This window comes from Capra hircus, chromosome 27, assembly GCF_001704415.2.
Source record: "Capra hircus breed San Clemente chromosome 27, ASM170441v1, whole genome shotgun sequence".
NCBI classification, from domain to species: domain Eukaryota; kingdom Metazoa; phylum Chordata; class Mammalia; order Artiodactyla; family Bovidae; genus Capra; species Capra hircus.
Genome location: NC_030834.1, coordinates 5,561,909 through 5,706,087, shown reverse-complemented (window position 1 = coordinate 5,706,087; position 144,179 = coordinate 5,561,909). Strand labels below are relative to the sequence as shown.

The 144,179-nt window shown below is 43.6% G+C and overlaps 2 protein-coding genes, 1 long non-coding RNA gene and 1 pseudogene across 6 annotated transcripts; 1 reads left to right on the top strand and 3 right to left on the bottom strand.

Moving 5' to 3' along the window:
* Nucleotides 69,155–72,572, bottom strand: OXSM (3-oxoacyl-ACP synthase, mitochondrial). 2 transcript variants are annotated; one of them, XM_018042130.1, is made up of 3 exons: nucleotides 72,501–72,572; nucleotides 70,832–71,947; nucleotides 69,155–69,652 (listed from the first exon to the last, which is right to left on the bottom strand). In XM_018042130.1, the coding sequence occupies exons 2-3, from the start codon at nucleotides 71,809–71,811 to the stop codon at nucleotides 69,250–69,252; spliced, it is 1,383 nt and encodes a 460-aa protein (XP_017897619.1). In that variant the 5' UTR covers nucleotides 71,812–71,947; nucleotides 72,501–72,572; the 3' UTR covers nucleotides 69,155–69,249. The 2 variants fall into 2 exon arrangements, with proteins under 2 accessions (XP_017897619.1, XP_017897620.1); XM_018042131.1 differs by having other exon boundaries at nucleotides 70,832–71,840; nucleotides 72,501–72,564.
* LOC108634086 lies at nucleotides 76,588–79,955 on the bottom strand. The gene is made up of 2 exons (XR_001917367.1): nucleotides 77,500–79,955; nucleotides 76,588–76,840 (listed from the first exon to the last, which is right to left on the bottom strand). It is a non-coding gene; the product is annotated as an uncharacterized LOC108634086 (long non-coding RNA).
* On the top strand, nucleotides 82,047–142,934 carry NGLY1 (N-glycanase 1). Of its 3 annotated transcripts, none has more exons than XM_018041963.1 (12): nucleotides 82,047–82,214; nucleotides 89,869–89,983; nucleotides 95,628–95,873; nucleotides 113,183–113,348; nucleotides 121,209–121,431; nucleotides 124,569–124,690; nucleotides 125,852–125,997; nucleotides 127,655–127,765; nucleotides 129,677–129,841; nucleotides 135,423–135,608; nucleotides 141,466–141,643; nucleotides 142,025–142,934. In XM_018041963.1, exons 1-12 carry the CDS (start codon nucleotides 82,075–82,077, stop codon nucleotides 142,198–142,200), a joined length of 1,974 nt encoding a protein of 657 aa, XP_017897452.1. In that variant the 5' UTR covers nucleotides 82,047–82,074; the 3' UTR covers nucleotides 142,201–142,934. The 3 variants fall into 3 exon arrangements, with proteins under 3 accessions (XP_017897452.1, XP_017897454.1, XP_017897453.1); XM_018041964.1 differs by lacking the exon at nucleotides 82,047–82,214 and adding an exon at nucleotides 83,090–83,499; XM_018041965.1 differs by lacking the exon at nucleotides 141,466–141,643 and having other exon boundaries at nucleotides 142,025–142,090.
* Nucleotides 108,541–110,222, bottom strand: LOC106503676 (annotated as a pseudogene).

The following is a 144,179-nucleotide window of genomic DNA, read 5'->3' as shown; positions in this document are numbered from 1 at the left end:
TGATGGACAGGGAGGCCTGGCGTGCTGCAGTCCACGGGGTCATAAAGAGTCAGACACGACTGAGCAACTGAACTGAACTGAACCAATCAGAAGAATGTGTGTGAGCTGATCGAGCCCTGTACGCACGGACGCACGTAGTGGACGGTGTTCCCGCTGGGGCTCTGATGTGCTGACCGTGGGACTTCCCAGCTGCTAGAGCCAGAGGGAGGTGCTTCCCCACAGGCTGGTGAAAGTCAGATACTAGTGCTATCGCCAATTCGCTTCTTTCCTTTCACTTTGATCCTTGATTCTTAAAGCTTCAATAGTTAATCAGCTGATGTCTGCTACCATCTGGTGGACTGCATCTCAAATTCTTTAAAAGAACCACTGAAACAAAGCAAAGCAAGAGGCCTCATGACCTGGAATTCTTTGACAATGTTTTCTCCTTGTTCTCAAAACGACAAGTCTGCTGGCCAGTGTATTCTGCGTTTTATTTGGAAAACATGGCACCCTCTGTACAGAGAGGAAAAGTAGCCCCAGAATAGCAGTGCTGACTATTCGGGGTGGGGGGCAGGGGTGGCCTTTTGCCAACATGCCTTTAACGTGGATCCGTAGCTTCCTGCCAATTTTGCTTCAGTTTTTTTTACATGCAACACAGGACAGAAACACAAATGGTCTGTGACGCGACTTGCAATCGCTACCCATTAAAAAACTGCGGTAGTGACTTTTCCGCTAACTAAGCGGCCTTAACTCTAGGCCGGTGGTTCTGATTCTCTCTCAGTAATGTGCTCGTTCCCTGTCTCCAAACTGACAGCTGGAATTAAGCAAAGACTTGAGTTTCATTCTACGGAATGACAATCTTAGGGGAATGCTAAGAGGTAAATAAAAATTTAGTCTACAAAGTCTCATAGACTAAAATCATAAAAGCATCTGCAGGCATCATGAAGATGCAACAATAGAATGCAGAGGGTTGTAAATCAGACTGAACACAGACTAGGCTGAAGAGTAAGCAATGATAGAGCACAAATTAACTTCAGCAGTAATCCTGAAGGAGCCCATCTTACTGGGGCAACATCAGTCTTAGCATAAGCAGGCAGGAGGAGAAGGAGCGAATGGAAGGATTCAGAGTCCCGAACAAACAAGCACAATCTCTAAAATAAGGCCAAGGAACACAACATTAGATGGAACTTTTTCCAGTCTAAATGAAAGTGGGAAGAAGTTAAAACTGTCCGTCACTGAAAACTAATCAGCCAGAATTGTTATCAACCCAGAGACAAGTTAAAAGAAAAGCGAAGACAGCACATTATTTGAGACTGATAATCAAATAAATATGAAAGAAAAGGTAAGATGTTTGAAAAATTGAGAAAAGCCATTTAGAAAATAATACCCCCTGAAGTAAACTTACCAGGGTGTCTAGAGAACTGATAACTGATAGGATGTCTGATAACTCATAGGTGGATATGAGCCACTTTCCCATTACAGGCTGAAACTGAGCAGGACCCTGTGAGGCCTGACCCAGCACAAAAGCCTTTCCATGTCCCCCATTCCCTGCTGGTAAGAGAAAGGTTTCAGCCTCCTAGATGTTACCCACATTCCAAAGAGCAGATTCGAACAGTCGCTAATTAACGGAGGGAGAGCATGCGGAAAGAGAGGGAAAGCAGACAGGCAGAAACAGCACAAAGATAAGGCAGAGCCCTAGCTCCTCCTCAAGGGACACACACACACAGTCTGACGCGGATCTGTGAGTCCCTCTGCTGGAGCGAAGGCCCCCGTCCAGGCGGAGGATGGTGACCTCAGGCTGAGCACAAGCACGTGACCCCAGAAGCCTGGAACCAGAAGGCTGCCGACTGAGATTTCCAGAACGTCACCCTGTTACCTCCTCACCAACCAATCAGAGGAACAGGGCTTCACCCTGAAGCCCTCCCCTCACCTTTTTCCTTTAAAAACTGTTCCAAAACACCACTGGGGACTTTGGGGCTTTTAAACTGTAGTCACCCGTGCTCTTTGTCAGGTGCCCTGCAGTAAGTGTGGCACTTTCCTTCACTTCGACCCAGTGTCAGCAGATTAGCTTTGCTGCTCAAGTGTGCATACCCACGTTTGGTTTGGTAACAAAACTGTAAAAGCTCAAGACATGGGTGAGAAATAGCTCAACCAGACACTCCAGCAGCCCAGAGTGGTATTGAAACAAGAGAGAAGCGGGCCAGGCACAACCTTGAAAAGAATGACATCGCGGGTGAGGAAAAAGAGCAAAAACTGCTGAGAACCAACTAGGTCTAAGACGGCGGAAGACGTGGCTGCCAGTGGACCGTGAGCCTCATTACACGTTCACTGCAGCACGGTGGCTAAATGAGGCACCCGCGGGCGCATGGCAGTCCCGAGGCTGACCATAGAAGGACACAAAGTGGGCAGCGGCCCCGTGCCTGGAAATCTCTGCCCTTCCTCCAAAACAACTGGCGTGCTCTTCCTACACTTTAGCTTATGAAAATTACCCAGTCCACGAAAACGAACCACCCCACATGTGGGGGCCTCTTGCCCTCTGAGACGGCCCACACACCATCCGTGGAGTGTGTTTCTCCCAAAGCTACTCTTGCCTTTTGAGACACACCATATTCTGTCTGTGAAATGCGTGTCTCTCTAAATAAATCCACTTCTTACCTACCACTTTGTCTCTCACTAAATTCTGTCTGTGATGAGACGTAAAGAACCTGAGCTTCACTGAGTCCTGAGACCAGGTGTGTGATCTCAAAGGACAGGGGGTCTCAGTCTCAATCTGATCTGTGCAGCTTCAGTGTTGGACCCAAATATAAGCTCCAGGAGATTTTACTGGCCTGAATGGAGCTCAGGAGGGGAAGACTGATGCTAGAAATGGTGTGTGTCCAGGGAACCCCCTGGCAGTCCAATGGTTAGGACGTGTCTCTTTTACACGTTCACTGCTGTGGCCTGGATTCTATCCCTGGTTGGGAAACTAAGATCCCGAAAGCTACAACATGTGGCCAGAATAAACTAAATAAGTAAAAAAGAAGTAGGGTGCATCCAGGAAACCAGAAACCAGGAGTCCAGTCCACAAAATAGAAACTAGAGGGATTCTGTCCCCATAGAAGGCAAAGCATCAAGGAAACTTGCCTTCTGGATGGAAAAAAAGAAAGATTCCTGGGAAAAAAAAGTGAAAACCCAGGCTTGCTCCAGTCATATGTGAAAGATAATAATAATAAATTGTTGTCTTCGTTATAGTTCTGGGGATAGCTCATTATACAGTGAAAGGTAATCAGTACCTAGAATTACAAGAATGATTTTATACTTCTTTCGCTGGGCTGAAATTTCAGGCAAAGAAATTAACACTGGTCTGAAACCGATGAAACCCCTGAAGTAAACAAACCCACAAACAGAAGCAACAAAACCATTTTGAAGAGATGTGTCCAACTCACTGCAGCTCACACACTGGCAGCTCAATACAAACATAAGCTCACAGCAAAAAAGCAAAATGACAGTTGGGGGGGTGAGATAGGTGATGGGGATTGAAGTATCAGTCTCCAGTTACATAATAAGCTAAGAGTAAATACATGTAATAAGTCAATAATATATAATATACAGCCCAAGGAATATGGTCAATAATACTGTAATATCTTCATACGGGGACAGACGGTTACCAGACTTCTCATGGCGATCATTTCATAGTGTATGTAGATGTCAACTCACTGTGCAGATTGCCTAAAACTAACATGAGCGTGTACATCAACTATATTTCAGTTTTGAAAATTGCAAATCACTGAAGGAAATAAACAACCATAAGAGACAGCAAACAAGAAAGAAATACAGAAAACTTTATACACTGGGAACTCTCCTCAGTATTCTGTAATGACCTATATGGGAAAAGAATCTTAAAAAGAATGGATATATGTACATGTATAACTGATTTACTTTGCGGTCAGCAGAAACTGATACAACACTGTAAATCAGCTATACTCCAGTAAGATTTTTTTTTAAAGAGAAAGAAACCTTTACAACCTAAAGACAGGGGTTTATATATTGTGAATTTCAAATTACTAACCTTTTAAATAATGCACACCTTGGCTACTTCTTAATTTCTGAACTGTATTGTCGTCCCTTTTGTAACACTGATGGTAACCTCTGTTTCCTTTATCTGAAGATGGGGATGGGAAGAGGGGATTAACTAAAAAGGGCACAAGGAAACGGTGGGGTGATGAAACTATCCTATGACTTGACTGCTGTGGGATTACAAAACTGTGTTTTGTCAAAATTTGTTAAAGTGTGCATTTTACTGTAAAAGGTGAATCTTGCTCTATGTAAATTAGGCGCATGACACTTGAAAAAATCACTCAATTTGCTGCCTTTCAGGGGAGCCAGACAGAAGACAGAATGAAATAGACACTCACTCAGTGAAAAAGAATTTTGCAAAGATTCCCCCATGAAATAATCTCACTCAAACAAGCAAAGTCATGGGGAAAGATTGGATTCAAGTCCTATGGAGGGCTTAAGTATTTAAGTTAGTGACGACTGACCTGAATACCAGGCCCCCAAAGCTAGTGAGGGTCAGAGAGTGTCACAGGGAACCTGCTTCCCCGGGGAGATTCAGGATCAACTTCTGGCCACATCCATTTTTAAAAAATGTGTAACAGAGACATTTACATTCCTTTACAGCCCTGAAAAAATAATAATTAAGTCTTTAGGAAACAGGTTTTTCACTGCAAAATGACTCAGAACACATGAAATCATTCAAACCCAGGCTTTGCCAGTAATAAATAATATAACCTTGCACCAAATACCTCATTTCTCCTTATGTTTGTGGTCATAAAAGGAATGAACCAGCAGCTCCCTCTGGTCCTGTCCTGCCTTTATAACCCAAAAGTTTATAACACAGTGGACTTAGGCAGGGAGCCACCAAAACTTCAAAGTTACAATACTCAGTTGGAGAAAAATTAGAGTCCTGTAAATTCTAACTGCCATGGCAGATTAAAGCTGTACCATTTCAGAGAGTACTAAAATCAGGCTTTCCTCAAAATCTCCGTTTGGGCAGAGGGGTTTGCTGTGGAAACTAATTTCTCAAGATGCAAACAGAAGGAAAATGTTAATATTTATATGAAGTTTAAGAAGAATTAGAAAGTGTGTCTCATACATCATGTTCCATTCCTTCTAACTTCTATTTTAACTTTTTCTAAGAGATTATTTATGTAGCAGCCCACTTCAGCCAGTGTAAACAAAACTTGGATTCTATTAGAAAATTACTAGCCTTTTTGCATGATTTATCTGGACTTCCCTTGTTCAGCTGGCAAAGAATCTGCCTGCAATGCGGGAGACTTGGGTTCAGTCTCCTGGAGAAGGGAACAGCTACCCACTTCAGTATTCTGGCCTGGAGACTTCCATGGACTACACAGTCCACGGAGTCGCAAAGAGTCAGACACGACTGAGCAACTTTCAGTTTCACTTTCATGCTAATTTCTGGGGTAGCTTTCTTTCATCCCCTCAAATCTACATTATTCCACAGTCAGACTGTGATTTCAAAGAATCTTCTATTTGGCCAGATCTAACCATTCAGATCAGTGATGCTTGTTGTATCTTCAGCTCGCTGAGCATATATTTACTGCCTGGGAAAACAAACCCTCCTTCTCAATGTCCTAAGTGCTCTGAGCTTCTCTGTAGCACTGGATTCCATTTCTGTCTTAGAAACTCCGCTGTCAGGATTGTGACCGCTATATAGCATAATCTGTGGAGAAGCTTCATTTCTTCCTTCGCCCTATGAACCAATTTCTGGTATTTTCATCTTTTTTCTACGTGTCAACAAATGAACATTTTTAAAGGATGAAAAAGAAAGAAAGAAAGAAAGAAAAGTACCAACGAATCACATGGAAACCCAGGGCAGGAAGACTAGCCAACCTTCACAAGGTGCTGAAAGAGGGAACATCAGAGCTGAGGTTCCTCTTGATTACTCCAGAGCTTATTCAGGCACCAACTGGTAAACCGCAATTAAAGCGTGGCACCAAAGGAACCAAGCAGGACCCTGTGGGGCTCCTGGGCATGGAAGCCTTGCTGTGTCTTCCATCTCCTGTCGGGAATAGGCTTCAGCCTTCATGACCTTCCCTGAGTTCCAAAGGGCAGGTTCAGACACCTGCTGCTCAGAGAAGGGAGGGGATTCGGAGACAAGGGAGGAACAACCGAGAAACCAGTGACCTTGGGGCAGGTCCTGGTTCCCCCTCCAGGGACACACAGTTTTGAGGACATTTTCCCACTGTCTGGCATTATCCCCTTTGTCTGGCAAAGCAATAAAGCTATTCTTACTACTTTACCCAAAACTCTGTCGTTAAGATTCAATTTGGCACCAGTAAACAGAGAGTGAGTTTTCAGCATCACTAATTTTCTGGAATTAGTACAGACCTCAAAGGTAAAGAGAAGGAAATGGCAATCCACTCCACTGTTCTTGCCTGGAGAATCCCAGGGACGGGGGAGCCTGCTGGGCTGCCATCTATGGGGTCACAGAGTCGGACACGACTGAAGCGACTTAGCAGCAGCAGCAGCGAAAGGTGAAGCTCAGGCCTCCACAAGACTACCCTCATGTCAGTCCCCACGGAACATCGAGGCCCACCGCTACCTGCGCGTCTGAAGGGCTGGCTATCAATTCAGCGCTGCGCTGCTCAGTCATGTCCATTCTTTGCGACGCTATGAAATGTCGCCCACCAGGCTCCTCTGTCCAGGGACTCTCCAGGCAGGAATACTGGAGTGGGCTGTCATGTCCTCCTCCAGGGGATCTTCCCGGCCCAGGGGTTTAACCCAGTTCTCGCTCCCGCATTGCAGGCAGATTCTTTACTGTATGAGCCCCCAGGAGGCCCAGGACCTCCCACAAACCGCTCAGCCTTGCTAATTTGCTAGGCTGACTCACAGAATTAAGGAAGCACTATACTTGTGATTAGAGTCTTATTGTGAAGGATACAGATCAGGACGAGTCAAAGGAAGAGACACAAAAGCCAAGGTTTGGGAGAGCTCTGAACACATAGCTTCCATGCCCTCTTCCCATGGAGTCAGGACACGCCGCTCCTCTGGCATATAAGCGTGTTCATCTACCAGGATGCTCCACTGAGCTCTCGAGTCCAAGCGTTGGCTGGGTTTCACTATGGAGCAGTATCGATTAGATAGATGATCAGTCCTGTGACTGAGCTCCATCTCCAGCCCTTCTCCTCTTCCTACAGGTCAGACTGGCCCACAGTCTCAACCCTCCAATCATGTTCTTGTTCAGTCTCTAAGCTGAGTCTGACTCTGCGACCCCATGGACTGCAGCACGCCAGGCTTCCCTGTCCTTCACTATCTCCCAGAGCTTACTCAAACTCATGTCCTTTGAGTTGATGATACCATCCAACCATTGTATCCTCTGTCACCCCCTTCTCCTCCTGCCATCAATCTTTCCCAGAATCAAGGTCTTTTCTAAGCAGTCGGCTTTTCACATCAGGTGATCAAAGTATTGGAACTTCAGCTTCAGCATCAGTCTTTCCAGTGAGTATTTAGGGTTGATTTCTAATCACGCAGGTGGTCTTTCTGCTGGCCAGCCCCCACCTTGAAGCTATATTTAAATACTGACTTTGAGGCATTTCATTAGTTTAATTCAAGTGTGAGCCAAGGGGCTTATGAATAACAAAGACATTTCCACCACTTAGGAAATCTCAGGAGTTTTAGAAGCTCTAAGTAAGGAACCTAGAATAAAGATCAGATGAATTCTTTATGACACAACACAGCCCATCTCCGATTCTCTCTGTGCAATCTTTTTTAATAGTCTTTCTCTGCACACAGGTATTCCTGGCTTCCAGATGCTGGTGGATCACGACTATACCAGTAGCAGAGCTCCGACCACCTAGCATCCCTAGGATACTATGTTAAATCTCCGGAGGAGAAAAGCCAAGTGCCTCAGCTTGAGTTAAGAGTCCATTGGTCTAACAAGCCGTGAACAGAAGGGCTGTCACAGGAGGCTTCAAGTTGGGCTGACAATTCTGAGACTGATGCCAAAACTCGGCCTCTGTACACCAGTGCTGAGCTGACTCTCAGAGACAGAGTTTGGGATGAAGCAAAAAGAATGGCTTTATTGCTTTGCCAGGCAATGGGGGACACAGCAGGCTCACGCCCTCAAAACTGTATCCCAACCCAGGGGAATTTGGTAAGAAATTTTACGGCGATGGTTCAAGGGTGGGGCTGCTGATAAGGACCAGGGTGTGGGCAGGGCCCGTGCTTCTTTAATCTGGCCTCCCCGATGAGGTTCTGTGGTTCTTGAGGTTATCAAATTTTGACCTTCTCTCTGGAATGAAGAATGCTTCATCAGTTCAGTTCAGTTCAGTCGCTCAGTCATGTCCAACTCTTTGTGGCCCCATGGACTGCAGCGCGCCAGGCCTCCCTATCCATCACCAGCTCCCAGAGTTTACTCAGACTCATGTCCATCGAGTCAGTGATGCCATCCAACCACCTCATCCTCTGTTATCCCCTTCTTCTCCTGCCTTCAGTTGGCATCCCTTCTCTTCCCTGATTAGCAGCTGCTTGAACCTACCCTTTGAGACTCAGGGAAGGTGATGGAAGTTGGTATCTGTTCCCTACGAACAAGAAATGGGGGACACAGAAAGGCTTCCATGTCCAGAAGCCTCACTTGGACCTGCTTGGTTTCAAGACCAGACATGGATTTTGAAAGGCATCAGACGATGTATCTAAAGACAAGCTTCAGGTAAAGCACAGGATCTGCTCAAAGAGAATTAAAGGAACCAAGCTCCAGGACTGTGGTCTTCCTTCCTACACTCTCTGGGTAAAACAGGTACAGAAATAGTTTGGTTTAGCTTTATACAGACAGGATGTCATTAAGACTAACATTCAAGGTAGGCAAACCCAAGTTGGACATGTCCTTTTGGGCATACAAATGGTGCCATTTGACTTCAGAAAAGCATCGGAAATGGAGGGTGTAGTTTGTAGGGAATGGGAGAAAAAGAAATTTTATTTGGGAATCAAAATATGGAGGACTAACAGAAAGCTTAGATAAAAGCTAACCACACAGTATATATTTGAGCTAAAAGAGAAAAAGATAAAGTCTCTTTAGCTACATATGAAGGAAGCTAATTAAAGCTAGATTAAGAAAAATGAGACTGCTGTCATAAACAATGTGAAAAAAAATTCTTATTTTATAGCAAGACAAGAAACACTTAAACACAACAAAATTCTTCTCTGCCCTCTCTTCTCCCCTCTCCTCTCACTGAGCAGTGAGTGTCTGTGTTCTGCATAGACCAAACCTCCCCCATCAGCAGGAATATCTGCTCAGCCATAAGGAACAAGCAACGTTCTCCTAGCACCAACAAGATAACTCCTTAAAGATAACATTCCTTCTCGATCTCAGAAGGGACCATGATAACCCACCAGAATGATCTGGATTATGGAAAGTGAAAGTGAAGTCGCTCAGTCATGTCCGACTCTTGCGACCCCATGGACTGTAGCCTACCAGGCTCCTCAGTCTTTGGAATTTTCCAGGCAAGAGTACTGGAGTAGGTTGTCATTTCTTTCTCCAGATTATGTAAACTGTCAATAATATAGCATTCAATGTACCGCCCTCTGTCTCAAGAACCGTATGTAACTGAGCCTTGACTCCGAACAGGTGGAGCAGTTCTCAGAGCTTTCTGAGATGCTTTTCCCAGATTATAATCCCCAAGTTTGGCTTGAGTAAATTTTCCATTTCTTTCTTAGATTAACTGACTACCTTTTTGTGGACAGGGATGAAGAGATGACTCACGAACTCCAAGTGCACAGATACAGTGTGGCCTCCTCATGCCCCCCCACGGCTGCTCTCTGCAGGGTCTGCCCTTCTCTCTCTCTCTAGCCAGCATTCTCCTTTTGCTTTCTCAGGCCACACAGCTGTACACAGTGGCCACGTCACCTGAGTTTACTCCCCCTCTGTCTGAAAGTCTGGACTAGAGGAAGCTCGAATCCTTTAGCTCCAGATCTTTAGCTCCAGGAGACATTGCCTGGCTGGCCCACCCTGCTCTAATCTGTATGGAGTGAGTGAGTGAAGTCGCTCAGTCGTGTCCGACTCTTTGTGACCCTGTGGACTGTAGCCTACCAAGTTCCTCCATCCATGGCATTCTCCAGGCAAGAATACTGGAGTGGGTTGCTGTTTCCTTGCTCTAATCTAATGGGCAGGGATCTGTAGTGCAAACGTGGTGCCAGTGATACCTGAAAACTGGCTTTGCCTCTTGCTGATATCAGGTCAATAGACACAACCCAGCCAAAGATGAGGAGAAGGCAGGATTTACTACTTGCAGCAAGTAAGGAGAACTTGCTTGGGATCTCCCCTAAAGCAGTTCGGTTCAGTTACTCAGTCGTGTCTGATTCTTTGTGACCCCCATGAACTGCAGCACGCCAGGCCTCCTTGTCCATCACCAACTCCCACAGCTTACTCAAACTCGTGTCCATCGAGTTGGTGATGCCATCCAGCCATCTCATCCTCTGTCGTCCCCTTCTCCTCCTGCCTTCAGTCTTTCCCAGCATCAGGGTCTTTTCAAATGAGTCAGTTCTTTGCATCAGGTGGCCAAAGTATTGGAGTTTCAGCTTCAGCATCAGTCCTTCCAATGAATATTCAGGACTGATTTCCTTTAGGATTGACTGGTTGGATCTCCTTGCAGTCCAAGGGACTCTCAAGAGTCTTCTCCAACACCACAGTTCAAAAGCATCCATTCTTTGGCGCTCAGCTTTCTTTATACTCCAACTCTCACATCCATACATGACTACTGGAAATACCATAGCTTTGACTAGATGGACCTTTGTTGGTAAAGTAATGTCTCTGCTTTTTAATATGCTATCTAGGTTGATCATAACTTTTCTTCCAAGGAGTAAGCGACTTTTAATTTCATGGCTGCAATCACCATCTGCAGTGATTTTGGAGTCCAAGAAAATAAAGTGGCTCGCTGTTTCCATTGTTTCCCCATCTGTTTGCAATGAAGTGATGGGACCATTTGCCATGATCTTAGTTTTCTGAATATTGAGTTTTAAGCCATCTTTTTCACTTGTCTCTTTCACTTTCATCAAGAGGATTTTTAGTTCTTCACTTTCTGCCATAAGGATGGTGTTATCTGCATATCTGAGGTTATTGATATTTCTCCAGGCAATCTTGATTCCAGCTTGTGCTTCATCCAACCCAGCATCTCACATGATGTACTCTGCAAATTAGCGGGGTGACAGTATACAGCCTTGACGTACTCTTTTCCTGATTTGGAACAAGTCTGTTGTTCCATGTCCAGTTCAAACTGTTGCATCTTGACCTGCATACAGATTTTTCAGGAGGCAGGTAAAGTGGTATGGTATTCCCATCTCTTTAAGAATTTTCCACAGTTTGTTGTGATCCACACAGTCAAAGGCTTTGGGGGTAGTCAATAAAGCAGAAGTAGATGTTTTTCTGGAACTCTCTTTCCTTAATGATCCAATGGGTGTTGGCAATTTGATCTCTGGTTCCTCTACATTTTCTAAACCCAGCTTGAACATCTGGAAGTTCACAGTTCACGTATTGTTGAAGACTGGCTTGTAGAATTTTGAGCATTACTTTGCTAGCATGTGAGACGAGTATGATTTAACATTCTTTGGCATTGCCTTTCTTTGGAATTGGAATGGAAACTGACCTTTTCCAGTCCTGTGGCCACTGCTGAGTTTTCCAAATTTGCTGGCATATTGAGCACAGCACTTTCACAGCATCATCTTTCAGGATTTGAAACAGCTCAACTGGAATTCCATCACCTCCACTAGCTGTGTTGATAGTGATGGTTCTTAAGGCTCATTTGACTTCATTCCTAGAGCCATGTCTCCCCAAATAATAAAATGAGGGACACTCTAAGCTAAGGGTACATGCATATTCATGAGGAGGCTTGAGCAGAGGAGAATTAAGCATAGAATTGGGCTAAGGTCCACAGAGACCAAGCTTCAGCTGATTGAGATAACCACGTTCAACCTCATCACTCATTCTCCGCTGGTTAGGGACCTCAGTTCCTGCAGAACTCAAAGATCTTTTTGTGTACATCCCTTGAGGAAGAACTAGGATTCTGCTGCACTATTGTCTGAATGGGCTTTCCCTAGTCCTGCTTCCTTTGGTTCCCTTAAGATCATTCATTACTGAGAACTGTTCAAGGGCGAGCATTGTGGGCAGGCTCAGACCACAAAATGGCTTAGGCCAGAAATGGTTTCTTTTATATCAAGAAAGCCCTGCCTGGTTCTCTTTCTCTGGGGACCTTCTAATCTATCTGCTTATACAAGGATCTTATGAGCTGAGAAGTCCCAGAAAGAGGTTCTGACACTATTTCGTTTAGTTTAGAGGAAAACAGTGTCAGCCCTGGATAAATGACAATGTCCATACCTCTCCAGTCTACAAAATAGCTTCCAGATTTAATATTTTAATAAATTATGTGAAAAGCGAATGCTTTAAAAAAAAAAAAGCCTCACATTTGCAGATAAACAAGGATCTTTGGAGTTTAAGTAAGCCAAGGTGATAAGAATAAAATGCCAACAAACGGACTTCAGTGAGTGTCAGTGAAACTGAAACTGAATCCTGTGGAGCCTTCCTGGGTATAAAAGCCTTGCCCTGTCTCCCCCTTTTTTTTTTATTTCTAGGGGACTTCTTCAGCTTTCCAGACCTTCCCTGAGTTCTAACAGGGTGAGGGTGAGGGTGAGGGTTAGTCAGGGAAGTGAGAGACTGCAGAAAGAAACGATAGCGCGGCCATGGGGCAGGGTCCTGCTTCCTGCTCAATGGACGGACAGAACAGTATCTTCGAGTCCTTCTTTGACCTCCACCCCGGGGGAGGATGGCAACTTCAGCTGAGCAAGAGATTCCCGGAACACTGCCCTGACACCTCACCACCAAACCATCAGAGGAAAGCCATGACCCCTGCGGCCCACCCCAGATTCTGCCTATAAGGACTTTCCCCAAAAAACCATCAAGGATTGGGGGTCTTTTTGAACGTGAGCCATCTTTCTCCTTTCTTGGCCCTTCAGTGAAACTTTCTCTGCTCCACATTCTGACGTTTTGTTTTGTTTGGCTCCCCTGCGTGTCAGCCACAGGGACTTACATTTGACAACAAAAGGGGAAGGTAACAAACTCGGGGCAAAGTAAATCCAAAGTATCTAAACCCACTGGTTCTAAAAAATCAGAGGAACATGATTTTGGATGCATGGAAGAGAAGTTCCAATAGATAAAGACCTGAGTTAATCCAAGACCTGAAAAATTAATGGGAACTTTTATTATTGAATAATTTCTAGGTCTCAAGTGCTGTTACTCATTTACTACTGCAACAAAAATATTGGGGGGCGGAGAGAGTGAGAGGGAAGAAGGGAGGAAGAGAAGCAATGGAAAGAGAAGGAAGGCAGGAAAGGAAAACGGAAGAACACAGAACATGTCACAGGTCCCTCGGGAGGCGAGTGTTACCAACATCGGGGGCATTGAAGCAGCTCACTGAAAACTGTGCGATGATAAAGCTTTTAAATACTGCCTAAGAGACTGAATATGGGACAATAACCCATTTGGAGCCAGAGTGTGATGCCAGAAGAAGGTAAACAAGTTTCTCTACCTACCTACGTCTGTACCCCAGAAATGCTGCCCTCTTTACTGGCTAGGGCCTAAAATTTTCAAGAAGAAAATTTTGGTCATCACAGGCAAAATAATAAAATAGTCAAACCCCAAAACAAAAAGCAATGTTGAAGAAAAGTGGATACATCATATTACAGAAAAATTTAAAGAAACTTACAGGCAAGTGACACCAAAAATAAAGTGAAACTGGAACTCATACTTGCAAAGTATGTGATAGTTACAATTCTTAAAAATTAAACGGCTCATGCAATAAAAAAGGAGTAAAATGCCTCAGCAGGAAAAGGGCACAACCTACATGTCTGTCGACAGATAAGTGGATAAAGAAGACATGGTACACATGTGCCCAGCAGAGCAGGACCCTGCGGTCTCTGCCCCCAGCCCTCAGCCCACCCTTCTCTGTGGAAAGGCTTCAGCTGAAGAGTAAATTTAATCAGGGAAGTGAACAAATGCAGAAAAAGGGAAACAGTAAAAAAAAAAAAAAAAAAAAAAAAAACCAAATCACAAGAATTTGGTCATTAGGCAAAGTCAAGGACCGTTAATTCCCTCAAGGGCTACAGATAATAGCCTGAGCCATATCCTGTGAGCTATCTTATAGAGACTGCAACCCCCACCAGGTGGAAGAAGTAACTACATGTTGACCAGACTGTGGCCGTGCTGTGAGCTGCCACACTGCCAAGGGCTGGCCTCGAGGAAATGGGAGCACACCTACCCGGGACCTGAAGACTAACTGTGCTGAAAACAACCAGGACGACTCTCGGACCTGACGGCGCTGCTCCTGCACGGAGCCGCTCCTGCATCCATAAAGACTCTTGCCACGGACATTCACTGGAGGAGTCGACCTCTGGAGCGGACTTCCCCACGTCCCCGCGTCCCCCGCGCCAGCACCCGAAATGAAGCAAGCTTTCCTTTCCCCCAACTTAGCTCTCTATTGGCAGTGGGAAACCTGGCCGCCACTTTAAGTAACATATACAATGAACACTGCTCAGCCATAAAAAAGAAAGAGAAGCAATGCCATTCGCAGCAACATGGATGGACCTAGAGGTTATCACACTCGGGGGAGTGAGTCAGACAGAGAAACAAATGCCGCCGGGTACCACTTATATGTGGGATCTGAACTGGGATACAAAGGAACTTAGTTACAAAACAGACTCACACATATACAAAACGGATTTATGGTTACAAAGCGGCAGGAGACAAACTCGGAGATTGAGGTCTTACATAGAGGTGATGGCAGCCCACTCCAGCGCTCTTGCCTGGAAAATCCGATGGATGGAGGAGCCTGGTGGGCTGCAGTCCATGGGGTAGCTAGGAGTCGGACACGAGTGAGTGACTTCGCTTTCACTTTTCACTTTCATGCATTGGAGAAGGAAATGGCAACCCACTCCAGTGTTCTCGCCTGGAAAATCCCAGGGACGGGGGAGCCTGGTGGGCTGCCGTCTATGGGGTCGCGCAGAGTCGGACACGACTGAAGCGACTTAGCAGCAGCAGCAGCATACAGTACGTAATTTGCGATAGATAAAACAGATAAACAACAAAGTCCTAGTGACTAGCACAGGGAACTATATTCGATATCTTTTAATAAACCATAATGAAAAGAGAAAGAAAAAGGGCAAACGACTAGAAGAGAAGCACTTTTGGCAAATAAAATTATTAAAAAATGTCAGTCCTTACTAGCCGCCCTGCTATTTGTCTATCCAATTGCAGCTTCTCTCTCTCTCTCTCTTTTTAGTGACAACATCCAGGGTTGTGTATGGTATTGCGAAGTGTGCTTTCTTAAATACTGCAAATGAGTGTTTAGAAGGTTACACATTTTCTGTAACATAATTAGTCAGTCATCAAAAATTCAAACGCCTGACTACCTTTGATGCAACACTTGCGCTTTTAGGAATGCATTCTAAGCCACCTCAAAGATTAAACAGCAATGTGTTCATACAAAAGTATTGATAAAAACTAAGAACAACCAAATGTCCAATGACAGCAACCGCTTAAAGAAAGTTGATCCATCCACAGGTTACCATTCTCTGCAACCACGGGGAAGTATGCTAGAACGGAAGAGTACTGTTCTGAATAATCAAGTGGGAAGAGCAAGTAATGAGATTGTCTATGCTTATCTATACAATTTTAGATAGAGAACATTATATCTATAACACATATTATCTATAATAATTACATCCATAGTACACATTATTATCTGTAAATTATAGATACATATTTAGATAACTTTTAAATGTTCATCAGATATACACCAAAATATTAACAGTGGCTCTTTCTAGGTAATAGGGGTATAGGAGATTTTTACTTTGTATAATACATTGTTCTCTGTTTTTCACAGTTTCCATAATAAATTAAGCTGCATTATTTTATAGTCAGAAGACAATCATATTTCAAAGTGCAGATTCCTCAAAGAGGGAGGCTCCAGTTCTGCCCATCTTGTTTGTATGAGAGATGAATTCAAACAGTTTTCAGTCCTCTCTGAGGCAGTCACAAAGGCGGGAGCATACCTTGGGTGGCTGCAAGGAAACTCTATCTTCTCCACAAACTTGTGGAAAGTTTAAATATTCCTTCCCAAAGCAAAACACAAGCATACATTTCTAAGAAGCGTGATCTGCTTTTGATGATGATTTCCTACCAGAATAATCAAGCCATTATCCAGAATCTTCCAAAGCAATAATACAAACAATAACAACATCATAAAACATACAATAAAAAGCCTAAAACACAAAACCAAAACAAGATCCTCTCATTAAATAATCCAAGAGACTCCTGTTTAAAATGTCTAGGCTCTTGCGACTTCCCTGGCGGTCCAGCAGTTAGGACTCTGGGCTTCCACTGCAGGAAGCAAGGGTTCAATCCCTGGTCAGGGAACTAAGATCCCTGCAAGCCATGTGGCACGACCAAGGCGGGAAATGCTATCTAGACTCTCATTAGAAGGAAATTTCTTCAATAACAGTTTTGATTTAGGAATGACAACCCCAAAATGACTTTGTTTTCCTCTCTTTGTGATGCTTTCATGGACATGTTTGGGTGCCTCCGAGGGCACTCAAGTGCTGTCTGCTGAGAATGTATTATTTGCACTGTTCAAAAGCAAAACAGACCATGTGCTTATGATTTTGCGTGTATTTTTATCTCCTATAAGTATAGCATAAATTGAGTTTAAGCAAGTCCACCTGTCTCTCTCTCTCTCTCCTCTCTTTCCCAAATATTTCTCCCGCTTCATGCCAAGGTGGCCAAAACACACCACTATTAAATTAACTCCTTGGATCCTGAAAGCATTTACTTTATGCGGAATCTCTCATTTACAAACAAATACTCCCCAAGCCAAATTCAGCTCATCCTTGATTAGATGCAGTCATCTGAGAGTAAGACAGTGACCAGAAAGGTTGCACCAGGTGAGGGGACTGTATGCCAATGACACTCATGCGGGAAGGCACATGGAAGCAAAAGGGAAAATGAAAGGATCCTAAATGCAAGCACTGCGAATTATCCACACACAGACGACGGATACAAGAATTAAATTCCGGGAAAAAAAAAATGGATGTACTTTAAAATCTGATAGCTCAGTTGGAATGCAGGAGACCCCAGCTCGATTCCTGGGTCAGAAGATCCATTGGAAAAGGCATAGGCTACCCATTCCAGTATTCTTGGGCTTCCCTGGCAGCTCAGCTGGTAAAGAATCTGCCTGCAACCCGGGAGACCTGGGTTCGATCCCCAGGTAGGGAAGATCCCCTGAAGATGGAAAAAGTTAGCCACTCCAGTATTCTGGCCTAGAGAATTCCATGGGCTAAGAGTCGGACTGAGCAACATTCACTTTCACTTTTAAAACCAAGGCAGCATCCACTTTCTCTTGTGCTCACTCAGTTGTGTCCGACTCCTTGTGACCCTACCGACTATAGCCCACCAGGCTCCTCTGTCCATGGGGTTTTTCAGCAAGAATACTGGAGTGTGTTGTCATTTCCTTCTCCAGGGGATCTTCCTAACTCAGGAATCGAACCCACATCTCCTGCGTCTTCTGCCTTGCAGGTGTATTCTTTACTGCTGAGCCACGTAGAAAGCCCCTTCACAGGTAATGCTGCTGCTGCTGCTGCTGCTGCTAAGTCACTTCAGTCGTGTCCAACTCTGTGCAACCCCATAGACGGCAGCCCACCAGGCTCCCCCGTCCCTGGGATTCTCCAGGTGAGAACACTGGAGTGGGTTGCCATTTCCTTCTCCAATGCATGAAAATGAAAAGTGAAAGTTAAGTTGCTCAGTTGTATCTGGCTCTTTGCAACCCCATAGACTGCAGCCTACCAGGCTCCTCCATCCATGGAATTTTCCAGGCAAAAGTACTGGAGTGGGGTGCTATTGCCTTCTCCGTTCACAGGTACTAATTCCTAACAAATATCTTGCACCATAAACTGCATCTCTATGTCTCCTTCCAGAGAACACAACCAGCAACAATGTAAAGATAAATAGCTCAGCTCATCTGACAATGGCTGACCATTAAATCATTTGGAATACTTAGCTTTTGCTTTTGCACGCATCTGTGCTTCAGTTGTCTTCACTGAATTACCCAGTATTCATTTACTCAATAAATGAATGCCTTGCATGAGCTGGGCATTGTGCTTATTGGAGGATGCGTGAAAAATGTCTGAAAGGCAGACCCAGTTTGAGAGGTGAAGCAGCCCTCTTGCAACTGTGAAACTGAAAGTGACAGCCAAGGGGATGGGGAGCAGAAGAGAGACCCAGAAACAGCCTCCACGGAGCAGTGATGACTGCTGTGCTGCTGCTGCTGCTGCTGAGTCGCTTCAGTCGTGTCCGACACTGTGCGACCCCACAGACAGCAGCCCACCAGGCTCCCCCGTCCCAGGGATCCTCCAGGCAAGAACACTGGAGTGGGTTGCCATTGCCTTCTCCAACGCATGAAGATGAAAAGTGAAAGTGGAGTCGCTCACTTGTGTCCGATTCTTAGCAGCCCCACGGATTGCAGTCCACCAGGCTCCTCCATCCATCGGATTTTCCAGGCAAGAGTACTGGAGTGGGGTGCCATTGCCTTCTCCAATGACTGCTCAGGATTGCCTATCACTACCCTTCCATTCTTTCTTCTTGGGGTTTCTACCACCTGTAATGAAACACAAGTGCTAACTGAAGGAAACCCCCCAACTAGTTGGCACTTACTAGTGCCTAAGCAATATCACGTCTCAGCCATTGTTTGTTAATCTATTAATTGACTAAATGAACAGATGCATGGTGCACGTTCAGTCATGTCGAACTCTTTGTGACCCCATAGACTGTAGCCCCCCAGGCTCCTCTGTCCAGGGGATTTCCCAGGCAAGAATGCTGGAGTAGGTTGCCATTTCCTTCTCCAGGGGATCTCCCCAATGCAGGGATCAAATCCAGGTCTCCTGCACTGCAGGCAGGTTCTTTACCACTGAGCCACTAGGGAAGCCCAAATGCATGGTAGTCCTCTTACTATTATTCTACCCCATCTTCCCTGGTCAAACCCAGACAGACAGCCAGCAGTAAGGAGTAAAGAGGAGCCTAGTCCCTGCTTGCCCACCCCCTGGCTCAAATCTGCTCACCTCTTTGTTCCCTTTTCATTTCAAAAACACACTGGTATTATTTCTGTTTTGGTATTACAGCATGAAAATGAGCTTCTCTGGTGGCTTAGAGGGTAAAGAGTCTGCAATGAACAACAAGCAAAGCATTTCTCCAGCTTTGAGATCAATTTGACACGTTTTCATTCTACATCTCACATTGGAAGGAGAGGAAAATTTGATACCTGGGACATGGGGTTACATAAACGTTTAGCATATTTAACTGCTTCCGTTTCAGAGGATCTCAGAGATAAATGGCATGTCTACAGTTATCCCTCCACCATCAGTAAGGTTCAAATTACTAGGTGCTCTCAAAGGTAGAGAAAAATTTTAAGTATTTTTAATGAAATTTTAGAAGTTGCATATTCAGTAATTTGGTATCTCATGGAGTTATAGGCAAGGAGATGTCTTAGAGATTCTACTTACCTGAAGGGAGATTTTTCAATCAACCTATCTGACTGGGATATAAGAAGACGACCAAGAAAAGCCTGACCACCAAGTACATGCAAGTCTTTGAGGTCCACAAAAGCATTCCACCAAATGTGTTTAGTTGAACTGTCTGGGTTTTGTAGGCATTTAAACTCTGATTCTTGGCCTTAAAACTGATGGGTTACTTTCCCCAAAGTCAGGAGGATCATAAAAGGAGGAGACACATTCATAAAGCCGTGAAGAACCACCAACTTTTGTAAAACGCTGCATCACTGAGGAAATATAGATCTGGAAGGGGCCTCAGAAATCAGGCAACTGGCTTCGTTATTGCAGGTGAGGGGCAGAGGCCCAGCTGGTCACATTCTAAACAGACCAGAGCTGCATCTCCCGATGTCCAGTGTGGGTCTTACGACATCCACAGAGTGGTCCAAGAACACGTGTTTGCAACAAACATTGCCTCTGGTCAGTGTCACGGCCATTCAATGACTCTTTTTTTTTTTTAATCTAAATATTAAGAAAATCCAGACTTTCTGGGCTTCCCTGGTGGCTCAGACAATAAAGTATCTGCCTGCAATGCAGGAGACCTGAGTTTGATCCCTGGATTGGGACGATCCCCTGGAGAAGGGAATGGTTACACACTCTAGTATTATTGCCTGGAGAATTCCATAGATAGAGCAGCCTAGTGGGTTACATTCCTTGGGGTCACAAAGAGTCAGACACGACTGAGCGACTAACACTTACCTATGTGCTTTATAGCCTTTCTAACCATTTAAAAGCAACTGAAAAAACTAATAAAATAAAACTCTCATGAGGCCCAGGACAAGATTTGGAGAACTGAGTTGGTCTAAATCAATGGTGAGGAAAAGACCAGATAGTAAGTATTTTAAGCTTCGTGAGCCACTGGTTCTTTACAGCAGCAGCTCCCCTCTGCTATTGTATCAGGATCTCAGGTCAGAGGGGATATATAAATAAATGGACATTACTGTGTTTCCAATAATACAGGCATTACTATGGACACTGTAAGTCGAATTTCATATAATTTTCATGTGTCATGAAACAATATCTTTCTTTTATTTTTGGGGGGGAACCACTTAAAATTGCAAAAAGCCTTCTTAGCTCACAGGCCATACAAAATTACAGTCAAGATTTGGCCCATGGGCCAGCATTTGCAGTTCTCTGGTCCTGATGGTGAGAGGAGATGCAAAGAGCAGCTAAACTTTCTTGTTCTGGGATCCCAGGGTGGCTTTCAGATTGAATACGAGAGCTCTGCTCCTAACTGGGCCGGCCTGACTTTTTAATATGAGTATTCCAATTGTCGCTTGTTTGTGTTTCTTTCAGACATTCGTTTTCCCTAGTTTGTTTTTTATATAATTTTATTTATCTATGTATTATTTTTGGCTGTGCTGGGTTTTCCTCGCTGCATAGGGTTTTCTCTAGCTGCAGCGAGTGGGGGCTATTCTCTAGCTGGATCAGCGGGATTCTCTTTGCAGTGGCGTCTCTCGTTGCAGAGCACATGCTCTAGCTCACAGCAGCTTTCGGTGGCTATGGCACGTGGGCTCACTAGTTGCCGTTCCCGGGCTCCGGAACACAGGCTCAATAGCTGTGACTCATGGGCCTAGCTGCTCCAAGGCCTGTGGGATCTTCCTGGATCAGGGCTCAAATGTGAGTCTCTTGTATTGGCAGGCAAATTCTTCACCACTGAGCCACCAGAGAAGCCTTGAATTGTCTTAACAGTTTATCCAGTTTATTCATATTGTCTTATTTGATCTTCTCCATGTTCGATGAGTTACACAGAGCAGGTGTGTGTGTGTGTGTGTGTGTGTGTGTGTGTGTATTACATTTCAAATTTGTTCACTTTTCATACAAGTTATAATCACCCTGGTAGCTCAGATGGAAGAATCCATCCTCAGTGTGGGAGACCTGTGTTTGATCCCTGGGTTGGGAAGATCCCCTGGAGAAGGGCATGGCAACACACTCCAGTATTCTTGCTCGGAGAATCCCCATTGACAGAGGAGCCTGGCAGGCTACAGTCCATGGGGTCGCAAAGAGTTGGAAAGGACTGAGTGACTAAGCATAGCACGCGTGCACACGCGCGCGCGCACACACACACACACACACACACACACATACACACACACACATGATCACCATAACCGAAGAAAATTCACCCAAGAAATCTCGAACCCAGGAAAAAATATTTGGTATTTTTCTTTATATCGCTCTACTCTTTTTCCCTATGCAAAATTTTACTGAATTGGCATCATAATGTTAATAACATTGTAAATTCCAGTTTTTCACATGAGTCCAAGCATTGCGCCAAATTACTAAGTAGGCTTCATGGTGACTATTTAAGATTCTTTTGTACTCTGCCATTATTTACTTAATCTTTTCTCACTTGTTGGACATTTGGGGATTTTCCAGTGATTTACCATGATAAATAATGCTGCAATGAATGTCATTCTCCTCTTTACCTTTATAGGAGTATTTTCTTATGATATCCCCAGAAGGAGGATTACCAGATCAAAGGATACTAACACTCTTTAATCATTAATATACTTTGGAAATTTCCTTCAGAAAATTATACTGAAGCAGAATTTTTATTAGCATAGGGTTAAAACACTGGGCCATGCAGCAGCCTGGTGCCGTCATTGACTCCTGTGTGACCTTGGGAAAGCCCCTTCTACTATAAGCTTCAGTTTCCCCATCTGTCAAAAGAGGAAAATAATCTATGCTTTCAGGGAGGATTAAAACAGATAATGTATGTAAGAGTGACCCATAATTAGCAACTTCCTAATACTAGTGAAGATGCTGTGATGATGATGAAGGCGACGATGAGGAGATGGTGATGATGAAGGTGATGGTGGTGATGATGAGCTTCAGTTTATTTATAAAGAACTAAAGTTCAAACTTCAGACTAAGATCACGGCATCTGGCCCCATCACTTCATGGCAAACAGATGGTGAAACAGTGGAAACAGTGAGACTACCTTTGGGGGCTCCAAAATCACTGCAGATGGTGATGCAGCCATGAAATTAAAAGATGCTTGCTCCTTGGAAGAAAAATTATGACCAACCTAGACAGCATATTAAAAAGCAGAGACATGACTTTGCCAACAAAGGTCCATCTAGTCAAGGCTATGGTTTTTCCAATGGTCATGTATGGATGTGAGAGTTGGACTATAAAGAAAGCTGAGTGCCAAAGAATTGATGCTTTTGAACTGAGGTGTTAGAGAAGACTGTTAAGAGTCCCCTAGACTGCAAGGAGATCCAACCAGTCCATCCTAAAGGAAATTAGTCCTGAATATTCATTGGAAGGACTGATGCTGAAGCTGAAGTTCCAATACTTTGGCCACCTGATGCGAAGAACTGACTCATTTGAAAAGACCCTGATACTGGGAAAGATTGAAGGCAGGAGGAGAATGGGATGACGGAGGATGAGATTGTTGGATGGCATCACCGACTCGAACATGAGTTTGAGTAAACTCCGGGAGTTGGTGATGGACAGGGAGGCCTGGTGTGCTGCAGTCGATGGGGTCGCAAAGAGTCAGGGGAGACTGAACTGAACTGAAAGTTTAGACTTAAGTGTCTCACCGAATGTCACAAAATTAGGGAATAGCACCTCAAACTCTAACTCATGCCTTTGGCTGTTTCTTTTTGATGGCACCCAAGGATCTCCTGTGATTTTGAATATATAGATGGTTTTGATTTCTTGTTTGTTCTTTTCATTTGCAGACTGGCTTCTAAGTACCAGGCATCAGCTAATCTCTTCCTTCTGCATCTGAGGACCCTGTGGGTCCATCTCTAACCTGTTACACAAATCCAGAAATGAGGCTTTTTTCCTTTTTATTTTTTAAGTTAAACAAGTAACAAATGAGCATTATGTGGCATAACATTTGTGCCTTCAAGCCCTCACATCAGCCTAGTCACCAAACTTGCCGCACAGCCCTCCCCTCCTGACAGCACTTAGATGGCTATTTAAAGCAGATGTCAACAAGTCCTAAGTCGGAGTTCATTTATATTCATAACCCTTTATCTACACGCTGATATTTCAAGGTTAATGACATCAGTACTTATGAAGATAATATCCAAGAAGGGTTCATATATGAAACATTTATTACTTCATCCTCTTTTCTTCTCTTTTTACATAAATAATATCCCTAAGAAAGGACAAAATTGTAGAGTCAATGAAAACACGAGAATTGTGACAAAACCTATAATCTTTGTCTACATAATATTCTGAATAGGACACAAAAATGGAGCCTAGAAGCTTTCTTGACAGCTTTTGCCGTGCTTAATCAGTCCCCGCGAGACGTTTTCTGTAAGTTTACTCACTGACGCAGTTGCGTTTCTCAGTGTTGCTTGCACTTGGTAGCAACTTTGATTTAAAATATTTGAGACAGATCTGGTTCTAGGAATTAATGGCACTTTTGGTTACAGATTGGGGAAAATTAGGAGTTCAGTGAATAAGTGGCCCCTTCTTGGGTCTCCAGGGTGTGCTAAAAATTCTCTCTATTATCATACTAAGTGAATAAGTCAGAGAAAGACTGATATCACTTACATCTTTAAAAAATTCTTTAAAAATGATAAACATGAACTTATTTACAAAACAGAATAGATTCACAGACATAGAAGACACATTTATGGTTACCAAAGGAGAATGGGAAGAGTTTGGGTTTAACATAAACATACTACTCTATATAAGTCTTCCCTGGTGGCTCAGACGGTAAAGCGTCTGCCTACAATGCAGGAGACCCGGGTTCGATCCCTGGGTCAGAAAGATCCCCTGGAGAAGGCAATGGCACCCCACTCCAATACTCTTGCCTGGAAAATCCCATGGACAGAGGAGGCGGGTAGGCTACAGGCCACAGGGTCGCAAAGAGTAGGACATGACTAAGGACTTCACTTTCACTTTCACTATATATAAACTAGATAAACAACAAGCACCTATAGAACAGCACAGGGAACTCTGCTCAATAGCCTATATGAGAAAAGAATCTGAAAAAGAGTGGATATACACGTGTATAACTGAATCACTTTGCCGAACCACCTGAAACTAACACAACATTGTAAATCAAATATACTCCAATATAAATAAAATTAAATTTAAAAAATAATTTAAAAATTTAAACAATAATTACAGCAAATAAAATCAAAATTATATCTCTGATATTTACAAATTTCTACACTCCATGCTTTTTATTCAATAAAAACTGGCTATTTAACTTGTGAAAAGTGAAGACTTTGGCCAACAGTTGGTTCCAGCTATCATTAATTTTTATTTGCAATCATTGTGACAGCAAATATTAATTTAGTATCTGCTGTGTATAGGGTGGGCTTCCTTGGTGGCTCAGCAGCAAAGAATCCACCTATAATGCAGGAGACGTGGGTATGATCCCTGGTTTGGGAAGATCTCCTAGAGCAGAGAATGACAACCCACTCCAGTATTCTTGCCTGGGAAATCCTATGGACAGCAGAGCCTGGCAGTGCTGGGGGCCAGTGTGAGGAATTCCGCCCATGGCAAAGGTCATGAGGAAGGAGGCTTGGCATACACAAAGGCGTGATCAAGCCTCAGGAAACCCCCTGTTCCCGAGCATTCAACCCCAAAGCCAGAGTCTGTTTTATGCTCTCACCTACACCTCTGACTTTACGGGGGGCTCTCCCCCATCACCGTTTCTCTCGGAGAAGGAGTAAACGTGCAGCTCCAAAGCAATAAAAATTCTTGGGCGTGACAAGAGTGTTTCAGCTTACGGACTCCTCTGAAGGTTATCTAGCCCACTTGTATAGGTTTGTCCGGCCACATGTGATTGCTTACAGCCTCCCAACCTGAGAGGCACAAGATGTTTTAGACTTACTAAAGGCAAATTCTTTTGGGGAGTTAGAAATTGTTAGTATAGTTGGTTAGGAATTATATTGGTGAAGGGTTTCTTCATTTGTTGTGTCAATAATTGCTGCTAATTCCCTGCTCTGGGTGGGACAAGGATGTCTCAGGTCAAACCTCTCTGCTGACAGACTAGCTTGTGTGACAGGATTATCCATACTCCTGCCACATGATTGTTTACTACCTCTTAACCATAAACAGCACAGAGAGTTTTGGAGTATTTTGAGAGTCTTAATTAGCATAGGACTTTTTCTTCTTGTTGTGTCAATGATCGCCGCCAGGCCTCTATATCCTTAGGTACCTGGGAATATATTAATCAATGTATTTGGAATATAGCAAAGGAAATATAGTAGTTTGATGTTAGCAATACCAGACTTTTTGAGTTAATGGATTTTCTCTTTTGTAATAGATCACTGTACTTTGTTATAAATCACTGTGTCCTTGCTATGTAAGAATGTAACTTTATCATATCTTAAGACTAAATAGATCTTAAGGGGAGCATTGGTGAAAGGATTTTCATTTGTTGGGCTGATGTTTGCTGCTAAATCTCCATGTTCCCTACTCTTATAATGAATATAACTAACATATAGGAGAAATAAGTATTAACCTTTAAGCATATAGGAGAAATAAGTATTAACCTTTAAGACTAATCATGCTAACCTTGGGTTAAATAAATTCCTTTCTTGATAGTAACTCACTACACCCTCACCCTATAGGAATGCAGCTTTATTTGGAGGATGGTGCCTGGTTTAAGAAAAAACACCCTTGGAAGAAATAAGTTTTTTGGTTATCAGAAAGAAAGGATCATAAAATGTCAGCAGGTCTCACTCATGGCCAGAAGATGATGTACCTTTTTTATATACATTTATGTGAAGCACCTGATTTTGATAAAGGTCAGGACTGCTGACCCCCACGTGACTCTGTATTCATCCCTATGTGTAACAAAAGGTATATAAGCAAACCCAAAAATAAAGAAATCGGATCAGTTTCCGGAAAGACTGATTCCCCCATGTCGCTTCTTTCTTGCTCCCGTTTTTCTGGCTGAATTCCCATCTGGAGCATGGATGCTATTCCACGTAATCCAAATTATTCAGCCTCCTTTTCTCCACTAATCTTCCTACTACACTATCCATTTCTAATCTCTCTATATCTGTGATTAAATATGTATTTTTCCAAAGACGCCGACTCCGTCCCCCCACCTTCGAATCACCCTGGATCCACCGGGGCTGGACCCCGGCATGGCAGGCCACAGTCCTTGGAGTCGCAAGAGTCAGACACGACTGAGGGACAAATCCACCACCACCGCCATGGATAGGGTGCAGAACTTCCTCTACATAATCATCTCGAAAGTTGCGCTGAAGTATCTGGATTCAGCCTTATAAACATCTTCCAGTCCCATGGAGAAATGTTTGCATTCTCTAAGAAATGGGAATGTTATTACATACAGATTCTACTAGTCTCATTCTTAAATTTAAAAAATACAGAATTGTATCCCTCTTTTGCACAATTCAGACAATGTATTCCTTGTGGGTTAGAAAACTCCAATTTTACGAGTATAAAATCACAAGAACTAAGTCGGGTCTGCCTGTTGACTTAAGAAACTGACTAGAATATAACACATTACTTTGAAAATATAAAAAGAATTACTTATGCTTCATAAATTTGTTTTTCAAAGTAAAATAACAAAGCCACAGTGGCACATTTCTATAGGAGAAAGAATTTGGAAGCCGGTCTGAAAAGCCGTACTAACTACAAAGGTTTTGGCACCATCATGTGGCCAGTTAGATTTATCCACCAAAAACTAAAGTAAGTACTGCCCTTACCTACATGGCAACTCCACGCAAATCATAACCGATATCTGGAGATAGAGAAGGGACTCTGCAAAACAATGTTTCAATCCACCCTGTTCTCTGTCTGACAGGAGACAAAAGACTATCATAATTAAATTACTGTCTGATGTATGAAGGTAGCTTGCCGATTTCGAATCCAGTTACTGTCGGGTCCCATGGACTTTACTGACCGGATGTCACCTGCCTCCTCTCTTCCGTCCCCGCTGCCACCCCTCAGCCCCCGAGGGCAGACCCTTCAGCGGGTCTCTCTGGATCTGTTTCCTGGGCTCCTAAAGCATCACCGCTCTCGAGTCCTTCCCGCCCTTCTTGTCTGCTGCCGCGGGGACGTGTGTTAAAACAAAACAGATCCTGCCACTCCTAAGGCCCACCTAAAACCCTCTGATAATGTCCCACTTCTCCCAGGAAACATGTCCAGTTCTAACTCAGCCTGCAGGCCACCAGCGCTGTCCAACACGGGAGCCTTCAGACACACAGGGGCCGGGAAGTGACAGGACACCCCCCTGAGGGGGACGGGACAGGGGCCGGGAAGTGACGGGACACCCCCCTGAGGGGACAGGACAGGGGTTGGGAAGTGATGGGACACATCCCTGAGGGGGACGGGACAGGGGCCGGGAAGTGATGGGACACCTTCTTGAGGCGGACAAGAAAGGGGCCGGGAAGTGATGGGACACCTCCCTGAGGGGACAGGACAGGGACCGGGAAGTGATGGGACACCTTCTTGAGGCTCCTAGAGGAGGGAAGAAGGACTTTAGCTGAGGAGGACAGGAAACTCCCAGAGACCTCATACACCACACACAGGCTCTCTGAAGAAGCTGTGTTTCCAGCTCCAACTCTTTCCCCGACTCCAACCCATATACCAAAGCGCTCCACTCTGCTTTTCATCTCAAAGCTCTTTCTGATGTGACCGATTCCTGATGTGCCACGCCAAGGACGGCTCCTCACCCAGGAACCCTTATCCTAACCATACCTACATGCTCCTGCTACTGCTAAGTTGCTTCAGTCATGTCTGCCTCTGTGCGACCCCATAGATGGCAGCCCACCAGGCTCCCCCATCCCTGGGATGCCCCTACATAGCACTTAAATAAAAGGCATTTGCAGTAAAAAGTCTTCTGTCATCAGCTCCAACATGTAAAAAGATTAGAAGGTATCACTCTTTTCTTACAAAACGAAAAAGGCAAACAAACTGAAAAATCAACAACTTCTCTTATACCTGTCAGAGAACTGAGGGGACAAAGAGCACCCTGAGGTCTGGAGAGACAGGTGAACCCAGAGGGTCACAGTCAAGGCCAGCGGAAGCCACTGGAGGCAGAAATCGGCAGCCACAGTCACCACATGGTAGCTGCAATTAGATCGAGAATTTGACTGCCAGGTGCCTGGCAGGTGTCAATGGCTCTTCTGAGTAAGAAATGAAAACCAAAAGTGAAACAACTCCACGAAACTTAAAAATAGGTTTTGATTGTGTATGTAAAAATGAAGAACCTCTGTACAACAAAGAGGAAGAAGAGTTTAAAAATGACTAGGACACTGGAGGGTTTATTTGCAGTGTAGGTAACAAAAGATCAACGCCCGTAAGACTTAAGCAGCACCTAAGTATGAGCACGTTCTCGAAGCTTCCCAGGTGGCTCATTGGTAAAGAATCCACCTGCCAGTACAGGAGATGCAGGCGATGCGGGTTCGGTCCCTGGACTGGGAAGATGCCCTGGAGGAGGAAATGGCAACTCACTCCAGTATTCCTGCCTGGAAGATTCCATGGACAGAGGAGCCTGGAGGGCTGCAGTCCATGGGGTGGCAAAGAGTCCGACATGACTGAGCAACTGAGTATGCATGCACACACAGGCACACGCACACGCACACACATGTACACGCACACGCACACACATGCGCGCACACACACACACACACAAGTTCTTGAAACATTGTTTCCAGTACGGAAAACCTGGGCTATATTCACCCTAGGCAGGGTCAGTTCAGTTCAGTTACTCAGTCATGTCCGACTCTTTGCGACCCCATGAATCGCAGCACGCCAGGCCTCCCTGTCCATCACCAACTCCCGGAGTTCACTCAGACTCACGTCCATCGGGTCAGTGATGCCATCCAGCCATCTCATCCTCTGTCGGCCCCTTCTCCTGCCCCCAATCCCTCCCAGTATCAGAGTCTTTTCCAATGAGTCAACTCTTCCATGAGGTGGCCAAAGTACTAGAGTTTCAGCTTTAGCATCATTCCCTCCAAAGAAATCCCAGAGCTGATCTCCTTCAGAATGGACTGGTTGGATCTCCTTGCAGTCCAAGGGACTCTCAAGAGTCTTCTCCAACACCACAGTTCAAAAGCATCAATTCTTTGGCACTCAGCTTTCTTCACAGTCCATACATGACCACAGGAAAAACCATAGCCTTGACTAGACGAACCTTAGTCGGCAAAGTAATGTCTCTGCTTTTGAATATGCTATCTAGGTTGGTCATAACTTTTCTTCCAAGGAGTAAGCGTCTTTTAATTTCATGGCTGCAGTCACCATCTGCAGTGATTTTGTGTATAGCCAGTCAATAACGTTCTATGCAACTGATAAAAAATAGACTGTTACCTTCTGTCTTAGCAAAATTTCCATGATTTGTATTTAAATAACATAAGCATGATAAATATTGAAAGTCTTATCTCAAAACAAAGTATGTAATTTATTCAAGACATTCTTTTATGGTCCCACAATGGAGTTTTCTTCCAAAAGGTCCTTTGCACTTTTCATTAGGTTTATTTTCTGGATATTTTTTGTTTCATGATGCCAAAATGAATGGAATATATTCTCCCATAAGATTTGCTATACACATTTCTATACAGCTCATATAAAACTTGCTCATGTTTTTATATGAGAAATCTGCTAAATTTCAGATATTAATTTATAATTGGACTCCTTAATGAATTTTCTTATTGTTTCTAGTAGTTTAAGAACTGTGCCTGCCCATTCTGTTTCTTACATTTCCTTCTCTATACCCCAAGTGTGTGTGTGTTAGTCACTCAGTCGTGTCCGACTCTTTGTGACCCCATGGACTGGAGCCCACCAGGATTCTCCAGGCAATAATACTGGAGTGGGTTGCCATTTCCTTCTCCAAAAAGGCTGATGAAAGTGTGTAAAATCAAGAATGATAACCGTACTTAGCAGCACAGTCTCAATAAAGCATCACTGAGATCTGAGGAAGTATTATCTTCTTAGGAGTTCCTACTTTGGACTGAGTTAGCCTGAGACACTGACTCACCCCAGTGTCCTAAGAGGAACTGTTAAATATGACTGCAGTTCAGGGGAATTTCACTGCTGAACACCTGAGAACCATAAAGTTGCTCATATTTGAAAACAGAACAGTTTTGCAAAATCGAGTAAGTATGCGGCCCCTGAACTAGGGTTCCTAAAGTCTTTCTCAGTCCGGGCAGTGGTGATCACAGTCTTCAGGCAAGCAGCTCAACCTCCAAATGAAACCTCGAGCAGGAAGGAGCCCAAACCCCAAAACTGAACTTGTGCGATTGACATTGGGCTGCCGCTTTCTAGGTGAAAGAGGAAGCGCGTCTGAACCCTTGGTGAGACTTCCCAGAATAATGCCCTGAGCACTGAAAACCCCTACGCTCTCACTTCCTCTTCATCCCTGAGGACTGCACTCCAAATTCTTTTCTTCCCTAGTCCCCTTCTCTCGAATTTATATTTCTCTTCTGCCATAAAACTTACTCTTTTTCAATGCATGGGGGCCCCAAGATAACTTCTGGACACAAATATAGGGCATTTTCTTACAGCACCATTGAAATGTTCCACGATCGCCCAGAACATTCTGGAATTTGACTTGACTTCAAGGAACCAGAAGACAAAATACTATGCATGATGACTCTTTGCTTTGAAATGCATGTAACTGTTTCCTGAGAATTCCTGCCTGTTGACCTTAAAAACATGCCAAGTGAGTGATTAAAATTCCATTGTTTAAAAAAAAAACTCCATTGTTTCTGCTGATTTTATGTTTTTATGATGGTTATTAATTTAACAAAGGTCTGCATGCCCACAGCTGCTTTAAGAGAGAAAACTTCTCCACAAATCAGGAGAATCAAACAAGTCAAAACAAAACCGAAAAGGAAGCCAAAAAAAAACCTTTAAAAATATTCTAGACCCCAGATAGGGCTTTGAACAGCAGGGCTTTCACCCAAAACTGTGCCTGGTACAAATCATTCTTCACGTTCCATTTACCTGACTGCCAGGCTGAGAGGTCTGCAGTCCAGCAAGCTCTCACGAGCACCCACTGGGGAGTCTGGTTCCTCCGCCCTGGCTCCACAGCGCTGACCGCTGTGCTTGGAAGCTCCTCGCCCCATCCTGGCACGCATCTGTGTGCGTTGGCATAAAATTCCATCCGTGCTGTAGGGTGATTTTAATTACCCGGCAAGTAGATGAGAGAAGGAAACGAAAGTTCTCCACATGATGAAACTGCTTCTTCTGGCATTTTACTTTTTGATTAGCTGATGAGGTCAAACTACATTGTTTTTGAGCAAAAGCCTTTCTGCTGAAATCATGTCTTATGGGAGAAGGAGCTGTCAAGAGCTGAGCCATAGCACTGACCAGAAGGCTCTCCCTGAGGTAGACTGCTAGAGGCGCTGTAGGAAGGGATTAAATGAAGAGCTCTGATATCTACTCCACCACATGTGATACAAAGAGAACAAACACACAGCTGAGGGAAATCACAGGCAGCCAGACTCAGAGTATTTAATTAGCTTGGCCACAGCTGAGCCACCTATTTCCACTTCTCTTTCTTACAAGTTTCCTGTGTTCATCCCCAGGCTTAGGCTGGTTGCTTAGGTTTCTGTCTCAGTTAAAGTCTGGATGTGCAAGCTGCAGGAGACCACACTCTTCTCACGACGTATAAGTGAGTTCTGCTGCTGCTGCTAAGTCACTTCAGTCGTGTCCGACTCTGTGCGACCCCGTAGATGGCAGCCCAAAAGGCTCCCTGTCCCTGGGATTCTCTAGGCAAGAACACTGGAGTGGGTTGCCATTTCCTTCTCCAATGCATGAGAGTGAAAAGTGAAAGTGAAGTCGCTCAGTCATGTCTGACCCTCAGCGATCCCATGGACTGCAGCCCACCAGGCTCCTCTGTCCATGGGATTCTCCAGGCAAGAGCACTGAAGTGGGTTGCCATTTCCTTCTCCAATGCGTGAAAGTGAAGTCGCTCAGTCGTGCCCGACCCTCAGCGATCCCATGGACTGCAGCCCACCAGGCTTCTCCGTCCATGGGATTCTCCAGGCAAGAGCACTGGAGTGGGTGCCATCGCCTTCTGGTGCCCATTTCTTTCTGCCCGCAGAGCTCTCTCTTTCATTCTCAGTCTACTGCACATTGGTTTTATGTATTAAGTATCGCTGATAAAAAGCCCGATAGCATTCTGATTTTCTTTCCTCTGTAGGTAATTTGGTTTTTATCCCTCAGGATTTTCTTTTTATCATCTCAAGTGTTTTGAAGTTTCACGCCAAGGTATTAATTTTTGTGAATGGTGTAAGATCTGTGTCTAAGTTCACTTGTTTTAAAAGAAAAAGACTTAGTTGAATAAATATGACATATAACATTGTATAAATTTAAGGTGTTCACTGTGTTACTCTGATACATTTCAATATTATAATATGCCCGTCATTGTAGTGATGCTTATCAGCATTATTTAATTATAGTACAATATTATTGGCTATGTTCATTGTACTGCGTATTAGATCTCCAGAGCTTATTCAGTACTGGTTACAAGTTTGTGCCCCTAAACACCATCAGTCTTATCCCCTCAGCCCTCAGCCCCTGATAACCACGCGTTTGCATTCTGGTTTTCACGAGCTTGACTCTTCTCAATCCCACATATAAGTGATAGAGCAGAATAGGTTCGTTTTGTGCTTCTGGCCTTCCAGTTATTCCAGTGCCATTTGTTGAAAAGGTTATTCTTTCACTATTGAAGTGCCTTGGCTCCTTTGTCAAAGACCTGGTAGGGTTTATTTCTTAGCTCCTTAATCTGTGTCATTGATCTGTATCAATCTACATATCTGTCATCAACAGCCCGCTATCAGCCTGCCCTGCAAGAAAGGTTTACCAATATGCCCTTCCAATAACAATGTTACATTTTCTCCTTATACCCATCAATAACAAAGGCAATGGCATCCCACTCCAGTACTCTTGCCTGGAAAATCCCATGGATGGAGGAGCCTGGGGGGCTACAGTCCATGGGGTCGCTAGGAGTCGGACATGACTGAGCGACTTCTTTCACTTTTCACTCTTGTGCATTGGAGAAGGAAATGGCAACCCACTCCAGTGTTCTTGCCTTGAGAAACCCAGGGACAGGGGAGCCTGGTAGGCTGCCGTCTATGGGGTTGCACAGAGTCGGACACGACTGAAGTCACTTAGCAATGAATGTTATCTATTAAAATACCAAAAGAGGTTATCTTTAATTACTATTATCATGGATAATTTTAATTGTCATCTTTAAATTTTTATCTTTTTCTAAAATTTTGATAGCTACTGTGTTCTGTGTTACTGTTATGATCAGGAAAAATAATAAACATTATTAAAATGTGTGAAAAAAAATAAGATAAAAAATAAAATATTTTTCCAATCCACTGAACTTCCACCCCAAATCTTTACTTTTTCAAAATGCCTAATAAATGGTTTTTGTTTAATGATTTGTCGATACTGTTTACATATTATAGATATTGAACTTGTGATATCAATATTGCAAACAGTTCCCTCCAGTTTCCTAATTTTCTTCCAACTTTGTTTCCTTTTACCACACAGAAGTTCCACATGTCTGTGTAGTCAAACCAGCCTTTTAAGTTTCATGGCTTGGGTAAATGTTTCACTTCTGGGTTTCATTTCTTACTTAGAAAAGCTTTTGACACCTGTCAGGTCCCTAGGAGTCAAATTCTCAATCTAATTGTAGCAATCATATGGTACCCATCATTTACATATTTTCATTCAAAATTTTTGCTTTCTCATATCATCATTCTAATTTTCTTAAAGTTGCCTAATATTCAATGGAGCTAACACATCTAATATTACCTCAAAAAATGTGTGTATCTTACATGAAATACAAATAAAGAGGATAACAATAAAAGTATATTTCACTCTTAGGTATATACCTAGAAAATTGAAACCATGTGTTCAAAGAGAAACCTGTGCACAGCTGTTCATACAGCACTATTTACAAGAACCAAAAGGAGGAAACAAGCCAAATGTCCATCAGATGATGAACAGACACTAGATGCTATCATGTTAAGAGAAGTAACCCAGACTGAGAAACTCAAATATCATATACCACTCATACGTGGAATCTACAATATGACAGAAATGAACTTACAAAACAAACAGGCTCACAGACTGAGAAAACAAGCTGATGGCTACTAAACGGGAAATTGGGGGCCCGAAGGGATAAGTTAGGAGGCTGGTATTAACATATACACGCTGCTGCTGCTGCTGCTGCTGTTGCCAAGTCGCGTCAGTCGTGTCCGACTCTGTGCGACCCCATAGACGGAAGCCCACCAGGCTCCTTAGTCCCTGGGATTCTCCAGGCAAGAACACTGGAGTGGGTTGCCATTTCCTTCTCCAATGCATGAAAGTGAAAAGTGAAAGAAGTCGCTCAGTTGTGTCTGACTCTTAGCGACCCCGTGGACTGTAGCCCACCAGGCTCCTCTGCCCACGGGATTCTCCAGGCAAGAGTATACATGCTACTATATATAAAATAGATAATCAACAAGGACCTACTGTACAGCACAGAGAACTCAACTCAACATTCTATAATAACCTACATGGGAAAAGAATCTAAAAAAGAATGGATATATGATAACTGAATCACTTCGCTGTACCCTCGAAACTGACACAGCATTACAAATCAACAATTAGCGTGCGTGCACGCTAAGTTGCTTCAGTCGTGTCCAACTCTTTGTTAACCTATGGACTGTAGCCCACCAGGCTCTTCTCTCCATGGGATTCTCCAGGCAAGACTACTGGAGGAGATCGCCATGCCCTCCTCCAGGAGATCTTCCCGACCCAGAGATCTAACCCTTGGCTCTTCTGTCTCTTCTGCCTCCTATACTTCAATATAAAATTAAATTTTAAAAAATGATGACAAAACGTGGTATACCATACACGGGAATAGCCCTAGGAGTGAAACACTGATTCATAATGAGCCTGGAAAACCATATGCTATGGAAAGATGAGTCAGACACAAAAGTTCTCATATTATGTGACTCAATTTACATGAAATATCAAGAATAAGTAAATCCAAACAGACAGGAAACATATTAGTGGTTGCCAGGGACTGGGGAGAGGCAGCAGGGTTAATAGAAATTGACTGTGTAATGATTGTGGGGTTTCCTTACGGGAAAAGGAAAATGTTTTGAAACTAGGGAGAGGCAATGGTTGTACAGCATTTGTGAAGATACTAAATTCCGTTGAGTTGTACGCTTTAAATAGTTACGTCAATATCATGGAGAAGGAAATGGCAACCCACTCTAGTGTTCTGGCCTGGAAACTCCCATGGACAGAGGAGCCTGGTGGGTAGCTACAGTCCATGGGGTCACAAAGAGTCAGACATGGCTTAGTGGCTAAACAAGGCAACAGTATCTTGTATTTTTTACCTCAGTGTTTTTTAAGGTACAAATATGTCAATAAATGTTTCTTTCTAATGTGAGGATCTTAATCTCTACCCACTGCAAATGACTGTTATAATTCTGAGATGAAGGAACTTTTTAGTCACCCCAATATTAGCATAGAACTACATCATGACCAAATATTGGGGTGACTAAAAAGCTCCCTCAGTTTCTAAGTAAAAAGAAAAGACACATTTTCCTTTCCACCAAGAACTTTATTGAGCAACATATTCACCATTTTGTTCTACTACCTTCTGCCATGCTCCAGGCAACTACATAATTCCATCTTCCCAAAACCTTCTATCTTTTTGAGCAAAAAATGTTCCAGATGCCTTTTACAGTCTTCCAGGGAATTGGCTTTTTTTTTTTTTTTCATTAAGAGAATTTTGTAGAGACCAAAATAAATTGACATCTGAAGTTGTATGTCTGGTGGATACAGCAGATGAATCAGAGCTTCCCAGCCAAGCTGTAACATTTTTGCCTGGTCATCAAAAAAACATGTGGGCTTGCATTATCCTGATGGAAGATTATGCATTTTCCATTGACTAATTCTGGACACTTTCCATCGAGTGCTGCTTTCAGTTGGTCTAACTGGCAGCAGGACTTGGAATTAATCACTTGGTTTTCTGGAGGAAGCTCATGATAGAGGACTCCCTTCAATCCCATAGCATTACCTTTTTCAGACGAAGACCTGCCTTTTCTGTGGTGGTGGCAGTTCATTGCACTTGCCCTAGATTGAGGGGTTGTGCCCATCAACCTGGCTGCATCTTCCCTGCCTGGTTTTCCTGTCCTTTGCAATGTAATCTTTTGGCTCTCTCCCATGGTGGGCAGAGTGTGATGTCACCTCTGGTCTCCGATGGCTGGCTTTGGCCAGGGGATGTTAAAAACGGGATGCAGAAAGGGTCTAGGAAAATGATTGTGCAACTGAGCATGGGCCATTCCTAGCTAGCCTGCTGGTTCCAGAAAGGCAATGAAAACAGAATTGCCCCAGTTAAATTGATTCAATAAAGCTCTGAATAAATCAGTCAGCCATCTGAACCCCAGCGTGGCACAAGCCACTATATCCACTCTTAATTTATCCAAGGAAATGTTTTAACAAGATAAAAATAAAATTTTGCACAAGAATGTTCAGCAACATATTGATTACAATGTGGGAAAACTAGAAACCTAAATGTCCATGAATGGGGGTCTTTTGAAACGCATAACGGTATAAGAGAATGAAAACTTATGCAGCTATAAAAATTGAAATAGGCATTTTGCTTCTTTAAATGGGAAGATACCCACTACATATTCTAGAATAGAAAGGGTTAAAACAACTTAGAGAACAGAATGACTGACATGAACTCATTCATGTAAAATGTGTACATATTTCCACATATGTTACAGACATGAGAAATATCTGAAACAATGTTGTCTGAGGTTTTCTCCCAATTGTCAGGGTTTAGGTTTTTGTTTTTCTCTGCATCATTTGACTTTAAAAGCGTACATGCATTATTTTTACAGAAGCAGTGAAGTGTTCAAAAGCAAGTAAATAACGCATCTTTAAAACTACATATGTGGGAACCAAGGAATGGATAAAGACGATGTGGTACATAGATACAATGGAATACTAACCAACCATAAAGAAAGAATGAAATGTTGCCATTTGCAACAACATGGATAGACTTGAGGGGGTACTATGTTAAGTGAAATAAGTCAGACAGAGAAAGACAAAAACCACATGTCATCACTTACATGTGGCTCTAAAACCTACAACAAACTAGTGAATATAATGAAAAAGCAGACTCACAGATACAGGGGACAAAGTAGCGGCTCCCAGCGGGGAGAGGGGAGGTGGGGAGGGGCAAGATAGGGGTAGGTATGAGCAGGCACAAACTACTGTGTATAAAAGAAGCTACAAGGGGAGCTTGTACAACACAGGGATGCAGCCAGTGATTTATAGTAACTAAATGTAGATTAACCATTAAAAATTGGGAATCATCATGTTGTATCCCTAAAACCTATATAATGCTGTACACAAGCTACACTTCTAAATTTTAAAAAAGAGATTAAATATAGGAGAAAATAGACCTTTGTTCTTAACTCCTGATTCATTGTCAAGATTCATACTGGAAGTCCCAGTCTTTTTGCACACACACACAAAAAGAGCAACTACTCATTTTATAACAAGTTTAATTGTTTTATTAAAATTGCGTAGGAGGTACAAAGGCATTTGTTATGTTATGCTTTGTGCTTTTTTGTATGTCTTATTTCATCAATATTTTTGGAGCCATGTAAAACCTGTTTCATTGCTCAATGTATTTTATTAAAAAGCATTTTTTTTAGTTCTGAGCCTCTTAATATTCAGATTTAAGACTATTTTTAATAATTTGCTCAAAGCCTCTAAGAAATAAGCATCATTTAATAAAGCTATTATTTACTGAGCTCCTACCATACACAGTGCATTATATCAAGGCCATGGGAGGTTTTTTTCAGTACATGACAAAAAGTCAACTTATAAGAGGCAAAAATTTCATGTTTTGAAGAATATTCTGCTAGTAGGATATGATACAAAGAATTTCTGCCTCTAAAATTCTCTGAATGTCAAAGCTAGATTTCATAGAGAAGATGAATCTCACGCACGAGACTCTCAGAATAGAGATCATAGGTGTCCTAGGCCCATGCTTCCACTGGCTTAAAACCTGGCTCCAAAAACTGGACAGTCAATAGCCAACTTTAATTACACCCCATTTACAAGCATCCTGGCCATAGGGTACCAAAAGGAATACATTTTAAAGAAAAAGAAACAAAACAGTGATATTAAATAGCAAGCTTAGATCAGCAACACCAAATTGGCCAGTGTCCCAAGGTGACTGTTCTCCGAGACTACTTGAAGTTGCTGAAGAACGGTTTGTTGTCAAAAAAAGACTCTAGGGCATAGACCTCAGTCTTGGCTTTGTATGGACACACGAATTCAGCTGTGACATTTTCAACTCATCTCCTCTACTTTCTACCAAAAGGGAGGACTCAGCTACTTGTCAGAGCTTTGCATCATTGCCAAGGGACATACTGCAGCCAGACTTCTCAGCAGAGGACTGAACTGGGGATATACTCGTTTTAGTCCTTCCACACCAAATACCTGCTAGAGGTAATATTTGTTTCTTTAAGCCCGTGCAGTTGATTCTCCAGTATAACAGCACTTAACGCTGATTTGCTTTTATCGCATTTTCCCTTGGGTCCTGCCTTCCTTCACTGTCTGTATATCCCTTAAAGTCAAGAAGAGCACATACTTACCGCTGAAACCCCAGGACACCTACGATCTGTCTGGTAAAGACTGGTCCCTCAATCAGCCAGTCAGTTCAGTCGCTCAGTCGAGTCCGATTCTTTGTGACCCCATGGACTGCAGCACGCCAGGCTTCTCTGTCCATCACCAACTCCTGGAGCTTGCTCAAACTCATGTCCATCAAGTCGGTGATGCCATCCAACCATCTCATCTTCTGTCGTCCGCTTCTCCTCCTGCCTTCAATCGTTCCCAGAATCAGGGTCTTTTCAAATGAGTCAGTTCTTCACATCAGGTGGCCAAAGTATTGGAACTTCAGTTTCAGCATCAGTCCTTCCAATGAACATTCAGGACTGATTTCCTTCAGGATTGACTGATTCGATATCCTTGCATTCCAAGGGACTCTCAAGAGTCTTTTCCAACACGACAGTTCAAAAGCATCAATTCTTTGGTGCTCAGCTTTCTTTATAGTCCAACTCTCACATCCATACATGACTACTGGAAAAAACGATGGCTTTGACTGACAGACCTTTGTTGGCAAAGTAATGTCTCTGCTTTTTAATATGCTGTCTAGGTTGGTCATAGCTTTTCTTCCAAGGAACAAGTGTCTTTTAATTTCGTGGCTGCAGTCACCATCTGCAGTGATTTTGGAGCCCCCCAAAATAAAGTCTGTAACTGTTTCCATGGTGTCCCTGTCAATTTGCCATGAAGTGATGGGACCATTTGCCATGATCTTAGTTTTCTGAGGACTTCCCTGGTGGCTCAGACAGAAAAGTGTCTTGCTTACAATGCGGAAGAATGTTGAGTTTTAAGCCAACTTTTTCACTCTCCTCTTTCACTTTCATCAAGAGGCTCTTTAGTTCTTCTTTGCTTTCTACCATAAGGGTGGTGTCATGTGCATATCTGAGATTATTGATGTTTTCTCCCAGCAATCAGTCCTTCAATAAGCAGTTGTTTTTAAAAACTTTTTTGATAATATTTCTTGGTTTATTTTTGGCTGTGCTGGGTCATCATTGCTGTGTGTGAGCTCTTTCTAGTTGCAGTAAGCTGGGGCTTCCCTCCAGTTTCGCTACAGGCTTCTCTTTGCGGTGGCTTCTTGCTGCAGAGAGCAGGCTACAGGGCACATAGCTTCAGTAGCTGCAGCTTGTGGGCTCGACAGTTGAGGGTCTTGGGCTCCAGAGCAGGGGCTCAATAGCTGTGGTGTCTGGGCCTAACTCCTCTGTGGCATATGGGTGATCTTCTTGGACCAGGGATCGAACCCATGTCTCCTGCATTGGCAGGTGGATTCTTTACCACTGAGCCACCAGGGAAGGCCAAAGATTTTGTGCTGTTACAATATTGTTTCTGTTTTATGTTTTTGGGTTTTTGGCCATAGGCGGGGACAGGGTTGGGGGGTTGGGGGTCTTAGCTCCCCAACCAGGGGTCAAACCTGCACTCCCTAACTGGAAAGTAAAATGTCTGAACCACTGGACAGGAAGGGAAGTCCCAAACAATGGCTTCTTAATTAACACATTCTAAGCCTGTTTCTAATTCTGACCAATAAAACTCAATCTGATGAGATACACTAGAAAGGACACTGGATCTTAAGTACAGAGATGTAGTAGATACTATTGGTTATCATCTCCACATTCACTTTACAATACTGTCACCCCCTGTGGCAAAATCCGCTTCCCATGACAGAGACTAAAAATACCAGATATTCATTTTCATTGTCCTTTTTGTAGTTAGCGATAATAAATGTAACCAAACTCTAGCCATACTGATACATCAGGAAATCTTAGGAGAACTATTCCTTGGAAAGATGTGAAAGTGAAAGCCACTCAGTCGTCTCCGACTCTTTGTGACCCCCGTGGACTATACAGTCCATGGAGTTCTCCAGTCCAGAATACTGGAGTGGGCAGCCTTTCCCTTCTCCAGGGGATCTTCCCAACCCAGGGATGGAACCCAGGTCTCCTGCAATGCAGGCGGATTCTTCACCAGCTGAGCTATCAGGGAAGATGCATCTCCTAATTAAAACAGGGGGAGAAGGAAAGAACGTGAGAGAGAGAAGGCATAAGAGATGGAAAAGGAGAAAGGGAGGGAGAAGTGGATGAAGTCAGGCAAGAAGGAGAGAGGGGCCAAAATGGGCAGGAAAGGAAGGAGAAAGGAAGAGGGAGGAGGAAAGAGAGGGGGGCATTCCTGTCTCTCTCTTCTGCTTTGGATTGATTCTATAATGTGCAGATGTGACGGCTGGAGCTGTTGCAATCTTCTTGTGGCCTTAAGGGGCAGGTCAAGAGAATCAAAGAGACACAAGCCCGGCTCCTTGAACTAACCTAGAACAATTTGCTTCCAGTCTTCCGTTTACATGAGATTGCTAATGGTCTTTTGTGATTAAGCCACGATGATCCAGGTACCTGGTCACATGTAGCCAAAAGCATCCTTATCTGATATAGAAAACATAGGTTTAAGACCCAGCTCTGTCACTTACTATCTGTATGACCTTAGAAAAACTTCTTAATAACTCTGATTCTCCGTTTCTCTATCTATCATGGCCTTCCTCACAAGAATGGTATCATGAATGGTTATGAAAACTATTTTAATTACAGGTTGAAGCTAATGATATCCTCACACTTTGTCAATGATTGTTGACAGACCATGTCCTCAAATCTCAAAATCAACAGGTAAAGAAAAACATACCATAGAAACAAGACCACAGTCTGCTGACGAGCAGAAACAATTAAATTTCTCACATCTCCAGATTATCTTCTTTTCAAAGAGAATTTCCAGAAGCTCATTTGAAGCACCCCAAGAATTAGTTGGGATTTTTTTTTAATGCAACACTATACCGTGATTTTAAGTAATGCAGATTTTAGTCTTTTTAAAATATGTTGAAAGTGGATGGAGAAACAATTTTCTGGAATGTGGTTATTACAAACATGGACTAATTACAGAACCAACCCCAGGGTTCTTTTCCTGTACGGTTTGCATACACTCCCTCGCTGTAGGTGATGGCTCAGGCACTTAGAGCAGCAGACAATTGCTCAACACTTACAGCTGTCTCTTCTAGACTCTTACTAAGTGAACCTGTACAAATACTACAAGACTTGGAGGCAAACAAACGGTTCGGGGAAAGCGTAAGTGTTTTCCGTGCAGGTCACTTAGTCTCCGATTCAGGATGGTTTGTGCTCTTAGATACACACAATCCTCTGGGTAAACTCCAGCCTGCTGACGCTTGACCAAGCAGAAGTACAACCTGCCCTTGAAATAAAAGGCTTGGGTCTGAAGACGTCTTGCTGATGATAGTAGACCGTAGAACTACTCTTCTGTCCACCTCACACATACACACTTCTCTCTCCCCCTCCTTCTAGTAACAGACTCTCCCCACCAGTCACAGGCTTCAGCATGTGACCCAATCAAAGAGGGGGTCATCCTCACACTGGGACGACATCCTCCTGTGTGACCCCAGGGATTGGTTCAGGGATGCGCAGGTAGAGCCAGTCTGAATCCTTCCCTGGGTTCCCTATATGGATGCTAGGAAAACCCCATCTCCAATAAGAGGCTCTGCTGGGACCCGGAAAGGACTAGTCGCATCATTTGAGTCAGGCTTTCAGCTTCTGCATGCTGGCAGGCTGCCAATCCACGGGATTCTGGCAAAAATTCTCTGATTAATTCAAAGACGTGACTCAACTGCTCCTAGAAATAGTAGCAATTAAAAAGTGGGTGGCAAAGTCAGCCATCATCTGAGCTCCGAAAAGGCCGAGCTGTACCACTGGACACAGTGATTAACAGGACGAGCAGAAACAGAGAGTAACTAACAGTAAAGATTAACTGATCCAGAGAAGGACCGAGAGCAGCACCATGCAGCAGAATCATCAAGTGAGCCACCCATGTAATTTTAAATCCTCTAGCAGTATGTTAGGAGAAGGCAATGGCACCCACTCCAGTACTCTTGCCTGGAAAATCCCACAGACGGAGGAGCCTGGTGGGCTGCAGTCCATGAGGTCGCTAAGAGTCGGACACGACTGAGCGACTTCACTTTCTCTTTTCACTTTCATGCACTGGAGAAGGAAATGGCAACCCACTCCAGTGTTCTTGCCTGGAGAATCCCAGGGACAGGGGAGCCTGGTAGGCTGCTGTCTCTGGGGTCGCACAGAGTCGGACATGACTGAGGCGACTTAGCAGCAGCAGCAGCTATATTTCGGAAAGTAAAATGAAAGCTGAAAATAATTTAAACAATTGGTTTAATCTAATGTAACATAGGCAAATCTTATTATTTCAACATGGAATGGATATTTTAAAATTATTATAAGACATTCTGCTTTCTTTTAGTTGTAAGTCTTGAAATCCTGCGTGCATTTTTTTAAATTCACTTCTTTCTTTCTTGGCCGTGCTGGGTCTTCCTTGCTGCGTGTGGGCTTCCTGTGAACTGCGGCGAGTGGGAGCTGCGCTCTAGTTGCGGTGCGTGGGCTTCTCGCTGCAGCGGCTTCCCTCGCTGCTGAGCACGGGCTGCGAGAGCATGGGCCTCCGTGGCTGTGGCTCACAGGCTTCATTGCCCGGCGGCGTGTGGGATCTTCCCAGACCAGAGATCAAACCTGCACTGTGCCCTGCATCAGCAGGTGTATTCTTAACCACTGGGCCACTCGGGAACTCCTGTGTGTGTTTCATACTTATAGCTGCCCTCAGCTCAGACTAGCAGTACTCTATGTGCTCAATAACCTCATGTGGCTGGTGGTTACCCTATTAGATGGTGAAGCTCAAAAGAGTAAGATAACCTGGTTTTTAACTTTTGCTGACAGTTCCCTAATATCTGTTTGAGCTGGGAATCAGTGATTCCCCTAGGTCCAAAGCCTCATTTACCAGCAAAATACATAGAAACTCCATTTTGGGTATTGTAAATGGCAAATTCAAGATTTCGTGTGGGTGTGGGTACACCCAAGTGTGCGTGTCAAGAATCTGAAACGCCTTGTGTGGACTATGACACCTGCTCAGCGAAAAGACAGCCGTGGATCATCCCTCCTGCACGCGCACCCAGGCTGTCGAGCAGCTCTCTTGGCGAAAAGTCATGTCACTTGGAGCACTGGTACCATTACAAATTCAAGGCTTTAAACCTCAACTGGAAACTCGGTTCTGCCTAGAAATTCTGTCCCTGGTCCATCCCGTTCCCCACTGGCCTCAACAGCTCTTTCACACTTTCACGATTTTCCTTAAGCCTGTTACCTCGGCATACCACCTTCCTCTGTCAGCGTCCCATGGACAACTCTAACCTGCCTTCATAGAGAAACGGAAGCTTCATGTAAGAATCCCATTTCCCTAAACCTGTTTCAGACTGCAGATTTCAGACTTCAGCTTTTATCCACCCTCTTCTGCCTCTTGTCTGACTCCTGTCAACTCCCACCTTCTTCAGAGCTCGTTCCAATCTACTGCCCTACTTCTTGCCTTTCTTTGGCCTTTCTTCTCTGCTTCCTCTTTCTTTTTTTAATGCACTTTTATTTTATTTTGAAGTATAGTTTATTAGGGGCTTCCCAGGTGGCTCAGAGGTAAAGAATATGCCTGCCAATACAGGAGACATGGGTTTGATCAATCCCTGGGTCTGGAAGATCCCCCTGAGGAGGAAATGGCAACCCAGTCCAGTATTCTTGCCTGGGAAATCCCATGGACAGAGGAGCCTGGTGGGCTAACTTAGCAACTAAACGACAACAACCAACAGTTGATTAACAATATTCTCTTAGTTTCAGGTGTATAGCAAAGTGATTCAGTAATACATGTACATGTATCCTTTTTCAAATTCTTTTCCCATTTAGGTTGTCAGGCATAATATATCTGCTTCTTCTTTCTCTTCAGTATATAAACATATTCAAATTTCTACTGTATTGAAAATTATATACATCCAACAATTGCTATTGCTTCCTTTCTCTTCATCCTTTCAAAGAAATCTGTCCTCCTTATTCCATGCAAATGGCCCTGAGATCACCAGAGATACCTCTTCCTGCAGAATCCAAAAGAGCCTGCTCTTGGTTACTGTCTCTCAGCAGTCTTTGAGTTGAACACGCTCTCTGTCTTGAAAATCTCCCCACCATTCACTCCATGACACAATAGCTCTCCTGATTTCTTCCATTTCTAGCAACTCTTCACAATCTCTTTGCAGCTTTCTCTCCCTTTACCTATTATTAAAATAACATTGCTCCTTAAGTTTCAATCATCTATGCCCTTGTTTTTCCAAGTGTGGTCTATGAAACAGCAGCATGGCCATCCTCTGGACCACGATGGAAATTCAGAATCATGGGCCTTGTCCCAGGCCTTCTGAATCAGAATCAGCATTTGAACAAGATTCCCAGGGGATTTATGTGCACATTCCAGGCTGAGAAGTGCTGCTTTCCCTGGCCTCTTCTCATCCTACGCATTTCTCCCAAGCGATCTTATCTGCCCTTACAGCTTTCATCAGTACCCATACGCCAGTGATGCAAACACGCATCTCCAGCCCAGCTCTCTCTCCCGAGCTCCTGGCATGTTTATGGGTTCTGTTTGTTTTTTGTTTGGGCAAAGCCATGAGGCATACAGAATCTTAATGCCCTGACCGGGTATCAAACCACCGGCCACCTGCAGTAGACGCACGGTATCTTGACCACAGGACCACCTGAGAAGCCCCCCTTGCACATTTATAAAATTGCTCTCAGGATATCTGCCCAATTTAAGTAACAAGGATATTAAATTTGTACGATTCCATGGGCAGATTTGATCCCACATGTTCAGATAAGGGAGAGATCATGAGAGAGGGGTAATCAAGGACCTCACCTTGAGAGCTGGCATTAAACTTGACCCGAAGCCAGGAAAACGGGGCGGGCAGGGATTCAGATAAAGAGCGAGGGAAAGGAAACCTAAAGCACGCCTGTCTTTATAACTGATGTGTAACACTTTCCCAAGGCAGTCCCCTCTTGCTGGGAAGTCTAAGGAAGAGGCAGCAGTTCAAGACTTCTTCAGCTGGGGTGAGAATTCGCCTAGATCTCCTGGTCTCTCTCCTCTTCCAATTTCTTTTTATTCATTGAACTGATGTCTACTGAGTTCCTATTATGTGTCAGGACTGTTCTAGGTGCTAAAGTAGTGAGCAAAATGCAAACATTATTGCCCTCATATTCTTCATAGAAATATTTCTTTTCTCCTGTTAATGAGTCAGTTAAAAAAGAGATGATCGTACAAGTTGAGTTCTTCAGTGACCAAGCTCCAGGACTCAAGAATAAATCCAAAACATCAGGTGATGTTTTGTGAAACCTGCCAGTAAGAGTGAATACGCAAAACGGCCTGAATCCTTCATGTTCCCATTGGCCCTACTGAGAGGCTTGATGGAAGCTGAGCCCCTGGTAAGCCAAAATGACTGATGCATTTATTCAGTGCTTATCTATGCTAGACTCTGAGGCCACAAAGAAAAATAACAACTCTGCCCTCCAGGAGGGATCAGAGGTGAACTGTGAATGCAACAGTACAAGTCCACCACATCTGAGAAAACTTTTCCAAGTAGATTAATAGATTTATCAGTGTAAATTGAAACAGTGTGAGACATCTCTTGCTTAGCATAGATTTCACTTGCGACACAGTCCCCATTCTTTGGACAGGCTAATTAAAACCAGCCTCTAATCCAATAACAATAGTACACCAAAAAATTAACTAATGAAACACACCCACAAAAGTGAAGGGTAGTCTAGTAGCATTCAGCTATGAGCAGAAAAACATTGATAACAAAACACTAAACCACAGAAAATCCACAGTGGAACTGTAGGTTAACTGCAAAGATGGAAAGTTCCCCTGACACCTTCATAGACTGATAGTTTCCTCAGATCCCCAAGATCATGGCCTTAATTATGTTTGATGACTGCAAACGTCTGCCGCACTTACATCTTCACATTTTTCTCTTTCTGTTGTATTTCAGGGCTTGTCAACTACAGATTGGCACTTGCCATCTCCCTCTGATTTGCAAGGATTTACAAGGATTAAATCATGAGCCGCTGCAGTCATGCAGTCAAAGCCACTGACCTTCAACACCCTCTGAAAGGAGCTCAAGGTGGAGAGCAGAAATGAGGCGATCGGTGCTCTGGGGAAAATGGGCGGAACAGGGCTTCAGAGAGTTAGATATTTTCAGAAGATTTTGGGAGCCCAATTCTTGCATCTCCTCTCATCTAGAAAAGCACTAAAATCCTTCATGGTAACGTCTGCTTCTGAGGACTAGCAGAAACCTTCCGCAAAAAAAGTATGTGTTTCATTGCATATACCCCCCCGCCTTCCCCAATATCACACGTGTACTGCTCTTCCCCCCTGCCTCTGTGGAGCAGTTTCTCAGGCTATCTGAGCTGCTCTCTCCTGGGCCATAGTCTTCTTTTTGCCCCCAGTGAAACTCAGCTCACAACTCTTACGTTGTGCATTTCCTTTAAGTCAGCATCTGATATAAAATAGGGAAGAGAAAAGTAGAGCTTTGCTATCAGGCCCCTTACCTATTTGACCTCAATCCCAGTATCGCATATTTCTAGAAATACACAAATAGTGCATAACAGGCTTCTCTGTCTTGGATTGGTGTTGCTGTATGTTAGCTATCGTGGCAAAATTACTGTGTCTCCTACATGGAGACTAAAATTCCAGACAACGGTTACTGACCAATTCCTCTACAGTTCACTGATTCCTCAAAGAGAATGGATTTTCTACCCAGCTACAATTAATTATCGTTGTTACAGAAATCAGAATCCATCGGACAGCTTGAACAGAAAACACTGTACGCTTTCCTTTCCATTGTATTGTATCAGTAACCACATTCTCCAAAACCTATTTTTATCCTAGAATCTTTCTAAAGAAATAGCTACCCACTATATAAGCTGATGCTGATGCTGCTGCTGCTGCTGCTGCTGCTAAGTCGCTTCAGTCGTGTCCGACTCTGTGCGGCCCCAGAGATGGCAGCCCACCAGGCTCCCCCGTCCCTGGGACTCTCCAGGCAAGAACACTGGAGTGGGTTGCCATTTCCTTCTCCAATGCATGAAAGTGAAAAGTGAAAGAGAAGTTGTTCAGTCCTGTCCAACTCCTAGCGACCCCATGGAGTGCAGCCTACCAGGCTCCTCTGTCCGTGGGATTTTCCAGGCAAAATTACTGGAGTGGGGTGCCATTGCCTTCTCAACTATATAAGCTAACTGTGTAAAAGTCAGGCACGAACAAATCTCCTGAACTGTGGGGGTGCAGTTTTGGGCAATGAGAAAAGGCACCAGCAAAACAGCAAATGTTTTATCATCTCCTGTTCGTCCCAAGAATGTGAAGGATCTGGGAAAGTGATGGTGTGGTACCAGGTAGCCCAAGATGAGATGATTCACGGTGTTTAAGTTAGTCTTCTGCCTAACATGCCACCCAAAACTTGATGCCTTAAAACAGCAGCCATAACAACAAAGTCCTATTGTAGAGCACAGAGAACTATATTCAGTATCCTATGATAAACCATCATGGAAAAGAAGACCCCAAAAAAAAGAATATATATAGTTTTATATATATATATATAACTATATATATAAAGAATATATGTATATCTGAATCACTTTGCTGTACAGCAGAAACTAACACATTGTAAACAACAATTAAAAACCTTCAATTAAAAACCAGCATCCATGTATCATTCCCCCCCTGGTACGGGGCAGTTGCGCAGTCTGTGGATCTGAGCACACTCCTGTCTGCCGCCGGCTGGCAGGCCGGCTGTGCCCTGGCTGACCAGTGTTGGCTTCAGCAGAGACTCTGCTCCCCCTGGTCTCCTCATCCTTCAGCCCGCTAGCCTGGGCTCGTTCTCGTGCTGGTGGCAAGGTGAGAACAGAAGCATGCCAAGCCCATGATGACTGGGATTGGCTGAAGCAAGCCACCAGTCAACCCAGATTCCAGAGACAGGGAAATGGACCCTACCTTCAGAAGAGAAGATCCTCAGAGTCACTGGCAAAGGGCTACAATACAGGGATAGAAAATTATGGAAGTGTCTTGGCCATAAGTCTAACATCCCTGGGAAACCCCGGCTAGCCTCCTTAGGTATTACATTTCGACCTGGCACATCCTTGGGCGGCTGTCCTTCCCGAGACTTTGTCTTACTGTGACCCTGTCTTGCAGTTGCTCAGTTGCTATTAACGCTCTAAAGGGCAAGTCAGAAAAGTCGGGGCAAGAGGGGAAGAGGAAGACATTGCCTGTCTGCATGGCTTTACCACCTCTCCACTCGCACCAGTAACACACCCAAACCCGTGCTCTGGCCCCATGATGGGCGGAGCAAGCTTCCCTGCCCCTGAGCTTTGGGATGGCAGGGTGCCTGGCTTTGGCTGATGAGAAGAGCCACCAGCAAGACTGAATACGTGCTTATGCATTACGTTTATACTATCGTGCTTGAGTCTTTGCCGTGAAAAAAGCATACCCTGGGTAGACACTGCCCCTTCAGCATGGAGCAGACCAGCCCAGATCACCCAGAGTGTAGGAGCCAAAAACAAATGTTTGTAGTTGCGTGAAACTGAAATTGACTGAGTTATTGACAAACTGAGCTGAGTAGATGAAGTCGATTTACGATGTTGCGCCAATCTCTGCTGTATAACAAAGTGGTTCGTTATACACATATAAACATTGTTCTTTTAATATTCTTTTCCGTTTTGGTTTATCCCAAGAGACTGGATATGGGTCCCTGTGCTCTACAGTAGGACCTTGTCCATCCATTCTCAGTGGAAGAGTTTTCATTCACCACCTTCATGAAACGACTCACCATTATTAAATCTGCCACTTTCCACGGGGTTGCAGAGAGTCAGACATGAGTGAGCGACTTGACTTTCACTTTTCACTTTCACTTTTTTATTTAAAAAAATAATAGAAGAAATGAAGAAGACAAGGAGGAAAACAGGAATTCTGAAGGCAAGAAGCTAACAAAGAGGTGATGAAATCACCATCTTTAATCTGGGTTTATTCAACACATGAGTTTTCTGGAAAGAAGTCATACAGAGTTGTTTTTGCTCACTGAACATTGCAAGCATTAAAGCAACAGCATCTTTTCTATCTCTGTGTGTGTATGTGTGTGTGTGCGCATGTACTTCTTGTTTTAATGGTAAGTGTTGCTTGTGACTAATCATTAAGAGAGAACTTTCTATCGTTTTCATAAGCATAACGGGATACACTGGTGTTTGTTAAAGATCTGTCCCATTTTCCCCCATCTGTGAAACAGAGACTAATATGCTAAGATGCCTCAAAGGCTTTATTTTCTGGAGATTTTTTTTTTCTCCTAAAGAATAATGGAAAAGATAATTGAAAAAATTTAAGGAAATACAAAGTGTTATAAACACTAAATAATAATTACTTGTAAGAATTGAAATGAGAATTGCTTTCCCAAGAACCTTGAGTAAGATTATAGCTCCATTATTTGCAAAGGAACAGCTAAAGAGCATCCTAATTAAAATTTCTTATTTTCTACTGACTGACTCTTATTAGCAAATCCCTATTAAGCATCATGAAACAGATATTCAGGGCAAGCAGCTTAATTTCCTTTTGGGATACAGTTGACCAAGGTTGTCAGAAGTCACATAGCCGTTGCAGAAAGACATAGTACTTCCAGTTAGACAGGAAAAGGATCATTCCCAGCAGATAAGGCTTCACAAAGATACTAGGCTGGGGCTTCTAGTTAGTTAGTTGGAATGCTAACTGATGTGATATCTACCATTCCAGAAGACTCACTGCTGATTCACTCATGTATACCAGTAATTATAATAACAATAATAATTGCTACTATTTATTCAACAGCAAGTATATGCCAGAAACTTTAAACTATCGAATCCTTAATACTTATCATGTATACTTCTTTATGTATAAAAGATGCCAATAAATGCTCCAAAAATGAATGAATATTTATAAGTACTGTTGGTGCCTTGCTGCTGCTGCTGCTAAGTCACTCCAGTCGTGTCCGACTCTGTGCGACCCCAGACACGGCAGCCCTCCAGGCTCCCCCGTCCCTGGGATTCTCCAGGCAAGAACACTGGAGTGGGTGCCTTAGCTCCTTCTTATAGACAGGAAACATAATTTGTGTGGTAAATGACAGAGCCACTTTTTTTAATCCAAAGCCTGTTCTCTATTACATCTCACTACCTCTCCCATGTGGACAGGAAGAACAGAAAGGAAATGAACAGGATCCTTGCTCTTTAGACATTTCCCATCTCAACCAGGTGGAGACATCACCTGCCACATCCTGAGTCAGGCTGAGTCCATCCAGCAGGTGAGGTGGAAGGCCACGGCCCAGCTCAAGTGACTTTCTCCAGCCCCAGCTCCGGTGCCTCTGAGGCTGTGCCCTCCAGAAATCAGTTTGAGAAAAGATATCCAGATGCTTCCAAACAAAGAGTCCAGCCTGTAGGGCTCCCAACATCACCCTTGCCCTACCTCTTCTCATTGTCCCCCACCCCGCCAAAGGACTGACCTGCCCCTGGTAATCAAACACGGCCCTGTTACCCCAGAGCACGAAAACACTTGGGCAAGTCTGGGCCTCCAGGATCCCTTCCTTTTCCTGTCCAATTCTCCTCTTATCTACCAGGCAGAATACCCCTCGCCCCCATCATCCCCACCCTGTCCCACTCAGCGCACCAGGTGACGCTCTAGTGTTAACTAAGTATCATGAGCATAAAGTCTGAAGCCAGAAATCTTGCCTCTGCCATTTACTAACTGACTTTCAGAACGTCACAAAGTCACCTAAGCCTTGGTTTTCTCATCTGTAAAGTGGGGGCCAACCTAAACATTTTTAGAAAGTACTTAAAGGCCTTTCAAATCTCACCAAAGGTGGCATTAATCCAGGTACTTCAGATGGGCTGTCAAAACAAGTTTGGGTGAAGAAGAATGATATTTTTTAATTTTACTGAAGTGTAGTTGATTTACAACGTTGTGTCAATTTCTTCTGTACAGCAAGTGTTAGTTGCTCAGTTGCCTCTGACTCTTTGTGACCCCGTGGACTGTAGCCCAGCAGGCTTCTCTGTCTATGGGATTTCCCAGGCAAGAATACTAGAGTGGGTTGCCTTTCTCTTCTCCAGGGGATCTTCCTGACCCAGGGATCGAACCCTGGTCTCCTGCGCTGCAGGCAGATTCTTTACCATATGCGCCACCAGGGAAGCCCCTGTAAGCAAAGTGACTCAGTTATCATGTGATCGTAAACATCCTTTTTCATATTCTTCTCCATTATGGCTTATCACAGGATATTGGATATAGCTCCCCGTGCTATATAGTAGGACCTTGTTTATCCATTCTATGTATAATGGTTTATATTTGCTAACCCATTCCATCCTTTCCCCACTTCCCTGCCCCTTGCCCACCATAAGTCTCTTCTCTATGTCTGTGAGTCTGTTTCTGTTCTATAGATACGTTTACTTGCGCCATATGTTAGATTCCACATATAAAGGAGAGCATATATTTGTCTTTCTCTGTCTGTCTTATTTCATTTAGTGTGACAATCTCTAGGTCCATCCATGTTGCTGCATATGACAGTAGTTCATTCCTTTTGATGGCTGAGAAGCATTCCATTGTCTATATACACCACATAAGAAGAATGTATTTATACAAAGGATGTCCTCTATGACCTAAGACCCACAGACCCTAGGACACTGCCTGACTCTGTCCACATTAGCCCTGAATCAGAGCTTTGAAAGAGGTCGATGAAATGAAAGTTCAGAGGGCAAGGATTCTTGTTTGGTCCACTGATGTGTCCTAAGGACCTGACAATGTTGGTGCTGGATAAATGTCTATTTAATGAACAAATGGAGAAATTGCCATAAATGACTAAACTTAGAGCAATTCCACCCACCGGGGAAGGAATGACTTAGTGGTTTAAAGCAGTGACTTAGGTGTCTCTTGGATTTTGTTTCCAGTTCTCATTCTGCATGTTTGGCCAGGAGCTAAGGTTTCCTAAGCCTGATTTTCATCGTCTGAAGATGGATGCTATTAGCACCTATTTTCTTAAGGGTTGTTTGAAGGATTAAATGAGACAATACTGGAAAACATTTAATACAGTGCCAGGCACACAGACGAATTGCCAAGAGGAAGAAGAGCAAAAAAAAAAAAAAAAAAATGGGGAGCAGATGGTCACATGAGCCAGAGGTCCTTTGGCTCATGGAATGCACTCACGTTCTCTTTATAGGATAACTGACAGAAATACAGCCATCTGTCCAGCAAGTGTCTTTGAGGCACTTTCTCTGTACCAGACATTGACCGAGACACACGAGATGCTTCAGTGAACAAAACAGAAGACCTACCATCAAGAAACTTACCTTTGGGAGGAACAAATATGTAAGCAACGGACAAGTAAATTATAAGTATGTGAGCAGGGAACTAAATACCTTAGAAGATTAAAAAGAGGAGCAGGGTGAGAATGATCAGCAGTGTGGGGGCAGGAGGTAGAGTGCAGTATTTGAGCAGTTAGGCTGCAGGTTCTAGAGAAGGTGGCATTTGAGCAAAGGTTTGAAGAAGGTAACAGAATTGGTCACGTGGGAATCTGGGAGAAGAGCGCCACAGGCAAAAAGAACAGCCAGAGCAAAGGCCCTGTGAAGGGAAACGACAGGCGCATTAAAAACCTGCAAAGGAAGCAACGTAAGTGTCTGAAGACATGTGAGTAGGTGAAGAAGTGTGGTACATACGCACAGTGGAATACTGGGGAAAAGAGAGGGAAAGCGTTAGTTGCTCAGTTGTGTCTGACTCTTTGCAACCCTATGGACTGTAGCCTGCTAGGCTCCTCTGTCCATGGGATTTCCCGAGCAAGAATACTAGAGAGGGTAGCCATTCTCCTCCGCAGGGGGTCTTCCCATCCCAGGGATTGAACCCTGCTCTCCTCCATTGCAGGTAGATTCTTTACCATCTGAGCCACCATCAACAGGATAAAGGACCAGGAAGATAGGGTACATATATACAATGGAACACTGCTCAACCGTAAGAAAGAAATAATGCCATTTGCAGCAATATGGATGGACCTGGAGGTTATCATACTAAGTGAAGTAAGTCAGAAAGAGAAAAACAAATATCATACAATATGGCTTACACTTGGAATCTAAAAATATGGCACAAATGAACTTATTTACATAACAGAAATGGAGTCACAGATATATAGAAAACAAACTTATGATACCGAGGGGGAAGAGGAAAGGGCATAAATTAGAATTTGGGATTGACATATACACACTACTATATGTAAAACAGGATAACAACAAGGACCTCCTGTATAGCAGAGGGAACTCTACTCAATAATCAGTAATACCCTACATAGGAAAAGAATCTACAGAAGAGTGGATATCTGTATATGGATAAGTGTTTGACTTTATTGTACACCTGAAACTAACACAACAGTGTAAATCAATTATATTCCAATAAAAATTAATTTAAAATAATAATAAATATCTGCCAAGTACTAAAATAAGGCTGGAGTATGGACAGAGGAGCCTGGTGGGCTGCAGTCCTTGGGGTCGTGAAGAGTCAGACATGACTGAGTGACTTCACTTTCACTTTTCACTTTCATGCACTGGAGAAGGAAAGGGCAACCCACTCCAGTGTTCTTGCCTGGAGACTCCCAGGGACGGGGGAGCCTGGTGGGCTGCCGTCTATGGGGTCACACAGAGTCGGACACGACTGAAGTGACTTAGCAGCAGCAGCAGCAGCAGCAGAGTGAGGTGAAGTGGTGCAGATTATTTAGAAGCTTTTGAACCATTGCAAGGACTTCAATACTTACTCTGAAAGGGTTTGAGCAATGGATTTGTGTAAATAGCTTAGGTTTTATAAGGGTTATTCTGGCTGTTGGATTTGAGAACAGGTGGCAGGGACTCAAGGAGAGAATCAGGGAGACTTACTACAAGGGCCGCTACAGCGACATGGACAGGAGAGGGCAGTGGCGTGGGCCGAGGCGGCAGAACCTGGGAGAGGACAGAACGCAGACAGGTCCAGATATATCTCAAGGTTATCAGAATGGGCAGAAGCCTGCAAGGCGCAGCCAGGAATAAAGGAAGAAAGGAGCAAAGCAAAAAGGAACATGATTCCAAAAGGTGTCTTATCTTTAGAGTCTGGGACTGATGAACCTTAATAGGGGAAGAAGAGGGGAAGAAAGGGCACTTCTAGGAAAACAAGTGACTTTAGGAAAGATAAATGGTCCCCCAGGAGAACAGATGACAGGTACAGTTTTGTGGCAATGTCTGTGTAGATGTGGCTCCAGCTTCTCATATGAGTGATGAGTCCATCTTCCCTGGTTATACATTCCTGGAAATTTTACCACTGTTGAGTTCTTCTGAGGGTCTCTGCGCTTAGGCAGATAAAAAGAGTTCAGGGGAGAAAGAAGTTTATTCTCAAATGACTTCATTTCAAAATAATATTTATGTCTCAATAACATATTCTGAACTCTGCCACTGTGTTCTGCTACCTTTATTTTAGAGATACATACTGGAATATTTCAAAGTAAAATGTATGAATGTAATCTGTTTCAAAATAATCAAGAAGAAGTAAGAGAAGTGAATGGGCATTGGGTAAGACAAGATTGTTCGTAAATGGGTAACTGCTGATGAATACAGGGGTGTTATTATATTTCTCTCTGAATATTTTGAAAACATTTTAATTTTTCCATCATAAAATGTACAGAAGGACTACCGTGATGGTCCAGTGGTTAAGCCTCCACGCTTCCATTGCAGTGGGGTTCAGATCTGATCCCTGGGATAAGATCCCACAGGCCGCATGGTGCAGCAGAAAAGAAAAAAAGGAAAGAAGCAAAACAAAAAGGAAACAAAATAAAGCACAATAGAACATGTGATTTTTAATTAATTGCTACTATTGAACACATATTCCAGGCACCATGCTAACCACTTTACATTTATTACCTCTTTAATCTTCCCAACAACCCTGAGGCTCTATCATTATTCCCATTTTACAGATGAGAAGCACAAGGTGCATTGCCAAGAACACAAAGCCCATCAGAGGCCAGAACTACTAGTGTCTGAACCTCCTACACTGGCTCCAAAGCCTCTCCCAAAATTTTAGACAAGTTGCTTATTGGATCCATGCAGCTTACCAATCTGGGAACTTTATTCTCAGCTACAAAGCCTCTTTCCTAGTTAATAAGCTGCTCTGGTGACATCTTTCTGGGGGGTCACCTCCTGGGTCTTTTATTCTACATTATTATTCATTCCTTTTTCTCACCCACAATATAAAAATCAAGCTTAGTTAAATCCTTCTGTATCTGAATGCATTTTTTATCAACCTTCTCCTTTCTGCTTTAGCCCAAAATATAACAATAACAAGAAATCTTTTAGAGGATAAGAAAAAGACCCAGTGGCTTGTATAAAACATGAGCATTTGAGTCCTGTTAATCTCCAGCATACAGTTTTAACTAGGCAGGGATAGATTCAGGTCAGGAGCCAGTATTTTTAAGCATCACTGTGTACAAAGGATTTTACATCGGCAGTATTAGCATAATCTTTAAACAGACATCAGAAAACAAAACCAAAAGCTACAAGGAACCTTGAGAGGTCATCTCATCCCCCGCTGCTCTAGGAAGGGGTGGGCCTGAGCCAGCCAAGAGCGGCAGCTTTCTAATCTTTCATCTCTGCAGAAGGAATGTCTTAAGGTTCTTTGTTAATGCTTTATGGTTTACACTGTTATTTTAGGGGAATTAATATCTGGATATGGCGTTTTTTACCTTGACAAAGCGTTTCTCCTATTTAATAACAGGTCACATGGATGACACTATAATAGTAACTGTAATAATAATAGTATTAATAAACCTATATAGATATAGAAATATGAAATAATAAAATCCAAATCAATTGAATTTTCTGAACTTAGCAACCAAGCTCCTAGAGAATTCATTAATATGGAAAAGCCCACATTCATCTCTCAACAAAACAGCCACTCTCTGTATAGAGCAGGCAGTTAATACATTAATAACTTTATTTGAGGCTCAAAACCATTGTTGCATAGATAATATTACTGACTCTGAAACCAAGCAGCACCCTGTGGGGCCCTCCTGGGTACAAAAGCTCCTCTGTGTCCCCATTTGTTGTTTATAGAAAAAGGCTTTAGTCTCTTAGACCTTCCCTAAGCTCCAAAGAAAAGGCAGGTGCAGTTACTAATTAGGGAAGTATGAGATTTCAGAAACAAAAGAAAGCAGTTAAAGAAGAAAAAGAATGACAATAGTACAGTGATGAAACAGACCTGCGTTCCTCCTCAAGAAACATACACAACGATCTGATGCATACTGATGCTTCTGAACTGTGGTGCCAGAGAAGACTGTTGAGAGTCCCTTGGACTGCAAGGAGATCCAACCAGTCCATCCTAAAGGAGATCAGTCCTGGGTGTTCATTGGAAGGACTGATGCTGAAGCTGAAACTCCAATACTTTGGCCACCTGTTGCAAAGAACTGACTCACTGGAAAATATCCTGACACTGGGAAAGACTGAGGGCAGGAGGAGAAGGGGACAACAGAGGATGAGATGGTTGGATGGCATCACCAACTCAATGGACATGAGTTAGTAAGCTCTGGGAGTTGGTGATGGACTGGGAGGCCTGGCGTGCTGCAGTCCATGGGGTTGCAAAGACTGAGCAACTGAACTGATGCATATCTCTGAGTAGTTCTTCAGGAACTAAGACCTCCCCTCAACCCAGGTGGAGGATGGTCACTATAGGCTGAGCACAAGCACAAGAGCCCAGATTGGCTGGAACCAGAATGCTGATGATTAAGATTCCTGAAACATCACCCTGTCACCTACCACAAACCAATCAGAAGAAAGTCATGCACCCTGCAGCCCTCCCCTCAAAGGCTGCCTTTAAAAGCCTTTGCCTGAAGACCATCAGGAAGTCTGGGCCCTTTGAGCATGAGCTGCCCATACTCCTTGCTAGGTGCCCTGCAATAAACACTGTCTCTTTTCCTTTCACCACAACCCAGTGTCAGTAAATTGGCTTTGCTGAGAGGCAGAAAGTGGACCCAAGTTTGTTCCAGTAACAACTCCAATTTATGGATGAGAAAAAGGAGGGGTTTTTTCTCCTTTTTCTTAAATAATGATTTAAAGCAATCAGAGGGTGGTTGAGGAGCAATCAGAGGCTCATCAATCATGAGCTGATTGATCACAAAAATTGCAACTCCCCTCCCACACCTGACTTTTAAAAATGCTTTCCTGAAACCCAATAGGAAGTTTGGACTTCCAGAGAACTAGCTGTCCCTGGGTGCCGTGTCTGATGGCCTGCAACAGAGACTGTACTTTCCTTCCCCAGAGCCTGGTGTCGGCAGACTGGCTTTAACTGGGCACTCAGGCAGGTGGACCCAAGTTCAGTAACATCATGAGGATGAAACCGCTGCTGCTACTGCTAGGTCACTTCAGTCGTGTCCGACTCTGTGTGACCCCATAGACGGCAGCCCACCAGGCTCCCCTGTCCCTGGGATTCTCCAGGCAAGAACACTGGAGTGGGTTGCCATTTCCTTCTCCAATGCATGAAAGTGAAAAGTGAAAGTGAAGTCGCTCGGTCGTGTCCGACTCTTAGTGACCCCATGGACTGCAGCCCACCAGGCTCCTCTGTCCATGGGATTTTCCAGTCAAGAGTACTGGAGGATAAAACTAGAAGACGTTAAGAGAAGTACTTGAAGTACTGCCCCATGTACTACACAAGCGGCGTCTGTTGTTGTTCAGGCACCAAGTCATGTCCAGCCCCAAGACCCCATGGACGGCAGCACCCCAGACTTCCCTGTCCCCCACCATCTCCTGGAGTTTGCCCACGTTCATGTTCATTGAATCGGCGATGCCATGCAACCGTCTCATCCTCTGTCGCGTCAGCTATTGCTATTACGATTATTGTTACTCTTCCAGTCCCCAAATCCAGCCTTCTAAATTTATGCTGCAAAGTTTCTGGATCCCCTACTGGCACAGAAAGACTAGCTGGCTAAACATCTCTGAAAATGTACTTCCTTGAAGACTTAGAGCAGGAATTATGCAACTACAGCCCACTGACCAAATCTGCCTCCCGATTTCCAACTCCCGCTCCAGGTCACGCCCTGCCACGGCCGCTTGCGTAAGGGTTGTTTATAGCTGCCTTTGCACTAGAAGGGCAGAACTGAGAAGAAGCAACTGAGACCATATGGCCCAAAAAGCCAAAAATATTAACTCTCCAGCTCTTTACAGAAAAAAAAAAAAAAAAAAAAACTGGCTGATTCCCAAGGTAAAGGCATTTTGTTCAAAACAACATAATTAGGCTTTTAAAAATTCAAGGTACGCTGCTTTCAAGCAATTCTAAAGAAGCTACCAACATACCCATGACCCTTCCTCCTTGGTCCCAGAGATCAAAGCTGAGCCTCAAATAACGAGAGAGAAAAGCATTACAGCCTCTGCTAACTACAGCCAAGGGTTCCACCCCCTGTACTTACTGGTGACGGTAAAAACAACTCTCTTGGTTTTTCCAAGGTCATGAACAAACCGCTCTTCATTGCTGTCTTCCTGAAACAGAGATATTTTAGGTCACTATCAGCGCTAACATTTTTCTGTTTGTGCTGACGTGTGTGTGCCGCATGCTTGGCTGGATTCTGGGAACATGATTTTTGTTCCCAAGAACAATAAGATTTCTTTTCTCAAAAAGTTTACATTCTAACAGAGGAATTTAAAAGCTCAGAAAAAAAATATTTTTAAAAGGAGATCATTTCTAATAGTGATAAGAGATATGAAGAAAAAAAACTGCTCTGGGATGGAGAGAGATGGGGGGGTCTCCTTACGATTGGGTGCTAGGGAAGACTCCTTCAGGAAGAGGCATTTTGCTGAAACCTGAATGACAGGAGGAAGCCAATTTACACAAAAATGAAAAAGGACAGAGCAGAGCAAAGATAGAGGTGGAAAGGAGCCTGATATGCTTGAGGAAGAAAACGCAGTGCGGCTTGGCTGCAGGCAGTGTGAGGTGAGACAGAGCAGGGCCAATATTTACCGTCACCCACTCTCAGGTGGGCAGCCACGGGCAGCTTTGCAGCCGAGAAAAGACGTGATCTGATTTACATCTGAAAAAGATCAATTCAGTCAACAGTGACTAAAATGGTGGCAGGCCCTTTCGGGGCCCCAGAATGGGCTCCTATCTAACACTCAGAAATGAATTTTCTGAGGAGACACACATGCTGAGAAAGCAAGAGATTTTATTGAGAAGGGGCACCCGGGTAGAGAGGGTAGGGGCACCCAGGAGAGCCCAGGAGAGGGTAGGGGCGCCCAGGAGAACCCAGGAGAGGGTAGGGGCGCCCAGGAGAACCCGGGAGAGGGTAGGGGCGCCCAGGAGAACCCGGGAGAGGGTAGGGGCGCCAGGAGGGGGGGGGGGGGGGGGGGGGGGGGGGGGGGGGGGGGGGGGGGGGGGGGGGGGGGGGGGCGCCAGGAGAACCGGGAGGGGGGGGGCGCCAGGAGAACCCGGGAGAGGGTGGGGGCGCCCAGGAGAACCCGGGAGAGGGTGGGGGCGCCCAGGAGAACCCGGGAGAGGGTGGGGGGGGGGGGGGGGGGGCGCCCAGGAGAACCCGGGAGAGGGTGGGGGCGCCCAGGAGAACCCGGGAGAGGGTGGGGGCGCCCAGGAGAACCCGGGAGAGGGTGGGGGCGCCCAGGAGAACCCGGGAGAGGGTGGGGGCGCCCAGGAGAACCCGGGAGAGGGTGGGGGCGCCCAGGAGAACGCCCCGCTACGTGGCTCACAGCTGCAGGTTTAACAGTAATGGCTTAGGTTCTGGGTTGTCTCTGGCCAGTCATCTTGCTTGGCCCGTATTAGTTCTGACTCAGGGTCCTTCCTGGTGGTGAGTGCTTCTCTCAGCCAAGATGGACTCCAGCACAAAGGATTCTGGGAGGTTGGCAGGACATATTATGGGTTGGCATCTTCTCCCTGCTTTTGTTCCCTCTGAATCCTCCCAGGAGCAGCACCGTGCTTCTTGTCGGGGCCTTCTGCTGGGAGACAACTCAAGCAAGAGGTCATTATCATGCCTGAGCAAGGCACTTAGCTTCAATCAACAATTCCCTAACAAAATGAATGGTGCTTGGGAAGCAGTGAAAAGTGGAGGCGGGAAGACGAGAGATTTGCCTCTTGCAGGAACTCAGGGAGACTGTCAGCCATAGTGGAGGTGAAGGTGAAGGGCAGCGCTGTGCAGGGGATATTTGGAGAATACAGTAAGTTAAGTTTCGGAAGGAGGAGCTGCGGAAAAACAAACAGGGGACGAATCATGGGTGCCTCTAACCAGTCTTATGGTTGGTGGAGTAATTTTCTGAGATCCACTCATTTGTTCATTCAATAAATGTGTATCGGTAACACACTTTGTACCAGGTACTGTTCTAGACACCAGGGATCATAGCAGCAAGTTCATTTCAGTTCAGTTCAGTCACTCGTCAGGTCCGACTCTTTGTGACCCCGTGAATCGCAGCACACCAGGCCTCCCTGTCCATCACCAACTCCCAGAGTTCACTCAGACTCACGTCCATCGAGTCTGTGATGCCATCCAGCCATCTCATCCTCTGTCAGCCCCTTCTCCTCCTGCCCCCAATCCCTCCCAGCATCAGAGTCTTTTCCAATGAGTCAACTCTTCACGTGAGGTGGCCAAAGTACTGGAGTTTCAGCTTTAGCATCATTCCTTCCAAAGAAATCCCAGGGCTGAATTAGCAGCAAAAATCCCTACTCTGGGGACTTTCCTGGTGGTCCAGTGGTTAGGAATCTGCACTTCAACTGCCATTGGCCCAGGTTCAATCCCTGGTCAGGTAACTAAGATCACACATGCCAAGCAGCACAGCCAAAAATAAAAAATAAATCCTACTCTGGTGGAATTTATACTCTAGGAGGGAATAGAAAATTCAGAGGATTAGAAAGGAAGCAAAGACTTTGGGAAGGAAGACAAGGGGAATCATTTACCAAATCCTTCAATTCACCGATTCTCTCTCCTAAACATTCCTTGCAGTAGTTCAAGCTGAAAACAGATGGCAGCTGCATTAAAGCCGTATTCAGGGTGTTAATCAAATAGGAAGCTGTTAGACTGATATGGCTCCAATGTCCCGGCAGCCTGAGTCAGCAAACCAAAATCTAAGGCTGAAATGCCTCAAGGTTATTAAAGCAAAGCTAAGGACAGCCAATCACATTCACCCAGCCGGGCTTTAAGCTGTATCCAACCAGCAAGTCCCTGCCTTGCTTCCTACAAGCCAGTCTCTGAGCTCCAGCCGGTGAAGCTGCCTCAACACAGTTTGGTGCTGGCTGATTTGAATCAAAAAATGTCCAAATAAACTGTTAAAATATTTGAAATGCCTAAGTTTATCTTTCAACAGGGAGCATATTCAAAAGACACTGAGGGGGCCCCTCCCCACTGGGCAGAGCTGCAAACAACGCCTCTGGTCCTTCACTTTGGACAGAAGTGAGACTGTATCAGTATTCCTGGGAAGTAGCCAAAGGCCTGGGCTTTAGTCAGGGGTCTGGAAAGAAAAAACCTGGGAGATCAGAGACGAGACGATCTGGAGTGGAGGTACGCAGAGGCACACACGGACCCTCCATGGAGAGGATGGACTTGCAAGTCACACCTTCACACCCACCAGAAACACCCACATGACACGCAGGTTGTGCATCACTGAGCAACCCAGGAGACAAAATGACTCAGTCAGCCGACGTTGTCAGCCATCGTCACTGGCCACCCAGGACTTAAACAAGAGGTGAGTGACGGAAGAAGTCACCGTGCCAGAGATGGGGCCAGAGACGGCCCCGCACTGTGGACTCGCACTTTCCGAGGTGGATCAGCTGCCGCTGCCTCTGCGTGTCCCAGCCAGCTGCGAAGGGAGAGCCTGTGGCCCCTCCGCACGGGTGTCAGGACTTCCCCAGTGGTCCAGTGGTTGAAACTCTGTTCTGTCTACACAAGGCACATGGGTTTGATCCTTGATCAGAGAACTAAGATCCCACGTGTCGTACAGCATGGCCGAAAAAAAAAAAAAGGTAGCCTCACAGGTGAGGATTCCAATTCCAGGCGTGGGTTTGCCTTTCCTGCCAGCTCGGCGGTCTCCGGGTCCACAGGCATGGGACCCCTGACAACGCAGCTTCTGAGTGCTGGCTCAAAAACTCAGGAGTTCCCCGGGGGAAATCCGAAGCTGGCCCCCAAACACTGAAGGCAAGGAAGAACCAAAGTCAGGCAGGTAGGTGGCAGACTTAATAAGCAAGGGAACTTACATAGGAGGACTGGCTTGGGCCAGTCCAGGAGGTGTCTCCACCCTCCCAGCAGATCTTCACGTTCATGCAGAGACCTTAACCGGTTCAGTCGTGTGTTCAGTCCAGGAGGTCTCAACACCTCACTGCTCTCCCTCCAGGCTGCGTCCTTACAAATGGGACTGTGGGAAAGGAAGGCGGAAGGTACAGTTCAAGGTTGGGGAGGGACTGAGGAGCCTCCGATTGCCTGGGGCCAGCGCAAGGGTCAGTCCAAGGTTGCATCTTCTTTAAAACCTCCCTCGACACTGCAGGCCTCCCCAGTGGCTCCTCCAATCCCACTCGCACCCTTACTCCCTACAACGGGTTCTGAGAGGTCAGCAAGGCACTTCACCAGCATCAAGATGGCTTGTGGCTTGTTCGGCAGCAATAGGCACATGAAGAGAAAACAGAGATCAGAACAATTCCCCAAATTAAGTAACACCATTTCCCCATCAAGAGCCGCATGACCCAAACCACGGATTTACCAAAGTTCCCTTGGCTGGGGGTAGATCACTCAGGGTGTTCGCTTGTGTCTCCATGTGACTTTAATAAAAAAGACACACTCACAGATCCATCAGGTGTGAACATGCAACATCGTGTTTAGACAACAAACACACAGGTGCCTCCTTGTGAAGCATTGAGAACGTCCCAGGCCATTTTAACTTGGAGGACGGCTTTTCTCCCTGAGGCATTCCGGCGTACAGGGAGGGCTGGCTCTCCCGGCTATCATTCAAGGCTTGCTGGGTGAACTGGGGGAGGGCTTCCGCATGGGCTAAAATAGCATCCAGGCCAATGGAGGGATGAAGGTGGTGGCCAGGTGACGACACCAGTGGAAAAGAGAACAGGCCCGCCTGTCCTCGAGGAGGGGTAGTTGGGCAGCTTTAGGACCTGACCTGGTTGAGCACACCACACATGCTGGCTGGGGGAGGCAGCCCTGTCAGGTGTGAGATGGACTAGGGAGGGGTCCACCAGACCAGGACCCCCTCTCTCCGTGGGTGCACAGTCCACTCCAAGCATACTGCATTTCCACAGCCAGCTGGCAGCACCACAGGGGTCCAGCGGAGACTGAGCAGTTCCCTCGGACACAGGAGTAGGAAGCAACCCTCCTACCTGGGTGGGACGTCCCACTATAGCTTCCCATGGACACCACCTGTCCCGGGCGTGGGGGCTTGGCGCTCCCAGCAGCACAGCACATTGACTCACGGTGAGAAGCTGGGCACTGCTGTCTGTTGACACTTCAATACTTCACGGGGTTGCGATTTTTGGCAGGGCCCCCAGGCTGGCCTAGGGGGTAACAGTCCCTGCTGGTTGATCACTCAAGTGCATAAACTCTGGGACAGCGTCTCAGTCCACCCAGGCAGGGTGGTTGGACCTGTTAGTGATTTAATCTGCTGCCTGCAGGTTTGAAGGCAGAGGGAACTGCCTTTGAACACCATGCTTCTTCGCTAGTCTCACAGCCCAGCCTTTGACACGTGACCCCCATCACTGTTTGACAAAGGCGTCAGTTCATGGCGCTCTGCTTCTCTGATCACCAGAGGGTGGCGGCCTGGTTCATGCGGTGGCAGAAAAGCTTGAGTTAGGCCAGAAGCAGTGCCCACGCAAATCAAGGCATACTTAGAACCATCACTTAGTTGATGTAATCCGGTTGCTGACCGATCGCTGGTGGGGAACTCCCGGGCGTGGCCCCGGCCTCCTCTGGCAGCTGCCGTGGGCACTGTTTAGAACAGGAGGTGCTGCTGCTGCATTAACCAACTCACTGTATTTCAAGGGCAATGCAGGATCCTGGCAACACGCCACCCCATGCTGGTGCTGCGGCGGACGCCGTTCCTGTGCATCCCACCTACTATGATTCTACTAAAGGCCAGTAACCAGGGCTGGTACCCAGACTGGGGCATCAGCCTCCTGATCGCCAGGGGGGTCAGCGCCTCGTGAGTGGGGACATGGAAGACAAGTGAGGTGCCCAGTCTCTTGCAGGGGGGATGCAAATGTCTCTCCATACATCCTGACCACACCAGGGGTTGTTTACGAAAATCCACTTCCGGGTCCTTGTTGTCCAAGCCACCAGGTTACTCCCTTGAGAACAGCCCGGCTGTCAGGACAAAGGGCAGATGGCCAGGGCTCAGGAGGGACCACCAGCTCAATGCTGGCTTCAGCCCTCAGCTGCCACAGTTCAGCCCCTTGACAAGAACAGATTTTTATTGAATTTATGCAAATAACTGTATTGCCATGAAAATAAGAATACTCGTTCTAAAATTTTCTCAGTTCTGGAGAGATCAAGTAGGGAGGAAAAGATAAATGTTTCATCTTTGCTCCCAAGGGTATAAGTCAGCAAATTGCTGATAGTTTAAAAGACAAATGGTTTTCTTAAATCTGGAGAAAACAAAACACTGAAGAATCAACGTTTCCAATAAAGAGTCATAAAAATCATAGTCATCCTCAGCAGTTTTCCATCGGAACTCTGTGACTCTGTATTCAGTTCAGTGGTGTGATCTTAGTTCTCAGAAAGCTATAAAGTGAAGTGAAAGTGAAAGCCGATCAGTGGTGTCCTACTCTTTAGGACCCCATGGACTCTACAGTCCATGGAATTCTCCAGGCCAGAATACCAGAGTGGGTAGCCTTTCCCTTCTCCAGGGGATCTTCCCAATCCAGGGATCGAACCCAGGTCTCGGGCGGATTCTTTACCAGCTGAGTGACAAAGGAAGCCCAAGAATACTGGAGTGGGTAGCCTATCCCTACTCCAGGGGATCTTCCCGACCCAGGAATTGAACTGGTGTCTCCTGCATTGCAGGCAGATTTTTTACTGACTGAGCTATCAGGGAAGCCCTTTGGAAAGCTATACTTTTCCACAAACCTTGAAGAAACGCTTCAAGATTCTTCTTAGAGGAACACTTTTGCAAAAGCATCAGAGCATGACGAATGTCTGTAAATGACAGAAGGACTTTAAAATGGCCACGGATGAAGATCCGAGGAGAGTTCATTATGGCACAGTTGGCAAGGAAATCTGGTCACCTCTGTGATTCGCATCCTCCTGACGACCTCCTCCGACACTGAACAGCAAAGACAGGCTGTGGGCAGAGGCCAAGGGCACGGGACCCCTGGGTTGTGCAACGTACCCTGCCCTGCAGAAGCAGCCAGCCTCCCAGAAGGCCGAACTGCCTTCCAAAGGACCCTGGATCACCAGCTTAGAGGCAGCTCCTGAAGGGATGTGGCGCCCAGCCTCAGGATGCAGCGTATGCTTAAATCAAAGACTTTTCTTTCTCTCTTTAGTTGCTAACTCATGTCTGACTCTTGGGACCCCATGGACTGTAGCCCACCAGGCTCCTCTGTCCATGGGATTCTCTAAGCAACAATACTGGAGTGTTGTTTCCTTCTACAGGGGACCTTCCCGACCTAGGAATCAAACCTGGGTCTCTTGCATTGCAGGCAAATTCTTTATCAACTCAGCTATGAGGAATTCTGTATGGGGCTAAGTTCCCAGTAAGAAGAACCCCTGGGTACAGAAAGGGGCATGGGGAACAGAAGTGACCCACTCACCATCAGTCCCACTGATCTAATCACGATGAGGAAGTGCATGCTTTCCATCCTTGCCACCCTGAGCTCTGCAGGGTTAAAGCTCTGGTCTCCAAAGGGGACACACTCTCTGGCCAGGGCACACAGCCAGTGTCTTATTAGAATCAGAACACTCTGGCCTCCCGCTGCCCCAGGGACCAGAAAGGCAGTATGCTGGCCGTGGGATTTGACCCCGACCAGCTATGAGAGGCAGTGCTTCTTTGCAGTGGGACTGGGAGACGAGGACACAACCCCAGCGGTCCACTTGGGTGCCTCCTGGTGCCCCCAGGCTTCCTGATGCCAAGGCTCTCTGACCCCGCAGCAACTGCTGTCTGAGAGAAGGGTGTGTGGTGGGACTGCCAAGGGCTGGCTTCCAGGAGTAAAGGTTTGAGCCACCAGGCAAGCCGCCAAGTCCTGCTGAGAGAATGGCTGAGGGCGAGGGGAATTTAGAAGGAACAGTGGCTTAGGGAGAGGGTGGCTCCCGACCAGGACACACCTGAAAACAGACGCAGGGCCGGGGGCTGCTGCTGATCCCACTGACTGTCCTCTTCCGAATTTTCCTGCAGAAAGGGAGGCCCACAGGAACCAGAAGGGGCTGCCCCCTAAACCAGCTGGAAGTAGATGCCTGTGGTACAAGGGGGTGCAACATCGCAGCCACGAGACATGCGCAGCTCAGGAACCAAGGAGCATTCATTCTATAGAAGTATATTTGTATAAAATTCTAGAAAAGGCAAATCTTATCTAAAGTGACAGTAAGCTCTTCTGGAGGTAGGGCGACCGACTGCAAAGGGGCATGGGGAGATTTTTGCAGTGATGGAAACGCTCTCTGCTCTTTCACCTTCAATCCTCAGGAGTCCCTTTATTGTTTTTGGCTGTGCTGCACGGCTTGCAGAATCTTGTTTCCCCAACCAGGGATGGAACTCGTGCCCTGTGCAGCTGAAGTGTGGAGTCCTAACCACTGGACCACCAGGGAATTCCTGGAAGCGCCCTATATTCTGATTGAGGTGGCAGTTCCACAAGTGGAACTATTTTTATCAAACTTATTTGACTGTATACTTGAAATGGGTACAATTTACTGCATGTAAATTATGCCTCAATTTACAGGCTCAACCGCCGCCTCAGCACAAGGCTGTCGGCCAGCAAAGCCACAACCCATGTGAGCTACAAAATCATTGCTGCTTCTCCTGCATTTTGCGAATCACCTACAAGAATCTCTCGGGGCCAGCCCTGACCAAACACAGGGGAAAGTGAATTCTGGGAAATGTATTCATGGTTCAGCCTGGCCAACTTGACAACTTACAGAACCATCACAACACTCCAAACATTCGATGGCTTCCAACTCCTCTCAGTGCTTATAAACTTACAAGGTTCTGGGACTTCCCTGGTGGTCCAGTGGCTAAGACACCATGCTCCCAATACAGGGGGCCGGGGTTCGACCCCTGCTCAGGGAACTAGATCCCACATGCTGCGGCTAAGATCTCACATGCTGTAACGAAGACCCACTGCAGCCAAATAAATAAATATATATATATATAAAATGTATATGAAAGAATAGAACATATATGATAATATATATAATTCATAATATCTATGAAAGAAGAACAATATTATTTTTAAAAGTTAATTTTGTGACCTGATTTCCAGCAGACCTTCTGGCTTTCCCTCCTGCCCACTTCTCACATTACATGTATTGACATTCAGTGCTGGTGTCTTTCTAAATTTCCCAGTCTTTCCACACTATGCCTCCTGGCTGGAATATTCTTCCTTCCGTCCCTCTATCCTGGCTGAGACGTGTTCACCCTTAAGGCCTCAGCTGTTTTAGGGAACCACTTCATACTTGGCAGCCAGTATACAAAACCACGTCCACAGCTGGCTCCTAATAAACTTCAACTGAACGAACTGTGTGCCACTGAGAATTACAACTGATGGTCAGTGAAAGAATATGGCTGGAGACTCGGGCACATAGGAGATAAAGTGCTACGGCAAAGGTCAGCGGGAAGGTAACACATGCAGCCCGTTAACATCTCACTTCTGTGCCCCCAGCCTCCCAGGAAACTCGTGGCAGTGCCGAGAGACATTTTTGGTTGTCACCGCTGGGGAAGGAAGGGTCACTGGAATCTAGTGAGCGGGGACTTGGAAGCTGTAAAGCATCGTACGATGTACAGGACAGCTCCCCTTTCCCCAACAAAGAAGTACCTGTGCAAAACATCCACGGTGCCAAGGCTGAGAAACTCAGACAAGAATAAAGGGTGCCTGGGTATCATTATACAAAAATATGCATTTACATAAATGTATTAGTTCTCAATGCAGTTTACAACAGTTAAAAACATCAGTATTTAATTACATGTGATTGTCCTACATGCCAGCAATACAAAGCGTTGCATTAGTACCGCCGAAACCGAAGGAATTGGTGAGTGCAATGCGTCTGTTCTCAGCTTTCCAGTCCTGTGCCTTGAGTGGCACGTAATTGAGATCAAACTGCGGCTCTGTGCAGTCCAGGTTTAGAGTAGGCGGCAGTTTCCGATGGTAACAAGCCAGGGCGGTAAAGGCGGCCTCGGCCGCCCCGGCAGCCCCCAGGAGGTGCCCCGTGGCTCCCTTGGTGGAGGAGATGGCAAGGGCGTGTGCGTGGTCTTTGAAAAGCTGTTTGATGGCTTTGTTTTCAGCAGCATCTCCCAAAGGTGTGGAAGTAGCATGTGCATTGATGTAGGATACTTCTTCAGGTTGGATGCCTGCATCTTTCACAGCAGCGGCCATGCACCTAATAAATAAGAAAAAAGCAGTTGAACTCATCAGAACGACACTTCATTTTAAAAGCCCATCATCTGTGGGCTTCTCCAGTGGTTGGTTCAGTGGTAAAGAACCCACCAGCCAATGCAGGAGACATGGGTTCAATCCCTGGGTTGGGAAGATCCCCTGGAGAAGGAACCCACTTCAGTCTTCTTGCCTGGAGAATCCCCATGGACAGAGGAGTTTGGCGGGCTACAGTCCATGGGGTCACAAAGAGTAAGACATGACTGAGCGACTGAACACACACTCATTGTCCATATGACTACAGATAATGGCTACAGAAATACCCAAGTACACTGGATAAAAAGAACCCTTTACGTTCTCATAACAGAACAGCATCTTGGATTACCACGTGCACTAGAATGCCATCTGCATGGGAATACCAAGGCACCCCCAGTACCCTGGACTGATTCATCACCGTGACATAAACATATAAGCCTATGGATTTTATAATCTCTAATAAAACATAATTCCATTTTATCTGAACTGTCCTTTTTTCCTGGAGGAAAAAGCCATGTAGACTCAACCTCAGAATAATTTTTCTTTGGGGAATTTCCTATCAGTGGGGTATGCATATAGAGTTAAAATAAGGAGAAAAGATTTATAACTATGTTTTAATTTTTTCTTTCACATTTAAATGTAAAACTTTGCATATTTCCCAATAATCTAAAAAAAGAGTCCACACAAAAACGTGCCATTACCTTAATGCTTCAAATATCTTTCAAAACCTTCTTATTCAGGCCATAAGAATTCTAAGTCAATGAAGAAGTAAAAGGCAAACCTCCAAACAGACAAATTTAAAAATAAAATATTTCAAAAAAAATAAAACATTTCTCTGGGAAAACCTTTGAAAATCTCATGGATGTTAACACCTCCTTTTTCAGTTCTGGGCTGCCTCGATTTCTCAGAAGGAAATATAAGGGTATAATCTGAAGTGTGATGAAGGGTTTCGACCATCTCCTCATCCAGCTGGCTGCTACGCTTGACATTTCCAGTACCACTAACTACTCAATAAAACTCAAAAGGATGTTCAAACGTTTTCAAATATTTCAAGCATGGTAAAACACCAAGGCCGGATACTACCATTTCCCCTAAGTTGAGACTCCAACAGTCTTAGCTGAAGAAATGGGAACACACGAGCAGTCTTTACCTGAAGGCACCCTCTCCTCCAGGGTCGGGGGCGGTTATGTGGCCGGCATCCCCGGAGAGTCCGTAACCCACCATCTCTGCGTAGACCCGGGCCCCTCTGCGGAGCGCATGCCCGTGTTCTTCCAGGACCAGCACGGCCGCGCCTTCTCCCATGACAAACCCGTCCCTCTGGGGGTGAAACGGTCGACAGGCGGACTTCGGATCCGCGTTTGTGCTCAGAGCCCGGGCTCTGGCGAACCCAGCAAGGGACAAGGGGCTGATGCAAGAGTCCGTCCCCCCGGCTACCATCACGTCCGCATCTCCGTGGGCTACGAACCTGAACGCGTCTCCCACCGCGTGAGCCCCGGTGGTGCAGGCCGTGGAGACCGCGTGGTTGGGGCCCTTGAGTTTATGGCGGATGCTGACTTGGCCTGCTGGCATGTTGACCAGAATCTTAGGGACGAAGAATGGGCTGACTTTACTGTAACCTTTGGTCTGAAACGTTAAAGCGGTTTCGGAAATCACTTCGAGAGGAACCATTCCCATGCCGATTGCGACGCCTGTAGCTGCCTGGTCAGCTTCTGATTGAGGGTGCCAGCCCGCATCTTTTAAGGCTAACTCAGCGGCAGCGATGGCCATCACCGTGGGAGGAGACACGGACTTAGTATCTGACTTGGACACAAAGTTTAGCTCGTTGAACTGCCCTTCATCACAACCTCTTGGCACGTAAGCAGCAACGCTGCACGGGATGCTCTGGTACTCGTCGCCAACCAGGGAGACGATTCCACTCTCTCCCCGGACAAGGCGGTCCCACACCAGCTGAGTTCCAACGCCAAGAGGGGTCACTAAACCGATGCCAGTGACCACGACCCGCCGACGCAATCCTGGTGCTGATGCGGTTGCCAAAAACCGCCTTTCATTTACTAATCGCTGGCATGATCTTGCGTGTAACAGATGACGTTTGGTAATCCTTAGGAAAATTTGCAAGCCATCGGACAGCATGGTTGAAATTCAGAGGGTCAGCACCTTTCCTGAAACAGACCACATGCCCAGCAGGTATATTCACTGTGGTTTAGAACACCTTAAAAGGTCTAAAAAACAACATCCAGGGTGTGGTTTTCAGGCGCTCGGTTGTGAGCTGTTAAGGGAACGCAGGGAAAATAACGTTACTTCATTTTAATTTATACTTATTATCGAACCACCTGTTTGGACGCAGCCCTTTTCAGACTCCAATTACCCTAAAATATTCGAAGACAAAGGGGTGAAACGACGATTGATTCGAATCACAGAAACAGAACTTGACTATGAAACACATACGGGCACTCCTGGCCTGATACAGGCTGCGGAAAGCACCCTTTTTCAGGATGGCTAACACCATATTACATTTAATGCTTCTGGTATTAACGGAGTAAAACACATTTCGGGGCGTAGTCTTCGAAGTAGGGGTGAGAGGACTTTTCGGATCCTCAGCACCGAGAGAAACAGGATTTCTGCGACCGCGAAAGTCAAGGGCGAGGGGAGGCCGGGGACAAGGGACAGTGGCCAACTCCCAGAGCCGCCCCAGACACCCGGGGAGGGCGTGGAGAGAGGAACAGACAGCAGGCCCGGGTCCTCCACGCCGCTCTCTGCACCCGCCCCCGACCCGATGGAGCGCTGGAGCGCGAAAGCCGAAGAGGGGCGAGCCGCACTACCTGCACCTGGTGCGGTCCGCGCAGCCGCAGTCCCCAGCGCCCGGCGGGCGATGCGCACGCGCACACGAACTTCCGGGCTCGCTGGCGCACGCGCACAGGCACGTCCGCGAGGGCGCGCACGCATGAACGCGAGGGAGCGCGCGCCCGCTGGGCCGAGCGCCCTTCCCTCCGCGTCCCCTTGGCGGAGGTCAGACCTTCCTGGGGGCGGATCCCGGCTCCGGGCCTGTGGCCGCCTGGGCCGCTCCAAGATAAGCTGGAACGCGCACGAAACGCAAGGAGAGAGCATTTTGCCCGTCAAGAGGGAATTTTTTATTTTTTTCTAATAATGCCCAAATAGACTCCTGTGGTGGGGAAAAGGGGCACCGTCAGATTCTGCTGGACTCCTAGGGAAGAGTTAAAGACGTTCCTGTGTCCTTCCAGTGATTTCTGAATCGCCCACAGCTGTTTGTAGTAGCAAAGTCGGCCGAAATAAAATGCCCAGCAGCAGGAAGTGGGCTGTGAGTTTTGTTGTTGTTCGGTCGCTACATCCCTTCCGACTCTTTGCGACCCCATGCACCACAAAGCTGTGGTACACCTAAATGCTCTGCGGCCACTTGAAATAATTCTGCGTGTGACTATTAATGTAGGGCTTCCCGGGTGGCTCGGTGGTAAAGAAAGGCTTGCCGGGGCAGAAGACAACGGGGTTCCATCCCTGGAGAAGGAAACGGGGCAACCCACTCAGGTGTTCTTGCCTGGGAAATCCCAGGGACAGAGGAGCCTGGATAGCTACAGTCTAAGGAGTCGCTAAACATGGACTTATTTATTTATTAGTGTGGAAAGCATTTATTAATGTGCAAAGCTATTGATACTTTGTTAGAAGATCCAAGTCGTAGCTTGTGTTTTTACTTTTTAAAGGGGATTTGGGTTGGGGGGGGGGGTTGTCTGCAAAGTATGTACAGTAATAGTGATGTCCCTCCCACACACACCTTTTTTTCCCAGCGGTGCAGAGACTTGAGGGATCTTAGTTTCCCCTCCAGGGGTGGAACCCAGGACCATCCGCAGTGGAAGCGCTGAGCCCCACTGAACCTCCAGGGAATTTCCTCCCATCCTTACTTTTGCTTAGTTTTGTTTCCTATCTTGTCTACAGTATACAAATAAGCCTTTCTAATAATAAACATGTTTACTTTTAAATTTTATTTTCAGATCTTGCGTGGTGCTCAAAATATCACACCCAGTGTCTGACAAGAATGGAGACAGGAATAGAACAAAGAAAAACATAGACATTTATTTCTAAGTCTTTGAAAAATTCAGCAACTTATTTGCTCAGAGCTGACTGAATTTATGAAGGGGAAAATAACATGAGCGTATTTTTTAAAATTGAAGAAGTCAGCAAGGTAGTATTTAATGGAAGAGCAAACTCATTGGAAAAGACTCTGATGCTGGGTAAGATTGAAGGCAAAAGGAGAAGAGGGGAGACAGAGGATGAGACGGTTGGACAGAATCATCAACTCAATGGACATGCATTTGCGCAAACTCTGGGAGATAGTGAAGGACAGAGGAGCCTGGTGTGTTGCAGTTCACGGGGTCACAAAGAGTCAGACCTGACTTAGGGACTGAGCAACTACAGCTCATGTGCTGTCCCAGGTGAATTTTGTGTCCTTTTTCGTTTTTTAGTTTTTGGTCCTGCTGGGCAGCTTGCAGGATCTTAGTTCTCCAACTAGGGATTGAATCTGCACCCTCATCCCTTAGCAATGAAAGCATGGGGACCTAACCACTGGACTGCCACTGAATTCCCTGTCCTTTTCTCTCCTTTAGAAAGGGTTGACTATATACTCTGCATCTGAACCTGTCAGAGTGTTTGTTTCTTTCTGGGCAATGTCTCTTGAAGCATTTTTTTCCCAAGTAGAGTGCTTTGCCATCTTTCCCAGCTCTAGAGGATTTGGGAGGAACTTAGCTTTTCTTGGTTAGTAATGGATTTAAATGTGTCTGGAAATAAACTTTTTCTAAAATTGCTCCCTAATATGACCTTGAGTCATCCTTGATCCAAGGCCTAGTCCATCACTTCTTAGTACAACCTTCTTTCAATGATAGTAGAGTTACTTTAAGAGAAATTAAAACAAACATATGGTTATAAAATACAGCTAAAACTTAATGAGTGAGAAGTACCCAAATTTGCTCTCTCCTCTCTTCATTGATATACAGTGTTTTCGAGTCACAGTGTGAAAAGACCTAAAATATATTTTATGAAGCCAAACTCATATGTAACATACAGTTTTAACACGCTGTTCTTTTTTCTTTCGTACACCACAAAATTATCTTGCATAACAAGTGACAAGTTGATTAAAATATTGTAGAAAAGTAAAACCACTGATGAGTCATTTCATTTTCATTCCTCCCTCTGATCTTCCCTTTGGTCTGGAAAGGGGTGAGAAATTTTATGATATTCTAATAGCTGTATATGATTTAGTACCATGTGTGTACATGTGCTTAGACTCAATCATGTGTGATTCTTTGCGACCCTATGGACTGTAGCCCACCAGGCTCCTCTGTCCATGGGGATTCTCCAGGCAGGCATACTGGAGTGGGTTGCCATTCCCTACTCCGCAGGGTCTTTCCAACCCAGGGATCAAACCCAGGTCTCTCTGCATTGCAGGTGGATTTTTTTTACCATTTGAGCCATCAGGGAAGCCCTTTAGTACCATACTCTTTGCCAAAATACATTGGTATTTTATCTAAAATAAAAACCTTCTAAACAGCCCCACTTACCATAGTCTCTTGTTCAGCTATAGGTTTACTGAAATTTTTGTGATTCGGTTCAAAACTGTCTTTCGAGGCATAGTTCCCACTCTCTGTTAAAACAGGTGTCCACCCAAGATGGCTGTTCTCTTGCTCTGCTCACCTAGAGTCTGCTTCACCTGCGTCTGTGCACATGACTGACCTGCCTACATACTTGCCCCAGTCCCAGCGAGGGATTGTTCTAATCTTCAGATCAGAACCTCCCTAACGTGACAGTTTATCAAAGGGGCCGTGAGGGGTATGCCCCTCTGCTTTTTCCTCCTGGTAACCTATGAGCTAGCTGGATGCCAACGTGGGCCCCCTCCCACCGGAAGCAAAGACCCCTACCACGTCCTGCCCACCTGCCCACCGTCTGCGGCACGCATGTAAGATCCCTCCGTCCATTACACCATCAATGTCTCTGGGCTCTTTTTTCAGTCTTGAAGCAAGTACAGGATTTGCAAGCCTATGGGGTACAGACCAACACCCAGCAAAACTAAGCTTATCGCCTCTGGATGGACTTCAGCTTCTCTTTTTTCATCTCTGTATCTTTGCTTGTACTTTCTTGTCTTCAACATTTCTGCCTAACCTGAGCCAGAAACTGGCATATGGAAATGAATAGGGTATGGTTCCTGCTTTCAAGAAATTCATTGTCTAGTAGAAGGAAATAGCCGTGAAGACAAATACGTGCCAAGTACTGAAACAGGTGCTATAATAAAAGAATATAACAGAATTATAATAACGTGACAGAGACAACATAATACCATGGGTCAATACTACCTTCCAAAGTCAGGAAAGTCTTCCAAAAGGTTAACCTTTGAACTGCATTTTGAAGATGAGTAAATGTCTAGTAATCTTGGTGGGAAAGGGCATCCTGCCAGGCAGAACAGAACCAACTTCTGAGACCTGGCATCTTCTACAACCTGCTGGTAGTAGTTCAGTGTGACCAACACTGGATTTGAGATGTGGGACAAAGCAACAGGGAAAGTCTGAGAGTGAAGAATGGGCTGATGGGAACAAGTCTTGGGTTTTGTGCAAAAGACTTTGGATTACTCCTGTGGGTCAGAGATGGTATGTGGGCAGCCCCAGTCTGCAACCTATGGACTGCAACCTTCTTTTATTGAATCTAAATTCCTCTAGGAAGGAAATGGTACAGTCTCTAATTCCCTACCCCAGGCCCTCTGCTTCTCCTTTGTGTCTTGAACAAAGCCACTTACGTTCAAATTTCTTTCCTAATTCCTGACATCACTTGACTGTAGAGTGTGTGCTGAATTGCTGAAATTTGGTCTTTGTACACTCCCGCTGGATTAAACCTTGGGGACAAGATTCTGAGTAAAACAAAAATAGCTTTATTGCTGGGCCAGGCAAAGGGGGTCATAGCGGGCAAATGCCCTCAAGACTGGGTGTCCTGCCCTAGTAGGGGTAGTGAGGAATCATGGTGTTCAAGGATCAGGGCATGGTCCGCTTGTGGACGTCCTTCTGAGTGGCTGGTGGAGAGGTAATCCAGAGTCAGCATCATCAGCCTTCTGGTTCCAACTGGTCTGGGGTCTGCCTTCTTGTGGGCAGCATGCAATTAACTTCTCCACCTGGTGGGGGTTTCAGAATCTGAAAAACAGCTCACAGGCCAAGGTTCAGAGTATTATCTATAGTCCTTGAGAAAGAACTAAAGGTCCTTGACTTTGTTTAATGGCCAAAGTATTGTTTTGTCCTGCTTCACTGTTTCCCTTTGACTAAAGTCTTTCTATAGACAGAAGGCAGGCAGAGGACATGGGTCGGGTGCGGGGCGGGGGGGGGTCTGTTCCCAGAAGTCTTTATAAGGGTCTTGCTTAGTTACATGTGGGCAAGGGGTAGCCACAGAAGACTTCTCAGCAAAGAATAATATGATCAGAGGAGTGATTTAGAAAGAGCATCATTGCAGTATGTGCAGGGGGGTTGGAGGGTGTGGGAATGGCCGTGGGGAAGAGAGTGCAGACTGGTGGGGCCTGAACGAGGGCAATGGCAAGGAGGAGAGATTGCTAGGATGCTGTCCTTAAGTGTGTGTGTATTTGGCGGTGGGCGGTGATCTCCCACAGCTGGTATGTTTGCCCCTTCCTCACCCCATTAACCTCCAAATTAAGGGTTCTGTTCAAATTCTTCCTCTTCCATGAAATTTCAACGACAGTGGAATTTTCCTTCCTCTAAATGAATACTTCTCAAACTTGACTGGGCACCTGAAAGGCTTACTGCACAGATTGCTGGGTCTCACCTGTAAAGATGGGGCTTGCAAGCTTCCCAGGTGGCTCAGTGGTAAAGAATCCGACTGCCAGTGCAGGAGACAGGGGTTCAATCCCTGGTCCGGGAAGATCGCACGTGCCCCGAGCAACTCAGCCTGTGTGCCGCAACTACTGAGCTTGTGCTCTAGACCCCATGAGCCGCAACTGCGGAGACCCGAGCACCCTCGAGCCGTGCTCTGCAACAAGAAAAGCTCCTGCAAGAAGAAGGCTGCACAACACAGTGAGAGAGGAGCCTCCACTTGCCACAGCTAGAGAGAAACCTGCACAGCAGTGAAGACCCAGCACAGCCAAAAATAAATAAAATTATGAAAAAAAAAAGAGATGGGGCTTGAGAACATCCTGATGAATTCCCTGGTGATGCTGCTGCTGGTCCAACCAGTGAGCGGACTCACAGGGACTGCTGTGAAGCCAGCAGGCCCGTGCTCATCTCCACCGCTTCAGTATGCAGCACAGCACCTTTAGTAGCCACTGCATAACTATTTGGTGAGTGAATGAGTTACAGAATGAACGGATAAACACATACGCGTATGCATACGCCGCTTTGTACGTTTCTCACCAAATGGTTTTTTCATGGTGGCTCTTTTTGTTTCATCAACTCAACAGCTATCTGCGTATAAGGTATTATTATTCGTTTTGTCCTTCCTACTAGATTAAAGGTTTCTTATGTCCTTCATCTCAGGCTGCTTTGCAGAGTGTGTGCTCAATAAATAGGAATTGGCTATATACGTAGTACGATCATGCAATAGTGAAGCATCACATTCTCCTGAAAGGCTTCAACCCCTCCCCTTGCCAGTAGTCTTCATTTAGGCCGACATTTTCATTTTTTATGATAAAACCTGTCCCAGGGAAATTTTAGTCGTATCTTTATTTCATCTAAGAATAGTGCCACCATATGTCATATGTCTTCTAAAGATGGTGTTCTTAATAAAGCTGGAATCCTAAAAGGAAATTCATTACTCTGAAGCAAAAAAAAAAAAAGTGAAAGAACAGAAAGTTCAAACCTGATTTAATACTAGAATATCCTTTTATGTGTTTGAAGCAGTGGTGGGTATAAAGAGATTAAGAGTAGCTTAATATCTTTGATTTTTCTACAGGAAATTGAAAATTCAAAATATTTTCAACTTACGTTAAGCAGAAGAAGCAGACAAGGAAAAGAATGAGTCAAGTCCCTTATTATAATAAATTCCTTAATAGCCCCATAAATGGTATCCTAGAGAGATTTTAGTTACTCAAAGTAAAGAGTAATTGGAAAGGAGTAAAATTTCAGGTGAATTAAAATAAACAGTAACTCAGTGAATTACCCTTGAAATGAGGATTTTTATTACGTTATGGACTGTATGATATTATAATAGCATTAATCTTGTCATTATGATTGCATGTTTCCCACAGAAGCACCCCCAAGACCAACAACTGTCAAGGGAAAAGCTGAGTTGCTAATACTCTATTCCTCCCCACATCCACATATGCATTCCTGCTTCAATCCTAGAGTGCTTCTACTTTGGTGTTTTATATATACTAGGTTTTCTCTTAAGATTGTATTTGGGGGAAAAAAAAAGAGGTGTTCTAGATCTTTAAAAAAAAATCCTATTAGATAGTATATGGTAACCTTATATGATTATTATAGAATAAATACGTTGATGGAAAAAGAAACTCCAGGAGAATACAGTCTGTGATGGAGACAGCTAATCACAACCCCAACCCCCACCTTCATCCTCCCTGCTTGAGGGTTGTGGGTGCTCCCTGTCCAGCTAAGGACTACACTTCCCAGCCTCCCAACCTCCCCAACCCTGGCGGACTTTTACCTAGTTGGGGCTTCCTTTTCACCAGTGATACAGTAAAGAAAATGCTGTTTGTCATTTCTGGCCGCATGAAGCAGATATGCCTTCTTTGTGCTCAGCCACTAAGTAAATGCAGAAGTCTCTGAGGCCATATAGCAGTAGTTAACAAACCACAAGCTAAATCCAGAAGTCTGCTTGTTTTTGTAAATAGTCTCATTGGAACATAGCTATACCTATTCATTCTAAAGTACATTTCACCCTTGAATAACATGGGCTTGAACTGCCTGGGTTCACTTAATATGTAGATTTTTTAAAAATATGAAATGCTACAGTGCTACACGGTCTGCTGTTGGTTAAATCCTCAGATTCAAAACCACTCAATACGATCTACAAGCTACAGTGGAAGCTCACATATATACAGAGGAAGTTACTCACAGAATTTGACTGCCAGGGAGTGTTGGTGACCGTAACACCCCATGCTGTTCACCCTAACACCCCATGTTAGGGGAGTTAAGAGCAAACTACTATTTGCTGCAGAGGCAGAGTAGTTACACAGTTGAAACAGAGACGGTATGGCCATAAAGCCTTAAACATTTACTAAATGGCAACCCATTCCAGTATTCTTGCCTGGAAAATTCCATGGACAGAGGAGCCTGGCACGGTACAGTCCATGGGCATGGGATTGCAAAGAGTTGGACACAACTGAGCAACGGAGCATGCATGCATATGGCCCTTTATAAAAAATGTTTGTTGATCTCTATGCTATGGGATGAAAGGAGCCTGGGGCCCTGAATCATTACACGGAGGAACTGACAAATGAGAACTGCATTGTTAAACTGCTGTGTGGACAAGAAAGGTATTTATGTTAAATCATGGAAATCTTTAGTTACAGAAGCTAACAACAAATTATCAGTTAAACACACTATTCTTGGAACCTGGAATATTATATTTATTAACATACAAATATTAATATATAAATAAATATTTATTAAAATCTCACACATATCTGGCAATTGAACAATAATTGAACCTGGAATATTATATTTATTAACATAAATAGTAATATATAAATAAATATTATATTTATTAAAATCTTCTCACACATATCTGGCAATTGAACAATAAGTAGATAGTATAGCTCAGGGCCTTGCTCAGAGATACTGGAAGAAAATTTCGAACTTAAAAAGCAAACTGAAGATAAAGCATCAAGAAAATTTAAAGTAACTTAAACAAAAACTAACCTATTTAAAACCTATCGTCAAGAAATTATATTTGTTGAGATTTGGAAAGGAATTTCTGCAAAGAAAGGAGGCATTGGTAAAGCACATTTTCAAAGGCATGGAGAGGCAGAGCATGGATTCAAGAGGTTAGGATCCATCTTCTAAAAGGAACAGAGGACACTCATCACAGCCTCTACCTGCACAAAAAGTCACAAATTGATACATACCCTTACTATATGGGATGCATAACTTGCTGTCTCCCCTTTCCCCTCTATCCTATTGTCATTATTGGGTCTGTGTTTTATTTTGGTCAATAGAGTCCACCACCTGCAACCTGCAGTTTCGAAAAACACTTCTTTACAGAAGCACAATACTATCTGGGCTGGGAATGATGCAAGAGATTTTCAATAATTTATCTAGTTCTAAAAGGAATCCATAGAGGAGAATCCCAGCAGAGTTCATAGCTATGCCTTTGGTTTTGAAAACTGTTTGCTCCTTCCTCCTGGGGTCTTTCGTCCCTATTTATTTAGGAAGGCCTGACAACCTGCAAGGAGGAAGCTGTAAGATATTTTCATTCAGGAAAAAGCTGGCAGTTGGAGTACAAGGAGTTTCCCCACCGTTTTGGCTGGATCTATTGAGGCCAGCCTTGGGACACAGAGGAACCCAGGTTTCTGCGATGTACCAGCCAGCACCCACTAGCCCTGGCCAAAGCCCACAGCCCCCTGTACCAGCCCTTCCACCCCACCCCTGGCCCAGACTACTGAGTCAATTCCCAGGCAGGTTGGTAAGAAGCTTTCTCTGTCTCCTTTCATACTTTAATGAGACTCTGTTACACAAAAGTTCTTGAGTGATCAAGCCTGGTCCCTGGTCCTGAAGGTAACTCTTCGGAGATCACGAATCGGATATGTTTACTGGAAGCTATCACCACCAGACTGCTACTGCTGCTGCTAAGTCACTCAGGCCTGTCCGACTCTGCAACCCCATAGACTGCAGGACCCCATGGACTGTATTCTTCCAGGCTCCTCTGCTCATGGGTTTCTCCAGGCAAGAATACTGGAGTGGGTTGCCATTTCCTCCTCCAGGGAATCTTCCCGACCCGGGGATCGAACTCGCGCCTCCTGCATGGCAGGCGGATTGTTTACAGCTGAGCCACTAGGGACGCCCAATACCCTTGAGCAGAGCCCCTTGTTCTGGAGGATCAAGACCCCGTCCCGGTCTGGTGGAAGCTCCTTGGGCCCTGACCACCAGGTTTCTCTCAGTCCAAAACCTCAAAGCTCCCAAACAGCCCCCAGCAGGCGGGGACAAGGCCCCCGCCCCGCCTAGACGACCCAGTCCCTGGAGACCAGCCCCCGCCCTGGAGACCACGCCCCCTCTCCCCGCCACGCCCCCTGCCCCGCCCCCCTCTCCTCGCCTCCCCCTTCACCTCTCCCTCCGCCTCCCCTGCCCTCCGGACCGACCGCGGGCGCGGCGCGCCGGGGCGCCTGCTCAGAGCGCGCGCGGCGCGGGGCGGGAGCGGACGGCGCGGGGCGGGGCTCGGCCGCGTTCGAGCATGGCGGCGGCAGCGGCGGCGGAGCTGGGCGGCTCTGCCGGCTCTGCGTCCCCGGCCGTGGCCGAGCTCTGCCAGAACACCCCGGAGACGTTCCTGGAGGCTTCCAGGTTGCTGCTCACCTACGCGGACAACATCCTCAGGTGCGGGCCGCGGGGGGACGCGGACGGCAGGCGGGGCGCGGCGCCCGCTCGGCCCGGGCTCGGGGGGCGCCCGGCCGGTGGCGCCGGGGCGGGTCGCCGGTCCCGGGCCCCTCAGGACGGAGACCCGGCCCGCCCAGCCCCGCCCGAGGGGAGGCGGCGTCCCGACCTGACCTGGCGTCGCGCGGGGCGGGGACGGGGAGACGCGCCCGGGGCTCCGGCCGTTGAACCGTCTTCCGAGTCCGGACAGAAGTGGCCACAGGCGTCTCACGCCCCCTTGGGCGTTTTCCCCGCCGGGCGCCTTCACCTGCCGCGGGCGGCTGAGAAGTTCGTTAGGGGCGCGCGTTCTCCGGCCGGCGTCTGCGGCGCCCGCGCCGTCGTGTCCGCGAGGGCAGCCCTGGCCGGGGGCGCTTTGTTCACCCCCAGAGCTCCGAGGGACCTCGCGGCTTGGGGGCGTCGGGAAGTGGAGTTCGGACGACTTCCCTCGGCTCTTAGCTCCCACGACGTGGTGCCCAGAGGGACCTGAGGAGACGGGGGCGGAGGGCACCTGAGGAGGAGGGTAGAGGGCACCTGAGGGAGGGGGCAGAGGGCACCTGAGGTGAGGGGGGCAGAGGGGGCTGAGGGGGGGGAGGGAGGGGGGGGGCAGAGGGGCACCTGAGGGAGAGGGGCAGAGGGGAGCCTGAGGTGAGGGGCAGAGGGCACCTGAGGGAGGGGGGCAGAGGGCCGCCTGAGGAGAGGGGGGCAGAGGGGACCTGAGGAGAGGGGCAGAGGGCACCTGTGAAGGCTCCGCCCGCCGTCCCCCCTCCCCGTTTTTCCCCTCCCCCTTCTCCCCCGCTCTCCCCCTCGGATCTTCCCGACCCAGGGGTCGAATCGGGGTCTTACCAGCTGAGCCACCAGGGAAGCTCTTCATACAGGTAACTTTCATGACTTTACAAGTGAATCGAAGGAACAACACATGGAACCCTTGTCCTGAGCCAGGTGCCCCGAGGGGTGCAGTGTGCACAGCGGCAGGATTGTGATCTATGTGGGGGCTGTCTCCCTCCTCTGTGACACCTTCTCTGCCCGCCTTCCCTACCCCAGGAGGTCGAACAGCTCTTCAGAGCTCGAGTCTGGTGCCAGAGGACTCTGCCAGCAGTGAGCCCCGAGGCAGAGTTCTCCAGAACCCATGCACCGCTGGGACCTCCCGCCTGGGGAGCCACCCAGCTGTTCAGACTCTGTTATTGGGAACAGGGAGTTGGCCTTACAATAAGGATTCGCTTCTGCTTTCAACCCCGTGAAACCACAGATGGTGAGATCAAGGTGTTGTGAGGAACGAAATCCTTTTGCATCGCAGTCATCAATAGGAATGTTTACCAAACTCATAGAAGAAATTTGGCATGCTGTTCGTGCATGTTACAGTCTTTACCATGGTTTATGTTTTCTGTCTTAAAAAATGTAAATTAGAAGTGGAACTCATATAAGTGGAGATGGTGTGAAAAACTACCTGTTATAGTTTGTCTTAAGTAGTAATATGAGTTCCCTGCCCTCATATTCTTATAGTTCAAACTCCTTTGGTCTTAGTGGAGGCGACCCATGTTTTCTTCCCCTTCCAAGTCCATTTACTAGCTTGTTGACAGAAAAGCCCCAGACTTCTTGAGTCCTTAGCCTTTCTACACTGCAGGTATGCTAGAGAACAGAGGAGACCACAGTTTTCTGTTTGTTTTGATGCTTTAAGAAATTCTTTAAACTTAGAGATAAGGGAGGTGGGGTTGTCTTGATATCCCTTGCAACTACCTCAGGGTAGTTATAGTATTTTATAGGGTGAATGCTGAAATGAGGATGTCATTTGCAGTTTGTTTTTGAATAGCAATATTTGTCACTACACACAGGTGAAAATAATACTTTGGGTTAAATTTTAAATTTCTGCTTCGGATGATGCTTATCCTGTTCCCCAACTAAGAGTCATAAAGCTCGTGAAATTATAGAATGAAGTATATGCTATATTGCATGCACAATATACCATGGGTTAGAACCTTTTTTTTTTTCAGTTTGTTAACTTCTTGATAAAAATCTGCTGTCCTCAGTATCTACCTTTCAAGAATCTGTAATAGTTTTACTGACATTCCACATGGGCTTCCTGGAAAATTTGCTTCATTCATTCTTTAAAAAAACATTTTATTTCCCACTAATTTCCTTTGTGAACTGCACACAGTTACTGGTTATGAACTGCACTGGGTATGATTGGGAAGGGCTAAGAATGGAAAGTGGTTTCTTTCTTCAAAGAAAATATGTCTAGGAGAAAGACACAGATACAGAAAATAGCCATAGCATAATACCTGGAGGACAATTCGAGCATGATGTTTAAATGCTCACATATTTATATGAGAGGAAATAGCAGGGACCTGATGTGGAACGGTTTTGAGAAGAAAGGTTTGATAAGATGACATATATTTGATGTGATAGGCAACAGAAAGCACTTGCAGTTTCTAGACTCAGAGCATAATGAGAGATTCATGTAGAATGATGACATAAGAAGACATGGGCGTGGGTTTCACGTCTGAAGTTGTTGCAGTCAGCATGTGCATAACTGGATGAATGGAGAGAGAACTGTAGGCAGGGGCTGGCAATCCTTGACTGAGTGCCAGGGGTACAGCTGGTAACAGGAGGAGACAGAACGCCTGAGATAACTTCAGATTTCTCATCTGGGTTACCACTGACACCTGGAGAAACTGAGCCAGGCAGTTAACGGAGAATGGATGAGTTTGTTGGCAACTGTATGGTGGAGAGTGTTTGTAATCAAACCAGTGAGTGGGTTTAAGTCCCAGTCAGCCGTTTCCTAGAAATGTGATTATAGGCAATTTATGTAAACTCTGGGTATCAATTTCCTCATGTTTAACAACTTATTGACCAGAGACATATTAATACATCTTTTGTTACCCAGATGTTATTGACCAGAGTGTTTCATTACTCAACTACATAAATCATTGGCCACCGGTCTTAGTTTCTACAAAAATCCCCTGGTCAATAATGTGTTAACAGAAAAGAACAACACTTAAATTATAAAACTGTTGCAGAAATTAGAAATAAATAAAGGACATGGCACACATGTTTGTTTCTCTCATTCAGATTTTCATGTTAAGCTGGGTTATGTGCACGTTTCCCATGTTGTCAGCTACAGAGAATGGTAAAGTTAGTTAGAGCCAGAGATGGTTCCTAGATGATTCTGAAGGCAGAGAGATGTTTTTGAAATTTTACATGTACGTCAGAATAACAGTTTTTCAGAAGGTCTAAGAAATAGTGTTTCAAATGACCTACAAAATGACTTCTGTGATCAGTGATAAAAATACAAGATTATAGAATTCACTCATGTACTAAGTTTCCATTTATGAGAGGTCTTTCTGGGATTGTGCATTCCAAAGAAGAAGAGGACAAGTAAATTGCTCAGATATACTTAATTCCTAGCATTTCAGAGATTCTGAAGTAGAAACATTTATGTTTTCCTTTTCTGAGAAAAGGAAAGTTGTGACTCAGTGGGAGGCTTTTTGCTAGTATGTCTTAAAATCTTAGAAATACAGTTGATTATGACTTTTAGGGTGAAAAGCAGGGGTTTTTCTTACTATTCAGTTGTAAATTGTTGTTCAGTTGCTAAGTCAGCAGGCTCCTCTGTCCTCCATTATCTCTCAGAGTTTGCTCAAATTCATGACCCCTGAGTTGGTGATGCTATCTAACCGTCTCATCCTCTGCCGCCCTCTTCTCCTCCTGCCTTCAGTCTTTCCCAGCATCAGGGTCTTTTCCAATGAGTAGGCTCTTTGCATCAGGTGGCCAAAGTATTGGAGCTTCAGCATCAGTCTTTCCAATGAATATTCCTGGTCAGTTTCCTTTAGGATTGACTGGTTTGATCTTCTTGCAGTCCAAGGGACTCTCAAGAGTCTTCTCCAACCCCGCAATTTGAAAGCATCGATTCTTTGCCACTCATCCTTCTTTATGGTCCAATATCCGTATGTGACTACTGGAAAAACCATAGCTTTGACTGTATGGACCTTTATTGTCAAAGAGATGTCACTGCTTTTTAATACACTGGCTAGGTTTGTCATAGCTTTCCTTCCGAGGAGCAAACATTTTTGAATTTCATGGCAACAGTCACTGTCCACATTGATTTTGGAGCCCAAGAAAATAAAATCTGTCTCTGTTTCCACTTTTTCTTCTATCTTCCATGAAGTGATGGGACCAGATGCCATGATCTTAGTTTTTTTTTTAACGTTGAACTTCAGGACAGCTTTTTCACTTTCCCCTTTCATCCTCATCAAGAGGCTCTTTAGTTTCTCTTTGTTTTCTGCCATTAGTGGTGTCATCTGCAGGCCTGAGGTTATTGATACTTCTCCCAGCAATCTTGATTCCAGCTTGTGAGTCATCCAGCCCGACATCTTGCATGAAGTTATCTGCATATAAGTTAAATAAGCAGGGTGACAATATACGGCCTTGACGTACTCCTTTCCTAATTTGAACTAGTCCATTGTTCCACGTCCAGTACTGTTGCTTCTTGAGCTGTGTGCAGCGGACCACGTTTTGTGAGAACTTTTCACTATGACCTCTCTTGGGTGGCCCTGCACAGCATGACTCAACTTCATTGAGTTAAGCAAGATCCTTTGCCATGACAAGGCTGTGTGATACATGAAGGGGTCAGTTGTAAATACAAACACTAATTTTTCTATAGATGAAACAATTTGGTAATACCTGTGGGTAAGACAACTCACAAGACACCAAAATGTTTTCAGAGTGATGGTTGAGTGAGATTCAGGAAATTTTGCTGCCCATTGAAGCCCCATCTCTTCAACAGCATCATCTAGCAACCAGAAGAAACCTCAAGCTAAGGTACAAAGTAACTGCTTAACAAGCAAGATAAATACTGGAAGTCGTAGAAATAATTAATGCTCAGCAGATATAGGAAGAAAAACATCGAAGAGTTATAGCACAAAAAAACTTGAGAAAAATCTTCAGAGAATTAACGGAATATCAGACAAAACTAAAGGTGATCCTTAGGGCTGCTTTAGACACCACAGGGTAAGAAGAGTAGTAATGAGCTCAAGGAGAGTAGCTGCACAAGGCTTAAACTGTGAAGCTAGAGTCTAGGCGTGTGTCTATGTCCGTGTGGCGCTTTTCCAAAGGCAGGAAATGGGAGCTGATGGGTTTGAGGTCTGAAGGTCCTTAAGCCAAGTTCTCTAAGCCTTTGAGGGCTTAAGAGGTTGACTTTCACATCAGTCTATACACACGACCATGGCTGGTCTGCTCAACACATTTTAAACGAGGAAGATAGGATTTGGGTAACTGGACATTATTGCCATTTTTTTTGTTGTTTGCAGTATGCATTGAATGAGAAAAACAGATGAACAGTATGTGAGGTTCAAAGATAGTGTACAAAGATAGGAAATTGCCTATTAGATGCTAGAGAGGAAAAATATACAAAGCCCATATCAAAGATGCTGCATCGACAGTTACTTTGAAACACATCAAACTAATAAGCTATAGCAGAACAGCTCGTGTAAGTTCTATAAGAATTTTTAAACACTAGTGGAAAGGGGAAGAAAAATTAGAATATTAAGTACAGTAAAAGACTGATTATGTAGAAATCTGGGAACTGTTGGGAAAAAGTAGATTAAGAGCTCTGGCACTTTTGCACCAGTAGACTGTACCATCCTGGTGGTACTGCTTTGTTTATCATCCTGTGGGATGTGTTGAGAATCATGGAAAGATGCCTCATTTATGTGTAACCAGCTTTGATAAAGGTAGGGTTATGCTGTCATTTAATGTTTACATTGTAAGAAAGAGTGGCACACTTGTGACATAGTGTAGCAGAGAAGCCAGGGATGCTAAACATTTTCCTGTGCCCAGGTAGCCCCCACAACAAAGGCCAAAGGTCAGTATTGTCAAGATTTAGAAACTCTGATCTAATACACAGAATAAAATAGTAAGGCACCTGTCTCTCCTTGTGTTTCTGTCATTTTATGGCAGTGACCATTTTATGACCTGCAGTGAAGAACAGTGCTTTTGTTTTTAATTTCCAATCCTTTGTGGACCCATAACTTTGTAAAATACAATGAAAATTTCATGGCAATGTCAAGTTACTGTAATAATTAATAATAATTGAATGCTCTCAATTTCTGTATTCCTAGGCTGCAGTCCATGGAGTCACGAACAGTCGGACACGACTGAGTGACTTCACTTTCACTTGTATGCATTGGAGAAGGAAATGGCAACCCACTCCAGTGTTCTTGCCTGGAGAATCCCAGGGACAAGGGAGCCTGGTGGGCTGCCATCTATGGGGTCACACAGAGTCGGACACAACTGAAGTGACTTAGCAGTAGCATGGATGAATAGCAAAGAATAGATTAGCACCAATCTGGACAGTTTAAAGAACACTATATTAAAACTTTTGTCTCTGAATATTCTGTAACAATCTTGTGTAGTTTTTGAAATTACGGAAAAGAGGTTTTAAAAAAAAGTTTCATGTAGTGTTTATGACAGTTTTTTAGCAACAGGAGCTGCTCGATGGAAAAAAATGTGAAATTTGTTGAAACTTCCACGGTTAAAAATCCCTATTTTGGTTTTGTTTTTACATCACAGTATAGAGAACATGTATAAGTTTAGGACTAAGGTGGCTGGTTATCTGCTAGCATTTGTCCACCCTGCCATTCCAGACCCCAGACTGATGGCCTCAGGACTTCTGTGGATACCTGACGCAGCCACAGAAACCGTAGTGTCGTGCTGAGGGAAGCCACTGCCATTGGACTTCCCTGGCGGCTCAAGATGGTTAAGAGTCTGCGTCCAATACAGGGGACCTGGATTTGATCCCTGGGTCAGGAAGATCCCCTGGAGAAGGGAATGGCAACCCACCCCAGTATTCTTGTCTGAAGAATTCCATGAACAGAGGATACAACCCATGCGATCACATAGAGTCGGACATTACTGAGTGACTAACACTTTAAGTTTCACCATTTTTAAGGGTGTCACTGTCAGATATGAAACCTACTTATCCTAAATTATGTTCAGAAGGCCTTTTTGACCTTGAGCTGAAACAAGACTTGTAGTAAAAACAACCATTGGCCTAGGGAAGGAAGAAAAATCAAATGACTGTTAAGTATTAACTAGGTTCGTGTTTGTCAGAAGTAAAGTCTTTGAGGAACTTTGGTTCACTTTTATGTAACTTCTTAGTTTCTTGTATTCATTAATTTCACAAGCATTTATTAATTTTTAATAAACTATAAATTATTAACACCATCTACATGTCAGGTGTTATCCTTGATGATTTAGATCCATCAGAACAAAACAGGCAAAACTTTCTGCCCGTGTCTGGAACTTGCTTAAGTTTTTTTTTTTTCTTAGCAGTCCCAAAACTCATAAAGGTCTCTAATTTTAACAGCACAGAAATAGAAAGTTGCATGTATTTCCCTCCTGGCAGCATTACTATGATCAGCTGTGAAGGTTAACAGTGATATTGTGCTAAATGTGACCTGAGGGAAGAATCACCAGATCAGGGTGTCCTTCCACACCGGCTGTCTGTAAAGTCAGGCTCTCTCCTGCCTTGAGGGAATATAGCCAGTATAAAACATAGAAAGAATGTAAAAACACGGTGAAAATTATAAATTGTTATATATAATCAGACTTTTTTTTTTTTAATCAGAAACCCTAATGATGAAAAATATAGATCTATCCGGATTGGAAACACTACTTTTTCTACTCGTCTCTTGCCTGTCAGAGGAGCTGTTGAATGTTTATTTGAAATGGGATTTGAAGAGGTAAGTGTGTTCATGGCTTTCTCTGCAGTTTATGTACAGAGCATTCATTGTAGTGTTGACCAGTGATTTCTAAACAAGATAATATTTTTTAATTGATTCGTTCAGGAAAGCTGGGGAACTAGTTATTTCTTTACTTATTGGACATTGAAAAATCACAGTAAATATACTTTAAAATCACAGTGAAATATAACTGCTCTCTCATGGGGAGAGTTCTTACCATCTCCGTCCTTTAGGGAGGTCAGATGTGCAACCCAAGGACTAAATTGTGGCTCTTTTTAGACTTTTAGCCAAAATCTACTATGTGAGAACAGAAGAGTGGCCTCCAACCCCCTGGAAGAAATGAAAGGGTAAAAACGGAAAGGTTGAGTTAGCGGCCATATGTAAGGGTTCTCTTCTGTGACAGAAGAGAAGACTCAGTGTTTTGTGTTTATTTTTATTTTTAGGTCAGACAAAAACTTTGGTGTTTTCATCTTGTGGAGTCTGTGGCATAGTTTAATTTTATGACACAGGAAAGTAGCTGTCCAGATGATGAGTTTTCTGTGTGTACGTCTGTGCTTAGCCATTTCTAGTTTATGGAGTACTGAACGACATCAAACCTGGTTCTAGAGACTGAGTGATCAGTAGCAGTCAGAGCTGGCAAGGCTGTGGCCGCTGTTCAGGAGGTGCTCTCGCTGAGTAGCCCTGGGTGCACTTGCCTCCCCACCTCTCTGCTTCCCTCCCCCCGTCTACTTCAGGCCTTAGGAATCCAGTGGTGAAGAGGTAACAGATCCCATCTCACGTGGAGCTTGAATTCCAATAAGGCAGACAGACAGATGTGAAAACATAGATGAAGTAAGGCTTGAAAAGACATCATAAGCCACCATAGTTGGGGGCAGCCACGTAAGGAAGAATGGTCGGGGAGGCCCCGGAGATCATGTTTGAGCTGGGACCTGAGGGAGGAGAAGCAGTTCAGGTCCCTGACGCTCTCGGGTGAACGCTTTCCAGTCATGGAGATTGGCCTGTGCAGAGGACTTCTACCAGGTGTAGTTTTGGCACAGAAAGTAGCCACAGAGGTGGGCAGAGGTGTGGGCATGGAGTTTGGGGAACTGTGGTAAAGACGACTTGGTGACAAGTGGGATGGGAAGCCACTGAAAGGTTTTAAGCAGGGAAGAATATTTTTAAACATTGCCCTAGCCATTATAGAGAGAATATTCTGAATGTTCTGCATGAGGGTGAGGGATAAGCTCCAGGGCCAGGGAGAAAGCTTATTGTTTCCATCTCTCTGAGAAATGGCAGTGGTTTGTGTAAGCTCCATGAGGGCGGGCTTTCTGTCTGTGTTGTTCCCTGTGCTCTGGCTCCTGGGGAAGAACCAGTACACATAGGCACTCAGTAAATATTTGTTGGATTAAAGACCGACAGCAACGGGAATGAGGGAGTGGCAGGATCCAGAATTTCTTTTTTGAAGCAGAGTCTGTGGGACTTGCTGATAAATTAGATGTGGAGTATGAGGGAAAGGAAGAAGTCAGGGTAACATCTGGGTTTTGGTTTGAGCAACTGAGTGGATGAGAGTTCCATTCATTGAGACAGAAAAGTCCTGGAGGGTAGCAGGTATCAGAGGAGGAAAAACTACTAGCTGTCTTTTGGATAGTTGTAACTGGTACACTGTTAAATATTCAGGTAGAGGTGTCAGGAGAGCGTGAAGGCTATGACGATTGCAAAGGAGAGGCCAGGGTAGTCAATTATCGTGTCATCTGCTTGTAGCTGCTCACAAGCATCTGACCATAAAGAAGTTAAAACTATAGACAGGGAAAATTGAGAACATTGCTGATTTTGTTCAAGGAAATGCAAATTTTTTAGTCAAATGACAGGAAAATTAAGTAAATGATTCTTGGGTCGGGAAGATCCCCTGGAGAAGGGATATGCTACCCACTCCAGTATGCTTGGGCTTTCCTGGTGGCTCCGTTGATAAAGAATCTGCCTGTGGACAAAGGATTAATTTCCAAAATATACAGGCAATGTATACAACTCAACACCGGAAAAACAAACAACCCAATCAAAAAGTGCGAAAAAGACTCAGACATTTCTCCAAAGAAGACATAAAGATGGCTAACAAACACATGAAAAGATGCTTAACATCACTCATTATTAGAGAAATGCAAATCAAAACTGCAATGAGACATCACCTCACACCAGTCAGAATGGCCATTATCAAAAAGTCTACAAACAATAAATGCTGAAGAGGGTATGGAGGAAAGGGAACCCTCTTGCACTGTTGGTGGGAATGTGAATTGATACAGCCTCTATGGAAGAAGGTATGGAGATTCCTTAAAAAACAGGAATAAAACCATCATGTAACCCAGCAATCCCACTCCTAGGCATAAACCCTGAGGAAACCAAAACTGAAAGAGACACGTATTCCATTGTTCATTGCAGCACTATTTACAATAGCTAGAACATGGAAGCAGCCTATATGTCCATTGACAGGTGAATGGATAAAGAAGTTGTGGTACGTATACACAACAGAATATTACTCAGCCATAAAAAGGAACACATTTGAGTCACTTCTAATGAAGTGGATGAATCTAGAACCTATTATACAGAGTGAAGTAAGTCAGAGAAAGATAAATGTCGTATATCATATAATCATAAATTATATATATAAATCATAAATACAATGCATATATATGGAATCTAGAAAAATGGTAAGAATTTATTTACAGGGCAGCAGTGGAGAAATAGAGAATAGACTTATGGACATGGGGAGAGGGGAAGAGAGGGTGGGATGTATGGAAAGAGTAACATGGAAACTTATATTACCATATGTTAAATAGATAGCCAATGGGAATTTGCTGTATGGCTCAGGAAACTCAAACAGGGACTCCGTATTAACCTAGAGGAGTGGAATGGGGAGGAAGGTTCAAAAGGGAGGAGATATATGTATACCTATGGCTGATTCATGTTGAGGTTTGACATAAAACAGCAAAATTCTGTAAAGCATTTATCCTTCAATAAAAGTAATTAAGAAAAAAAGAATCTCCCTGGGATATGGGAGACCTGGGTTCGATCCTTGGGGTTGGGAAGATCCCTAGAGAAGGGAAAGGCTACCCGCTCCAGTATTCCTGCCTGGAGAATCTCATGGACTGTATAGTCCATGGAGTTGCAAAGAGTCAGACATGACTGAGTGACTTTCACTTTCAAGTAAATGACAACTGGAGACTACTAGTTTTTTACTGTTAAAGTTTGTTGTTAAAGATTCAATGGAATCAGATTTCTTTCAGCAGATATTTGAGTTCCAGGAGAGGTGGCTAGCTGTTGCAGTTGCCTGGGAATGTACTGGTTTCAGCAGTGAAATCCCACACTGCAGACAACCCCTCCACCACAGGCGGACTTGCTGTAGATTGGCTATACCAGTGCCAGGTGACAAGCCAGATTGAGACTTGGAGTAGTATTCGACACAAATGGAATCACAATCTCAGAAAAGGTTATCGTGTTTTCAGACTAATTTATATTTAGAGTTACTGGCTGGCTTTGGACTTCACACTTCAGGACCTGTAGAAGTAAATGTTTTATCAATGTTAGCCAGTAGAACTGAAACTGAACTTTGCCTGCAGAAAGAGACTTGGTGGGCTTTGAGGTGCAGTGGTAATTCAAGACCTGTCCTGAAATTTTCAGACTGTTCTTTTTTATGAAAATTCTGAGGAGGAGCTGGAGAAAGACTGGGATTCACAGGATGGGTGACCCATCAGGCTAGCTTAGCGGAGTGGTTCTCACCAGGAGCCATACCCACCCCCAGGGAGGAATGGGCATCATAGTTTTGGTTGTCTGGGTTACTGGAAGATGTCACCAGCATTTATTGGGCAGGGACTGGGTTGACTTACACCCAGCAGTGAGACTCGCCTCAGCAAGAATGCGTTGAGAAACACAGATTTTGTCAAATACTGGAATCCTGGTTGGTTTCTTAAAGTGTTGTTTGATCTCATGCATTAAGCCTGTAGTTTTGTCTTTTTCTGAAAATGCAGTGCTGTTGATTAAACTTTTTGGTACAGACACTTCGTTCATAATCACACATTCTTTCAGGACTGGTCCTGAGGAGATGGAAGGGACGGCCTCCCTGCACCGTATTATGGGGGCCTTTCTGAGCTGTTGACCAGGCAGACCGCTGCCTGTGGGGCTCCCCGTTACCTGTCCATGGTGTCGTCTGCTTTCCTCTGTGTTGCCCTGCTCACTGTGCGAGATCAGAGGCCTCCTTGTTTGGTTTGAAAGCAGGCGTCTGGTTTCTCTTTCTAGACCTTGTCATAAATAGGAGGTGGTTCCTTTCTCATGTTGGAAAATTCAGTGTGTTCCAGTTTGTGCCAGTCATTGTGTGTGTAATCATGGCACCTGTCGTAATGCTTTGCTCTACCCTTCCACTTGTTTGTACAGGCTTGTGGGATTTGATCTCTGTTCAGTCTCGGATGGAGGTAGTTACAGCGTAGCAATTATGGTTGTGTGAATCCTTTCACTGACGGTTATTCAGAACATCAAGCAGGTTATTTAACTTTTGAGCCTTCATATTTTCATATGAAAAGCAGGGCTAAACCTAGTACCTACCTTTCAAGGTGGCTATAAGAATTCTTTAGGTAATGTGTGCACAGTACCTAGAAACACATAAATGCAATAAATGATAGTGATCTTTTTTAACGGCTATTTTGGGTAATATATGGAGATCGCTGACCTCTCCCAGCTTTTTAAAAAGGATTCACTTGGGATTAATCTTCATGTCGTTATTGACTAAGGTCTTGGTCAGTTGATTCCTGCAGATCTGCCATCAGCAGGGAATTACAGTCATTCTCAATTGTGGAGTTTAATTTAAATGCTCATGATCTGCAGGTTGGTCTGCTGCACGTTACAACTGTTTTCTCCCATTTGCAGTTGGCAGAATTGCTGTTTTAATACTGTTGGTTCTCAACACCTTAAACCTCGATTGAATAAATTTTCACTTTACTTTTTGTTTTTGTTTTGTAATTTGCCGACTGTTTTACACTGTGAGCTTTGTTGTAATGTTTATTGTACCTTAGGGCACTCTGTATTATGTGAATTCATTAACTGAATCACTTCTTAAAGAATTGGATTTTTTTGTTTGTTTGGTTGGTTTGTATTACCTTTGTATTACTAAATAGCAATCTGTAGTTTTGAAGTGACCATCAGGGTATAATTTTTGTTACCTTAGAAAATTAGTGGACCCCATAGACTTCTAATCATGCAGCTATTCTTAAAGACTTGAGCAAGATTCAAAGGTTGGTATAGAACTTGTTATTGGTTTTATGTGATCATTTTGAGTGGCCATATTGATAGTATCATTGTAGGAAATTTCATGGAGAATAGTTTTATCAAATCCTATTAAAGAGAAGATAGGAATGTGCTTTTTTTGCAGTCTTTAGGAGGCTTTCTGACTTATTACAGTATTCCTAAAAGATGGAATGTTTTTAAAGATCTTTTGAACCAATAAGATAGGCTAAACATTTGATGCTAAAAAGGAGACAGATTTTAATTTTCTGGTATACCTTTTCCTGTAATTTTTTTTAAAAAGTGCCTTAATGGTACAAAGAGAATGATTGTTAAAGTATGATGTATTCTATAGTATTGGCTCCATTCATATATATTTTCGTAATTTTTTAAACTCCAGGGAGAAACACATCTTATCTTCCCTAAAAAAGCTTCAGTGGAGCAGCTGCAAAAAATCCGTGACCTGATTGCCATAGAGAGAAGTAGCAGATTGGATGGATCAGAGAAGAGCCATAAAACGGAATTATCTCAGCACCTTGCACCCAGCTCCCAGCTTCCTACAGCACCGTCTTCGCACCCTGATGGGGTGACCCAGCCTCCAGGGAACAGTGAAGGGCAGGCATCCAGACCCCCAGTGGCTCCAGTGGTATGTTAGAGTTAACCCTTCCTTGACCTGTTCTTTTCAAAGTGTTGAAACAGCAGAAGCTTTACTTAGATGACTTCATTTAATAGGAAATAATCCTGCTTACAAAAATCCTTTTTAATAAAAGTCTTTAAGCATTTTACTCCTAAATTTTCAGAAAAATTTTTGTCAGAAAAATTGTCATGATTTTTCTGTAGTACTTTTGTCAGTAGCCAACTTAAACTCATGTCCTGTTTTAATTTTGTAAAACGCCTTGTCACTTTCCTCAATACAATAGAACCTTACATATAGAGTCAGTTGTTAAATCTCTTTTTCTCCGGCTGAATAATTCCAGAGCCTTTAACCTAACTTCCCTGGTAGTCAGGTGATGGCAGTCACCCCTTAGTGTGGGCTAGGAGTGTCCTAAGCTTGTCTCTGAAATATAAAGAATAAAGGTGGTAGGGGCCGACAGAGAAAGAGACAGGGTAGTGACTGTCCTTTTATATAATTCCTGATGAGTGGTTTCCCAACTTTTTTTTTCAAGAAGATAACTCTTCTAAAGCATATTCTTTTATGCCTCAGTTGACTTAGGTTAACCTTTAAGTCTTTATAATATTTTCCCCTCTCATTAGCTTCACAGCTAATATTTATTTATAATAATAAACATAATTTTGTTGATGAATGCTTCCAAGAAGCAGTTACTGTGTAGTATTGAATTAACTAGTAATGATATTAAGTGGTTGTGGGAGTCAGGTGATACGGCATGTGTGAAAGCTTAATAAACTGTGAAGGGCTTAAAAATTTGCCCTTGGTAACAAGGCTGCTGCTGCTGCTGTTAAGTCGCTTCAGTCACGTCCGATTCTGTGTTACCCCATAGACAGCAGCCCACCAGGCTCCCTCGTCCCTGGGATTCTCCAGGCAAGAGCACTGGAGTGGGTTGCCATTTCCTTCTCCAATGCATGAAAGTGAAAAGTGAAAGTGAAGTCGCTCAGTCGTGTCCGATTCTTACTGACCCCACGGACTGCAGCCTACCAGGCTCCTCCATCCGTGGGAGTTTCCAGGCAAGAGTACTGGAGAGGGGTGCCATCACCTTCTCCGTTGGTAACAATAATTCTTTCTATAAAGTATCTCAGCTGCTGCGTTTAGCACAGAGTTATCATAAGTAACAGAAAAGAGGGACCACCCATCTCCAGTGTGACAGAATAGTAACCCTAGTTAGTCCAGTCCTTAGAACACTGATTTCCACTCTTTGTTTGCACATCTTACCAGTGACAAAATGTTGAATACATAACTGGGTAAGTGTCTCTTTACTTACGAGTTCCGTACTTCTTTGTGTGTATGTTAATCTATACGTTAAACAGGAGTCACGTACAGGATTAAAGCATGTCATTCGTTACACTTGGGGTAACTGGGGTCTTCATCAGTTTTGCAGTTAAGGTTGATACAGGTATAGAAGCATGCTTAACTTCTTTCTTGGTTTTTAGCATCTTATGAGTTTTCTAATTAAAGTGTGAAATATATCTTTTAATCTTTTGTTTTGAATCTCAGTATTACAGTTTAAAATGCACTATTGACCATCTTAGAAAAACATAAAATACAGGAAGATATTTTATTTTACAAAATAGCTCTTTGCTGGACTAGTTTGAATTTCTTTTTTACAAGTGTTCTGGCTCAGAAAATCCATTCAAATTTTCTGAACCTTCTTTAACCTCTTTCCTTTTTTTAAAATTCTTAACCTCAAAATTCAGTTATAGTTTGAGGTCTTTAGAACTGGGCTAATTGCCAGAAAACGTATGGATACTACATTGAGAACAAAATGACATTCTATTGTCAAAACCAATGCAGAGTTTAGAAGCAGTGAACTTCAAACACATAAGCTCTTAGAAGGCTGTTGTATATTTACTCTTATTTCTCTAGTTCCTGGGATATAGTATGTTTTCCTGTGTTTCTTAAGGGAGTTGGGAGAAATCAGAATGAATCTTTTATATACATATATATATATAATTTTATTTATGCATTTTTGGCTGTGCTGGGTCTTTGTTGCTGTGCAGGCCGCTCTCTAGTCGTGGAGCAGGGGCCACTCATCGCCGTGGTTTCTCACGTGGAGCACTAGCTCTCGGGTGCACGGGCTTCAGTAGTTGTGGCACACGGATCTTCCCAGACCAGGGATCAAACCCGTGTCTCTGGCATTAGCAGGCAGATTCTTTACCACTGAGCTACCAGAAAAGCCCTAGAATGAGTCTTATTTTTTATAGCCAACTCCTAGTTCTATGGATCGCTGAAACACACTGTTTTTAAAAGTATTTTGTTACTTAAGCCCCATCACTGTTAATGGCTATACTACAGAGTTTGAAAACAATGGAAACACGACAACTCCAAACCTACGGGAGGCAGCAAAAGCAGCTCTAAGAGGGAGGTTTATGACAATACAATCCCACCTCAAGAAACAAGAAAAACGTGGAACAGGCAGCCTAACTTCACACCTAAAACAACTGAAAAGAACAAAAACCCCCAAAATTAGAAGAAGGAAAGAAATCACAAAGATCCAAGCAGAAATAAATGAAAAAGAAATGAAAGAAGGGAAAGTGAAAGTGAAGTCACCCAGTCGTGTCCAACTCGTTGTGACCCCGTGGACTGTAGTCTACCAGGCCCCTCAGGCCATGGGATTTTCAAACAGAGTTTGACAGTTATGTTCTCCTGCCTTTCTCATTTTGAGTGCGGATATTAACTGAATTAAAATGGGCCAAGTCAAATAGCAGGAGAGAGATTAACAAAGCATTTAACTGCATATAAACTAGATATGTGCTGGGCACTGATGAGCTTCTTAACTAATAGAATATTTCTCTGATTGAAACTGTATCAAGTAAAAATTTTGAAATAGAAGGTGATGTGATAGTCACTGATGTTGTAAGATGTAAAATACTGGAATATATTGGTGCTCAATGTCAGTAGTTTACTTAGAAACTTATCTTGCTGCTTTTTCTGGATATTTTATGTAAATGGAATTATGCACTGTGTATTCTTCTGCCTCAGGCTTCTTTTAGTTAGTTTTGAAGCTGATCCATATTGCAGGCTGTATCAGTATTTTCTTCCTGTTCATTGCTGAACAGTATTTTCTGGAGAGCGTTTGGGTTTGCCCTGTTGGCCTTGTTAGTGGGCAGTATTGCTGCAAATGTCCACAGACCAGGCTTTGTGTGGACATATGTTTTCACTTCTCTTGTGTAGATTCCTAGAAGTGAAGCCACTGAGTTATATCCCAACTTATATGTTTAATGTTTTAAGAAAGTGCAAACTGTTTTCCAGAGCTGTTTCAGCGTCCTGCATTCTGACCAGCAGAGTGTAAAGGTTCTAATTTGTCAGTGTTCTCATTGATACTTATTAATGGCTTTTTTTAGTCTCCTCTGGTGGCTCAGTGGTAAAGAATCCACCTGCCAGTGGAGGAGACTTGGGTTTGATCCCTGGGTCAGGAAGATCCCTTGGAGTAGGAAATGGTAACTGGCTCCATTTTTCTTGCCCGGGGAATCTCATGGACAGACGAATGGCATGTTCTTTATCCATTCCTCCATTGACGGGCATTTAGGTTACTTCCATGTCTCGGCTGTTGTAAATAGTGCTGCAGTGAATACTGGGAGGTTTGTATCTTTTTGAATTATGGTTTTCTTCAGACGTATACCCAAGAGCAAGATTGCTGGATCTTATAGTAGTTCTCTGTGCTGTTCTCCCGGAGGAGGGCATGGCAGCCCACTCCAGTATTCTTGCCTGGAGAATCCCATGGACAGGGGAGCCTGGTGGGCTACAGTCCACGGGGTCGCAAAGAGTCAGACGCGACTGAGAGACCATCACTAACTCACCCATGCTGTTCTCCACAGCATTTGCGCCAATTTACATGCCCATAGACCAGGGTAGGAGGGTTCCCTTTTCTCCACATTTGTTCTTTGTCGACTTTGACGATGGCCATTCTGACCAGCGTGAGATGATACCTCATTTTTAGTTTTGATTTGCATTTCTCTAATAATTAGCATTCTTGAGCATGTTTTCATGTGCTTTCTGGATATCTGTATGTTTTCTTTGGAGAAATGTCTATTTAGGTATTGTGTGTATTGTTTAATTGGGTTGTGTGTATTGTTTTTTTTTTATCTACACGAGCTGTTCATATGTTTTGAAGATTAATCTTTTATTGGGCTTTTCCTTTACAAATATATTCTCCCATTGTTTATGGTATATGGTTTCCTTTTCTGTGCAAGAGCTTTTAACTTTAATTAGGTCTCACTTGTTTGTTTTTTAAAATTTTCATTAGTATGTAGATCCAAAAAGATATTTACTACAGTTTATGGCAAAGGATGTTCTATGTTTTCCTCTAAGAGTTTTATAGTGTCACTTAAATTGAGGTCTTTAGTCCATTTTGAGTTTATTTTTGTTAATGGTGTTACAAAATGTTCTTGTTTTATTCCTTTATGTGTAGCTCTCCATTTTTCCCAGCACTGCTTATTGAGGAGACTGTCTTTTCTTCTTTGTATGTTATACTGTGGCTTTGTTTCTGAGCTTTCTCTCCTGTTCCCTTGGTCTATATTTCTGTTTTTGTGCCAGGACCATCTGTCTTCATTAGTGTCACTTTGTAGTATAGTCAGAAATCAGGGACCTGATTCCTCCAGCTCCATTTTTCTTTCTCAAGATTGCTTTGGCTATTTGGGATCATTGTGTTTCTATATAAATTAAAATTTTTTTTTGTTCTAGTACTATGAAAACTTCCATTGGTAATTTGATAGGGATTGGGTTGAATCTGTAAATTGCTTTGAGTAGTTATTTTGATAGTATTGATTCTTCCAATCCAAGAACATAGTATATATTTCTGTCTATGTCATCTTCATTTTTTTTTTTTTTTTTTAAAGCATCTTATAGTTTTCTGAGTCATAGGACTTTTGCCTCCTTAGGTAGGTTTATTCCTTGGTATTTTATTCTTTTCATACAATGGTAAATGGGATTATTTCCTTAATTTCTCCTTCTGATCTTTTGTTGTTAGTATATAGAATGGTGTAGATTTCTGTGTATCAATTTTGTATCCTGCAACTTTACCAAATTCATTGATGAAATCTGGCCATTTTCTGGTAGCATCTTCAGGATTTTCTATGTGTAGTACTATTTCATCTGCCAACAGTGACTTTTCCTGTCAATGTTTTCCTGCTACTTTTCAAACTTGGGTTTCTTTTATTTGTTTTTCTTCTCTGATTGCTGTGGCTAGGACTTCCAGAACTTTGTTGAGTAACAGTGGCAAGAGTGGACACCCTTGTCTTGTTCCTGATCTTAGAGGAAGTGCTTTCAGATTTTCACCATTGAGTAAAACGTTAGCTGTAGGTTTGTCATATATGGTCTTTTTTATTTTGAGACATGTTCCCTGTACACTCACTTTCTGGAGATTTTATCTTAAATGTTGAATCTTTGCAAAAGCTTTTTCTGCATCTCTTGAGATGATTGTATGGTTTTTATTCAGTTTGTTGTTGTGATGTATCATACTGATTAATATCCAGATAGTGAAAAATCTTTGCATCCCTGGGATAAATCCCACTTGATCATGTTGTATAATCCTTTTAATGTGTTGTTGGTTTCAGATTGCTAGTATGTTGATGATTTTTGCGTCTGTTCATTCATAGTGATGTCGGCCTTTAACGTGTGTGTGTGTGTAATCTTTGGTTTTGGTAATCAGGGTGATGGTGGCCTTATAGAATGAGTTTGGAAGTATTCCTTCCTCTGCAATTTTTTGGAATAGTTTTAGAAGTATAGGTATTAACTCTTTTCTAAATGTTTGATAGAATTCTCCTGTGAAGCCATCTAGTCCTGAACTCTTTTTTAATCACAGTTTCAGTTTCAGTACTTGTGATTGGCCTGTTAATATTTTCTGTCTCTTCCTAGTTCAGTCTTGGGAGATTGTACCTTTTAAAGGATCTGTTCATTTATTCCAGGTTGTCCATTTTATTTGCATATAGTAGTCTCTTATGATCCTTTGTATTTCAGTGGTATCTGTTGTAACTTCTTTTTCATTTCTGATTTTTTGATTTGAGCCCTCTCCCTTTTTTCCTTGATGAGTCTGGATAAAGGTTTATAAATTTTTATCTTTTCAAAGAACCATTGTTCTTTTCTGTTTGTTTCTATTTCATTTATTTCTGCTCTGATCTTTATGCTTTGTTTCCTTCTAGTGACTTTGGGTTTTGTGTGTTCTTCTAGTTGCTTTAGGTATAAGCTTAAGAGGTTTGAGATTTTTCTTGCTCCCTGAGTAAGATTATATTGCTATAAAGTGCCCTCTTAGAACTGCTTTTGCTGCATCCCATAGGGTTTGGATCATTATGCTTTTGTTTTCATTTGTCTCTAAATATTTTTTAATTTCCTCAGCGACCCACTGGCTGTTTAGTAGCATATTGCTTACTCTCCACGTTTGTATTATTTACAGTGTTTTTCCTGTTTATTTCTAATCTCATAGCATTGTGATCAGAAAAGACGCTTGATATGATTTCAGTTTTCTTAAATTTACTGAGATTCACTCTGTGGCCCAGCCTGTGATTTGTCCTGGAGAATGTTTTATGTGCACTTGAAAAGAATGTGTATTCTGCTGCTTTCACGTGGACTGCTCTGTAAACATCCAGTAAGTCTGGTTGGATGTGTCATTTAAGACCTGTGTTTCCTTGTTGATTTTCTGTCTGGATGACCTGTTGGCTGATGAAACTGGGGCATTAAGAGTCTCCCACTGTCACTGTGTTGCTCTGTTTCTCCTTTCATGGCTGTAAGCATTTGCCTTATATAATGAGGTGCTCCTGTATTGGGCACATATATATTTACAATTGTTCTGTCTTCTTTGATCTGTTGGTTTTTATATGCTGTCCTTCTTTATCTCTTCTAACAATCTTTATTTTAAAGTCTGTTTTGTCCGATGTGAATATTGCTGCTTCAGTTTTCTTTTGATTTCCATCTGCATGGAATATCGTTTTCCCTCCTCTCACTTTCGGTCTATATGTGTCCCTGCATCTGAGGTGGGTTTCTTGTAAGCAGCATATATGCCAGATCTTGTTTTCGTATCCGTTCACCCAGTCTGTGTCTTTTCATTAGCGCATATAGTCCATTTGCATTTAAGGTAATTATTGATAGTATATTCTTACTGCCATTTTGTTAATTGTTCTGCATTTGTTTTTGTAGGCTTTTTTCCTTCTTTTCCTCTTATGTTCTCTTGTGGTTTGATGACTGGCCTTTAGTGTTGTGTTGGGTTATTTATTCTTGGTTGTGGGTGTCTGTCATGTATTTTCGGTTTTCAATTACGGTGGGGTTTTGATATAGCCTTCTGTGTATATGAACAAGATTGTTGTAAGTTGCTCAGCTTTGAATTTCAGATGTGTTTGTGCTCTCCTCCTCTCACAATTGTTAGTTTCAGTATCATGTATGTGTGTGTTGTGTGTGTGTGGTGGGGGCGGGGGGGTGATTTCTGATCTTGACTGTATGGTTGCCTTTACTGGTGAGGTTTTTCACTGATCGTTTTCCTGTTTCTAGCTGTGGCCTTCCCTTTTCTGCTTAGAGAAGTTCCTTTAGCATTTGTGGCAAAAGTAGTCCAGCGATGCGGAATTCTCTTAGCTTTTGCTTGTTTGTAAAACTTTTGATTTCTCCATCAAATCTGAACAAGAGCCTTGCTGGGTAGAGTCTTCTTGGCTGTAGGTTCTTCCCTTTATCCCTTTGAATACAGAGTGCCGCTCCCTTCTGGCCTGTGGAGTTCCTCCTGAGAAATCAGCTGATAACCTTATGGGAGTTCTTTTGTATGCTACTTGTTGCTTTTCCCTGGTGGCTTTCTGTAAGTTGCCTGACTGCATCCCAGCATGCTCCTCCTCAGCTTTATCCTGCCCGGGGCCCTGAGCTCCTTAACTGGGCGACTGTTTCCTTTCGTGTGTGGGATGTTTCCAACTCTCTTCACACGTTTTCTCAGGTCCTTTCTCTCTCCTCCTCCTTGGGTCCCTATAATGAGAATGTTGGTGCGTTTAATGTCCCAGGGGTCTCTCAGACTGTCCTTGCTTTCTTTCATTCCTTTTTCTTTCTTTTCCTCTGTGGCAGTGATTTCCCCCATTCTGTCTTCCAGCTCACTTACTCATTCTTCTGCCTCAGTTATTCTGCTATTGATTCCTTCCAATGTATTTTTCATTTCGGTTAGCATGTTGTTCATCACTGTTGTTTGTTCTTTAGTTCTTCTAGGTTATTGTTAAACATGTCTTATATCTTCTTGATCTGTGCCTTTATTCTTTTTCTGAGATCTTGGATCATTTGAAGTATCACTACCCTGAATTATTTTTGAGGCAGATTGTCTATCTGTGCCTCACCTAGTTCTGGGGTTTTATCTTGTTTCTTCTTCTGAATATATTTCCATGCCATCTCATTTTGTCTAACTTTGTTATTTGTGGTCTCTGTTCCTCAAGCTGCAGGATTGTAATTCTTGTTTCTGGTGGGTGAGTTTGGTCCAGGGGCTTGTGCAGCCTTCTTGGTGGGATGGACTGCAGACTGCCCAGTGGTGAGTGGAGCTAGGTCTTTGCCTTCTGGTGGACAAAGCTTGTGTCTTGGCCTGTGTGTATTTAGAGGCAGCGGTGGGGTCAGGCAGCCTGCCTGCTGATGGGTGGGGCTGCGCTCCTGCCCGGCTGCTTGTTTGGCTTGTGGTGCCCCAGCCCTGGAGCCTGCAGCCTGCTCAGTGAGGCCAGGTCTTGGTGTTGTAATGGCTGCCTTCCGGAGAGCTCACGTCAGATGAATGTTCCCCAGTACCTCCGTCACCAGTGTCCTCGCCTCCACAGTAGGCCAGAGTCGACCCCCACCTCCCTAGGAGACCTTCCTAAACCAGCAGGTAGGTCTGGCCAAAGCTCCTGTAGAGTCACTGCTTTGCCCCAGATCCCAGGGCACATGAGACCTTGTGTGTCCTCCAGGAGTGGAGTCTGTGCCCCCCCAGTCCTGTCGAGCCTCTACACTCAAGCCCTGCTGACCTTCAAAGCCAGATGCTCTGGGGGCTTCTCCTTCCAAGGCCAAACTCCTAGGCTGAGGAGCATGACATGGGGCTCAGGACTCTCATTCCTGTGGGGGAATCTCTGCAATATTTTCCAGTTTGTGGGTGCCCCCCACCCCGGGAAGTAGGGGTTTGATTATATTGTGAAAGCGTCCCTCCTGCCATCTCATTTTGGCACTTTCTTTGTTTTTGGAAGTAGAATATCTTTTTTCATAGGTTCCAGTTTGCTTTATTGATGGTTGTTCAGCAGTTGTGATTTTGGTGTTTTCATGAGAAGGGACTAAGCCCACGTCTTTCTCTGCCATCTTTTGTCCTCTCTCTTCTGTTTATATTTTTAAATTGACACCAATTCTGTTTATTATATTCAAAACCCTTCTCTAATATCCACATCAGAGTTGGATTTATTGCACCTTGAGGGTGTTTAATAGTTAAGTCAGACTTGCAAAAGCTTGAAGTGCATGCCTAAGATAGTGGGAGCCCACAGAGAGGCGCAGCTTCCTGGCTGACCCGTCGGCTTCTTCCCCTGGCTGTGCACCTTTGAGTTAATTGATTTTTTTTTTTTAAGACTGTTTCCTTTTTTAAAATTTTATTTATTTTTGGCTGCACTGGGTCTTTGTTGCTGTACGCAGTCTTTCTCTGCTGATGGCAAGCAGGGGCCGCTCTTCATTGTGGTGTGCGAGCTTCGCGTTGTGGTGGCTTCTCTTGTTGCAGTGCTCAAGCTTAGTCGCCCCACAGCATGTGGAATCTTCCTGAGCCAAGGCCTGAACTGGCTTCCCCTGCATTGCCGCATTGCCGGGTGAACTCTTAACCTCGGGACCACCAAAGGAGTCCCAGTTAGTTGACTTTAAACTAATTGAATCTCGTAAGACAACGTCTTAGTTGTCTTATATGCAGTCTTTTTAAGAGAAGAAATCTCTGCTCCTATTTCCTATCTGGACAGAGGATTTAAATGTTCAGTTTATTATTAACCATTCTCAAGAGGAAGCTACATCTACATACCTTTCAATAGGCAGTTGTTGAGATTATCACACATCTTTAAATTGACGTTCTTCATGTCCATTAAAAAGGATGATGTGGTATATTTTGACATGAAGATTATTACTATGTAGGAAAAAAGGTAAAAAATTCCAAAATTAAACAATATATGTTATATATATGTGAATATTTCTGTTTTTCTTGTTAAAAATGCTCATACATAAATATGTTTATTTTTTAAAGTTCTGGAAAGCTGTACGCAGTCTGATACTTTGAGTAGTGAAATTTTAATGATTTCTTATTTATACGATTTAGTATTTCCTGAAAAATTTTTTGCAACATTTATTAATGTTAAATATAGAATAAAGTGGTTTTTGTAAGAAATTTCTCTTTAAGTCACAAATTGATTTTAGATATCATTAAAAATGCATTAAACAGAACTTCTATATTTAAAAAGCAGGTTCTAAATGTAAAAGCCATGGAAGCAGAGGGCTGTAAAAAGGCAGAAAGAGGACTAATGGGCTTGGGAAGCCTGTCCTTTACTAAAAAAGTAAACTTGCTGATCCAGCTTCCTCTGCCTTTATCATGTGGTTTGACAGAAATACACATTGTACTTGTTTTCTTATAGAGTCTTAAAGGTCTTTCATCAGAAACCAAATAATTGAAATCCAAGTGTGATTAGTGAAGGAAAAAATCTTTTTAATCTAAAACAGACAGATTTCACATTTTAAACTCCCATTTGTACCCCAAATAACTTTAACTGTTAAGCAGTTAACTATTGCCTTATGTACATGGTTACCCAGCTGCTATAATTGCCGTGCAATCAGCAAACTGCTATTTTTATGACTTAGTTTTTTCTTTGGCATTGTGCCAAAGAAATAAGGCAAGAAAATAACCTTTATTGTTCAAGATCGTTTTCATGCCATTAAATACCACAGTGAAGGGGGTAATTTCCAGAGCAAAAAATACTAAATTGAAAATAAAAATTCTTTGGCTGAGTTCTTACCTTCCCAGCAAACGAAACTCTGCATGTGAAAAGGGAAAAAAAAAAAAAAACAACCATAAAGGTCTCATCTTTATAGGATTTCTTTCAAATGGAAATGGAAAGCAGTTATTCTCCAATGAACAATAAATAAAGTAAGAATGGACACGTTCCACTTGCTTCTGGGTCAGTTCTGGTAGGACTTGCTCTTCCTGCTGTGAGTGCCCTGGGTTTCCCGCCCCCAGGTCTGCCCCAGGTCTTCGGTCGTCTGCTGCTGGAGTAAGTGTGTCTGCAGCTGCTGAAGGCCAGCCCCTCCTCTGTACCTGTGTTCCTCTCCTCCACTCTCTGCGGGGTCACAGGTGGGCTGTGCAGTCGTGACCTGCCCCTTTTCTTGGAGATTCTTCTCAGTGGCTTTGAAACCTTGCTTTAGGCCAGTTTTCATCTAAGTTTGGACCATTGTTGTTAGAATAGCCTGGGTATGCAGTATTCCTAGGCAAACCCCAGACTGGCTGAACCAGGAGAGAGGGAACTTGGAAACGTGCATTCTTCACAAACAGGTCAGTGGTTACAAGCATTTCCTGTAAGCTCTTAGACACAAGCCAGCACACAAATATTGCTAGATCGTGCCTTCCTGTATTTCTCATTTCCTCTTCACTGCAAGTTTCAGGGGGAGTCCCCAGTAGCCACCCCTGTCTTTACTCCTCATGTTTGTCTAGCAGGTTTCCACACTTTATGTGCCCCTTCAGCAAAATATTGCTGAGCGTGTCCTCTCAATATATATTTAGTTGTTTCTAAATTGTATACTTAGATTAGTGTGCCATTGTACTGGATACATTATAAAGCAGTGTACAGGAGCAGCAGAGGATGAAATGGTTAGATAGCACCACAGACTCGATGGGCACAAATCTGAGCAAACTCTGAGAGATAGCAGAGGACAGAGGAGCCTGGCGGGCTACAGTCTACGGGGTCTCAGAGCTGGACATGACTTAGCGATTGAGCAACAACAAAAGAGGAGATAGGAAATAAGTAGTATTTTTAATTTAAAAAAATGATTTAACATTATCATTCAACGAATGTAGACCTAAGTCTATATTTTAAATGCTCTTTTGATAATTTTGAATTTGGGAGGCTCACTTTATCAGATCTGAGGAGACTGTGATCTTTTTTCACATTAAAGTTTGGCTCTTGAAGGGGCTCATACTGAAAAAAAGACACATTAGTCCATTAGTCCTACCGTTTCTTCTTGTACACACTCCACACATTCTTACATAAGTATTAGCCTTATTGCTTTGAAATCCTTTTTAAGTCTTTAGGTCTTTGAAATCCTTTTTAAGTCAGGTTGAGGGTTAATTTAGTAAAAACTACATAATATAATCTGCAAAGCCGCTGAACCAGGCACATTTGAACTGCAGAAGCTTGTAGTATGGTGAGACCAAAAGTAGAAGTGAGTATGCCCCTGGGTACCCTCCACTCTGTGGGACTTTCGTCCCTCGGGACGGCTTCTGTAGCTGGGGAGGGGCCATCACTGATCCACATGCTCAGTGTTATAATAACTTAGCCTAATTTGGGGGCACAAATGATATAAATAGCAGCTGTAATATTTTCTGTCTGCATACCTGCAGACCACTTTGTGCAGCTCCTGGCCCGTGCTGGGGCACCGCTTAAACCGCTGAGTCTCCTACACTTCATTTTCCTTATTGACACTGTTGAGAATTTATTTATTTACATATTCAGTGTTTTTATTTAATTTTTTTTTTTTAGCAGACAATTTACATACCTCCCCACCCCTTCCTTTAAGTTAGTGTTGACAACGTTCCATAGTAAACTACTTAAAGAGAAGCTTTGGTCAAGAATGGAATGAAATTGCAAAACAAAACAAAACAACCCCCCAAACAAAGCCCAAATCACTGCTGCTTTAAAAAAAACCAACACTTTCACCAATTATATTCAAACAAAACACACAATGAGGTTTGCGCCATGTGCGTCTTCAGTGTTTCCTGGCGGCGGGCTCCCCTCCCCGTGACATGGCAGCGCTGCCCCAGCGCAGCCGGTCCGTCCTCATGCTGGGTCTGGAGGCTCGCTCAGCTTCACGTTATCCGAAGACCCTGGATGGAAGACTCTAAGGTCTTGAAATCCCAAATGGTCATGGCCCCATCGATGCCGGTAGTGCAGAACTTGCGACAATCTTGCTTGTCCACCTCATAAATAGACACTTGAGTAATGCTGTTCTGGTGCAGCGTCTCCAGGGCCGTGTTGCGGTCCTCGGTCGTGGCCCGCTTGTCCATGTGGCGGAAGCGCTCCATGGCCGACATGTTGCGTTGGATGCTCTGTTTGGGGATGTCCAGCTTGGAGACGAAGGTCAAGCAGCCGCGGTCATCGTAGTTAAAGAGCATGGGGCAGCAATCGTGGCCAGCAGCCACGACGCTGTTCTCTGAGACGAACGACACACTCAGGAGGGGCAGGAACTCTGTCTTCAGAGTTGAGACCTGAACGCTTTTTGAGGCGTCGGCAACAGACATGGTGCTGTCATGGCTGACCCAGGCCAGTCGGCTGCCGCTGGCTGAGAAGCTGACCCCATGCACCCAGCCGCCGGTGCCGCTGCCCCCAAACTCGGACATCAGCTGACCGAAAGGCATCTTGCTGCCCCAGGGCGTGCTGGCTGGCTTCTCATCCACTTCTTTAATGTAAGCAGAAAACACTCTGCATTTGAAGTCGCAGGATCCCGCGGCCAGCAAGACGTTGTTGGGATGCCAATCCAAGCTGAGGACCATGGAGCAGATGGGTTTTTTAATGTGCTTGCTCACCCACCAGTCATTTTCAGACTTGAAGTAACAGACAGAGATGAGTCGTGCTCCACTGCCCACAGCAAACTTGTTCTCTAGCAAGGACCACTTGACTAAAGTGGCCGCCCGGTTAATTCTCAGGATTACCAGGGTTGGCTTCCAGACACCATCCTTCTGACTCCACACGTAAGCGTTGCGGTCGGCCCCGCAAGTGACGATACGGTCACTCTTGGGAGCCCAGTCGATACCTGTGATGTGTCCATTGTGTTCCTTGAGTTCATGGGCTTTCACCCGCTGGCCCCCGTTCTTATAGATGTGGACCTCATGATTATTGGGGCTAAGGGCGATCTGGGTACAATCCCTGTTCCAGGCATGACAGGTGATTGGCTCCAGTAAAAACTGATGCAGGGACATTATTCTTAGTGTTTTCAAAGGATAGAAAGCTGGGATCGGGGCCGTCTGGACGGGCTCGGAGCGTTGAATCGCGGACTCTGGTCAGTCGACGCGAACAGGCTCCGGCGGGCGCCGGCGGAGGACCGAGGCCTGTTGCAGAATTTATTACTGAGATCATCGCTGATCTCCATGCCCCTAAATTTAGTGGACTTTTTTGGGTTCACTTTTACTTGACCATCCATACTTTTCAGCTCAATTGACCATTTCCTGGTTTTTTCCCTCCTCTTTTAAGTGGTTCGACCATTGACCCAGTTGCTCTTACTGAAAATCTGTGGGTCATCCCTTGACTGCACGGTTCAGTCAGTGGGACCTGTTGATTCACTTCCTCTGTGATTCTGAATCCATTCACTTTTCTACCACCTCGGTCCCCTCCTGGTTCAAGCCTCTGCTCCCTCAGAGCTCAGCAGTGGTTCCCCTGTGGGTCTCCTGAGACCTGCTTTCTCGCTACCTCAGCTGGAAGCTTGGAGAACATGAAGCTGGCCGTTTTACTCCCTTGCTCCTTAGGTCTCAGACAGCTCTCCGTACAGCGAGAAGAGACAGGGAAGACCTGGCTGCCACCCAGCCCAGCTGCCGGCTTGGCGCGCTGTGCTCCAGACACCCTGACTTTCTGTCTGATCCCCTCCTTGGCATGCTCCCTAGCTACCTACCTGCACGTTATCCCCTCTTCACAGGAATGGTCTTCTCCCTTCCCTGGTCACCAGCTGCTTCTCATCCTTCATATTTTATTACAGGATCACTTCTCCAGGGAAGTCTCATTAGAGCCCCTGTCAGGCAGTTACACTGTTCCTGTGTTTGCTTTATAGCTCTTCCCATACATATGAATAAACTAGCCGTTACATCCCCCGTATCTAACAGATCATAAAGACTCTTTAAATATTTGAGTAAATTGGCATTGTTGTAGCAATATTTGTTTCTATGTCCATAGACTCATTATCCTGTGAGGATAATGCCCTTGTCTGGCTTGGCCTCTATTATTTTTCTATCATCTAATACATTTACACACAAACACACAAAATGTGTTGGCTTAATGTGAAGATTCTGCCATCATTTGTTCAGTGTCTTTCCCCCTTAGACCATAGAGTGATTGTCTGTTTTGTGCACACATGCCCAGTGCTTCGTATATTGACAGTATAGTCAGTATTTGGTATTTTTTAAATTAGTCTATTTCTGCCTTTTTCTATACACATTTAATCCATTCCTATTTATGGTAGTTCTAATATGTTTAAACTTATTTCTGACATTTTGTGTTTTGTATGTCCTTGTTTTTTCTTTTTTCTTCTATTTTTGTTTAAATGGATCAAGTTTTATTCCATTATTTTCCCTCCAAAAGTTAGAAAATTAAATATCCTCTTTTAGTCTTCTAATTATTGTCTTAAATTTTTTAATGCAAACATTATTTTATATTTTTCTAGCATCTGTTCCCATCCCTGCCACCTTTCTTATGTGATTTTGCTTCTTAATTATTTATTTATAGCAAACAGAACTTAAGTTTTACTAGTTTGTTTAGTTTTTATTTAACTCACTTCTGCTTCTTTTATCCTGGGTTCTACTCTATGGTGTTCTATTTATTTACTTTGGTTCTATCATGTTTTGGGGAGACAGTAACTTTTATAATAATTTTTTAAAATAGGATTTGGGAGTGATGTATTTTCTGTATTGTTACAGATCAGAAAATGTGTTGTTTTGCTCTTCTTTTTGTAATTAGTTTACCTGGCTATGCATTGTATGTACTCATTTTCCCTCAATATTTCAGAGATTTTGCTTCACTGTTTCCAGTGAGATGTCTGATATCATTGAAGGCTTTTAGTATTTTGTTTTTATCTTTACCATTGTTACAAAATGTCAGTATTAGTTTAGTCTTTGTTCCCCCCACACCCCGTTCATACTGGCTCTCTCTTTAACCCTCAGAAATTCCCCATTATTTCTTTGAGAAGTGTTTCTCTTCCATTTTTTTCTACTCTAGTTTCTAGATATTTCCTGTTAGCTGGATTTGGGAAGTTCTGAATTTATCCTTTGTGTCTTTGTCCTTTTGTACCGTATTACCAGAAAACGCCTCTTCTCAGTCTTCTAATTGATTGATCGCACAACGGTGTTTGTCTTGCTGCTTGACGCACCACCTGTGCTTTCTTCTTCATTTCAGTGTTTAAGTTTTTAGTTTCCAAGATCTGTAGGTGTCTTTCTGTGGCTCGAGTGTACCCTTGAGCTTCCAAAGGTGGACATCTTTTAGTCTCTTCTGCATTTGCTGCCCTTGCTGTAGCGTTCCTTCTGCTGCTGTTGACCCCAGTGCTCCGTCTCAGCAGTGCTGGGTGTTGGGGGCTCACAGGGATCTGAGAGCTCCTGCTAGCCTGTTGGTGAGCACTGCATCTGGTCCTGATGACTGAGGGGGGAGGGCAGGACATGCCACCAGGTGGGCTGTGCCAGACCAGCACGAGTTCTGAGCTGGGACACCTCTTTCCTTTATAAACCTGGTCGTCCACCCTCACTGCTCAGAGATACGCTTTTTTGTGGAGAAGGAGTGACCACAGTGTTGAGCTGTCCCTGCTGCAGAGCCTGGCAGCCTGCCTGACATTTACTCCAAGACCCCCTCCAGCTCTGTGAAGCCTCCCGCCCATCCCTCCTCGGGATTATTTTCAGAACTTTGTTTAGTTTTATAACCACTTTCTCTAGATGGCATATTGCCATTGTTTGTTCCTTTTGTCCATTTGTACCTGCCTTTCTTTCAGGAATTTCTCAAAATTCCTGATCCCTTGAGATCAGTCCTCCTTAGCTAATACTGTATATAAAGGAAAAAAAAATTATATTTATCGGGACTTGAAGTGGAAAGAGCGGTCAGAAGCACTGCTCAGAGTGCTATCTTGATCCAAGCTGTGGTCAAGAGTTCAACATTTCCCTGTTTAAATACATCCTCAGTAACATCTATTCAAATGAAAATATAGACATATCTTAGACTGTGTTACAGATGTGGCTATCTTCTAGTACTAATTTTGTAAAGGTTTTCAGTATAATTATTATATTTCAGTGAATCTGTACATTCCTTTATCTATGAACTCATAGAACCAGTATTTTTTATTATATTATTTTTATAGCATATGAAGAATAGCTAATTTCATTGTTTTCTTTCTGTTAGGTTGCTGACAATTCAGTCATTCTAAAAGTTCTTCGGTCCAACATTCAGCATGTACTGATCTATGAGAACCTTGCTCTCCAGGAGAAAGCACTGGCTTGTATTCCAGTCCAAGAACTGAAAAGGAGATCGCAAGAAAAGTTGTCTAGAGCCAGAAAATTGGATAAAGGTAATGGCTTTACATAACCATTCATTGCTAAATATGCATCATTACTAAATCAACAAAAATGCTGCAGTGGTGCCCTTTACTGTATACATTGTAAATAGGTAACCCAGTTCTATTTGGATTTTCAAGAAGTACAACAGTAGTATAATTTTTAATTGCATATACCTCATGCACACCACAGATGGTGATTGCAGCCATGAAATTAAAAGATGCTTACTCCTTGGAAGGAAAGTTATGACCAGCCTAGATAGCATATTCAAAAGCAGAGACATTACTTTGCCAACAAAGGTCTGTCTAGTCAAGGCTATGGTTTTTCCAGTAGTCATGTATGGATATGAGAGTTGGACTGTGAAGAAAGCTGAGTGCTGAAGAATTGATGCTTTTGAACTGTGGTGTTGGAGAAGACTCTTGAGAGTCCCTTGGACTGCAAGGAGATCCAACCAGTCCGTTCTAAAGGAGATCAGTCCTGGGTGTTCATTGGAAGGACTGATGCTGAAGCTGAAACTCTAATACTTTGGCCACCTCATGTGAAGAGTTGACTCATTGGAAAAGACTCTGATGCTGGGAGGGATTGGGGGCAGGAGGAGAAGGCGCCGACAGAGGATGAGATGGCTGGATGGCATCACCAATTCAATGCACATGAGTTTGGGTAAACTCTGGGAGTTGGTGATGGACAGGGAGGCCTGGCGTGCTGCAATTCATGGGGTCACAAAGAGTCGGACATGACTGAGCAACTGAACTGAACTGAACATGCACACATCTGTTAAAATTTTTTAACTCAAATAATGTATTTTTAGTTTAATCATTGGCATGTGATTTTTTTAAAGATATAATATCACTGGAACTTTAGTCCATGAAATATGTGATGGCATTGTTAGTGAATTTTAATGTGAATCTGAGAAAAAGCTTATTCAGAATGAATTCATGTGATTCGACCACTGACTCCCTTTAACTGGCAGTTACTGCTGTAGCGTATGCATGTAGAAGCCGACTGACTGCCTGGGTATAGCTTGAGCTCCACCTCTCACCTTGCATCATTGAGCAAGGAATTTCATCTCCCTGCTGGTTTCTTCATTCAATAACAGGAATGACAATTCTCAGAAATAGCTAAACTAGTGCATGTGAATGGTTCAGAGCAGTGCCTGCCACATTCATCAGCCAGTGCTTTGTTGTTTTCATGAATAGTCTTAGGATTTTAGTTGTTAGATTTTTCTAACTTCAGCATTTTTACTTTGAATTTTTATGTAATTTTTTTTTCTGTGAACTCATTTCCTAATACTATATTTTCTAGGGGTATTCTGTAATATTCTTTTGGTGGTTGATCTAGTATGCAATAAACCTTTTTTTTTTTTTTTCAGTTTAAAAAGCTGTTATTTTACATTGAAGTCGAATTGATTTATAATGTTGTATTATTTTCAGGTATCCAGCAAGGTGGCTCAGTTATATATGCATATGTCCACTCTTTTAGATTATTTTCCAATTTATATTATTACAGAGTATTGAGTAGAGTTCTGTGTGCTGTACATAGGTCTTTGTTTACCTATTTTATATATAGTGGTGTGTATATGTTAATTCTGAGTTTCTAGTTCATCTCTCCCTTAACTCCACAAGCATTATACAGCTTTCTGTATAGTGCAGGTAAGTTTAACAGAATGTCTCAATTCTTCCTTCCCATCCCTTGAGACCCTACTGTCCTTCATTTCACGGAACTAGACGCTGTCGTCACCCAGTAGACTAAGAGTGAGAAATTTTGTGTTGCCTTCGTTCATTCATTCATTTGGACACTCCTCCGGTATGCAGGCCTGAGTTTTCTTCCTACTGAAGAACAACCTCTTCTACTGTTCCTTTCAGGGCAGGTATTCTGGAGGTGAAGCCCCTCAGCTTTTCTCTGCCTAGGAAAGTCTTTATTTCTCCTTCGCTATTGAAGGATAATATCACTGGGATGTAGAATTCTAGGTTGGTGGGGTTTTTTCCTTTCTGTCAGTGAGACTTGATTCTCTCTGCTGTTGCCTGCTTGTGTATGATGAGAAGTCTGCAGTAATTTCTGTCTCTGTACTCAGAACCTTCACCAACCCCATCCCCAGCTTTGTGCAGGATTCTCTCTCCATTGTTCGTTTTCTTCAGTTTGAGTGTGACATACATGGATGTTATTTTTTGGTATTTATTCTACTTGCTGTTTCCTGAGTGTCCCAGATCTGTGTTTTGGTGTCTTATTAATCTTGGAAGATTCTCGGCCATTATTACTTCAAATGTCTCTTCTGCTCCTTTCTGTCTCTCTTTTCCTTCTGATACTCCAAAATAGGGTATCCTGTTATACTCTTATTTATCAACTGTTTCCACTTTTGTTTGATGTGCTCGGCCGTTATGAAAATTCTCCCGCCGTCATTGCATGTTGTGGGTGTTTTGTTCCTTTGTTTTCATTCTCTTTCTCTTTGACGCTCAGATTCTGGCGGCTAGTCTTCAAAGTCAGTGATCTCTCCTTGGCTGTGTCCAGTCTGCTGATGAGCCCATGAAACACATTATTTCTGTAACAGTTTTTGCTTTCTTCTCGTCCTTCTGCTTACACTGTGCATCTGTTCTTACATGTGGTCTCCCTTTCTCGTTAGAGCCCTGAGCATGTTAATCATAATTACTTTAAATTCTGTAATTCCAAAATCTGTGCTGTATGTAAGTGGTCCTGATGCCTGTTTTATCTCTTCAGACTTTTTTCTTGCATTTTAGCCTGCTTTGTAATTTTTTGTTAAAAGTTGAGTATAATGTGTTGGGTAATGGGAACTGAAGTGAAGAGGCCTTTTGTGGAAGGCTTATGTGTCCACTCAACTCATTTAACTACACTGCTTAATGCTTGGTGTGAGTGTCAGGGCCTTCAGGTTCCTCTGGTGTGCTTGGGGCCCTCTGTGGTGTCCAGGCCACCCTGAGGACTCCTCCTGAGCTCATCTCCCTCCTGCAGATGCCTTCTTGTAATCGTGCCCTGTTGCTGTACTGGGGTCCTGTTGGTGGCCAGGCATGGGGGAGGAGCATCCTACAGCCTTAGGGCTAAGTCTCGGTGTTGTAGGGACCTGTGTTCAGGAACCTGGGTCACCCCCACAGTGAGACAGGAAGGCCAGAGGGACCTAGAGTCAGGGAAGTCTGGGGCTTTAATGTGAGTAGGGCAGAAGGTATGCAGCAGGTAGTGTGCATTGTATTGTGAAAATCAGAAGAGATTGGGCTTTTGTGTTTTAAGTTTATGAAAGATACGTTGGATTTACAACCTGAGATGCCAAAGGACACGTGAAGGTAGGGAAGAGGGACGTTGCTGGAGGTGCAGGGAGCAGTGTGCGCGGGACAGCGGCGGCAGGCGTCGGGGGAAGGGTGCACGGTGCGGTCTGCTTGTGTCGGGTTGGGGGAGACACGTGAGGTGGGCCAAGACCATGTTTTGTTTGACATTGAATTTCAGGCAGAGCAGAGCATGCTGAGTTTATATTTCTGATCTTTCAAAAAAGAATTAGAGGTGAAATGAAACAAAGGACTTGTAATGAGGTTTTGAAGTAGAGAATAAGGACCAAGGAAATTTGAAGGATGAATGCATCTTAGAAGGCTAATTCTATGGTGTTAGTATAATTGAACTTAGAGCAGAAGTGCTAAATAACCTGTTCACTAGGCAGGAAGAAATAAGATGACTTCTCAGGAACGTCGGATGTTCTTGATGACTTAAGTCAGAGGGTTAGGCACTGAAGCATTAAGCAAGAGAAAGACAGAGGGTGCCCTTCAGGAAAATCAGCCTAGCAATCACTTGTAAGATAAATAGAATCAAGAGGGTACAGGAGAGAAGAATTCAAGCACAGTAGAAATAGAATTTCCCTAAGAGGAGTAAGGCATGCAGTGGATGAGACTGCAAGGGAAGCAGTGGGTGTGTGAGTTGTTGGGGTGCTTGCGCGTGATTGGACATGGAGTCGGGGGTGTGGAAGGAAAATGTGCAAGAGGACCGCCTCTCTCTGAATTGTAGTCAGTGTGGGCAGGCTTTGAAAGGAGATGAGGGGTCTGCGTTCAGGCCCCTGCTGGACATCAGCTGGGCCCCCACGTGAAAATGTAGGCCTGGAGCTATTTTGGAAGTCACACCTTGACCTACACTTCACAGTGACAGGTGAAGCCATGCAAGTGAGTGAGATCACCCAGGTTGAGAAGATAAGGCAGCAGGGAGAAGGGGGTGGATTGCAAAGGTTCTAGAAAGAAAGGTAGCATTGGAGGGTATTTACATTTAAATTAATTTATATTAAATGACAATTAAAAATTGAGTTCTTCAGTTGCATTCAATACATTTCAAGTACTCAGAAGCCATCATTAGTAGCAACCCTATTGGATAGTGTAGGTATGAATTATTTCCATTATTACCAAAAGTTCTATCAGATGGTTGCTGTTCTGACCTGTCTTGAGCTCTTAACCTGCACAGACAGGGCTCCACTTGGAATTCTCTGAGTCATAGTTAAGGATCTTGCATAACCAGGGAACACTGACCCTCTCTCTGTGATGTGCTTGTTCCTAGCACGCACCGTATCCCAGGAGGACACAGACTCAGAAGCAAAAGTGTGCTGTGTTCCCTCCTTCCATCCTGACTGTTTGCTGAACAGCGATGACTCTCAGTGATACTATGAAGCTTGTTAGTTCGCTCAGTTTCTGTCATTTATTCCAGTATTTACTGAGCACCTACTGTGTAGCAAGCTCAGCTGCTGAAGAGACAGCAAACAAAGTCCCTGCCATCGTGGGTGAGAAAGCCAGAGACAGCTCCTCAGATCTGGCAGGTGGTGAGTCATGCTGGGGAGACAGGCCAGGAAGACGGAAGAGAGCGCACGCAGGGTGCTCTTGGAGGAGGGTCATCAGGAAAGCTTCCCTTGAAGCAGTGATTCCTTTTCTGGTGGAGGCCCTGCCAGCTGCACGGGCTCCCTGCGCAGGCGTGAGCGCGCCGTGCTCAGGGGCTGCAGCAGAAGGAACACGACCAAACGCAGTCAGGGAGACAAAGGGGGTCTGTTCGCTCCCTCCTGTGGCTGCTGGCGCAAGTTATCACAGACTTGGTTCCTTAAGGCAGAAGTGTACTGTCTCACAGTTGTGAAAGCCAGAAGCCCGCCATCCACATCCCTCAGCCAACATCAGGGTGTTGGCGGGGCCACACTCCCTGGAGGCCCTGGGGAGACTCTTCCCTGCCTCTGCCAGCCTCTGGTGGCCGCCTGCAGTCTTCGGTTTGTGGCTGCATCACTCCTGTCTCAAAGACCAACATCTTCAAATCCTCCTCCTCTGTACAGTCTCCCACTGCTTCCCTCTTGAAGGGATGCATGTGATGCACTGAGGGTCCATATTTAGTAACCTGGGGAATCTCCTTACCTCAGAGTCCTTAACTTCATCATATCTACAGAGGCTTTCTTTTTTTTTTCCCCCTTCACAGTGACATTCACAGGCTCAGGGGTTAGAATGTATATGTCTTTGGGGGGCCATTTTCAGCCTCCACATGGGCCAGCTGCAAAAATAAAAGAGACTTTGGGTTGTATTCTGAATGAGATAGAAAATCATTGGAAGGTTTCAAATGACATGAGCTGCCTTGTATTTTTAAAAAGATTACTTTGCTGTAGGGACTCAGTGGAGAAGCAGGATGGCAGTGCTGTTTTTCCAAAAGTTCATCTTTGGAAATGAACATTCACCAATATCTCTTTGTTGAGAAGTTTTCATGTTGTATAGGAAAAGCTAAGCTCTTCTTGCCAGTCAGTCTACCCTCTTACTCCACATTTAACAGCTGTTATCATGTGATGTGTTTCTTTTCACATCTTTTTCTGTTTATTTACATCCATAAGTAGTTAGTTATATATAAAAGTAAACTGTTTGTGTTGCAGAGTTTACACACAGTGTGTCGTCTCTTATGTGTGCAGCTCCATGGTGCTTTTCTCACACGTCTTGGAGGCTGCTGCCCTTCTGCCCGTGCCTGCAGTGCACACATTGCCACTCATACTGTGTCCCAGTGCTCCACGGACGGACATTGAGAGGGGAACCAGTGTCCTCTATTCTCAAGGCTTCCAGGGGAAATCCTTGGAAAGCATGCCTGCCTACCTGAAGGAATGTTTCCCTGGGATGGATGTAAAAGTATCAAGGGCATGTGATGCTTCTGTACTACAGTGGGTCCCTGGCAAACAGGCTGTCTTCCAACTTGTAACAGAAGTGTCTGGGAGTGTTTGTTTGCACTTAATGAAATTATTGAACTTTCTTATGGACTTTGCTAATTTTTCTAATGATTTTGTCAATATTCTTCCTGATTTATAGACATTCTTTATATATTCTGGATACTTTTCTTTGTTAGATGCATTACATTTTGTTCTCAGTATTCTTTGATTTCGTTACTGTACCTTTTGAAATTGAAAAATTATCCATTTTAATGTGAGAAAATTATTTTTACAGTTGTGTTTCATTTTCTCCCCCAAAGTTGTAAACATAAACTTCTGCTTTTATAATATTCTGTGTATGGTGTTTATATATATGCGTTAGAAGGAATGGAGGAAGAATCTGATATCTGGACAGCTGCTTGTCCCAATACGATTTGTCGAACAGTCCCTCCTCTTAGAATTGCTTTGAAGGCTAGCTTTATTAAATACTGTGCATCACTTAGAAGTCTGTCTTTCAGGACTCTTTCTTTTATTTCATTCGTCTGTCCTTTACCAACATCACAGTATTTTATTTAGAATTTTTTAATGTGTCTTGAAGTACTATAGGCAAATTTATCTTAAAAGTTGTGTTGACTATTTTGTGCATTTCCTCTTTCATATGAGTTTCTTGCAGTTAGCTTGTCAAATTTTATGAAAAATTATTTTCTAGTGTGTGTTGGGATTTCATTAAAGTACAGGTTGATTTGTAGAGAATTAACAACTTGAGAATATTGTTTTCCCACTCAAGAACATAATATATTTTGGCTTTTTAGTTAATCTCTGTAGTTTTTTCTTTAAATTTTTTTTATAATTTTGAAATAAATATAAGAATAGAGTATAATAGATTCAATACCTGTGCCCAGCATCAGATTTTATTAGATCTTAATATTATGCCATATATTTCCTTCATATATGTGTTTTTTAACTATTTAATAATAAAACATTAAAGACAGGAATGAGAGACCCATCTATGTCTCCCAGATTCTTTTCCTCTCTCCTTTCCTTCTTCCCAAAGATAACACTCCCTTGAATGTGGTTAGAGACCCTTTTATTTGATACAGTGATTATAATATGATATGTCATGTTTACTTGAAGGGTTGTTATATATATTATAAACATAGTTGTGCTTTTATGTGTTTTGTGGTAAGTATTTTCAAATGAATTAAACTGTACAGTACAATTGAGGCACTAATAGTAGAAAAGCTAATAGGATGGTTTTTAATATGCCCAGAATTCTGCAATTTTTGCCTGTAATTTTGTGATTGTTTCATATTTACTTGATTTATGTCTGATAACAGGTTTAATGCAGTCATTTAAAAATGTTTTTCAAAATCTGTTTTGGAGGGGTGGTGAAGTAGGAAAGGATAGCTTTATTACTTTGCTCGGCAGCAGGGGGACACAGTGGGCTTCTGGGAAAAGTTGTGTCCCCAAAGTCAGACTGACTTTCTTACTTTGCGCATGCGTGACGATCCCTGCGAGCCGGCTGTGCTGAGTGTGGTGTCGGTCGGAGGATGCAGTACTCAAGCCCGATGGCTTTGCGTGTGCCTCCCAGTGCAGCGACAGCTCTGTCTGTGTCCTCTCGTGAAGACCTTTTAGATCGTCTTCTGTTTTCATTTATTTCAGCTTCATATTTGAGAATAAAATGTATGTGGGTGTTTTTTTTCTGCTTTAGGTCTTACTCAGTTCTGTTCTAACTTTTCAGGTACTAATGTAAGTGAAGAGGATTTTCTTTTGCTGGAGCTTTTACACTGGTTTAAGGAGGAATTTTTTCACTGGGTAAATGACATTGTGTGCAGCAAGTGTGGTGGCCAGACTAAGTCCAGAGGCGAGTCATTACTCCCCAATGATGAGGAGCTGAAGTGGGGTGCGAACAGAGTGGAAGACCACTACTGTGATGCATGCCAGCTCAGCAATCGGTTCCCACGGTGAGTGAGCACTGACGGGGAAGTCAGAGCAGTCCCTCGCAGAATGGTCAGGAGAGAATTTTACTAAACCAACTTCTGATCTTCACTTTTGTTATTAGAAGTATATTCCTCCAGAACACGGGTCGGCTAGCTGTGGCTGACAAGCTCAGTCCAGCCCACGTCCTGTTTTTGTAAATGAGGTGCTAATGGAGCACATCCGTGCTGCTTTGCTAACTCATGGTCTGTAACTGTTCTCATATTACAGTGGTAGAATTGAATACTGGCCACAGAGGCCATATGGCCTGCACAGTCTAGAATATTTGCTGTCTTGCTTTTTATAGGAAGAGTTTGTTGACTCCTGAATTGAGTATTGTCCTAGCAGTGTAATGCTGTAAATTGTGAGTTTTTCTTCTTTTAATACATAGATCTTAACTTTCTGATAACATTAATAATAATACTGATAGCACATAAAAAATAATGCTAAAAGATTAGAATAATACTAATCCTTGTGATGGTAAATACAGTGCTGCACTTAAATCATCCGATGGTAATATGGAAGGTGAAAATATAGTTAAAGACTGTCATGTTTTATATTATTTTTTAAAATAGTTTCATTTTTTGAAACTAATTTTGTTTTTCCTTTTTAATGTTTACTGTCATGGGGTTATTAATTGAAGCATGCTTGACATATGTTACATTATTTTCAGGTATACAGCATAATGATTTCACATCTGCAGACACTGTGAAATGATCAAAGTTAAATCTAGTTACTTTTGGTTGTTATACAGTTAAAATTTTTTCTTTGTTATGAGATCTCTTAAGATTTATTTTTTAGCAACTGATGGGTGAATGTATAAAGAAGATGTGATGTTATGTATACACCATGCAATTCTAGTCAGTCATAAGAAAAGAATAAAATCTTGCCATTTGCAACAGTATGATGGACCTTGAGGGTGTTATACCAAGGAAATAAGTCACACAGAGAAAAACATGTACTACATGATTTCACCTGTGTGTGGAATCTAAGACCAGAGCAAATAAACACACAAAGCAAAACTAATAGACGCAGAGAAAAAAGACTGGTGGTTGCCAGAGGGGAGGAGGGTTGATGGGTGGGAAGAGCATGAAGGGAACCAAGTATAACATCCAGAAATAAAATAGAGCGGTCCTGGGGGTATGATGCACAGCATGGTGACTGTAGACAGTGCTGTTGTATTGCATCATATTTTATTTTTAATAAAGAAGTTTGGTGCTTCACCTGCCAACCTAACCTACCTTCATATCTCTTGGTTTTAAACTAAAAGAATTGGAACTTTTCTGTTAATTTTTTCCATCCTTTAATATACAATGTACAAGTCTCTTATTAGATATTCTTAATTGACAATACTTATAAAATTTGGTTGTGTCATTAGGTAAGAAAAGATAGCAAGTTTTTCTTCTTTTTATGCAACTTTTTGAAATACCTGATTTTAGGGGCCTCAGTACTCAGTTCTGTCCTAAGGGAGAATCAGTCCTATATATACAGAGTCCAAGATAAAGAGAATCCAGTATCCAATAATTATCTGTAATTTACACCAGTTGTTTCTTAATTTAGCATATATATGCGCAGGTACTTGCAAAGATCTGAAGATAAAAATATATATCATTATACGTAGATTGTCCTCATAAACTCTAGGCTGTGGGTATGGACTGATAGTGCATGGGGTGGGGCAGAGGCTAGGGAATACAAAGGTATTGTACTTAGACCTTGTCCTTTTCCCTGTGAATCGTGTACTCGTCTTGGCTGTTCTCTGTGTAGGGCTGGGAGGATGGACACTACTCATTAGAGACTGTGGCCTTTCACCTTGACACAAGTGGTGTTAAGGCATGGAGGCACAGGATGCCCTAATTCTGCTGTTGTCACTTCCTCGTGTAAATAGACCACTTGTTTCAGTAACTACATTACCTAAATTATAAATTCATTTAGCTTAGCATAAGCCAGAGCATCTGCTTGATTGAAGACAAGCTTGTCACTGCTGAGCCAGTGCATTTGTGAAGCTGTGTCCTTTCTGCCTGAGCTCATGGCGAACATTTCTTCTCAGCTGGGCACTTTCCCTGTGTAGCTTTATTAACTCCAAATTCCTTCTCAAACATAATATGCAAAATTCCATGTTTTTCAGCTTTATGGTCATTTTAGAACTGGAATAACTGTTTTTGTCTTTGCCCACGCTATACGGTTAGCAGGGTCGTAGTTCCCTGACCAAAAATTAAACTTGGGCCCCAGCAGTGAAAGCACCCAGCCCTGACCGCTGGACCGTCAGGGAAGTCCCTGGAGTAACTTTTTAAAGAATGTGAAAAATATATTTCAAAAAACTACTTCCAAATTAGCAAGCACCTTCAAGTGAATTGGAAGAATAAAAGTGTAATCCAAATGATCATTAGAAAGAAAAATAGTGTTTTAAGTATTAATAAAATTGAGTTCAGCTAAGCTTTCAAATCTTTATTGAGCAGTTTATTAAAGTTGTTTAAGTACAGTGAGCTAATTATACCACTTATTAGGCTAACACTCATGCTTAAAGCAGATTTCGCAGAGAATCTCTGTCTCTCCAAAGCCTGCCTGTCCTGCAAGGCCCAGTTCAGGGGCAGTGTCTCCTCCCTGAACCCTGTCCCATAACACCGATTCTGACCTGTTGTGTGGCTTGTATCATGTCCTGTCATGTACTGAAATTATCTGTATTCTGTCCTTTTCTCTCTCAGGACTGTAAGCTCCTGAAGGCTGTGTACCAGTGTTTAGTCATTTTTCACCCAGGATTCTAGCACAGTGCCTCTCACATTCTAGACTCTGAAATCGTTCTTTAAGAATATGAAGTTAAGAAATATTACTGTTTAGCACAAAGGTGGCTTCCCTCGTGATTCAGACAGTAAAGAATCTGCCAACAATTCAGGAGACTCCAGTTCAATCCCTGGGTGGGGAAGATCCCCTGGAGGAGAAAATGGCTACCCACTCCAGTGTTCTTGCCTGGAGAATCCCATGGACAGGGGAGCCTGGCAGGCTACAGTCCATGGGCTCACAGAGGGTCAGACATGACTGAGGGACTAACACTTTCTTTCAGTGTAAATTCTTTAGAATTCTTGGTTTTGATAATGAATCGGCACTTTTTGTTGTTACTTTAAACCAGGTATAATAATCCCGAAAAGCTTCTGGAGACGAGAAGTGGACGGTGTGGGGAGTGGGCCAACTGCTTCATGCTGTGCTGCCGAGCCCTGGGCTTCGAAGCCCGCTACGTCTGGGATTACACAGGTGCGCGGCATGGGGAGGCTGGGGCGCACACTCCTGCCTTGTCAGTCTGAGGCTCCGCTTGCTTTCTGTAAGGTAACAGGATTTTTTTATGGGGAGCACGGGATCTTTTTCTTTTTTTTTTAGTGGCTAGTACTTTGCATCATAAATATTCTTTAACAGTTTGTAGATACCACGCCATTTTTAGTCATGCTGTTTCTCTTTGGATAAGAACATGTGCGATAATGTTCTTTAGAAATTCTTTATTTTTGTAGAGATTATAAGATTTAGTAATTTTAACTCAGTATACAATAAAAAAATAAAAGCCATGTGAGATTTATATTGTCTTTATTTACTTATAACTTGTGTCACTTACATGTTCTTAGATTTTTTTACTTGTATGTTTCTGTTGTTTTCTTAGGGTAAAATGAAAGCTTCACTTAATAGTTACTTGGGTTGTTTTTTTTTTTTTAACAATCGAATAGAGACCATGAATAACCAGACATCCACTGTTAGATCTCTGCTGGTCTACAGTTCCAAAGTGGAGTTAACTCCTTCACATTAGCAAACTGTGTGTATTAGCCCCATGTTTTTTGTTTTTTGCTTTTTTAATTTTAAAATTTTAATACTCATGGGCGTAATTTCCAAGTACCAGGGGCTGCTTGATTGCTATGTGTACTGTTTTTTTAAAGGATGATGCATTGTTGCTTAGTGGAAATTTTATTGATCATTTGTTAATATTTATTTATTGGCTGTACCGCCAGAATGCCGGATCCTAGTCCCCTGACCAGGGGTTGAACCCGTGCCCCCTGCAGTGGGAGCATGGAGTCCTAACCACTGAACCACCAGGAAAGTCTCAGCTCCATGTTTTTGATGATGTTGTTCAGCTTGTTTGCCCCTTTTAGAGTTTTCGCTCACATGATTTCTAACGAAACCTTACACTGACTCTACTGAAGTAGAGTTTCCAAGACATTTTCCAAAATTTCAGAGAGAAATCAGAACAGCCATTCTAGAGTCTTGTATAGCATAGAATGGTCAGGCTTGCTCATTAAAGTTCCGTGTTGCCTGTTGCTGTGTGGTTCTCCTCTTGGGTGTGTGTACAGTTACCAAAGATCCTTCTGGTTTTATACACTGAATTTTTGTTTCCTACCCCCGCTGCCTGTCGCCCACCCGTCACGTGTGTAGACCACGTCTGGACCGAGGTGTACTCTCCATCTCAGCAGCGCTGGCTGCACTGCGACTCATGCGAGGACGTCTGCGACAAGCCCCTGCTCTACGAGGTTGGCTGGGGCAAGAAGCTCTCCTACATCATAGCATTCTCTAAGGACGAGGTAGGACATGGTGGGGGGGGCGGGTGGAATGGGTCCTAAGAATAAAATTAGTTTGCTATTTTGACAGCTTTTGAAGGTATAATTGACATAGACTAAGCAGCATATATTTGAAGTGTATAATTTAATAAGCGTTGCCCTATGTCCACGCCCCTGAGATAACCTTTGCAGTGGAGTCGTGAAGACACTCGTCATCCCTGCAGTTTCCCTGTTGCTTCGTCTTCTCTCATCCTTGCCCCTCTCCCTGCAGTCCCCCACAGATATTTTCTGAGACCAGAGATTAATCTGTATTTCTGGAGTTGTGTGTATAAGTGGAATCATTTATTCCCTTTGATGGGGGGTGCTTTTATCTTACTCATTGTGACTGTCTTGAGATTCCTCTATGTGTTTTCATGTATCAATTGTTCATCCTTTTGCTGAGCAGTATTCCACTGTATGAATGTACCATGCTTTGTTTATCCATTTGCCTGTTGATGGACATTTGGGTTTTTTCCAGTTTTTTACTATTTCCAGTGCAGCCGCTATTGTCTTTATATGACAGTATAAAGGCACAAGTCTTTGAATGAGCATGGCTTTCTTTTCTCTTTGGTAAATGCCTACAAGTGGAATGACTGAATCACATGGTAGGTGACTTTAACTTTTTGAGAAGTTAGCTCACCTATTTTCCAAAGCCATTTTCTCTCCTCACCAGCACTGTGTGAGGGTTCCCAGTGTCTCCATACTCTTGCTAGCAGTGTGGTCTGACTTTTTCTTGTTGGCTCTTTTAATAGATGTGCAGTGATTTCATGTGCATTTCCTCAAGGACGAAGACTGAGCAGCTTTTTATGGACTTGTTTGTCATCCATTTCTCCTCTTTGCCCTTTTTTTTGTTTGTTTAATTGAGTGGTTCATTTTCTTATTCTTGCGTTTTGAGAGTTCTTCATATATTCTGAACACAAGTCCTTTTTCAGATATGTGCTTCGCAAAGATTTTCTCCCTGTCTGGCTTGTCTTTTTAATTCTATTAATGATTTTGAAAGAGAATAAATCGATGAAGTTCAGTTTATCGATTTGTTCTTTTGTGGATCTTGCTTTTTGATGTTACGTGTAAGAGATGTTTGCCTATCTCAAGCCACAAGGGTTTTCTCCTAAGTTTTCTTCCAGAAGTTTTATGCTTTTAGTTTTACATTTGTGTCTGTGATCCATTTTGGGTTAACTTTTATGTATAGTCCAAGGTGTTAATTGAAATTCATTACTTTGCATATGGATAATGAATTGTTGTAGCACAATTTGTTGAAAAAAATTATTTTGTCTACTGAATTATCTTTGCACCTTTGCCAAGAAACAGTTCTATAATGTTTATATATATATGTACCATTTAGATATTCAGTACAATAAAATGGAGTTTTTGTTTTTTGAATTTTATGAGATCAGCTTTGTAGATAAATTTTGATAGCTAATTGTTGGGAAAATTTTATCTCCTAATCACAGTCTTCCTTGGATGTGTACCAGTTAAAATATGAGTAAAACGCATATTTGATTTTTTTCTACAGATTTAAAAATTTTAATGAAAAGATTAGCATTTAAAAATTTCTATTTAAGAATTACATGCTTTCTAGGTGTTTAGCAAATTAACATTGATGGTTGTAATCTTGTTAAATATTTGTGTCTTGTAATTCGAGGTGGTTGATGTCACTTGGCGATATTCTTGTAAACATGAAGAGGTAATCTCTAGAAGAACTGAAATTAAAGAGGAATTACTTCGAGAAACTATTAATGGACTTAATAAGCAGGTATGTGATGGGTGTTTGTCATTTTTGAGAGGACATTTGAAATTTTTTATATAATCAAGAATAGCCACTTTTTAACCCATTGCAGTTCTTGAAGTAGTACACAAACAAAAATATTTAAATATATTAAATGCCTTTTTTCATTAAAAATTTTGAGGACTCATTTTAAATTTTGTGGGTGGGTGTATTTTTGTGTTTTTTTTTTTTTTTTTGCCTTAAATTGTCACATTTCAAAGTGAAAAAAAAATTCAGTATATGTTAATACTTGACATAAATATTTTGCCTTGGACATGCCTGGAGGTCCAGTGGTTGAAGACTCTGTTAATGCAGAGGGCATGGCCTCGATGCCCATGTTCCCTGGTCAGGGAGCTCAGATCACATGTGCTGCCAGGGGTGACCAAATAAGTAAAAGTCTTTACCAATCCTCCTGTTAAAAAAAAATACATATGATATATAGCCTTATTTTTCTAAGTGTCACTTGAATATTATTACATGCAAGTATCTACGTGGCAAAATTTCTGAAAGAAGGCACAGGAAATTGTTAACTATGCTTATTTCTGAGGAGAATTAGGGGTCCAAGAGGGAAGTTTCAGCTTTGATTTTTTAATCCTTTTGTGTACTGAAATTTTTTTACTATATATATGTGTATTATTAATATTTTTCATGGTTTAAAAAACAACTAAATTTGCATCTTGCAAGCAGTTAGAACAGGGCGGATCGCCTTACAGTGGCTGAGATCTGAGGTGAGTCTCCTCCTACCTGGACTTCTGCCATACCCCTAGTGTGCAGCCTTTGCGAGTGCCTCAGCTGAAACCCCGGGTGTTCGCTGGAGCCTGGGAAGGGCCTGGACTCGGAGACTGGCCCCCAGCACTGGTGGGCCTGCTGCGTCTGTGCCCGGCGTCCCAGCACACCCACCTGCTGGGAGCGTGGCTCCCCTTGCCGTTTGGTTGGTAGGTGGCAGGTGCCTGGCAGGGAGTTCAGTTCTCCTCAGTTTGCTTCTTCCCTCGGGCCACCGTGGTAGCTTTCTGTTGCATTCAAACAGGTGTGGTGTGGGTGTGTGGTCCCCTGCTTTCCTCGTCTTCTCAGCAGGACAGCTGGTCTTACTCAGAAACAGAACCCTCTGCCTCTGTTTAAAATCTGGGCCATCAGAGGACATGGAAGGGCTCCCCAGGTGGCACAGTGGTCAAGATTCCACTTGCCAGTGCCGGAGATGGCAAGAGACCAGGGGTTCGATCCTTGGATCAGAAGGATCCCCTGGAGCAGGAGTGGCAACCCACTCTAGTGTTTTTGCCTAGGAAATCCCTTGGATGGAGGATCCTGGTGGGCTATGGTCTGCTGCTGCTGCTGCTAAGTTGCTTCAGTCGTGTCCGACTCTGTGTGACCCCATAGATGGCAGCCCACCAGGCTCCCCCATCCTTGGGATTCTCCAGGCAAGAACACCGGAGTGGGTTGCCATTTCCTTCTCCAATGCAGGAAACTGAAAAGTGAAAGTGAAGGTGCTCAGTCGTGTCCGACTCTTTGCAACCCCATGGACTGCAGCCCACCAGGCTCCTCCGTCCATGGGATTTTCCAGGCAAGAGGACTGGAGTGGGATGCCATTGCCTTCTCCAGGGCTATGGTCTATGAGGTCACAAAGAGTCAGACACGACTGAGGACACACACATGCACACATACGCAAAGGGTGTGGAAAATTGGATATGGGTGCTAAATGATTTCTCAGCATGAAAGTTACAGAATCATTTTTAACTTTGCACAGTGTCGTTTTTATTTTCCAAATAATTGTATGTATGAAGATAAAGTTGGTTCGTTGGACATTATTAAAATACAAATGTGTTAATTATAGTCATGCTTACAGATGGACTCCTGTGTTCTCTTAATCTTTAATGACTTTTTGTTTTTAAACCTGAATTATAGAGGCAAGTATCTTTGTCAGAAAACAGAAGGAAAGAACTTCTTCAGAGGATCATTGTGGAACTTGTCGAATTCATATCTCCCAAAAGCCCGCAGCCTGGAGAGCTTGGAGGAAGGACGTCTGGGTCCTTGGCCTGGAGAGTCGCCCGAGGTGAAGCGGGTCCAGAGGTATTTGCTTCATTGCAGCCCGATAACCTCCTCACTTTCCCACTTCTGTCCTGTACCCTTTTCATGCAGAAAATCCGCTGACCACTACCTTTCAATGAACTTTGCAGAGTAATTATTCCAAAGTGTAAACATTTGAAGAGAGCTAATAATGGATTGACATAGTATAATTGCACACAGGAGTTAGCAAAGCAGTTAAAATGGGACTTTTCTATTGTTACTTTATGTAAATTTCTAGTGCAGTTATAACTTTTACTGAAGTACATGAAAATGCATGAATTATAAGTGCACAGCTTAACAGATTTTCACAAACTGTTAAACACATAACCACTAACCAGAATGAGAAGTAAACGACCAGTCACCACCTTTCACCCCTAGGAGTGACCTTTATCCTGGTTTCTAACATCAGGGACTAGTTTTGCCTGTTATTCTGCCTTATGTAAATAGAATCACACAGGATGTACTCTTCTGTGGACTGTTTCTTTCTCTTACATTATTTAGTGAGATCCATAGTTGTTGCTGCGTGTTTATCGTACATTTACTCTCACTGTTGTATAATAACCAACTGTGTGGATATTCTGTAATTTATCCACGTCACTATAGGGTATTTAGGTTGTTTCTCAATTTTGGTTTAAAATTGTTGTACTGTGCTGTTTACAGTGATACCCGATATGGAAGCGGCCTAAGTGTCCATCAACAGATTAATGGATAAAGAAGTTGTGTTGTATTTATACAATGGAATAGTATTCAGCCATTAAAAAATAATGAAATAGTGCCATTTTTAGCAACAATGGATGGATGTACTGATTATTATACTAAGTAAGCCAGAGACAGATATTATATGATATCACTTATATGTGGTATCTGAAAAATAATACAAATGAATCTATTCCAAAATAGAAGCATACTTTGCACATATAGAAAACAGCCTTCTGATTGCTCAAATGGGAAAGGGGTGGGGGTATAAGTTAGGAGTGTGAGACTGAGAGAGGCACACTACTGTATATAAAATAAACAAACGACAAAGCTCTCCTGCATAGCACAGAGAGCTCTACTCAGTGTTTTGCAATAATCTATAATGGAAAATAATTTGAAAACAGACATCTGTTTGTGTTTGTGTCTTTGTTGTGCTCAGTTGCTTCAGTCGTGTCTCTTTGTGACCCCATGGACTGTAGTCCATCAGGCTCCTCTGTGCATGGGATTCTCCAGGCAAGAACACGGGAGTGGGTTGCCATGCCCTCCTCCAGGGGATCTTCCCAACCCAGGGATCAACCCACATCTTCTGCGTCTCCTGCATTGTAGACAGATTGTTTACCCACTGAGCCACCTGGAAAGCCCTATCTATGTATAATTGAACCACTTTGCCATACAGCTGAAATTAACGCAGTGTTGTCAATCAACTACCCTTCGGTTTTTTAAGCGTTGCTGCTGTGAACACATGCAGACATGTCTTTGGTGAGCGTTGTGTATGCTTAGGTGGGTGCACACCCCGGGGCAGAAGAGCCGGGTCCGAGTGTGAGGACCGGCGGCTTCCAAATCGCTTCGCACTCTGCCCAGCAATGTGAGATTTTTGTATGTCTTTACTTGCGGTTCCCTGTCTTTTTCATGGTAGCATTTCTAGTGGTATATAGTATTATACTGTGATTTTTTTCTGTAAGAAGCTAATTTTCTCTGGAAATTGTGGTGGTTTTCTGTTCTTTAGCTTTATCTCTTTCTGACTGCTCTCCACTGCCATGCCTGGGCTTGCTCTGGTTGTGCCAGGTGGGAGCTGCTCTGTAGCTGTGGTGTGCGGGCTCCTCGCTGCGGCGTCTTCTCTTGTGGAGCGCAGGCTCTGCGGCTCGCAGGCTTCGGTGGTGGTGGTGGTGTACGGGCTTATTGTCCTGCAGCATATGGGATCTTCCCGAATCAAGGATGGAGCCACTGTCCCTGAATTGCAAGGTGGATTCTTAACCACTGGACCACAAGGGAAACGCTATAGTCTGATTTTTATAATTTATTTTTTATCGAAGTTTAGTTGATTTACAATGTTGTGCTAGTTTCAGGTTTACAACAGAGGGATTCAGTTTTACATATATACCATTTTTCCCCCCTGTTTTAAAATTTACATTTTGGTGTTGAATAATGACATTGAATGTCTGTCTTTAAACTTTCAGATATCATCTTTTGTGAAGTCCTGTTCAGTGCTGTGAAAACTTTTTAAGTACAAGTGGAGAACATAATAGAAATCTGGGTCATTCTGCTAGTGAAAGTGTTCATTTCTTACTACATTCTTGACCACATCTAGTTTTGGCTAGAAATTGTTGTTGGTGTGAGTACTGTTACATAGTCAGACTTTCTGTAAATATTATCAGTTAATCTCTCAAAATTAAGTGATGAACAATGGGAATATAATTCCTAGAGTTAGATGCTAGCTGAAAGCATTGTGCTCTGTAATGGACATTAAGAAAGTTCTTTGCCCTTAGGGAGCTTAAAGTTGACTCACTAGAAAGCATTTATTATAAACGCCTAAGAAGATAAGTAATGAAAAATGCTTGAAAGGAAAATTACCAAAGTTTTATATCTACTTTTTCCAAATTTGCCGTTATTACACCTCATTTCTCTAATAAAGGAAGAGTGGCGAATTATCCCTAGTCAACATCGTTTACTTTTAAATTTATCTCATCATATTTAGCAGGCAGTTAGAAGTGGTGGTTCAGCCATAGAATAACGATCTGAATTCAGCAGATAACTCCCATCCCTGCTGATGCAGTGCTCATTACAAGTAGAGATCTAAGTGAAGCCAATTTGAAAAGAGCCGGTGTCACTCACAGCTGTGTTCAGTTTAAAATATGGGTATTTAGGTCTTCATTTCTTTTTCTTTTCATGGATGAATGTGCTTCCTCTTGCATGGCATATAAGTTAATTAAACTTTGAAAATAGGAATTGGGCTATATGCCCAGATTGTTTTCCCTTTTGAAAAAATTTTAAATTTCTCAATTATGGAGATCATTTTAGAGCTGTGAATTTTAAAAGTCATTTTTCTCTTTAGAAATAGATGTTTATTTTAAAAGTCAGTCCTAAAAAATTAGGGAACTATATGTCTTGAAATCAGCTGGACAAAGAAGGAAACATTAGTGATATTTTCAGGAAGAGTTTTGTCTTAACCTTAAATTTTAAAGCATTTATGAAATATTAATGTTATAAATGATATAGTCAGTAACATACATATTTTTCTTTTCCCTTTTTAATTAATTATCATTTAGTAAAGTAGTAGATAATGCTACTTAAAAATTTTAATTCTGTCTGGTTTATGGCAGTACTCTGAAAATCTTTGATAATGAAATATCTTTGATAAAGAAGAGAAGAATGGGGAAGTATTGTTATCTGCTAGTATACTAATTGATATTTAGAAAATCACCTTCTAAAAATAATAAACTGATTTTATTTTTTACCTTATCTTTGTGGCAATAATAATCACAGGTTCTAGGGAATTATCTTCTTATTTATACATTTGTAAATACTTTCTAAGATATTTTATATTCTACTTACTAATCTTTGTACATTTGTTTGTTTTCTTTTTAATTTTCCAGTTATTTTACTTACAATGTCTATTTTCTTTTTTTTCTTAACTTTTATTTATTTATTTTTTAAATTTATTTTTTACTTTATTGTATTGGTTTTGCCATACATCAACATGAATCCGCCACAGATGTACACGTGTTCCCCATCCTGAACCCCCCCTCCCACCTCCCTCCCCATACCATCCCTCTGGGTCATCCCAGTGCACCAGCCCCAAGCATCCTGTATCCTGCATTGAACCTGGACTGGCAATTCGTTTCTTATATGATATTATACATGTTTCAATGCCATTCTCCCAAATCACCCCATCCTCACCCTCTCCCAGAGTCCAAAAGACTGTTCTATACATCTGTGTCTCTTTTGCTGTCTCGCATACAGCATTATCGTTACCATCTTTCTAAATTCCATATATATGTGTTAGTATACTGTATTGGTGTTTTTCTTTCTGGGTTACTTCACTCTGTATAATCGGCTCCAGTCCATCCACCTCATTAGAACTGATTCAAATGTATTATTTTTAATGGCTGAGTAATACTCCATTGTGTATATGTACCACAACTTTCTTATCCATTCGTCTGCTGATGGACATCGAGGTTGCTTCCATGTCCTGGCTATTATAAACAGTGCTGCGATGAACATTGGGGTACACGTGTCTCTTTCAATTGTGGTTTCCTCGTTGTGTATGCCTAGCAGTGGGATTGCTGGGTCAAAAGGCAGTTCTATTTCTAGTTTTTTAAAGAATCTCCACACTGTTCTCCATAGTGGCTGTACTAGTTTGCCTTGTACATTTGAAGTTTTCACATTGGTTAATACCTGGTACCCAGTGTTTAACCCCCCCAAAAGAAAGCATTGCCTAGTATCTTGATTGATTAGTCAATGATTAGTTAAAAAGCAAGACATTGATACAGACTAGAGCAGTGGTTCTCAGCAGTGGGTGATGTTACCTTCCAGGAGACATTTGGTGCGGTGTCTGGGACATTTCTGGTGTTAGAACTGAGAGGGGTGGTCCCACTGGCCTCTCATGGGTGAGACCAGGGAGGCTGCCACAGGGCACCTCCCCATCCCCCCTACCAAGGAGGACTGACCTGACCCGCAGGCGTCTGTGCTCATGTGTAAGGGAGAAGGGGGCATGGTGTCGGTGCCATGCAAACGCAGGGTAAACGCAGCATCTTTCTCAAACTGTAGATTCACTCAGTGACTACAGGAATTTAGGGGACTATTTTGCATTAAAAGAAACTATTTATTTTGTAAGAGAATGCAAAATTGCCTGCAATTTTAAGGTATAAGTTTTGTAGCAATTTCACCCCGTGCAGAAGATCGTTTCCAGCTATCCTGTCCTCGCTTCTAGCATCAGGAAAGGACGCTGATGAAATGACTTTTGGCTGCGGCCTGGAGGGGAAGAAAGAGTCACGTAGCTGGAGAGTAGCAAGCACCGCCTTCCAAATGCATGTGTCAGGGCCCCGAGGCAGGAAGGAGCTGGCTTTGTAAGGAGCTAAAGGAGGAGGGACACAGTGGGGGCATGGAGGCAGCAGGGAGGAGGAGTGTGGGGTCAGGTGGGGGAGGTCTCGGAGGACGAGCCGTGTGCGGCCACCTTCGCAGGGGCCTAGGGTCTCAGTGCAGCAGGAGGTCAGTGCAGCGAGGTAGGCAAGTGAGTGATGTGCCCCACTTAGTCCTTAGCAGTCATTTAGACCTGTGTGGAGAGGTTGAGTCGAAAGCTAGGAACAGCTGTAGGAGACGACTGGTGTCCAGTTAAGCGGTGGTGGTGGGAGTGAATTCATGTTGACGCACAGTCCCCAAAATGTAAGTCACAGCTGCAGTTTATGTTTCTTGTTTTCTGCTTAGTAATGTCTGTTGCTCTGTCAGCGCCACACTGATGATGTTTAACCTGTAAGAGAATTTCCGAATTCCCCAGCGGCGCCACCACACTTGCCCGTTGAAGGATCACTTCACCCTTCTCCATAGCGGTACCTCTTTGTGCGCCTGTTTTCTATTATGTTGAAAAACTAATTCTTCTTTTTTTTCCAAGAGTAAAGAAACCCTGTTCATCCCCTCTGAAAATGAGAAGATTTCCAAACAGCTCCACCTTTGCTATAATATTGTAAAAAATTATTACGTCCGAGTTTCAAGTAATAACCAAACCATTTCTGGATGGGAGAATGGTGTGTGGAGAATGGAATCCATATTCAGAAAAGTTGAAACAGACTGGAACATGGTAACGTAATGCATGAAACTCTTTAAAATCTCAGTCATTCTTTAAACAAATAGAGATGGGCTTCATTTGTCACTTGGTCTTAATGTAAAAACTGATATGAGAATTATGTTTAGTTATCCTTAAACTTGTAAAAGAAGATCCTGCTCCCAATGTTTAATGAAAAGTCCATTAGAAATTTGTGTGTGTGTATCAAGAAAGTACCTGTTTTCATCAGAGGCCGAATTTAATTCTTTTGTGGGGGAAAAAAAATTCATGTGTATGAGCAACTCATGTAACTAGTTTTTGCATGAGTATATGGAGTATATTATTACCCATTTCCTTTGTGGATGTGTATTAATTGCCTGCTACAAAGCAAGCTACTAGCTACCATAACATTTAGTTTAGAATCCCAAGAGCTAACCATTTGACATGCTTCCATTTCAAGGGATTATGGCTGGTTGAGCAGCAAGATTGGTTTATTTCTTGTTTCCTCTAGAATAATGGAAGAAACGGCTGCTGGGACTGTGGTGGTTCATTATACCAACGTGTACATTGTTGTCTCATGTTATCTGTAATAAGAAAGAGGCTTTGCTTTTAAACTACCCCCTCCCTTAGAAAAACTCACCAAAAATAAGTGCAGAGCTACTCACATGCCCTCGCTAGGTCTGACCCTATACTGATAGATTTCATGGGAGTGAACGAGCTTATGGGCCTCTTTAACTTGCCAAGTGAGAGGTGCGAAGTCGTTCACTTGTGAGACACTCAAGTGGATGTAGCAGGAGAGTCACGGAGGAGCAGCTGCTGATGTTTCTGAGCATCTGCACCATGCTTATCCTTGTGCTAGGCGTTCCCCAGCATGCAAAGGGTGCACACCGATAAGATCCCTGCTTGCTTCTCTCTTTCCCCACAAGTTTGTCTCCTAAACTTAAATTGATGTGCATTTTGACCATGTTTTTGTAATATGCTAAAAATGATTTATAGGCTTATTGAGATTGTAGATGTAGGAATTTAATTCTTTAGTTAGAGAAGGACATAGATAAAACAAGACTTAAAGTTTCCAGATGGGTGTATCTGTAATTGACTTGTTGATGAGCAAGGATGGACTCCTAAAAGACTGTCCTCAGCTGCAGGGTTGCTCTGAACAGAAAGCAGGAAGGGGCAGATGTGGCTCTTACCAAGGGCTTGTCTGCTGGCTCCCGCACGGAGCCCAGCGTGCTGGAGGAACTGCTGTGCGGGGAGCAGAGGCGGTCTGTGGCAGGCTCTCGGTCCTGACCTGCAACCGTCCACCTGCAGGTGAGGGCCAAGCGCCTGCTGTGCCCGCAAGGACGCAAGCGCACTGGCCTGGAAACTCCCGGAGGGAGACACGCCCTGGGTGTGGGAGCCGGCAGAGAGAGCTCCGTGGAGTGGGCGGCACTGGAGCCCAGCGCTGGAAGGAGAGAGGTGTGGTCAGACAGGAGTGGCAGGTGCTTCTAGAGCTCTGAGTAGATCTCACAGCCGGGGCGGGTGTATTGTGTGAGAAAGCTTCTGAGTAAGGTAAATGAGATGTGAGGGCCATTGCATGCAGACACGCCTACTTAAGTGTGTGCCTTCATATACTTTTACAAGGGGCCCTGTTTTGTTATTTTTTAAAAGCTGAATGAATACATTTCCAGTTCTAAATGAAAAATGCTAGAATTGTAACTGTACGTGTAGAAACTGGTAATTCAGAAGTAATATGTTGCCATTAAAAACGTGGGTTTTCCACTTGCACCTGTATTTTCGCTCTTTCCTAGTTCCCCACTAGGGACTCTGACTGCACCAGAAGCAGGACCTGTCTCCCCACACTCTTCCTCGCGGGGGCCATGGCAGGGCACGTGCAGCCGGTCGGTGGGTGTTGAGAAAAGACCTTTCCCTCTCCCAGAAGTACAGAGACTTGCTGAATTTTACTGCTTACAAATATACCGTTCAACGATGTCTGGATTTGAAAGGAACATAAAAAGCTAGAGTTTACTGAAGAGTTCACTTTTTAAGGGCACTTTTTAAATGTTCTTAGATGCTCTGTATTTTTGAACAGTGTTATTCTCTTTGCAACTAGAGTTAGTGCTTTTTGATGCATGACATGATGTCAGGAATTGATGCAGTCATTCAGAATCAGGTGCTGTGCTTAGCTTTTAGGATCTAGTGGTGAATTTCGAGACAGACTTGAAGCAAGGGTCCGCTTGTGCCAGAGGAAGACACGCGGACCGGCTGCAGAGACAAGCGAGGGAAGCGCCATGTGAGACAGAGGAGCCGCCAGGTCCTGGAAGGCCTGGCAGGGGAAGGGAGTTCTGCGCTGCCAAGGCCAGCAGCAGAGGAGCCTCTCAGAGTGCAGTGTGAGAAACACTATATGCAAACACACCAACCTGAGAAACAGCTGGCAGGTTCAGAGAAGAGGGGGTCGTGGGGAATACGGGGAAGTAAGGTTGGAGGGGTGGATGGGTCAGGCCCCAGGGGCTTGAGTGACCTTGCAGTTATGCAGTAGGAAACCACGCAGGCGTTCAGGCGAGGGAAGCCCATCGTCACACTGGCCATTCGTAGGCTGCGAATGGAAGCACGGGAGGCATGGACCAGACAGTGGGAACTGATGGTGTTCATGATGGACCTCAGCGAGGAAATGGGATAACCAGAAATAAGATTCCTGAGCAAGGGCAGTGAACTCGCATTGGAGGAAGACTTGAAATACAGCTGCTCTGCTGGAGATGCAGGCATGACTGACTACACGGTGAACTTAGAGCTCATTCAGCAGCCTCAGCAGAATGCTGATTTTTAAGAGCATGCTAGAGAACCACTTCAGACAAGAGCAGTACACACCAGACCTCCAGGAAACCGGAGCAGCGAGCTGACCAGCCTGGCGTGTAGTCATCAGAAGATCGTTCCGTGAAGGTCTTCACAAGAATGGGAGATACGGGAGGGAGCTGACCTGCACGTTGTTCTCAGTCTCGAGAGCAGTGGTCATGGCCACAGCCCGCAGGACCGGTTCTGTCAGGGTACCTTGTGAGCAGCACGGCTTGACCCCACTCCGGCAATCTCGCCCCTCTTCGCAGGCGGTCTTGTGCCTTCTGTTCTCACAGATGCCGGAGTGGGACCAGGGTGCCTCACCTGTGAGCTTAAAAGGCAACACACAGACAGGAGTTTGCAACAGGCAGCAGTTACAGAAGTGCTTTTTTTCACCTTTAGAGCAAATAGTTGACTAAGAGGTTATAAAGTATTTTTTTCTTCTAAATAAATTATAATTATTAGCTCTGTTGGTTTTACACATAGACAGGACCACAATTGGAGGTTTATGTAAATCCTGTTGTTTTGATTTCAAGTTACCAAACTTGAGTATACTGTATATAGTAACATCCTACTGGCTCTAAAAATGCTGAGTTAAATAAGTTGGCTAAAATGCTACAGATAGAATATATTGTGCAAAAAAGATGACATGAATTTTCAACAGAAATCAGACCTGTTTTATCTCCATGTGCTCTTCCTTTAACCTAAGGGAACTTTTATTTGCTCACAGTGTGTTTAAAGGTTTATTTAAGCATTTAAGAATTCAGTGATGAATTCCGTCTTTTAGCTTTTTAGAGTCATTAAAAACTGATGCCTTTAGAACTAAAAAATGTGAGTCTTAGAAAAAGCAATTCTTAGACAGGTTCAATAGCTATCGGAAACCTTTTGTGATAGTTAAAACAGTTCTGGCCCAGACCCACCTGATACAATGAAGGCAGGTCTTAGGGGCACCTCGAAATTTGAAGTTAACCTGACTTTAGCCTATCCTGTTTTACATGCCTACACTTTTATGGGGGGCATTTGAAGCTACTGAGCTGTGAAAACACAGGACGTAGAAGACACACAGAAGTAAGATCACTTTCCCCCAGTCTTTTCATTTCTTTCCACCACCTTTCTTCTAGTAACCCCTCTGTTTGGCTCATTGTTTTCAGATGACCTCCTTTACTAACCTCTGCTTTGGAGGAGTAGTTAAGTCATGGATAACCCATAGAGGCCCTGTCGTTCAGCAGAGGTGAACCCTCTGGCCCCCAGGAGCACAGGTGCAGCCCTGAGCCCAGGTCCCCTTGCAGACAGCTGCAGGGAGGCTGCGGTGGCCAACCGCGGGCCAAGGTCCTGGAGTCGGGCAGGTGGCAGCGCCCATGCCTGGGTCTGCTCTGCAGAACAGCAGTAGGTGGGTGTGTATTTCTGGTCTCAGGAGGTTAAGTCGTTTTCCTTGGAGACTGATTGTTTAATGATTTTATTATCGCCACCTTGCTAATTCTGAGAACTCAAATTAGCTGACACATTTAACCTGGAAGAAAACTAACTATAGGTCGCCAAATAGAATGAAATATCAATAGCATGCTGACAGTGATTGACTTCTTACTTGACTGAAAGCTGGAATAGTATGGAATTGGATGGCAGGTGTGTTTCTTGTGGTACTTCCAGCTGTTTGCCCCAGAGAAGTAGATTAGATGTTTCTGAGAGTGTGTGTGTGTGCGCATGTGCAGGTTTCTGATACAAATAAATACTGTTTATTAAACCCTGTAAATCTAGAACCTATGCCCTAGAGAGTAGTTTATGATTTGGGTAAGTTACATAATACAGGTACATCTGAAATGAAATAGTTATACTTGGGTTACAGAGTATTGGCAGTTCAAGGTGGGATGAAATTCTGGAGGACCATGAAAGCCAGGAGTTTGGATGTAATGTGAGAGGCAGGCACTTGCTGTGAGTTTTAGACCAGGCAAGTGATAGGAAGGAAGTGGGGTTTAAAAGCGTTAATTAGGCAGGTGCAGAAAAATGAGAGTAAAGTCGTGGCCATATTGACCAGGAAAGAGGTTTTTGGTTTTGTTTTCTTTTTCCCCCCAAGACTTACAATGCCCAGATTGTTGTGTGGGGAGTTTGGACACTGAGCATAAATGATTAGAGAGTCAGATTCTCAGGGGGTTGAGCCGGGGTGAGTGGACATCTGTTTTCATATCAGCATTTGCAGAGTGTAGATGAACCTGTGAGAGCAGATGGACTGGAGGCTTCGGTGAACCTGGACGCCTCCTCTAGCATGTTGGTCAGGGCGCTGATGGCAGAGGCCTGGGGAGCGTCCTGTTCAGAGAGGCACGAGAGGAGCGTGGACATGACCTTTTTAACCAGCACCATTACTTTAGCAGTAACTGAGGTATCTCTTGGTTTATAGTGTATGGCCCATCTCATTCTAGGAAAGCTTATCTGAAAACCCAGGCTTAGAAAAGATAAATTAAGGAATAATTGCATTTAAGAGGACTCTTCATTTTCATCCATAGTCATCATAAAGTTCATTTTAAATAGCTGGACTTAATCACTTAAAAGAATATAATTCACCAAAATTTGGTTAGTGGGCAGCCTTAGGGCTATACTAATTGATGCACCTATCATTCAACTATTACCTTCCATCCCTAGCAAGAGATGCTAGTAACATGAAAAATTGTTAGCAGTAAAAATCTTTGCTAAGCTGCTAAGTCACTTCAGTCGTGTCCAACTCTGCGACCCCATAGATGGCAGCCCACCAGGCTTCCCAGTCCCTGGGATTCTCCAGGCAAGAACACTGGAGTGGGTTGCCATTTCCTTCTCCAGTGCATGAAAGTGAAGAGTGAAAGTGAACTCGCTCAGTTGTGTCCGACTCTTCGAGACCCCATGGACTGAAGCCTACCAGGCTCCTCCGCCCATGGGATTTCCCAGGCAGGAGTACTGGAGTGGGGTGCCATTGCCTTCTCCAAAAATCTTTGCAGTGGAGAAAAATGAGGTTTTTAATAACCAGTTGTTCATAGTACATGTGACAGACTCCGACGATCTGTGCTCCTGCACTGTTTGATTATTTCTGACAGTCTGTTTTTCCCCTCCCTCTTTACAGGTGTATTTAGCCCGCAAGGAAGGATCATCTTACGCTTACATTTCCTGGAAGTTTGAATGTGGGTCAGTTGGCCTAAAAGTAGATAGTATTTCCATTCGGACAAGTAGTCAGACCTTTGAGACCGGAACGGTACAGTGGAAACTGAGATCTAATGCCGCACACGTAGAACTGACAGGCGGTAAGCATCTGACTGGAGAACTAATCATGAAGGGTGTGTTTAATGCTCTGAAGAGCAATTGTACTTATTTGAAGTGTAGTTAAGGGTTTTTCTTACCCTGGAGTTATTCATACTACTACAGTTAAAAAAAAAAAAAAGTTTCAGTTAAAACCTGTACTTTAACCTCATTATAATAAAAGGCCTTGTTTCTTATTGTAAAGCACAAATGGAAAGAGAAAAATCATTCCTTTTTCAGAGGACACATTTCTTCCATAAAGAAAAATTTGTATTTAATTTTTTAAGGGTTGATTTTTACCTATAAGGTAGTTATGTAAAATGCATTCAAAGCTATCTCTGTGTTCTTATCAAAAGCAAGGTATTAATTTTTTTTTCCTCAAATAGATAAAACGCTTCGCTCCTATCACGACTTTTCTGGGGCCACTGAAGTTATTCTCGAAGCAGAATTAAGCAGAGGAGACGGTGCTGTTGCTTGGCAACACACCCAGCTGTTTAGACAAAGCTTAAACGACCATGAAGAAAATTGTTTGGAGATAATTATAAAATTCAGTGACCTTTGAGAACCTGAACATTACAGAGAAGCTGGCAGTAATCAAGGACACAGCTTGTTCTAAAGTAGTCTGTTGGTGCCATGCATGCTTAGTTGGCAGTCTGCTCCCCTCTGGTAGCACATTTCCCTGTTGGCTATCCATCATGTAACCCTCATGAAAATATATCTTTATACCATGGACCATAATGAAACCTCGAATTAAAAGCTCCCTTCCATATGTGACTCTGATTTGGAGTGAAATCTTACTGCCCTACTATGAGAATTTAACTTAAAAATTGTAATTGTTGGCTTTAAAAGTAAAGGGAAGATGTTCATGACTAAATCTATTCAGGATTATGATAAAATCTTCAGCTAATAATAGTAATTCGACAGTTTCTGATCAGCCTTTACTTTTTCCATAAGTAGCTGAAATAGATCTCCTAAGATTTTAAATTTATAATAAATGTGAACATGTATCTCATGTTATAATGCATGAAAATTTTTATGATTGTAAATATGTAGGCATTTAAATAAATTATTTTGCGTTACATCTTTTTAGTGGTTACTTTGGCTAAATAAAAATCTTAAGTATGCTAAATATTGAAAACCACTTGAATAGCCAAGAATTATGAAAACAACATTGCATAAATTCAAAGATACATTGTAAATCCATGGTATGTGGACACTTCTGAAAATGCTTTACTGTTGAGTTTATTTTTGAGTATTTTTATCTACCTCATTGAATAAAATGTTTTTTCTTGACTTTGAAACTATGTAACTGTATTATTCAGTATCCATACAATGTATCAAGAGTTTTCATGCTATGTTGGGTGTAACTTCTCCAGTTAAACTTCGTGAACATGTGTGAAGTGTTTGTGTGCAAGAGCGCTGTGAGGGCGGTGAGAAAGATGACCCCTGCATTCCCAGCCTGCAGAGGCCTGTGTTGACAGTCTACAGAGGGCCTTCCCAGCTCTCCAGGCCAGAAAAGTACCTTCTCAGACTTTCTCATCCTGTGTCTGCCCAGTAATGCATTTACAAGCATTATAAAATACCTACCGAAATTCTGAAACAATGGTATTCTATTTTGTTTTTAATTGTAGTCAAACTCTGTTGAGGATCACTTTCTTGCTGAAAACTTAGATTTAAAAGAAAGGTAGCTTGTACCTCTAAATTTATTAATATGTCTTGAATATTAGAAATTTTTCTGGAACTCTCAAACTCTGAAGTTAATCACAGATCATGGAGTGGCCAAATAGGTAAACTTGGGGGGATCTGACTCCCACCTATCTTGTGAAGTGTCTGGTTTCGGCACAGTAAACATTTGGATGGTAAATGGACCAACACTCCTTGTGAGAAAAACTGGAGCGGGACAAGCAGTCTCATAAAGACCCTTGCTCCTTGAAAGAAAAGCTATGACAAACCTAGACAATACATTAAAAAGCAGAGACATCACTTTGCCAACAAAGGTCCGTCTAGTCAAAGCTATGGTTTGCCCAGTAGGCATGTGTGGATGTGAGAGTTGGACCATAAAGAAAGCTGAGTGCCGAAGAATTGATGCTTTTGAACTGTGGTGTTGGAGAAGACTCTTGAGAGTCCCTTGGACTGCAAGGTGATCCAACCAGTCCATCCTAAAGGAAGTCAGTCCTGAATATTCACTGAAAGGACTGGTGCTGAAGCTGAAACTCCAGTCCTTTGGCCACCTGATGCACAGAACTGACTCCTTGGAAAAGACCCTGATGCTGGGAGGGATTGGGGGCAGGAGGAGAACGGGAAATTGGTCATCAGTGGTCTGACCAGCATCATCTTGATTGTTTTAGGTACAGTTAGTTTTCACTTCCTGGGTTGATTTGTTCCCATTTCATTGAAACCAGTTCTCAGAACTGACAGCTTCTGTCATGGACTAAAGCCTGGCGTGCTACAGTCCGTGGGATCACAAAGAGTCAGACACGACTGAGCGACTGAACAGCAACAATGTCGTGGCTACAGTCTGGTCATCATGCAGTTAACTTC

What these genes read in the sequence shown, in the direction of transcription:
- NGLY1 (XM_018041963.1), top strand. Translation starts at nt 82,075, where the DNA reads ATGGCGGCGGCAGCGGCGGCGGAGCTGGGCGGCTCTGCCGGCTCTGCG. An exon ending in CTCAGCAATCGGTTCCCACG is followed by an intron (nt 121,432 to 124,568) that starts GTGAGTGAGCAC and finishes ACTTTAAACCAG; the next exon opens with GTATAATAATCCCGAAAAGC. An exon ending in TAGCATTCTCTAAGGACGAG is followed by an intron (nt 125,998 to 127,654) that starts GTAGGACATGGT and finishes TTGTAATTCGAG; the next exon opens with GTGGTTGATGTCACTTGGCG.
- OXSM (XM_018042130.1), bottom strand. Translation starts at nt 71,811, where the DNA reads ATGCTGTCCGATGGCTTGCAAATTTTCCTAAGGATTACCAAACGTCAT. An exon ending in GGAGGAGAGGGTGCCTTCAG is followed by an intron (nt 69,653 to 70,831) that starts GTAAAGACTGCT and finishes CTTATTTATTAG; the next exon opens with GTGCATGGCCGCTGCTGTGA.